At 39.9% G+C, this 109015-nt stretch overlaps 1 protein-coding gene and 1 non-coding gene across 5 annotated transcripts; both read left to right on the top strand.

Annotated features, from left to right (window-relative positions):
• Positions 1–10049: 10049 nt before the first annotated feature.
• ldlrad3 (low density lipoprotein receptor class A domain containing 3) lies at positions 10050–103153 on the top strand. Of its 4 annotated transcripts, none has more exons than XM_088298661.1 (7): positions 10050–10073; positions 23703–24133; positions 56816–56962; positions 67920–68045; positions 69834–69968; positions 97323–97716; positions 100548–103153. In XM_088298661.1, the coding sequence occupies exons 2-7, from the start codon at positions 24091–24093 to the stop codon at positions 100732–100734; spliced, it is 1032 nt and encodes a 343-aa protein (XP_088154787.1). In that variant the 5' UTR covers positions 10050–10073; positions 23703–24090; the 3' UTR covers positions 100735–103153. The 4 variants fall into 4 exon arrangements, with proteins under 4 accessions (XP_088154787.1, XP_088154788.1, XP_088154786.1 ...); XM_088298662.1 differs by lacking the exon at positions 10050–10073 and adding an exon at positions 20405–20505 and having other exon boundaries at positions 69837–69968; XM_088298660.1 differs by lacking the exon at positions 10050–10073 and adding an exon at positions 20408–20505.
• On the top strand, positions 44281–44362 carry trnal-aag (transfer RNA leucine (anticodon AAG)). The gene has a single exon. It is a non-coding gene; the product is annotated as a tRNA-Leu (tRNA).
• Positions 103154–109015: the final 5862 nt, after the last annotated feature.

Raw genomic sequence — 109015 nt, 5'->3', positions numbered from 1 at the left:
ACGCTAACTAACTGCACTACACGACTCCCACCCGGCATTGCACATTACAATTTCCGTTGCTTTTCCACTCCATCAGGTGCGCGGCTGAATGGGGGCGGGATCATCTGAACTATGCAAGCTTGCACTACACAATTCACACTCGCAGCAGCAAGTTCCGTCCACTGTTTTTGGGGAGAATCCAAATCTGAATTTCTGTTGCACAATATGGCGATGTTTCAAAATATAGCCCATTAAATGCACAAAAGCTTTCATACATTGTATAAAACTCATATTTTCTGTCTTACAACAATATTGATTTACAATTTCATATGTACAATGGATTAAATGGTGCAATAGGGATTTCCCAAGCGCCACACAAAGCTCGCGGCCAGCGCTCATTCATTTTGAATGAAGAGCTCACGCTCATTTATTTGGCTGCCTCTCTGAGTCAACGGCTCATCTTCTTCACTTTGCGGCATCTGAAGCCCTCCGGCAGCCATCCCAAGCCGGCATCCCCGAGGCGGGTCCACGATCAGTCGTGGCAAGCCTCTGCTCTGCTACTGAAGACCTCTTATTCAAGTGAATGGGACCCCGTGAGCAAGCGGTGCGTGCACTTGCTATATTTTTTTGTGGTTCGACAACCTTCTCTTCCCCCAGAATGGACATCAAATGGATCAATCACATCCATCAAACAGTTCATAGTTCAGGCCCGCCTGACTGAGGGTTTAGTGTTATTGATGTTCAATAATGTGTTAAAAAGTAAGAATGACGTCATAAGATGGCACTTCATTAATACCACCAAGGAAATAGTTTAACAAAAAGAAAAAAAATAAGGTGCTTAGAAACTGTGTGGGTGGAGTCAAATGTTTAGGGCCATCCTATGTTCAGCCACGCCTTGAACTGTGCTCCGCAGCCAGGGGCTACTTGGCCCCAGACGGCCGCCGCTTTTGAACTACGTCTGAGATGGTTCTGAAAACCGGTTCCATAGTAACCGCTCGGCCCTAAAAAAGTGTTACGAAAAAGCGAACATTCCGCCCAAGCAAGGCCGTCTCGGTGTGGAACTAATGTCTTTTCTCGACAGAAAAGAGAGATCTAGACGGATGTAAGAGATGTCCTGACAATACATTTCTTGAAACATTAAATTTTTTCAGTCACTAAGTTTCCATTAAAGTTTTTCCCAATATAAAAGCGATATTTTTACAATTATTTATTTATTTTTTATTTTTAATTATTAACGACTGGCTTATATAAAGCCATCTGACTATCTGTTATTTTGCAACCTTTATCTCTCTGACCTTGTTTCTAACGTAATAAAATGACAACATTCATCTCTGAAGCATTTTCAATATTGGAGGTGATGGAGCCATCTCACGCCACTCCATCAGCGTTCACAAGGTTCATGACTGGCTGCTTTCCATGCCTGTGTTGTGCAATCACATAATGAGATTTGATTCATAGTATGATATAAAAATGTCCATCATGCCTTATAACTCAACTTTAGTGTTAAATTGTTATTCTGACGTGCGTTGGGTATTGGGTTAGCACTGTTGCTAGCATCTGAGTGTCATCCCACCGGAACTCCCTTCACTGTCGATTACCTTCGGTAAAACGCTATAAATCCAGCTGGGTGAGAATATGATTGAGAATCATTTTCAACATAGCAATTTTAATTTCCTAGGCCAACGCAACCCTAAAAGAAGGTTCGACAGTGTTCTGTTCTTATGGAACCGTAACCCAAATTTGCACGTAATTCAAAACTTATACAGTTATCACTTAATTACGCTAATGAGGTCGTCAAGTCACAATTTAAGCAAATATTGGATGAAAAACTTTTAGGCCATAAAAAAAATAAAACAAAACAAATTTGAAATGAAGTTACTTCGGCAATGTACTGGGATGCGTTCTAGTGCTGCTGGGTGACATTCCTGCACCGTTACAAACCTTGAAATGTCTTTAACTGATTAAGTATGTTTTAATATTCTCCATAGTCTATGATTGTCAGCATGGCTGTGGCTGAAATGATTTGGTTTATGTGTGAGAGGGAGCCACATCGAGTGACTCATAGTTCATCCTTTTGCTTATGTCGCTGAGTCCACCGCCATCAGAGAAACAATGACAAACCTGCGGATGGGGGGGTGTTGGGGGGGAACTATCTGCCTGTTGTCTCTGAGGAAATGGAGAGGAGAAGATGTCTGATCTCGTTTAACCTGGGAGACCACGGGTTCCCTTTTTTTTCCCACACCCAATTACACCTGCTCTTCCAGCTTCAAATCACACAGGGACGAATACACGCTCACACAAATAAACACAATCCGAGGACTTCTGCTTCCTGCTGTTTTTTTTTTTTTTTTGTGTATTGACACAAATTAATTGGTTCATGGATTGTGGGGTTCAATTAGCTACGTGACAGGCTTACTTGAAATGGTGTCGCTTTGATTGTTCCTTTTAAAAATACATTTTAACGTTACAAGTTTGCATTGTTGGAACGCCAACCCCACCCTGCTACCCCCCACATCCCACCATGACATGCAGTAATGATGCTGTTCGTTACTTGCATGTAACAACTGGCAGAAATGGGAGATTTTTCACTCCTAACACATTGCCCCCTGATTCAAATGTGTGTGTGTGTGTGCTTAGGTATTTGTGTGAATGTACATTACACTGTGAAAAATGACACACATTTGCTGAGGCCCACACCTCCGCCCTGACTCAGATTGCATGTTCTTGTTTCATTCGAGAGATTGAATTGCTTGTCTCACAGTAAATGCACTTTCTTATTCACCAAAGACCTCCCCCACCACCCTCCCCCCATCACACACACATACAAACGTGGCCTCTACACATGCAAACATACACGAACAAGGCAAAGTAGCCATCACTCAAGGGAGAGTGCTATGGATTTTCACATTTCCCACAGTTACTTTCGATTTAACTACTGACTACAACCGAACACGGTACTTGCAGTACTTTTATACTCATAATGTCGAATGCTGAGCTGCCCTCAAATTAAATGTGACATATCCAATTTTCTAAACAGCATGAATCTTATTTTTTTTTTTTAATCAGATGCTGTCGGGCCAAAACGTCCTGTCACAAGTAAATTACAATTTTTCTCTCAAATTTTGTCTATTGGTCAGTTCACACGGCTGGGTTGTTATTATTATTATTACTATTTACATTATTTATATTGTTATTTATTTGTTCTATTATTATTATTTATATTATTTATATTATTTATATTATTTATATTATTATTATTATTATTATTATTGAACAATCTAAGCTAAGGGGTTGAAAATGGCTTGCAATGTTAATGGTTGAGCAACGATGCTGTTTTGGGATCTCCTGATATTTTGGATGCCCAAGCATTCTACCCAATGCCAGCGATATCAATTTTGTTGCAAACAGTCATGTGAAATTTGATGCAACTTCTACGCTACTAAGATACAGAATTTATCACAAATTCTGTATTTGGATGAGAATGAGACAAGAGAGACCTTCTCCAGCTCACTTTGCGATGTTGGTTGCGCGTCTTCCCATGAGAGTCTTAAGGAAAGGCAATGACAAATATAATCAAATGTATTCTTTGACATTCTGAAATTTCTATGAAATTTGTGACTGTGGAAGGAAAAAAACTTGTTTTATTCTCATTATTTTTTCCGGCTATTACTTGCTCATATATTGGCCAGTTTGTATTGATGGCTCCATTGGCCAGTTTGCGAGCCATATTTTGCCGTGCGCATTCGATGCACTCGCACTTGTGGGATTATTATGGGCTGATATTTGTGCCACTAGAAACTGAATATTTGAATTGAAGACTGGATATTTGAATTGAAGACTGAATATTTGAATTGAAGACTGAATATTTGAATTGAAGACTGGATATTTGAATTAAAAACGGAATTATTGAATTGAAAACTGAATTATTGAATTATTAATTATTCAAATATCCAGTCTTCAATTCAAATATCCAGTCTTCAATTCAAATATTCAGTCTTCAATTCAAATATCCAGTCTTCAATTCAAATATCCAGTCTTCAATTCAAATATTCAGTCTTCAATTCAAATATCCAGTCTTCAATTCAAGTATTCAGTCTTCAATTCAAATATCCAGTCTTCAATTCAAATATTCAGTCTTCAATTCAAATATCCAGTCTTCAATTCAAATATTCAGTCTTCAATTCAAATATCCAGTCTTCAATTCAAATATCCAGTCTTCAATTCAAATATTCAGTCTTCAATTCAAATATCCAGTCTTCAATTCAAATATTCAGTCTTCAATTCAAATATTCAGTTTCTAGTGGCACAAATATCAGCCCATAGATTATGCTTTTCCCCATATGCGTGAGCAAGATGAGCATTTTGACAGAAGCACGGGTGAGTGCAACTGATTTTGAAAATGAAACATTTTCAGACTTTGATCAGGTCTTCAACTCAACTCAACTTTAGTCATAAACCACTTTGAAAACAACAACACTGAACCAATGTTGTCCACAAATAAAATCGAACATAAGCGGCTTGAATAATGGATCAAACTTAAAGCAGTTAAACAGAAAGCCGAGGCAGCGTAATGAGCAGCCGTTGGTTCACTGTGCTGAGAAAACCAAGGAGGATAGACACAACTTTTAACTTAAAGTGAATGAACAATTGTTTTTTTGTTTTTAAATATAAGATCAACAGTTTTTATTTGTTAAATTCACAATGTGTATAACTGAACTCTTTCTTGTCTAGAAGCAAAATGATTTTAAAAGCCCTGCTGTATTGAAATTTCAGAAGAAAATCAAATTAATTAAATTGTCTTTGAAAAAAAATGTCATGTGCGTCTCTTTCAAGAGAGCATGAGACCAGCTCCCAGCACACAGCCCTACGTTTGACAGACAGTGTTTGAGTTTCAGTTTTGGTATTCGATATGTACAACCGAGGCTGAATATATGAATTTTGACATGGAAACATTGATGCGAAACCACTTATTTCGAGCTTTGGCATAGGATGATATAAGACGATGGGGCCGAACCATTTTTTAATTCATTTTTTACTCTGGAGCGATGGGACCCCAGACTGCTAACAACTGTTTCCTATATAAGTTATGGAGCTGTTCTGTGGTCCCCTCGTTGTCTATATTTTAGTGTGAAGAACGCTGTTGAAAAAGTGTCATTCATACATTGGCTGCTCATAGGCTTTCCTGTGATGGAGACTGTGGAGCATCCCTGAGTGACTGACTTGACAGCCAGAATCAGTCAGGGGCGGCAGGTACAGACAGCAGCCTGGCTTATGAACAATGACTGGGTGGGGCCCAGGCAGCCTCAGAAGCCATTTATCCTGACGACAGCCTCGATCTTACATCCTCAGGTCAGCAACGACTCTCCCGGGCCGCCCTCTCTAACCTCTGTGGAGTATTTTCTTGCCTGACCATCCGACTTGGACAAGTATGAATTACGGAGGGGAAACAAAGAGGGCTGAAGATGTGCGTGAGTGATGCATGATCACAGTCTATAATGGCTGGTGTAAACTGGTCCCATGCAAGGTATTAGAGATAGAGGATCACAATGGTGTGGCTGCTGAGGGATGGAACTGCAACGGTTTGTTTCCTCTAGCTGATAATGGAACGTGCCTCTGAATCCTAATGAACATGCCGTCTAGATAACACCTCACGCTGTTGCTTGTGGGAGCTAAAGCACATTACATTTTCACCGTCATATTTGTGATGAATTGCCTTCACAACAAAGAGAAATGGAGAGATGTGGGAGGAAAAGTAAAGTATTCTCAGGCTCCCTTTCCCAATATCTTTGCCTAAAGCAACTTGGAAGCAAACACAAGCTTGATATTAAAAAGAAATATTTCCTGGCACAAATGTGTCAACATGAGGACGACTCCTTAAAAAAGACTATTCAAAGTTCTTGTATCCCTTCAGGGAAATGAATGACAGATTTCACATTGTCAACCTTGTCTGATGCACTCAACGTTTCCCTCCTTGCACATGATGCAGCTTATCATTCACACGGTGTACACAGTTTGTCCCTTTCTGTCTTCTTCCGAGCTTGTTCGTTGCGTTTACGACACAGCTTTGTGTGTGAGGCAGCAGTCGCATTCCCTGACCTGGCCTGAGGAGAGGGAAAGGCGCATCTGTCTGGTCATGCCCCAAGCCGGGAGATTAAAAGCATGGATTCTTTATTTGATAAAAGAGCTGATACTCGCAATTTTATCAGGGACGGTGTCTTTTGTCGAGCTCGCGCCGCTGGCCTTGCTAGACCACACTGCATTAATATGATGAAAATGCTCTCTCTTGCATGCTCGGCGGAGTTGGCCTGTAGTGTCGCCATGACCTTTACATGACAGCAGGACGACTCACTTAATTGTTCCGTTTGCGCCTCTATCATCATAGACAAGGTGGTGAAACGCTTTCACTATGCATGATTGGCACATCAACGTGCATACGCCATTAAACGCTTACTGTGTCACAAATAAAGCTCGACCAACATGTAGCTCCCATTCATCATGTTCTTACAAAAGTCTAAAGACGCTGCTGAGGAAATGATCTTGAATAAATCAAAGAACGCTTTTGAAGGATAAACTGCTGAAATCAGTTGCTCATTTATTCCAACACACCATTGTACTATTAGTCGCAGAATTCTCTGTCACTATAAATCATACCGATTGAGCTGGAGTTGATCAAAGTAGAAATTTATCATATTGCATGCGGGCCTTGACACTTCCTGTTACTGTCAAGATGAATGGACAAAATAAGTGAGAATGTTACGAGGAATAGGTGTCATAACGCACATTAATTGCTCACAGCTGCAGCTGTCATGCAAATGTGCCCCCTAGGGACGGTGAGCGGCATAGGTCTGACTTCAAAGATTTGATGTTTGAGTTCTGTCTGTAACAGTAAGAATAGCAGTGGCACACCTGACTTTATTTTTTAATGAGCATCGTGACAGTACTACTGTGAATTACACGTTAACACGGGGGTTTCGTTGTAGGTAAAAGTCTGCAATGTAGAGAAACCGTTTCAGCATTTTACCCCTCCCACACACTTTAAATGACATGCTTAGAGTCATTAAAGCATGCTTTTAATAAAAAACAAATAAATGTGTGTCTTAGATGTTCCTTTAAGAGGCGGGTCCTGCCCTGGTGGGTTTGCGTGTGGACGAGATCTGGCCGACGGCATCTTCAGCTTGAGTGTGCTTCTTGTGTTTTATTATTCTGTCGTTGTTCAATAAATAGATGAGAAGTGGGCCTCTCCCATAGGACTACAGGAGATAAAAAAATAAATAAAATAAAACGATTACATAACAATTTGCGATAATTGTAGGGTTTCAATGAGGAATCAGGATATAGCTGAGAAACACCTGTCTCTGTTCTCGTCACCATCGTTTGCCGCCAGTGATGGCAAAAAGAGATGATGAACACATCATTAATAAAAAAGTGGAATATCCAGAGAGGGATTTGTTTTTTATCTGTGTTGAGTGTTGATGTGAATATACTTTGCATTTAATCACTTTCATTGACATAATGGCTTCATCGCATATCATGGTGAGAATGACACTACATGTTTTTGCAGAGATTAACTTCTTGTTAACTTTCGTGCCAGTTTGAAAAGAATTTTAAAAAGCGAGATGTAGATAGATTTGAAGCCTGTTGAAATATGCATTCCTTCGTTAGCTTTAGCATTGTTTTAGCATTAGCATTCCGAGTCCACTGAGTTTGCAAATGCCTTCTTTGTGGTTAGCTTTGAGTTTTCTGACAGGTGATTAAATTGTACAGTGTGGGTTGGGATTTAAAATGAAGACTTGTAAAGGCACACAGTGTATGCCCTATTTAAGGCAAGGAGAATGAATACATTCTTATTTCTCCAAGCTTAGCCCCACAGGAACTTCTAAATCCCCTTAATAGACATCAAATCCTAAATTCCTCCTAAGGCACCGACTTTATAAATGTCCTGGAAGACGGTGATCCAAAGACTAAAAACCTGGTGATTTTTAATGGTCCAACCCTGAGAGACTTCAATTTATGAGGCAAAACTAAAAGCAGACACTTACACAAACGTAAACTTGATTTTCAAATTTTGAGCTTAAACACTGTCGTAAAACAGGGCACCGCGGGGGTCCATTTTTGTACCCCAAAGTACAACTTTTTGTGATGTGCCATACAGGTTTCACAATTGAATCCTTGGGTACACATAATTACAGCTATACTAATAAAGTTGTATTGCATTGTATTGTATTTATGGTTAGAAACCGGACCAGGGCTGGGCACTTAACCCTTTTTTTGCCAGTCACTCCCCCGCCCTCCAGCCGCAATCTCGGTAGCCTTCCGGCCTAAACTTTCAGGCCTTATTGATAAAAATTGTCACCGTCCGATCCCATCGAGCGACCGAAGCAGGAACGGACAACAGGCGCTTTCGACACGATAGGAGGCAATTTTTTGTTGTTTGTCCATTTGTCCTTGACCACATCACACGCACAAGGGCCAGATGGTGGGCCGGACTGAAATCCACCTCCGATCTTGATTAATTGAGCCCTTTTTTAAAATTTTTCACCTCCCACCCCTCTCTCCAAAAATGGACATCCAGGCTGCCCAGCTCTGGAAAATACCATGTTTGTAATTGCTAGACTTACGTGAATACCTTTAAAAAAAAACATTGTAAGGAAACCAGTTTAAAGAAATGAATGATTGACAATAATTTGTAAAATACATGCTTAAAAATGCAAATCTGTGATAAATATCAAATGCAAAGTTTAAGCGTTTGAGATTTTGTTGTGTAGTTTGAAAAAAAAAATGCTGGCTGGTTTGGAAAATCTGACTGCGGCAACATTTTATTACAGCAGCAAAGCATTCACAGATGCGTCTGATTGACACTGTCTGCTGACAGCCAATTATAGCAGTGTTCTAGTCTATTTGCCCTCCCACTAACCTCAAGTCTCCGGCCACCACAACAAACCCCAATGGACATCCCGCCCTATCCTTTCTAGGCTGAACCAGTCAGTTGCACGTTCGTTCACGTCTGGGGGACCCTTGAAAATTCAGAGGCTGGATGCTCACGCCAACAAGCAGTCAGGTACACCGAGAAAGACAGTTGCCCTCTTTTTGTCCTGATTACAATTTGCCTTACTTTGTTTCCCTGACATTGTAGGGTAAATACAATTCTGAAATATGACTCCAAAGAAGAGATGGATCATGTACTCAATGTGTTGTGTTACTATTCAAAATCAATTACCAGTCTAGACAAGGTAATATTTGGACTTAAAGGAAAGATGAAAGGGAAATGCAGTTGTGGCTTCTAACAGTAAGAGCATGAATTTATTCCCCAACAAAAGGAAGCCCTTTATGTCCTTGCATCTCTGCAACCCCCTGCAGCTCTTGGGGGGGACTACTTCCCCATGATGCAATTCCTTCAGGGGAAAAAAATGAATTTATGTAGATGGGATGGGGTAGAGATTAGACACACGTTAAAAATGCACACATTCTAGAAAAAGGAAAAAAAAATACAGATCATCACATCTCACAATTTGAAATCTTCAGGAATTGAATGAATTACAGCTTTGAAGATGCTCGCCACACCTTTGCCATCGCTGCACCTCCCGCTTTCTACTTATATATTACTTGTCCCCTCCTTAGTGCTTTTTGGGAGGGAGATTTTTTTTTTTTTTTTTTACATCAAGAGGCAACAAGTGTACATCCTCTGGTAGCATTGAAACCCCCCAGTTGTTGTTGTTCTACATGACCAATATGGAGGTTACATTTTTTTAAAATATACTTTTCAAGAATTGCCAAATTAGACAAACTGGCACACTAATGGATTAAATGTCTTCATATGTGTAGCTCATGTAAACCTATGCCCTAAGATTGTGACATTTCTCGACTGTTACTGTCTTTCCCAACAAGGTAATGTCCAAACTAGTTGACAACAAGTGGATTGAGAAGACCAGAACTGGGCAGTCCATTCTAGGGGCGGAATGGTCCGGCCCTCCAGCCCAATACCACAATTATAACGCCAATTGTGCGTACTGAATTGCATTGGGCACGTTCGTGGAGAAGAAAGAAGAAGAATGACATGAACGAGACCAATAAGACCAATATAAGCCTATAACAAGGTAAGCGCATTCGAATAGTAAATTAGCCAGCTATGCATCCATCCATTATCTGTACCGCTTCTCCTCACAAGGGTCGCTGGAGTCTATTAGCCAGCTAATGATGTTTAAATAAACCTCTGCCGTTAGCATCTCTCCCGCGGCGGCGTTATGCCGACAATTTTTATGAATAAGGCCGGGGGTGTCGAGGCTGGAACGGTACAGAGATTGCGGCCCAAAGGCGGGGGACTAACCGGCAAAAAAGGGTCAATTGCCCAGCTCTGGAGATGACTATGTTTCAATTTTAGCTCGGCACGGTCTCACAGTGTACAGAAGGACAGTGAAGTGAGAGCTGTCCCAAGGTAGTTAGAAATGTTTCGGAGTGGCCTTGTGATGTTTACCTCTGGGCAGAATCTCAAACGCTCTGCAAACACGTGCATGTGCAATTTCTTTGAAACAGTTCTCACCGTCCTCTGTGATGCATATCTACAGCCACAAAGGGCGGGCTTTTAAAATCCGTGTAATCATCTCAAAGGTGGCTATTCTATCTCCATTACCATGGACGTGCATGGCAGATAAATTTGTGCGCGCGTGTGTGCATGTGTGTGTGGTTACATTCATAAGAAATGATGTGCTTCTTTCCGTAAGCGAGCATCTCGTTACTCAGATATTCTGCATCTCACGGCCGAGCTACAAAGAATATTTTCTTCATGAAAGCTTTTCTAGCAGTGAGAGGAATAATGAGCGGATACAAAACTTATAGTCATGGCTTTTCCAGTTTTGCTGACGATGAACCTAAATGAACCCAGTTAGGGTTAAAAAATTATGGAAAATTATCAAATTGCGATTTTCTTTCCCTAAGAATTAGATTGCGATTTGATTTGCGATTTTCTTCGTATTTTTCAACAATTAATGTTTGTTATAACAAACAATATCAGATCTATTATACATTATAGAAAACTAAGGTAACAGCAAATAAAGTATTTATTAATATGAAAGACAGGTTATCTGCAACAATTAGAGGTTTAAACTTACGAAATATTTGAACGTGCAGTTTGGCAAACGTTACCATGACAACAAAATTCTGCCACACAGGTGTGGTGTAACATGAACACAGGTCTGATTGGTTGTATTGGATCGGCAGATATTTTGTATTTCATTTCATCCGAAATTGGTGATTGGTTGTAATGTCGTAATTTGCTAATCGATCAATGATATCATTGATTGGATCTATGAAATAGGAAATTACAGCAAACACAATCTTGTTCACTCCAGCGACGTTCAATGTTGTTGTTGTTAATAATCTAAGGTTTCTCAACATATGCAGTTGGTTTTTCTTTTCAAATTTTTTTGCAAAAAAATTAATTATTTTACTTTTTTTGGGGGGTGGTGGCATGAGTTGATCAGATTTTTTTCCAACCAATTGGTCCCAATCCAATGCAAATAGCAGGTGTACACTGTACAGTAAACAAAAATGTTGGATAGATTGGTCCATTTTATGATCGGATTTGTGATCATCTTTTAAAACTGGGTGATGGGCTCCAAATTCCTGATTGTATTAAGCGTAGTGCTGTATATTAGTAGTGTACTTTATGTCATTGAAGGCAAGAATTCCTTCCATGCTACTTCAGGTTGAATGTCTTCTGTGTGTCCTTTTTAATGTTCTCAGTTAGCTGAATAGAATATAATTTAGTTTTTTAAATGGTGACAAATCCTGAGGGTTGGAAGTAAATATATTAGAGACTTTTTCATTTTATTTCAATCTGTGGCTGTGAAACACAAATTAACTAAAATCATTGTGTCTTTCTATTTTGGGCTTCCAAGTTTGTCTCTAGTTGTTTTTTTCCCTGCTAAACTAATTTCCTCGCATACTAAATGGCTCCAGCTCACCCATGATGCTGAATGGCATGTGCAGACAAGAAAATTAGTGAATGGTTCATTTTGATTTATTTATTTTTTTTGTGGAAAAAAAAAAACGACAGAACATATAATACAACGTAGGCCTGTTTAAATTATAATCTTGTAATTTTGTCAGTGATTTTTTTTGTGCAGGCATTTCAAAAGCAACCCATTTGTGTAAGAGGCTTAAGTTAGATCATCATTTTACACAGTTTAGAGACTGCAATTTCTATTCATAATGTTACCAATTACAATAATTTAAAATGCAATACGTACATATGTAACAGTATGCATTTACTGTACTATATTTTCTTGTATTTTCTATATGCTCATCTCTGCACCTCATGCTCGGGATTTATAGTATACACTAAACTTAGGGGAAATTGGATTTAACTATTAAAATAGTTGTTATTAAAGGTGCAGCCACGACCGTTGATTGTCCCTATAATGAAAGGTCATGCTCAGCATGTGCCCTGGCTCAGTTGCCTCAAGCCATGCTATTTAATGAGATTTTCTCAATTTCATTAGCCACAGGAAAGCAAGACGGGCCCCGTTCCTTTCACTCCCAGCTGACATTAAAGACACTGGCTGTGTTTCCTGAAGGCATCACCGTAATGAGATGCACTTGATCAAATGTCAACAACAGCCTGATTTCAGTCATTTTCAAAAACACTTCAAGTCCGTAAATTTGAACGTATCGGCACAAAGGAAGTCAATATGTTGCAATGCTCGTACATTTGCCAGAATGCTAGACCTGACCCTGGCAGTGTGTAGAGAACCACCTCCCCTCCTTTGAGGATTAGAAACCACAAAGCCATGCTCATTCCATGCTCACATTTCATCGCTCTCGACAGCAGGCTGGAAACCCCCATCGGCCCAGACACACCAGGGGGAGGATGGGAATACCCTGCCGAAACTTGTCATTTCATTCCCTTCTTTGTGGCCTGCATCCAAAGGGTTCATTTTCTGCATGCATATAAAACAGCCATACAACAGACAAAAACTGAGAGATATCTAAAAATAATGGGTTGATTGTTTTGTTGTTAATTTCTTTCAACATATCTGGGAATGGAGCAATCAAAAAGTAATGAAACGTATTCCGCTTGCATTACTTTAATATTACGGCACTTTGATTACATTACTAACTACATTTTTTAATCGGTTACTAGTAATTATAATCGGTTACTAGTAATTATATCTACGTACGTATCCATTTAACAGTCAGATTCACCGGACCACAAAAAATTGGTAGATCAGGTTGGGGTGGGTGGCACCATCTGACTTCTAAGATGAGGGCACCCAAGGCCCTGGGTGGCACCTAAAAAAATTTTTAAAAATAAATTAAATAAAATTTTTAAAAAATGCACTGGGTGTAGGGCTGCTCGATTATGAAAACATTAATCAAGATTATTTTGGTAATAATTGAAATCACGATTTTTCCAAATAATAATAATTTTTTCCATACAAATGAAGTACATGTTTAATCGTAAAAATAAATAAATAATAAAAAAAAATTCAAATATGTGATTTTAAAATTTAAAAAATGAGTACATATATGATCATGCCAATTTTTTTAATTATTGAGTGTAGTTATCATAATTGAATTCCGATTACTTGCACAGCGCTAACTGGGTGGAAGCACCTCATTTGACGACCCCAACGAGGATATGCTGCAAGTAGACTGCCATGCTCACAAATTTCCCATACAACAAAGCCCACTTGATGAAACGAAAACATGGTTGTTTCTGTTTTTTTCCACATGCTTTCGAAACCATTTTTCCTCATTAGGGTTGCGGGTCAGCTGGAGCCTATCTCAGTTGATGTTAGACAAATGGAGGGTTCCACTGGCCTGGGCTTGACTCAATCGATTACAGGGCTTGACTGACATAATTTTGTGCCTTTTTTTTCCCCAATCCTTTCTGCTGCTGTTTTAACAGATTTCATCCTAACTGATATACCCTGTTTTTTTTGCATCTTTCCAAGTTGTCTTGGTCCACTTGTTTGTGATGGAGTTGGGATGGCAGCGCTCAACAACTGTCAGAAAATTTACCCTTTGATTCTCTTTAACGGATCCCAAACTGACAACCGTTTTTATATAAGAAATCCAATATACAACGTTATCTGCTGGATAAATGACTCAAACATTGCAATCACTAGGTACTTGTCAGATTATTAAATTAAGTGCTACATGTGTTCTAGGTAAAAAAATGATTGAAAAGAGATTTTTAATCTCAAATATTTTTCAGCTGGTTAAATAAAGGAATAATACTAAAATGAGATTTAGATTCATTCGATTGACAGACATCATTGGGTGATGCTGTTCTGCTTAATATGTATTTTCTTGCGTTTCTTTATATTTGCACCACATTTTATATTTTGATGAGTCTGTAAATGAAGCTGAGTTGATTAAAAACAGAATAGCAAAGCATTTGCCTCTGGCAAATTGTGTTATTAAAAAAAGTGTTTAATATTTGAACATCAACCCACCTTGTGCCATTTTTCTGTCGTCTACCCCGGCAGCAGTGGCCACTGAGCTGGTTTGTCATGAGGATCAAAGGCTCTGCTCTCCTCTCTCATTCAGTTCGCTTTATTGGGCCAGCCCCCCTCGCCTCTACCCCCTTGTGTGGCTACTTTAGTTCGAGATCGGCGCAGCAGGGCGAGAGTTCTACCTACCATGTGGCGTTACTGCTTGTTATCCCGAAGCCTTGCGGATCCTTCCGGTTCCGACTGAGCTGTCTAACCCCTCACTGTGCTGACTCTTTAACTCTTCTGAGCACAACTTCCTCCTGCCAAAGTCACTCACCATCTCCAAGCAGTCTCTTTTCCAATGTTTCCGCTCATCCTATCCTCCCCTGTGCTTCCGTTTCTTCAACTCTTTCTCACCCCACCATAATCCAGTTTGCCGTGCCCTTGACGAAACTCTTGATTCCATAAAGTTTTTGCTCCTTGTTCTCCCTTCGCACACACAAACACATCAAAAGCACATTTTGATTTGAAGCTTTCTCTTGTTTCTAACGAGTCAATTTTCTCAAGTGTTGTCTCTTGCTTCTTTTATTCCAATTCACACTTTAATCAAAACTGTCAATCACTTGCTCAAGCTATGCACAACCCCATTGCCCCGTGCTACCATCTCAAATGACTGCTTTTGTACTTTCAAGGTTACTTTCAATGGCACTAACTTTGGTCTTTTTTTTAATTTATTTATCTCACAGCCTCGAGCGCTGAGCAGTTGAATGAAAAATCCAGAACTAGGCCAGGGCATGGCAAGCAGGCAGGCGGGCAGCGGAGGATTGGCCCATAAAATCACCTGCTTTACTCTCGATGCCGGTGTACTAAACAAGTCAGCCTGCAGGTGTTAGCGGTAAACCGAGCCACAATGGGCGCCAGAAAACGAATCAACCTGGATGTGAGCATCTCTTACTACATCCCCCATCCAATTCCAATGTGAATTGTTTTTTTTTTTTTTTTTTGCTCCTCGTCATTTTCAGAGCTGCATACTGCACTTGGTCACCAGTGCAGATGACAGTTTTGTTGGTTGCTAATGAGCTTGTTGAGAACTCTGTTTTCTTGTGTCATAACTTAATTTGAAGTGATTCAGTTCACTTGAGTCACTTGCGTTGTTGTCGAATCATCTTGAATAGCCTTTCTATTCTTCCCAAAAGCGGGCCACAGGATGATGCTCTTAGTACTGCAGTCTCACGATTCCTTTTCATTCTGTCGGAAGGTTTTGAATTGTTTGTCGTGGTGATTCAGGAACCAACTAGCGCGATATGCAAAGTACTTTCTCTGAGTGGGTTATAATGTAACTTTGACACTCATAAAATATGTATTTAATGAATTCTTCATTTTTTCATAGCATGCTTCTGTTTTACTCGTGCACGTCTACCTGTCTTTTTAAATTCCTCCCATCTACTGTCCCTTTTAATCTTCTTTTCTAAAGCGCTTTGTGACATAATTGAAAGAAGAGTTTATAATGTAACATCTTCCAATCTGTACATCATTTTGTCCGGATCCATTAAGATAGTAATTGTTGATGCTTTAAGCGTCTCTCACTCAAATTGTTTTTGGCCTGAGCCTTTGAAATCCCAAATCAATATCAGTTCGTGTGACACACAAGCACACGCAAACACACACACGCGCGCACGTTGTGGAGTGTTTCCATGCCCTTCTAATTCTATTGGCGATGTCTTTCTGGTTTCATCAGCTTTGACAGCGACTGCCAAAGGAAGTGGATGTTGATCGCTAATCTGAATAATTAAGTTTGTGTGTTTGCATTCTAAGTGGAAAACATTTCAGTGATTTCTGTCATATTTTTTGTGTGCTCAGCTCAGTATGTTTCTAACCAACGTTGACAGGGTGGGCAGAGATAAACTTGAAAACAAGTGCATTACGTCATATGCGCACTGCCACTTAGTCAAGTGTGGATGTTAGGTCACTGGTAGGATGCAAATTGTGCAGGTTCACCTCAACTATTGTAAGGTCGTTCTTGAACGATTCGTTCAAAAAGAAAGAATTTTTCGGTGAACGTGAGGGAATGGATCACTTCCTAAAGTGATTCGTTCTTTTCCAGGTCATTTGAGCTCAGGAACGGGCATTTTGTCAATCATCGCAAATGAACAAGCAACCAGCATCAGATGGATGAGGGATTTTACTGAAAATACTACTACGCTATTGATGTTCACGGAATCAGTGAGGTAATTTCCTGTTTACGAACGATTCGTCGAGTGAACGTGACGTCATTTCCCGTTCACGTAAGATTCTGTGAAAGAAAGTGATGCCATTTCCCAACCACGAACGATTCAGTAAGTGAATGTGATGTCATTTCCGGTTCACGAATGAATCGGTGAGAAAACGTGAGGTCATTTCCCGTGTACGAATGATTCAGTGGATGAACGTGATGTCATTTCCTGTTCATAAACAATTCAGTAACTGAACACTATGTCATTTCTTGTTCACGAATGATTCAGTGCGTGAATGTGATTTAATTTCCGGTTCACCAACTATTCAGTGAACGAATCCTTTGAACGATTCTTTGTGATGAACTGATTCTAAAGATTCAGTTCACATAAAAGAACTGTCATGCCCATCACTAACCTGAACAAGTATTCAACCAGTGTCTGTAGAAACTCACAGAATCTTTTCGGTTGTAGCCTTACATAAGGAACCTCTGCCCAAGTGCCACTATTTGATGGATTGGAAGTAAGCCTACGGAGTCTTCTTCCTGTTTTTCACTCTCTGTTGCTGCGTGGCTCCCACGCTCCCTGGAACCTGAACAAAGATGTCCTTTACATCAGAAGGTGGGCTATTAAATGTAAGATGAATGTAAGGAGTCTCGCTCGAGTGAGTGAAACTTCCATTTCCTGGCCTCTTGGGGCCTCGGCATTTCACAGTTCCCCCAGTGCAGTGTGACGTGACAAGGACATGACACCTTGAAGCGCTCATGACTTGCATTACTGCCATCTCCTGCCTCATTTCATCCTCTCATTAGATAAATTGATGGAGCCGCAGTGGCTACAGTTATTGCCAAGGTTATAGAATGGCTATTTGTAGCAATACGTACTATTATATGATATGGTAAAGGAATAACTTTTGTATTAATTGCAATTGGAAAAAAAAACACCCTCTGTCATTTTAACAATGCTACAATGAACACATAAAAAATGTTGTTGACAAAATAAAATCATGGACTACCATATTTTGTTTTTAAGAATGATGAACCAACAAGGGATCCTGAGGGTTGGAAAGTTCTATGTATGCCATAGCAACTCAAACCAAAAACCAATTTGCCTATCCATCGTTTTAAAATCACTTGAATGGGTCTTTCTTTTTTTTTTTTTGCAGTGCAACACTCCTCTAGTTTCATGCATGACAATTTTGCATTTATTTTACCATAATCTTCATCTTCTTTAACTACTGCTGGCCCAGGATTTCTACGCAGTACTCTACTTCGTATTCCTGCTTTTTTTTCTTATCTTGAAATTTTAATACTTCTTTCAACGTTATCTTCCTCCGCAGCCATTTGCTTGGCCTCTGGCTTTCTCACACATTCTCCTTCCTGGCTGCTTCGCGAGTGATGTTTTTGGCACAGCCACCCACACAGGTTGTCTTTGCAACTTCTGTTATGAGACAAACAGTATAGCCTTATACTTCTCACGGCATCTCAAGCACAATTTGTCTCCTTCTCAATACTCCTACTCAGCAACGGGCAATGTCATGCTAGGCTGTCGCGCTTCACCAGTATATTTTTAAACGTGGCCTCTAATTGGGGCTTTCGCATTAGAGTTTAATGTTCCTCTAATGAGTCAATTTGTTGGCAAGCATGTGATTAGGACTTTGCTGTTTATAGCAGCCCTAACTTAATGGATGGGCATCACTTAACAGTGTTCCGGTTCAAATGTAGCCTTGTCAATTTGTGCTTTTACTCCACAGTTTGGTTGTATGGGTTGTCCTTTTGACATCTTGTAGTGGAACTGTTTTTCCAAATGTTGTGTTCCATTCATCCATTTAATATTCCACTTAGCTGATGAAAGGCGGATTATAGCATGGACAGATCGCCAATTAGTTGTGCCCTGATTTTAAATAACACATGATCATCAGATATGTGAACACTTACGCAACCAATGGCTGGACCATAGGTAACCATTTGTGAGGAGATAAATTGACTGTGAAGATATTTGACCGCAGTCCCAGTGAGGATAAGCGATATGGACAATGGATGAATGGCATTGGTAAACATTATGGAGAAAGTTTTTATCTGACTGGGTCTCCCGAGTGAATCGGATCTGTCTTTCTTTGGACCCAATGTTCTGCACTTGTACACTGCTGTTTCATAACTGTGGGACAAATTTACATATGAACCACATCCACACACAGTTTCTCCACCATGACTCGATCAGCTAGGAACGGTGGTCCCAGCATCATGCGCATCGACAACGTATGGACACCCTGCGACTTGCACTGTTCGATCTTGCCAAAGGCTTCCCCACCAAAATGTGTTCTGCAAGTACGATCACTTAAAATGTAGCAGCGCGTTCCCTTCTAAGCTTGCAAGTTTGCTAATGAGCGATGCCTTCATCCAATCAGCAATGAGTCTCATCTCTCCACTAGTACCTCTTCCGGTAGGTTAATGTTGTTTGTAGGCATGTGACGATATCCAAATGTGATGATACAATATTATTACAATATGAAACTTGCGATATGATGATTATCACAATATTTTGGGGAGGTTACCGCTATTAAAAAAAATAAATAAATAAAATAAATGTAAAAAAGCTCACAATATTGAGGGAGAATGATATATAGTGCCCTGCAACTGGCTGGAGTTCGGTTCAGTTTGGAGGCGGTTTTGAGGGTGACATACGCAGACACACAAAAAGATGTAGGCTTCTCCAGTCATTTTCTTCTCATGTGTTGCTATTGGCTCAGCGGCGCAATGTATCATGGGCTATGTAGTTCACATTGCTGCGTTTGGCTGAAGTGGGTCAAAAGTAAGGCTTAATATTGTAACATTACAACGATGATATTGAAATATTACAGTTATTCCTACATTCCTCTATTGAGTTTTTTTTCGTTTTGTTTTTGTGCTTTTTCATTTGCATTTTTTTTTATTTTTGGTTATTTTGTTTAGTTATGCGTTAGTGTTTTTTAATTTGCCGGTGTTTTCTTTTTGTGTTTTCTCTTTCAATTTGGTCTTGTTTATGTTTTTGTTGATTAATTAGTTTTTAGAATTGTTGTTGTTCAAATTTGTTGTTGTGTTTATATGTTTTGAATTTTGTTTAGCTTCATGTTTTTGGTTTTTCCCATTTTCTGTTGCGTTTAGTCATTTGTTTTTGTGTTTTTTAATTTGCTGTGTTATTTGGTTTTGTTGCTTTTGTCTATTTACATTTGCTGTGGTGTTTAGTTATATTGTTGTTTTGTTTTGCACTTCCGAGCCACCATGAGTTTCCTGTCACAAGCTAACAACATGATGATGAATTGAAGGCAAAGTTTGGTCCTCCCCCCCTAAACATTTTAGTTGGGGATTTTGACTTTGGACGTTTCACCGTATTAAGTGACACCTCTGTTCTGCAAGAAGTTTCTTATTCCCTTTTATCGAAGAGCTTTCCTTTACTTTTACACTTGTCAGTTGATTTATTTATTTTTTGTGCTGAACAGACTTGCCTCCGCCATCATTACCTCTGGCAATCATTAAAATATTCAGATCTGCCAACCACAGTGTTTTTAAGAGTGGTTACAAAACACACGATCAGCATCCATCAAAATGAAATACACGAGACCCTCTGGACAATGTAGCCCTGCAGATAACCCTGCCCATCACATACACATTTTAAAAACCACACCTGCTGTATCCTCATGAGTCTGTCTGCCTTGTAGGAGAAATCAAGCATGTGTTCCTTTATTTATTTATTTATTTCGTGTGGCAGGCAGACGAAAAAGATCTTCATGGCATGACATGACCATCCCAGGGACTTTGGGACCGCATGAGTCTGGCTTGATAAAGCAGCATTAAAGGAAGAATGTGAGCTGGAGAAGTCTGATATTGGGCCTATGCCTCCAGGTGAGCACGATATCAAATGGAGCTGTTTGTTTGAAGCCAGGCTGCCTGCCTGCCTGCCTGCACACAGCTGTGGTTCAGTGATAAAAGGGGGAACTTTAATAGGTGAGGTCTCTTGGGTTTCCATCACGTGCTCTGTTTCACGATTGGTCATCACAGCTTTAGCTGGGGAAAGGGGCACGAAGCCGCCTCACTGTCAGGTACACCTCCACCATCCAATTAGATCCATCCATCCATTATCCAATCTGCTTTTCCTCACAAGGGTCGCAGGTGTGCAAGAGACCATCCCAGCCATCTGCGGGCATTTGGTCAATTGCAAAAGAAACAAAATTCTGCATTGATAAACAGTGTTGGGGAAGTTACTTCCATGATGTAATATATTACCTATTACGAGTTATTTGCATTTGAAAGTGTTTCTTTTCCATATTACTGTCTGTCTAGAGCAGAGGTGTCAAACTCATTTTTGTGGATGGGCCAGATCATACTTATGGTTGCCCTCAGAGGGCCGTTATGACGTTACCGCGTACCGAAACAAACTGATGGGTTAGCGAGTTTTGAAATCAGAAGCCAGGAAATAATTGTTTGTTCAACAATTTATTTTAAAGGGGGAGTATTGCTAACAAATGAACGACAATATCTCAGATCTCAATGTTGTTAAAAGTGAAATAAATGTGTTAGAAACAGGAAGTTGACACACATGATTTCCCCTTTGCGGGCCACATAAAATCAGGTCGCGCACCAGATCTGGCCCCCGGGCCTTGAGTTTGACACCTGTGGTCAAGAGAAATGCGGTCATCAAGTCACACAAAAGTTAGTTAGTTTTTTTTTTTTAAATCAAGTATTCATTCATTTATCATGATTTCGAGACTTTAAAAGGAAAGCGCAAAATTTGCAACCATACTAGTAACGTCAACTTGCATTGAGAATATTTAACTGCATACTGTGGGCTGCAATTTTAAATGTATGGACTCTATGGTGGGAGATTATTTTCTTTGATCAATCCGTCCCTCCATTATCCAAACCACATATCCTCACGAGGGTTGCGGGCTTTCTTTCAAGGACCCCAAGTTCTGCGAATGTGCATTGTGCAGTGGAAGATTACTACACAGTTCAGTTGATTATGCCCGAATCCTGACCTATTTGATGTCTGTTTGAAAGAGTTCCCAGGTGAAAACCAATGATGACCGACAAAGAACATGAAGGCTTTTCTTACTTTGCAAAACACATTTGAAACTGTGTTATAACTTGTGATGAACCAGAACAACAAACAAGTTATTGGAAGCAGACATATTTGTTGTTTACATTCACCTTGAACGCATTTAGGTTGAAACTGGGACAGTCCGAGTCCTACCTTCCTCGAATGCAGCATACCTGACTGAGAAGCAAAGGTTTGCGAATGTTTTCGAACAGTGAATGAATGTTGGCTTTTCATTCTGGTTTGTTCAAGGTCACAACCAGTCTCGCCAACAGTTTTAATGGTCACAAACAGTTTTTCTTGTCGCTATGGAATTTGGAACCTGTTCAAAATTTCTTCTGTGGAATTAAAAATTGTGGTTTGGAAAATTCCGAATATTTGTGCATTTCTGTTGATACACACAATGCAACACGGTTTAGTCGATAAGAACAATGCACCATACTCTATTGCTTCTGCCAATGATTTGTCACGGATTTGGTAACAGATCATGACATGATTAGAAAATAAAGCTTGCAGAAAATCATGACCCGAAGTTGTTGTGTGGGGTAATATTCCAACCACGACATGATGAAAACTAAATCAACTTTTCATGTTACTGTGTGGACTGTGAATGTCGAAGAGGTGGAGTGAAGAGAGTGGAACTGGCATGTTCGGAATGGAAGCTAACCAAGACCAAAGTTCTTTGTAGTAAGCAGATATGGGCATTTTTTTTTTTGCCGGTCAGTCCCTGCCCTCCTGCCTCGGTCTCAGTACCGTTTCAGCCGCGACCCTCGTGCCTTATTCTTAAAGATTGTGGGCCCCTGACTTTGATGTTTTGTTTTGTTTTCTACATATTTTTGGCTTTAATCAGCTTGCATCATTATCTATATAAACGCAGTAAAAAAAAAAAAAAAAAACAACTCCGCTCTCTTCGGAATAACCCCAAGTTCAATGCTTTTCAATGAGCGGAGAGTTTTTCACCGACTTGACCACCATTGAAGTTTGATTTTGTGAATTTTGTCTGAGCCTAAGCCCAGAATTCTCAATTACTAACCAGTTATCCACTTAAGTCAGGGAGAGGTTGTTTGGACAACTACTTTGAAAGCAAGAGGAATCCCTGCATGTTAATTTCATCATGTAAAATATTTGAGGCAAGGCAAGGCAGTTTTATTTATATAGCAAATTTCATATACAAGACTACTCAATATGCTTCACACTAGCAGGGGCACAACACCTACAATTACAAACAGAGCAGTTAAGAACATTCAAAAGCAAAGCAAAGAAAACAAAAGTAGCTTACAAAAATTACTATAAATGTACATGACAACATTAAACACATAAAAGAAAACTTGAAAAAACATTTCAAACAAACTAAAGAAACATAAGTGTTTTACTAAAATATTCTATAATATAGAAAGAAAAAAAATAATTGTTTGGAGGACCTTCATCAAAGGTTGGAGAAAAAAAGCAAAGTTTTTAATGTGGACTTAAAAGCATTTACACTCGGGGCTGACTTCACTTCTGTTGGCATCTTATTCCATTTGTGTGCAGCATAGCGGCATTCCAGCTTCAACAGTTTTACTTTGGACTCTGGGTTACACTAACTAACCTGAGATTGTAGAGAGAGCCCTACTAGGCTTGTATTCAATCAGGATTTCTTGAATGTATCCAGGGCCTAAACCATTCAGTGATTTGTGGACCAGTAGCAGAATTTTAAAATCTAAACTCAATTGGGAGCCAGTGTAAAGCATTTAATTTCTAACTGTAATCTATTTTTTCTACTCCTGTATCAGACTAGTTATATTTCTGTGTACGAAAATGTAATGCTGGTACATGTTACTCCCCAAGACGAGGGAATCTTATTGAGATTGTGCTTATTAATGTTTGAAAATCATGTTGTATCATGTTCAGGCGCACAAAATGTCTCCACTGTTGGTAAAGCATAAGCATTGGTGAAAATATTCGCGAAATGAAATTTGGGGGAAAAAAATCTATTTAATACGCTTTCATGTGTCCGTTTGCATAGCGACACAGAAGCACCTTCTCGGAAGGGTCGCTGGCGGTCCGGAGCCGAACCGCAGTTTGGCAACCGCCATCCCAGAAGGCCGACCCCTGCAGCCCGGCTTGCTGTCTCCGCCTCCGAACAACAACCAGGAGCGACCTCAGCTCGCCAGCGTCTACCCCGAAGACCCGTCCACGTTCAAGCCTGCCCCTTCTCCACAACCCGAGCGCCATTACTTCCACTCAACGCGAACTTCTCCACGAAATGCCAAAAATGTTGTCTTTAACTCGGACGGTGATAAAGTAGTTCCAGTTCTAAAGTCCAACAGGCGGTGGTAGAAAGCGTCGCCGAGGAAGTTTTTCACCCCCAGTTTTTGGCCAGAAAGCTCAAGTCTGGGGGGAAAGGAACGCGTATGATGTGGATCTGGTACATTCTACTCGGCTCGAGAACAGTTGGTAAGTTGTTTTTTTTAAAAACTTCAACGTAAATTAATGGCGTGTGTGATGCGCTGGGGGGTCTCAGGGAGCAAAGAGGAGGGGGCGATGTGGTGTATGTATCTCTCCGCCGACCAGCTAAAGCACTTTTTATGCCCCCCGAAAGAATGCATTCTGATTCGGATTCTGAATATGCGTCTTCGGCGTCAACACAACCAAGTGTGGAATATTGTGGAGAAGTTGTGGTGCCCTCGTTTATGAGCGACAAGCGTGTTGCTAAAACCAACCCTCCGCGCTTGCCCATTGCTCCATCCTGTGTGCAACGAGGGGAGCTCCTCGCTGAGCGGTGAGCTCACTGTCAAACTGTTCCCCGGGCGGGCCGTGGCAGCCGGGCCCCTGCAGAGCTCACGTTGGCGGCTTCACCGCGGCTCATAACGGAACACTTGCCACATGACTCCTCGACTGCTTTTGAGCTGTTTTTGCATTCAGTAGCGGTGGTAAAAGATGTACCAGCTGTGTATTACAATAGTAGAGGGGAAACAACGTAATCCATAGAGACGGATTTAACTACCAAGTGATGAAGTACAAACTCTGAAAAGTAATCCCGCGTTTAATGGCGACGGGAAACCAACGCGGAACGTGAAAAACCGCGAAGTAGAGGTTGACGTTATTATTATTATTATCATTATTATAAAATTTGATTTGGGGATTATTTATCCCTCCATTACACCACCGTGAACAGTTCTACCACGTCGTTGGAAGAGTGGCTGTTACAAATGAAAGCGGAGCAAGGATGAAGTCTCCATCATAGACGTCATGATCTCAGCGAGCATGACGTCACTCACAAACCACAAGGTATGTTTTAACGTAAACAAACAAACTAGGGGTGTCATGATCCAACTTTTTTCAATTACGATACCAATATTGCGGCCAAGAGTAATGTCCGATACTGATATCGTCCGGTATGATATGAGCACGAATTATATATGCTGTAATTAATTTCTTTGGTATGGATTATTAGAAGAGACTTGATCAATTTATACTATTAAAACTGAATAACAATAGTAAGCGACCAGTTTATTCCCAACATTTGGGTCACAAAAATTCAACCTCAAACATGAGAATGTTCTGCACTTGAATAAAATAAATGTAAAGTAAATATAAAATGTGTTTTTATTTATTTTCAAGAAGCACTGTCACTGGAAATATTCATGACATAAGTGTCCCTTTGCACAATAACATCAACATGGAACTTGGGATAAAATAGAACTTGGCATTCTAGTTAACGTAAGTCATTTTTAGGATCAAAATGAAAACTTTAACGTAGTTATTAGTGAAAGTTCCGTCATAATGATCCGCTTTCAGATTTGTAGATAATATTCCTCACAGAGCCTGCAGCTTGGTATTTATTCTTCATTTTATATTTATAAAGTTAAATTTGTAGTGTGTCAAGTATTTCGAAGGTTGGGACCCATGTGTTCTGCTGCTTTGCGTAGTGTCGCAGATGAGATCACGAGACAAAATTAATTGACTGACAAAATACCTGCTCTGTGGTTTCTTGATGTATTGTCTGAAAGATAAAAATTAGGGTGGCAGCACAAAAGAAATTTATTCTGTTCACTAACTGGGTGTTTCTTGTTTAATCAGTCAGTTTGTGATCCATTAGTGCTAACAGCACGCACGCACACGCACTCACACACAGACACGCACACACGGACACACATCCAAAGGATTAATTTGCAGCCAATTATGACTAGACCACGTATTTGGGTCATTTCTCCCATTGAAAAGAGAAACAGAAAGACTGTGTCATGGTTGGACTGTGTCCTTGCATGTCTTTGGAATTGGAATTGTGTTTGACTGGATGAAGAGCTTCCAGAGAATAACGGTTATTTGGCTGTGAAGCATGGCGTGGTCAGCTGGTTTGAGTGGGCAAGTCATCTTGTATGCCCTGATACCATTACATTACTCATGCTTTATGCTGTTGGCCATATATGCATGTTTTTTACCTTTTAGGATCTTACCAACTCTTACGGGCTATTCTGTTGGACTTGTTCCGTTAATCCATCATCTTGGGCTCATTCTGATGCAAATTCCATTATGTAAAAATGCAGTTGGTGGGGGTCCTGCGTTTTGTCTGATTCATTGATTCATTGACAAAATAACTGACAGATTAAAATGATTAATGCTACCTTTTCCTTTTTAACTGTACTTTTACCTTCATTGTTGGATACTAAAATCGTGTGCACTCAATCAATTTTGGATTACAGTACTAATTAACAAATTCTAGCGACTTTTCACCGCACTTCCAATACTTCTTGTTGGGTCTGGCAGGCGGGTGAAGCAACCTAAATATTCTCAGTGGGGCAGTTCCAAACAAACTTCAATTTAAACTGAAATTTAGCATGTCTTGTTTTAAAAACAAAAGACATAAAAGCTTCAACAGCTTTTGTGCATCTTCACTTGAGTAGCTGTGGCCTTATTCCGTTATGAACAAGGCTGGGGAGGACAGAAAAAACTGGATGTTGCTGTGAAAACCATCCTCCATCAAACACAAATTGTTACATATTCCAACAAACTTCCAATCCAAAACACCATTTTATAGGTAATGTGCAGAAGCGGCCCAATGTGCTGGATGAAGGCTGCAGTTTCTCAGGAGGCATGGATTTTAAATCCCACCACTCCATATGGTGTTGTCTTCTGTTGTTCAAAATGTGTCCAAAGTTAAGACAAGTTTCTTGAGTGTAATAACCGTATGTTTGTATTTTGTCCTGTCGCTGCCATAAGGTATGTGGACCCCTCAAAGTTGTTCCTAATATTTTTAACTTTCACGCTAATCTGTACTGTCAATTGAAGGGGTACCTGCAATGTGGATTCAGTACGAGACTGGTGAAACAAGGCACATTTGTCCAATGTGAAGTCAGTGATTTATGAAAGAATCATTTCTCATGTGCCACAGATTATGAGTAGCCAATTCTTAACAATTCTAAACTGCAATATTTTTTAAGAGTAAGACTTTCAGAGAGTTCAACAAAATGCAATCTAATGTTTACTCAGACAAGACTACGGGATAGCAGAGGATGGTTTCGATCCATCGACCTCTGGGTTATGGGCCCAGCACACTTCCGCTGCGCCACTCTGCTGCTGCTCAAGTTTGGCTTTAGTCCGTACTTTGTTGTAGCTTAAGAATCATTCGGTCCAGACCCTATCTCAACTGGATGGTTCTGGTTTTCTTTGAAGCCGTTTCACCTGTGATCTGAGCAGGAATTATTACGTCATGAACAAGCATAGGTAGGACAGCACAAACCTGCATGTTGCTGTGAAAACAAGTCCTCCAGTACAGGTGCAACCACACGAGTTGTTACATCTTCCAACATTCCAATCGCAAGTAACATGGCTGCCAGGATGGCTGAGTGGTCTAAGGCGCCGCGTTCAGGACCCAGTCTCCCCAGGAGGCCTGGGTTCGAATCTCGAATTTCCCCATTGTGGGACTTATAAAGGGAATATTATTATTATTATTATTATTATTATACATGAAGAGTGACTGAGCGGTCCAAGGGGTTGCATTTTGGCTCGAATCTCTCTGAATCATGGGTTCAAATCCCACCCCAACCTCAACTCGGGAGACAATGGTGCCGTCTGCAGTTGTCTAAGAATTGTCTCTAGTTTAGACCATGTTCTTGAGTGCAATTAAGGTCTGTTTCTATTTAGTCCTGTTGCATTCATAAGGTATGTGGACCCATCAAAGTTCTTCCTAAGCGATGAATTTCTTTAACTTTCACGTTAATCTGGACTGAATATTTAAGGAGAAACTACCATGCGGATTCAAACAAGACTAGTGAAACAAGGCACATGTCCATCTAATGTGAGGTTAGTGATTTAAGGAAGGATCCTTTTTCATGTGCCACAGATTATGAGTTGACAATTTTTAACTTCAAAATACAGTTCAACATAATGCTAAGTAAAATTTTATGCTAATTAAGACCAATCACCGAATAGCAGAGGATGGTTTCGATCCATCGGCCTCTGGGTTATGGGCCCAGCACGCTTCCACTGCGCCACTCTGCTGCTGTTTATGTCATGCTTTAGTCTGTACTCTGCAGTCACTCAAAAAGGATTTGGACGAATATCTAACTTTCACGCTATGGACTGTCAATTTAAGGAGAAACTACTGTGTGGATTTTGAACAAGACGAGAGAAACGATGTACATCTCTCCAATGTGAAGTCAGTGGTTTAAAGAAGGGTCATTTTTTTTAAGTGCAACACTTAAAATGAGTGCAACATAAAGTTAAATAAAACATCATGCACATTCAGATCAATCACTGGGTAGCAGAGGATGGTTTCGATCCATCGACTTCTGGGTTATGGGCCCAGCACGCTTCCGCTGGGCCACTCTGCTGCTGCTCAAGTTTGGCTTTAGTCCGTACTTTGTTGTAGTTTAAGAATCATTCGGTCCAGACCCTATCTCAACTGGATGGTTCTGGTTTTCTTTGAAGCCGTTTCACCTGTGATCTGAGCAGGAATTATTACGTCATGAACAAGCATAGGTAGGACAGCACAAACCTGCATGTTGCTGTGAAAACAAGTCCTCCAGTACAGGTGCAACCACACGAGTTGTTACATCTTCCAACATTCCAATCGCAAGTAACATTATACATGAAGAGTGACCGAGCGGTCCAAGGGGTTGCATTTTGGCTCGAATCTCTCTGAATCATGGGTTCAAATCCCACCCCAACCTCAACTCGGGAGACAATGGTGCCGTCTGCAGTTGTCTAAGAATTGTCTCTAGTTTAGACCATGTTCTTGAGTGCAATTAAGGTCTGTTTCTATTTAGTCCTGTTGCATTCATAAGGTATGTGGACCCATCAAAGTTCTTCCCAAGCGATGAATTTCTTTAACTTTCACGTTAATCTGGACTGAATATTTAAGGAGAAACTACCATGCGGATTCAAACAAGACTAGTGAAACGAGGCACATGTCCATCTAATGTGAGGTTAGTGATTTAAGGAAGGATCCTTTTTCATGTGCCACAGATTATGAGTTGACAATTTTTAACTTCAAAATATAGTTCAACATAATGCTAAGTAAAATTCTATGCTCATTAAGACCAATCACCGAATAGCAGAGGATGGTTTTGATCCATCGGCCTCTGGGTTATGGGCCCAGCACGCTTCCGCTGCGCCACTCTGCTGCTGTTCATGTCATGCTTTAGTCTGTACTCTGAAGTCACTCAAAAAGGATTTGGACGAATAACTTTCACGCTATGGACTGTCAATTTAAGGAGAAACTACTGTGTGGACTTTGAACGAGACGAGAGAAACGATGTACATATCTCCAATGTGAAGTCAGTGGTTTAAAGAAGGGTCATTTTTTTTAAGTGCAACACTTAAAATGAGTGCAACATAAAGTTAAATAAAATACCATGCACATTCAGATCAATCACTGGGTAGCAGAGGATGGTTTCGATCCATCGACTTCTGGGTTATGGGCCCAGCACACTTCCACTGCGCCACTCTGCTGCTGCTCATGTCCGGCTTTAGTCCGTACTTTGTTGTATCTTAAGAATAATTCGGTCCAGACCCTATCTCAACTGGCTGGACCTGGTTTCCTTTGAAGCCGTTTCACCTGCGATCTGAGCAGGAATTATTACGTCATGAACAAGCATAGGTAGGACAGCACAAACCTGCATGTTGCTGTGAAAACAAGTCCTCCAGTACAGGTGCAACCACACGAGTTGTTACATCTTCCAACATTCCAATCGCAAGTAACATTATACATGAAGAGTGACCAAGCGGTCAGAGGGGTTGCATTTTGGCTCGAATCTCTCTGAATCATGGGTTCAAATCCCACCCCGACCTCAACTCGGGAGACAATGGTGCCGTCTGCAGTTGTCTAAGAATTGTCTCTAGTTTAGACCATGTTCTTGAGTGCAATTAAGGTCTGTTTCTATTTAGTCCTGTTGCATTCATAAGGTATGTGGACCCATCAAAGTTCTTCCTAAGCGATGAATTTCTTTAACTTTCACGTTAATCTGGACTGAATATTTAAGGAGAAACTACCATGCGGATTCAAACAAGATAAGTGAAACGAGGCACATGTCCATCTAATGTGAGGCTAGTGATTTAAGGAAGGATCCTTTTCCATGTGCCACAGATTAGGAGTTGACAATTTTTAACTTCACAATATAGTTCAACATAATGCTAAGTCAATTTTTACGCTCATTAAGACCAAACACCGAATAGCAGAGGATGGTTTCGATCCATCGGCCTCTGGGTTATGGGCCCAGCACGCTTCCGCTGCGCCACTCTGCTGCTGTTTATGTCATGCTTTAGTCTGTACTCTGCAGTCACTCAAAAAGGATTTGGACGAATATCTAACTTTCACGCTATGGACTGTCAATTTAAGGAGAAACTACTGTGTGGATTTTGAACGAGACGAGAGAAACGATGTACATAGCTCCAATGTGAAGTCAGTGGTTTAAAGAAGGGTCATTTTTTTTAAGTGCAACACTTAAAATGAGTGCAACATGAAGTTAAATAAAACATCATGCACATTCAGATCAATCACTGGGTAGCAGAGGATGGTTTCGATCCATCGACTTCTGGGTTATGGGCCCAGCACGCTTCCGCTGCGCCACTCTGCTGCTAGTCAAGTCTTGCTTTAGTCCGTACTTTGTTGTAGCTTAAGAATCATTCGGTCCAGACCCTATCAACTGGCTGGATCTGGTTTTCTTTGAAGCCGTTTCACCTGCGATCTGAGCAGGAATTATTACGTCATGAACAAGCATAGGTAGGACAGCACAAACCTGCATGTTGCTGTGAAAACAAGTCCTCCAGTACAGGTGCAACCACACGAGTTGTTACATCTTCCAACATTCCAATCGCAAGTAACATTATACATGAAGAGTGACCAAGCGGTCAGACGGGTTGCATTTTGGCTCGAATCTCTCTGAATCATGGATTCAAATCCCACCCCGACCTCAACTCGGGAGACAATGGTGCCGTCTGCAGTTGTCTAAGAATTGTCTCTAGTTTAGACCATGTTCTTGAGTGCAATTAAGGTCTGTTTCTATTTAGTCCTGTTGCATTCATAAGGTATGTGGACCCATCAAAGTTCTTCCCAAGCGATGAATTTCTTTAAATTTCACGTTAATCTGAACTGAATATTTAAGGAGAAACTACCATGCGGATTCAAACAAGACTAGTGAAACGAGGCACATGTCCATCTAATGTGAGGTTAGTGATTTAAGGAAGGATCCTTTTCCATGTGCCACAGATTATGAGTTGACAATTTTTAACTTCAAAATATAGTTCAACATAATGCTAAGTAAAATTTTATGCTCATTAAGACCAATCATCGAATAGCAGAGGATGGTTTCGATCCATCGGCCTCTGGGTTATGGGCCCAGCACGCTTCCGCTGCGCCACTCTGCTGGTAGTCAAGTCTTGCTTTAGTCTGTACTTTGTTGTAGCTTAAGAATCATTCGGTCCAGACCCTATCAACTGGCTGGATCTGGTTTTCTTTGAAGCCGTTTCACCTGCGATCTGAGCAGGAATTATTACGTCATGAACAAGCATAGGTAGGACAGCACAAACCTGCATGTTGCTGTGAAAACAAGTCCTCCAGTACAGGTGCAACCACACGAGTTGTTACATTTTCCAACATTCCAATCGCAAGTAACATTATACATGAAGAGTGACCAAGCGGTCCAAGGGGTTGCATTTTGGCTCGAATCTCTCTGAATCATGGGTTCAAATCCCACCCCGATCTCAACTCGGGAGACAATGGTGCCGTCTGCAGTTGTCTAAGAATTGTCTCTAGTTTAGACCATGTTCTTGAGTGCAATTAAGGTCTGTTTCTATTTAGTCCTGTTGCATTCATAAGGTATGTGGACCCATCAAAGTTCTTCCTAAGCGATGAATTTCTTTAACTTTCACGTTAATCTGGACTGAATATTTAAGGAGAAACTACCATGCGGATTCAAATAAGACTAGTGAAATGAGGCACATGTCCATCTAATGTGAGGCTAGTGATTTAAGGAAGGATCCGTTTCCATGTGCCACAGATTATGAGTTGACAATTTTTAACTTCAAAATATAGTTCAACATAATGCTAAGTAAAATTCTATGCTCATTAAGACCAATCACCGAATAGCAGAGGATGGTTTTGATCCATCGGCCTCTGGGTTATGGGCCCAGCACGCTTCCGCTGCGCCACTCTGCTGCTGTTCATGTCATGCTTTAGTCTGTACTCTGAAGTCACTCAAAAAGGATTTGGACGAATAACTTTCACGCTATGGACTGTCAATTTAAGGAGAAACTACTGTGTGGACTTTGAACGAGACGAGAGAAACGATGTACATATCTCCAATGTGAAGTCAGTGGTTTAAAGAAGGGTCATTTTTTTTAAGTGCAACACTTAAAATGAGTGCAACATAAAGTTAAATAAAACATCATGCACATTCAGATCAATCACTGGGTAGCAGAGGATGGTTTCGATCCATCGACTTCTGGGTTATGGGCCCAGCACGCTTCCACTGCGCCACTCTGCTGCTGCTCAAGTTTGGCTTTAGTCCGTACTTTGTTGTATCTTAAGAATCATTCGGTCCAGACCCTATCTCAACTGGATGGTTCTGGTTTTCTTTGAAGCCGTTTCACCTGTGATCTGAGCAGGAATTATTCCGTCATGAACAAGCATAGGTAGGACAGCACAAACCTGCATGTTGCTGTGAAAACAAGTCCTCCAGTACAGGTGCAACCACACGAGTTGTTACATCTTCCAACATTCCAATCACAAGTAACATTTTACATGAAGTGTGACCAAGCGGTCCAAGGGGTTGCATTTTGGCTCGAATCTCTCTGAATCATGGGTTCAAATCCCACCCCCGACCTCAACTCGGGAGACAATGGTGCCGTCTGCAGTTGTCTAAGAATTGTCTCTAGTTTAGACCATGTTCTTGAGTGCAATTAAGGTCTGTTTCTATTTAGTCCTGTTGCATTCATAAGGTATGTGGACCCATCAAAGTTCTTCCCAAGCGATGAATTTCTTTAACTTTCACGTTAATCTGGACTGAATATTTAAGGAGAAACTACCATGCGGATTCAAATAAAACTAGTGAAACGAGGCACATGTCCATCTAATGTGAGGCTAGTGATTTAAGGAATGATCCTTTTCCCTGTGCCACAGATTATGAGTTGACAATTTTTAACTTCAAAATATAGTTCAACATAATGCTAAGTCAAATTTTATGCTCATTCATTCATAGCTTATCAGCCCATCTTTCCACCCAGCGAATGGCAGTATCGGTGGCATCTCGTAGGTCTTCTTCTGAGCACCTTGGGCCTGCTGGGCAGTGTCGAAGCAGATGGTCGAGGGTTTGGATGGCTTCGCCACACTCGCATCTTGCTGAGTCGGCGAATCCCCATCGCTGCAGGTTGTCTCCCGTCTTGGCAACCTGAGAGCGCGCTCGATTGAGCGCGACCCAATGTTTCCTTGGTAGGTCTGAACCACGGGGTAGGTGTTCAGAAGGGCTAGGTACACTGATGTTCTGGTACTCGTAGCTCTCCTGCCACCTGGTGTTACGGTAGTTCGTAGGTGTCCTTGCACCAAGTTCTCTAACGGTGTTGAAGCCACGTCGTGAAGGCAGTCTTGCTTCGATCTCCTGGTGACCGAACAGAGGGTGACGATGGTCGTCCAGCTGCTTCTGACGTTCGATTTTACTAATTGTCTCCCTGCGGATGACAGGAGGGTCTATTCCTGATAGAGAGTACAAAGCCGGGAGTGGTGTTGGCTTTAAAGTGCCTGTGATAACACGGCAGCACTTATTCAGTTCAGCATCGACCTTGGAAGCGTGACTTGAACGTGCCCAGACTGGTGCACAATATTCAGCGGTGGAAAAACACAGTGCTAAAGATGATATGCGCAAAGTGTCTGCATTTGCACCCCACTTAGTGTTGGCTAAGATGCTGACTAAGTTGTTGCGAGACGATAACTTTTTTCGCAGCTTGGACACATGTTCGCAAAATGTTAGCGATCTATCCAGAGTCACGCCAAGGTATACTGGGAATTTGGTTTTCTTCAGGGGGACCCCGTCCCATTTGATGTTAAGCTCTCGCTTAGCGAGATAGTTCTTTAAGTGGAATGCGCAAGATTGGGTTTTACCGGGGTTGGCGTTTAGAAAATTGTCCCTGTAATATTGTGAAAGTTGTGACAAAGCAGATGTCAGTCGCTCTTCAACAACTTCGAAGGTGTTCGCCTGTGTGGCAATGCAAAGGTCGTCGGCGTATATGAAACGTCTGATGTTCCGGAACTCTGGCTGGTCATTTGTGTACAAATTGAAGAGCGCAGGTGCAAGCACAGAACCCTGGGGCAAGCCATTTTTCTGATCACGCCATCTACTTTGTTTTCCACTCATCTCGACGAAGAAACGGCGGTGTTTCAGGAGAGACTCAATAATCTGAACGATGTTCTTGTTCTTCATGACTTTCGCCACTTTAATCATTAGTCTCCCGTGGTTGATTGTATCGTAAGCGGCGGAAAGATCGACAAAAACTGCCCCAGTGATCTTACCCTCCTGGAAGCCATCTTCAATTTACTGTACCAAGTTTAGTACTTGGCCACAGCAGGATCTTCCAGCTCTGAATCCGGCTTGGTCACGAGAGAGGTGTTCCTCAACCGTCGGAGTTATTCGTGAAAGTATCAGACGTTCATAAACCTTGAACAGGATGCATAGCAGACTAATAGGCCTGTAGCTCGATGGGAGAGATGGATCCTTCTCTGGTTTCAATAAGGCAGATACCTTTGCCTTACGCCAGATCTTCGGTATAGTCTTGGTGGCTGCGCAGTTGTTGTAGATGGTGCGTAACCACTCTTGCGTCTTGTCACCAAAGTGTAGGATCATATCAGGAGATAACCCATCAAGACCACACGCTTTGCCAAGCTTAACATGCTTAATTGCATTAATGAGTTCATCTGGGGTGAATGGGAAGAACTCCTCTGTGCAATTCTCCATCGTCAGACGCATATCAGTTTGCATAGCCTTTAGGTATGAGCGTTCACGGGTGCATGGTTTCCCATTCAATAGTAACTGTGTTGCTACCTGGTTTGGTGTTACTTGCGCACACCGCTGCTCAGGTTGCGAGTTACTATTAAGCTTGTTGATGGTCTTCCAAGCTTTTTTGCTATTATGCGTCATATTGATTGATGTCACAAGATTTTCCCATCGTTCTTTCCTTGCCTCCCCTAAGGAAGTTAGTAGGGATTCACCGAGGTTGATGGTCTCAGCGGCGAACGGGTCATTTTCGTATGCTCTAGTATATTGAGCATAGAGTTGTTTTGATGCATCATCAAGTCCAGGGACATACTGCTTAAAGTATCCTCTTGGGATCTGTTTCTTTGCTGTACTCCACACCAGAGAGGTGAAAGCATCGTAGTGTGAGGGTTCAGCTGGAATTACATCAATTTGGGAATCGAGATCTTGCGTGAGTCCCTGCCAGTTGGCTCTACCGTAGTTGAACCTCATCAGTGGTTTCGACTCGATAGGTTTAACCACTGGCGAGAGTTCAAGGACAAGCGGTCGATGTTGAGACCTGGGGACTGGCTTACCAGGGGATTTCTTAAATATGTTCTGGTATCTTGACGACACAAAGGCGAGGTCGGTGTTGTACCCTCTTTTCCACCTTGCGCTATGGAAGGATGGTTTATCCTTAGCTGAGTGGAGGAGAGAGAGATCGTTTGCCAGCGCCCACTCTTCAATTCTCTCACCGTCTGAGTTGTTAGAGGGGTAGCCCCAGGTGGTATTGTGACTGTTGAAGTCTCCTATAACAACACACACCTTGTCATCAAGGTTCGTATTGGGTCATCAAAAGGGTGTCGGTGGAGGCTTATACACAGAGAAAACTCTGATCGAGTCAGTCTCCAGCATCAAGACCTCAACTCCGTTGATTGAGAGGTTGTCACTTCTTTTTACAAGCGAACAGTCACGCACAAAAATTGCGCTACCGTGGGTCTGGCTTTCTTGAAAAATAACAAGGTGCATCCCATTTATCTTTGCTGGGGTTGCCGCCTTGTGCGTTTCTTGGATGCAGACAATGTCGGCATCCATCTGGGAAATCAGTTCAGCCTTTGCAAGGGACATGCCCTCCGCGTTGAAGCTGATAATTTTTAGCTTCGACATCTCAGCGGTCGAGGGTCGATCCTTTTACCACCGCTGGATTTTTGGATGGAATGAGATTGTAGCAATCGGTCTCCGGTTAAGGATTACGAGGGACACCACGGGAAGGTTTGCTACTTGTACTTGTACTTGTTGCTACTTATGCTCATTAAGACCAATCACCGAATAGCAGAGGATGGTTTCGATCCATCGGCCTCTGGGTTATGGGCCCAGCACGCTTCCGCTGCGCCACTCTGCTGCTGTTCATGTCATGCTTTAGTCTGTACTCTGCAGTCACTCAAAAAGGATTTGGACGAATATCTAACTTTCACGCTATGGACTGTCAATTTAAGGAGAAACTACTGTGTGGATTTTGATCGAGACGAGAGAAACGATGTACATATCTCCAATGTGAAGTCAGTGGTTTAAAGAAGGGTCATTTTTTTAAGTGCAACACTTAAAATGAGTGCAACATAAAGTTAAATAAAATATCATGCACATTCAGATCAATCACTGGGTAGCAGAGGATGGTTTCAATCCATCGACTTCTGGGTTATGGGCCCAGCACGCTTCCACTGCGCCACTCTGCTGCTGCTCAATTTTTGCTTACGTCCGTACTTTGTTGTATCTTAAGAATCATTCGGTCCAGACCCTATCTCAACTGGATGGTTCTGGTTTTCTTTGAAGCCGTTTCACCTGTGATCTGAGCAGGAATTATTACGTCATGAACAAGCATAGGTAGGACAGCACAAACATGCATGTTGCTGTGAAAACAAGTCCTCCAGTACAGGTGCAACCACACGAGTTGTTACATCTTCCAACATTCCAATCGCAAGTCACATTATAGATGAAGAGTGACCGAGCGGTCCAAGGGGTTGCGTTTTGGCTCGAATCTTTCTGAATCATGGGTTCAAATCCCACCCCGACCTCAACTCGGGAGACAATGGTGCCGTCTGCAGTTGTCTAAGAATTGTCTCTAGTTTAGACCATGTTCTTGAGTGCAATTAAGGTCTGTTTCTATTTAGTCCTGTTGCATTCATAAGGTATGTGGACCCATCAAAGTTTTTCCTAAGCGATGAATTTCTTTAACTTTCACGTTAATCTGGACTGAATATTTAAGGAGAAACTACCATGCGGATTCAAACAAGATAAGTGAAACGAGGCACATGTCCATCTAATGTGAGGCGAGTGATTTAAGGAAGGATCCTTTTCCATGTGCCACAGATTAGGAGTTGACAATTTTTAACTTCAAAATATAGTTCAAAATAATGCTAAGTCAATTTTTACGCTCATTAAGACCAATCACCGAATAGCAGAGGATGGTTTCGATCCATCGGCCTCTGGGTTATGGGCCCAGCACGCTTCCACTGCGCCACTCTGCTGCTGCTCAAGCTTGGCTTTAGTCCGTACTTTGTTGTATCTTAAGAATCATTCGGTCCAGACCCTATCTCAACTGGATGGTTCTGGTTTTCTTTGAAGCCGTTTCACCTGTGATCTGAGCAGGAATTATTACGTCATGAACAAGCATAGGTAGGACAGCACAAACCTGCATGTTGCTGAGAAAACAAGTCCTCCAGTACAGGTGCAACCACACGAGTTGTTACATCTTCCAACATTCCAATCACAAGTAACATTTTACATGAAGTGTGACCAAGCGGTCCAAGGGGTTGCATTTTGGCTCGAATCTCTCTGAATCATGGGTTCAAATCCCACCCCGACCTCAACTCGGGAGACAATGGTGCCGTCTGCAGTTGTCTAAGAATTGTCTCTAGTTTAGACCATGTTCTTGAGTGCAATTAAGGTCTGTTTCTATTTAGTCCTGTTGCATTCATAAGGTATGTGGACCCATCAAAGTTCTTCCCAAGCGATGAATTTCTTTAACTTTCACGTTAATCTGGACTGAATATTTAAGGAGAAACTACCATGCGGATTCAAACAAGACTAGTGAAACGAGGCACATGTACATCTAATGTGAGGTTAGTGATTTAAGGAAGGATCCTTTTCCATGTGCCACAGATTATGAGTTGACAATTTTTAACTTCAAAATATAGTTCAACATAATGCTAAGTAAAACTTTATGCTCATTAAGACCAATCACCGAATAGCAGAGGATGGTTTCGATCCATCGGCCTCTGGGTTATGGGCCCAGCACGCTTCCACTGCGCCACTCTGCTGCTGTTGACGTCATGCTTTAGTCTGTACTCTGCAGTCACTCAAAAAGGATTTGGACGAATAACTTTCACGCCATGGACTGTCAATTTAAGGAGAAACTACTGTGTGGATTTTGAACGAGACGAGAGAAACGATGTACATATCTCCAATGTGAAGTCAGTGGTTTAAAAAAGGGTCATTTTTTTTAAGTGCAACATAAAGTTAGATAAAATATCATGCACATTCAGATCAATCACTGGGTAGCAGAGGATGGTTTCGATCCATCGACTTCAGGGTTATGGGCCCAGCACGCTTCCACTGCGCCACTCTGCTGCTGCTCAAGTTTTGCTTTAGTCCGTACTTTGTTGTAGCTTAAGAATGATTCGGTCCAGACCCTATCAACTGGCTGGATCTGGTTTTCTTTGAAGCCGTTTCACCTGTGATCTGAGCAGGATTTTTTACGTTATGAACATGGCTGGGTAGGACATCACAAACCTGGATGTTTCTGTGAAAACAATTCTGCCATTCATTCGTACTCACGAGTTGTAACATTTTCCAACTACCTTCCATTCCACAGCAACACCATCCATAGTGTGGCCGAGCGGTCCAAGCTGTTGAATTTAGGCTTCAGTTTCTCTGCTGTTGAAGGTTCAAATACCACCACTGCTTCTTTCGGTGCTACTGTCCTTTGTTATTTCTGATTTCATCCTATATGCAGCAAGGTCAACAGAAGCTCAATAACTATCCTGGTCATTTGAATCAGGTGCACTGCAGCAGTGTGAGATGGAAAACAGGCACCCCATCCAGTAGTGATGTGCATGACTGTCCTCTATGTTAACTGAATCATTAGATATTAGATATTTGTGACCAATTTGTTTGTGGCTCTGCATTTTGCCATGCAAAAATCAGCCCATTAGTTGTTTTGTGTTTCAGTGGGTTCGTTTGAGGGCCAAGATACAAATTTTACGTAAGCAGAGTTGCACAACCACTTATTTTGAGCCTTGGATGCTCCAGTCTTGCTTAGGAATTGTGATTTTACTATAGATACATTCAATATACTAAACCTTTGTAGATGCAAATACCACAAAACCAAGGAACTCATGTTGATTTCCAGTACATTTGCACAAAAATGCCAAACCAAGACATTGTGTCTTTGTCTTTGGGAGGCCTAGTACAATCTAGAATCTAGATTGTAGATTCTATATTCTAGTTTTTCAATCCTGTTCCTCAAGGGCCGGTGTCCTGCGTGTTTTCCATTGCACTCTGCTACAACACACCCTATTTAAATGATCAGGATCGTTATCCAGCTTCTGCAGACCTTGCTGAATTTCTAATTATGAGGTGGAGCTTGTTTTATTCTTACTACACCACATTAGCTCCGGTTTGCTCTGCTTAAATGCTTTGGTTTCTGCACTTTATCTTCATTAAACTTGTACTTTATGTGAGAAGAAGGACACTGCATTTATCCCCTGTGTTGTTTTTGCTGCCCAGGCAGAGTGACAGCTGGTCAGCCTGCTGTCCCTATCATCAGCAGTCATTTTCTATTTTGTTGTTGTCTCATAGACACCATGGCAGGCACCTTAGCTGCTGACAGTCTATTTTAGACTGCTATTTGGGAAAAGCAGCCAGTGTCATTCCACTCAAACTGTACGTTTAATAAGATAAAATTTCATAAATATTTAACATAGGGGTGGGTGATTGTGTCTTAAAATATAATTTGTTGATGGAATAGATCAATTTGATAGCCAATGTTAAAAAAATATGACTTATTTTGTTTGGCTGCATAAATGGAGCCTGGAGTTAAAAAGTCTTAAGCATTTCCTGACAGAGTTTGAATCAGGGCGAGAAGACTGAACATTTGTCAAGGAAAAGGGGGAGACTAGATTACACACAGGTGGACTCTATTCATCATCAGTCATTTAGGTCACCATTGGATCATTCTGAACTTAGCGAACGAGTGAGTTGGCTGCACTGACGGGGCTGAATAATATCGCACATCCCACATTAAAATCAATTTAAAAATATATTAATTACATTACACTTCACAATTGTCGCACTTGGTATTGATTTATCACAAACAATTCCAACTTTTACGTTTTGGACATTCCTTTAATGTAAACAAAAAAAGACTGACAATAATATATCCATTCATCCATCCATCATCTTTACCGCTTGTCCTCAATAGGGTCGCGGGGGGTGCTGGAGCCTATCCCAGCTATCTTTGGGCAGTAGGCGGGGGACACCCTGAACTGGTTGCCAGCCAATTGCAGAATTATATATATATATAGGGCACCGTGCATCGAGCGGCTGTTTTGTTGGGACTCCAGAGGCACCAGCAGCTTCAAATACCTGCTTGCTACTCTTCAGTGGGTTTTGAACAGCTGCTCTCTAATACAATGTACAAAGTATTTGCCCCATTGAAGTTCCCCTTAATACGCTTTTATGCTCTTTGAGTCACACATATTATGAACAAATGATCTTGAAACACTCAATGTTTTCATTACTTTCACAAGACATTGGCCTGTTCTGTCCTTTTCATCAGCAAGATGCATAAAAACTGCAACTTGCTTAACAATGTGGAACAAACTGATTCAGTATTTTCTCTTAAATAAAAAAAACACATTGGAAACTGCACAAATTTGTCCATTTCATTTCTTTAAATAGACAGAAGAAACAAAATGTGCAATACTTTATTGTATTTAATTCTAATTCACAAGTTGTGTAAAAGTAGCTTGACATCCCAAAGACTGTAACCAGAACTTTGTTTGCAAACAAAAATACATCACACACTTTCCAACAGGTTGTCATAAACACATATTTCATTGTAATTCTAACTCTGCTTGATTGTAATGCACAATGATATTGTCTTGGTCATCATATAGAAGAAAACCTTGCGGTAAATATTGACACATTTGTAAATTCTTGACCAGCATGTTGTCTGTACAGCCTATGATGGGGTCAAAATCAGTCAAGCAGGTAAACATCACATTTCACCGTCATGGGGTTCTCATCCGTACCGCGTCCGCTTTGGGTGAGGAGCTCATCTGCCCTGAAGGAACAGCACAGCAACTGATTATGATCGATTATGATAGATTCCTCCTTGAATGACCTCTGCGGGCAGTAACATTTTCTTCACTGCGCCTGTACACACTCAAACATTTATTAAAATGGGCAGGTGTGGACATGAATAGATAGAACAGTTTTAATTAAAGGTTGAAGTAGAAATCAAAATTTACACAGGGTGAAATGCATGTGGTATTCTTACTGTTTGGCCTATGAAAATGAAAATACAGTGCCATTTTCATTCAAATTTGTTGTATTTCATAAAAGTATCCGCGCTCGAGAATGCAAACAAAATGGTCTTATACGCGTCAATTGTGGGCATTGGTAGCTGCACACGCGGTTTCAGGGTTCACATCATTACTCATTTCATGCATGCGCATTTGTCCACGCGATCCTGTCGGTTAACATGCTGCCATGAGCATTTATTATCTAACTGGTGACTCCATAAAACCCCCAAAATAAACAGATCTCTTTTGTTGTTTTTGTAATGCTGGATGGTAATATCGCTTCTCGAAGCAGACGTCCTTCCACCGGTATCTCCATCTTTCTAATTGAAATGTAAAGCAATATTAAGATAGCCAGATGGTCGAAAACTCTTGCCGTTAACAAACATTACAACAGACACAGGAGCTTTTTTTGTTCTCTTTCACAAGGCAGGCATTTGGATTATTCATGCGCATGCATGCATCGGGGATGCGTGGACAACTGCATATGCATGGAACACATTTTGACGCGAACCCTTACATATAGTATGAATGCAACTGCAGCACATCTACGGTCCACGTGCAGTCTTAAGCCGTCTGCGATTGCGCAGTGCGGAAGGAATGAATCAGCCTTTATGTGTTCTGTCCACTCAGACTGAAAACCGGTGATAAAATCACCTCTATGCCCTGTATATCATTGTTGGTATAAGGGGACACCAAAATCTCTACAAAAGACTGTGACATCATGGATGCCCAGACTATTGAGAATAGAAGACCATTGAAAGCTTGAGTGGCCACAATGAGGTCAAACATGCTCATGTATGTTTTTCTTTATTCATAATTATCAAAATACAAAAAGAAATTCACAATAGCATATAAATTATGTATGTGTATGAATGATTATTGATAAATTTAAGTGGATAAACTAAAAATTTTGAATATATTATTAAAAAAGTAAAAAAAAAAAAAAAAAAGAAGCAAGTACAGTGGACCCATGTTACTTCAGAGAAAATCTATAATTGATATCTATTAAAATGCATTGGCAGAATATAAAAATTATCAATGAATTCACAATTAAATCCAATAAATTATTCTAGAAGTTGTGGCAAACATTAACTATGTACTTTCCACAAAAAATGGGTGGGGGAAACAAAACCCTGAAAAAAAAATACATAAAGGGACACTCGCCTGATCTTAACATTGGCACTTATGTAATAGGTTTGCCTGTAAAATGACATCAGAAGTAAAATAGTAGCTTGAACTTTTACCCGAACTTGGACCGTCAATTTAAGGGGTACCTACAATGTGGATTTAGAACGAGACTGGTGAACCAAGGTACATTTCTCCAATGTGAAGTCAGTGACTTATGGAGGGGTGGAACTGTCCCACAGATAATGATTTGACAATTCTTTACTTCAACATATTTTTTTCAGAGCAAAACTTTAAATGAGTTCAACACAATGGTAAACGCAGGTTTATGCTCATGAAGACCGAACTCTGGATAGCAGAGGATGGTTTCGATCCATCGGCCTCTGGGTTATGGGCCCAGCACGCTTCCGCTGCGCCACTCTGCTGCCATGTGTGTTCATCTGTTTGCTGTACTCTGTTGTCGCTCAAGAAGGATTTGGTCCCGTCTATCTCAAATGGATGGTTCTGGTTGTCTTTGAAGCCACTTCATCTGTGATCTGAGCAGGTTTTATTGGGGTTTTGAACAAGGCTGAGTAGGACAGCACAAACCTGGATGTTGCTGTGAAAACAGTCCTCCAATTTAGGAAGAACCACACGGGTTGTTGCATTTTCCCAAAAACGTGCATTACAATGCGTCGGTAGTGCGGCGGAGCAGTCCATGCTGCTAGATTTAGGCTCCAGACTCTTTGGAGGTGTAGGATCAAATCCCTTCACTGCCACTTCAAACCACAGGCTGCTACCCACGAGTTGATATTTGTCTTTAGTTGAGACAATGTTCTTGAGTGAAATTAAGGTCTTTTTCTATTTTGTCCTGTTGCTGCCATACGGTATGTGAACCCATCACAGTTCTTCCTTAGAAATGAATATCTTTAAATTTCACGCTAATCTGCACTGTCAATTTAAGGGGTACCGACAATGCGAATTGAGAATAAGACAGTGAAACGAGGCACATATATTCAATGTTATGTCAGTGACTTGTCTGGTCATTTCCCATGTGCCACAGATTATGAGTAGACAATTCTTAACTGAAACATTTGTTTCAAGTGTAATACATTAAAATAGTTCAATACAATGCTTAAGAAAAGTTGATGATCATAATGAACAATCGCCAGATAGCAGAGGATGGTTTTGATCCATCGACCTCTGGGTTATGGGCCCAGCACGCTTCCGCTGCGCCACTCTGCTAGTACCTGTATGTTGCTTTCTTCTGTACTCAGTTGCCGCTCAAGAAGGATTCGGTCCCAACTCTATTTCAACTGGATAGCTCTGGTTGTCTGAAGCCGTCTCCCCTGTGATCTGAGCAGAATTTATGACGCTATGAACAAGTCTGGGTAGGACAGCACAAACCTGGATGTTGCGAGTTCTCCAGTTGTAACATTTTAAAACAAACTTACATTCAAATTGCTGTATAGGTAGTGTGGCCGAGTGGTCTAAAGTGCTGGATTAAGGCTCCAGTCTCTCCGGAGGCGTGGGTTCAAATCCCATCACTGCCACATCTGTGGTCCCAGGGTTCGCGGTTAACTTTAAAAACTGCTTACCCATCGGGCAAGTGCCACTAAAATTTGCCTTGCCCGACCGACTTGGCCAAGTGACAATTTTTGTTCTCTAAGAATAAAATGTTTATGGTTGTAAAATGTGCGGCACAAATGTAAATAAACATATAATCTGATAAGCATAAATTAATCTTGTTTTCATCATCAACCATGAAACCCTACTCACAACAGCATGTATCATCCTGTGCAGTTATTGAAAATGTTAATTGTAGTTTTAATAATTAACAAATCTGCATGTTAAATTGGGAAAATGATATTACGGCAATCCAGATTATCATTTTTATGTTCAGGAGAGCCTATTAATTGAGGAATCACATGAGTAAATTATGAGTGTGGGAAATTTGTGTATTCCTCTAAGACCAGTGCCTTTGGTGCTGCCTCCACAAGTTTCATAGCAAAAACAGAACACAGTCACTGACACTATGTCAAGGTCACATCATGGAGCTAATGAATTAACAGCCAATAATCAAATATTACTCCCTTCCTTACTCACAACTGAATTGTCTACTGAAAAATATTCGAGCTGTTTTAATCATGTCAGAGGAATCCGACATGAATCCGAAATGTTCGGATTTGAACGAACTCGTCGCCACTTGTAAACATGCGCAGAAGGTAAGAAAACATCCGGCTGTCAATTTTCGGCCGAAATATCGTAGGTTTTTGTTGTGTTTTTCAAACTTCAAATGAGGATGCGACTACAGCGAGTTCCAATACTGCGGGATTTATTGACGTTCACTTTAACTCGACATTCACTGAACTAACTGATCCCCGTAGCGCCCGCCCATTGCCCCCGATAAGGCCAATGGACCATACCACAACATAAGGGGTGTCTGGGTTAAACCATCACCATACAGTGCACACAAACAGATCACACCACAGTTTTTGTCGAAATTAAAGATATTTGGCTGCTTTAAAAAATGTTTGCCCGGTCGGGCAAGTTGCCCATAATTTTACCTTGCCCGTGGCCAAATTTCACTTGCCCCGGGCAATCGGGAAGCGGTTAACCGCGAACCCTGGGTCCTTTTCCCTGTTGTTCAACCTTTGTCTCAAGTTTACACACTGTTCTTGAGTGAAATTAAGGTGTGTTTCTATTTTGTCCTGTTGCTGTCATCACGTATGTGAACCCATCACAGTTCTTCCTTAGTAATGAATATCTTTAAATTTCACGCTAATCTGCACTGCCAATTTAAGGAGAAACTACCATGCGGATTCAAACAAGACTAGTGAAACGAGGCACTTGTCTATCTAATGTGAGGTTAGTGATTTAAGGAAGGATCCTTTTCAATGTTATGTCAGTGACTTGTAAGGTCATTTCCCATGTGCCACAGATGAGTAGACAATTCTAAAATGAAACATTTTTTTTGAGTGTAACACTTTAAAATAGTTCAAAACAATGTTAAAGGCAAGTTGATGATCATAATGAAGAATAGCCAGATAGCAGAGGATGGTTTCGATCCATCGACCTCTGGGTTATGGGCCCAGCACGCTTCCGCTGTGCCACTCTGCTAGTACCGGTATGCTGCTTTATTCTGTACTCAGTTGCCGCTCAAGAAGGATTCGGTCCCGACCCTATTTCAACTGGATAGCTCTGGTTGTCTGAAGCCGTCTCCCCTGTGATCTGAGCAGAATTTATGACGCTATGAACAAGTCTGGGTAGGACAGCACAAACCTGGGTGTTGCGAGCTCTCCAGTTGTAACATTTTAAAACAAACTTACATTCGAACTGCTGTATAGGTAGTGTGGCCGAGCGGTCTAAGGTGCTGGATTAAGGCTCCAGTCTCTCCGGAGGTGTGGGTTCAAATCCCATCACAGCCACATTTATGGCATCTGTGGTCCTTTTCCCTGTTGTTCAACCTTTGTCTCAAGTTTAGACAATGTTCTTGAGTGAAATTAAGGTCTGTTTGTATTTTGTTCTGTTGCTGTCATAACGTATGTGAACCCATCACAGTTCTTCCTTAGTAATGAATATCTTTAAATTTCACGCTAATCTGCACTGTCAATTTAAGGAGAAACTACCATGCGGATTCAAACAAGACTAGTGAAACGAGGCACTTGTCTATCTAATGTGAGGTTAGTGATTTAAGGAAGGATCCTTTTCAATTTTATGTCAGTGACTTGTCAGGTCATTTCCCATGTGCCACAGATGAGTAGACAATTCTAAACTGAAACATTTTTTTGAGTGTAACACTTTAAAATAGTTCAAAACAATGTTAAATGAAAGTTGATGATCAATGATTAATTGACAATCGACAGATAGCAGAGGATGGTTTCGATCCATCGACCTCTGGGTTATGGGCCCAGCACGCTTCCGCTGCGCCACTCTGCTAGTACCGGTATGTTGCTTTAGTCTGTACTCAGTTTCTGCTCAAGAAGAATTCGGTCCCGACCCTATTTCAACTGGATGGCTCTGGTTGTCTAAAGCCGTCTCACCTGTGATTTTAGCAGAATTTATTATGCTAGGAACAAGCCTGGGTAGGACTGTTTGTATTTTGTCCTGTTGCTGTCGTAAGGTATGTGGACACAGTTCCTCCTAAGCGATGAATATCTTTCACACTAATCTGGACTGTCAATTTAAGGAGAAGCTACCATGTGGATTCCGAACGAGACTAGTGAAATGAGGCACACATCTCCAAGGTGAGGTCAGTGATTTAAGGAAGGGTCATTTCCCATGTGCCACAGATTATGAGTCAACAATTCTTAACTTAAACATCTATGTTTTTTTTAAGACTAACACTTCAAAAGATCTCCAATTCAGGTGCCACCACAATTTTTTTTTTCCAACATTCTATTCCATCACTGAGCCACATCAGTTACATTTTACAAAAAACGTCCATTCCAAACACGTCCATAGCAACCCATGCTATGGTGCTGTGGATTTTCAGGAACAAAGCAAGCATTTTCTGCTCTTTCTGTCCTTCATTTTCAAACCCAAAAATTGAGTGATGACAAAAACGCTGTCAGCACAGTATTAATTTTGAGGAGACAAATTCACTTTAACCTCGCATCGTAGTCGGAGATGCTCAATGGATTCAGGTAGAAATATAATTTTCTGTGACCTCATAGCTCTGACTGTCATTACCAGAAGAACAAATTCACCACATATTACTCTCATGACATTTCTCAGCCTATTAGTCTTTGCTCATCACGTCACTTCTGTGTTTGAGTTGGCCTTTTCCAGAGAGCACATAGATGATAATCATAAGAGATTGACCTTTAGTTACAGCATCATCTGCCAGAGAACTCTGTTCAAACCCTGTCTAGAAGCATCTCCCTTTTTAATCCAAGACCTTCATTTGCTTGCATAAGTACTGACAAATGAAAGACTGACATAATTATTAAGAAAATACACATTATGCTCATAGTCTCTTTGTTGCACTTCCGTTTTTTATGGGTTTTGCTCTCTCTTGCTATTGATTCTTCTTTTCCCATTGCAGGCTTGCTTTGTATTTGGGTTTAGTAGATGTACAAAGTAGTTAATTTCTTGTGATTTCCAACCTCTGCTGTGACTCTGTGGGCTGGCTAGACAAATGGGAGTCAATTAATTTCCAGTTTGTAGCCTAGAAGACAGACAAAGGCGGGCTATTTTGTCTTATTTATTGCATCACTTTTTTGTGCCATTTTTTCTTCTCTCTCTCTTTCAACATACCAAGTATATTCCTATGATTATTCATCCTTCATTTAAGATGCTCAACAGAATTAAAGGGGAAGGCTTTTTTTGATCATGTAGCATAATTGGTCGTGAAAAATAATTTTATGAATAATGTAAAGAAGCATTTACCCATTGAGGAATGAATACATAATAAAAGTGCAATAATTAGATCACAGACCAATCTATCAATTTTCAATGCTGCTTATCCTGTTCAGAGTTGCGAGGTGCTTAAGTTTATCCCACCTGACTTAGGGCGAAAGGTGAACTACACTTTCAACTGGCAACTCTCCTTCACAGAGTCGAGACGAACAGACATTTACACTCACATACACACCGCCACTGAACCCAAGCTGCTTGCATACGTCAGGCAATCTTCAGTGATTAGGCTGATCTAATGTCATCTCTGAATATCTCCAAGACAACTCAGTGGTGTGTATGACCTCCATGTTCTTTTATGCACTCACTACATTGCTTTGGCATGTTCAGGATGGCAGATGGCCTCCCGGGGCAAGATCAAGGAATCAAGTCAGCTCTTGGACTGTCTGTGGTGCAACATGGCCGCAGTGAATACAATGATATAAGATGTCCCAGAGCTGATAGATTGGGCTGCAGTTTCATCAGAAGCCTTCATTATCCAGAAATGCTGACACACTCTTGTCTCACTCTTGACTCACTCTGGAGGCATTGTCTTGTACCAGAACCAACTCACTGCACCAGCAAATGTGTAGTTATTGATTTCTGATGAGTATCTGTTCCAAATTGTCCGTTTTTCCTCACTGGCTTGTTTAATTGGTAGCTTCGACTCCATTCTTCAGGCGTGCTAATATGGCTGGGTGGGTTTTCGAGCGATTCACCCAATAGGTCTGAGAATCGCATCTCTTTAGCTAATAGCAGTTAATGTACTTCAGGCCAGGACCTGGAAGTGTGGCCCTCCTAGGACACGCCTCATATAACCATCACCGACCCACTGCCAAATAGCTCATATTGTAGGATCTTGCAGGCAAAAGAACATTCTCCACAGCATCACTAGATTCTCTCATTTCCAATATGTTCATTTTGAAACTGCTCACACCTATGGAGAGAGACAAACCGTCATGGCCACAGAGCATATGGATGTTCCATTTATTAAGAGCTAAACTACCTGAGCAGAGCTGCAGGTATTTTTTCATGCTACCAGTAGTGCAATTCAAAGGAACCAGCCAGAAAGCACAAAGAGAGAGAAGATTTGTGTCACAACCAACTGCAAAACCATTTCTAAACCTTTATAGGGGATTGAATGTCTTTCAAATTGTCTTCCACAGTCCAAGTCATTTGCGCAACAGGAGAGAATGAGTCACAATCGTTATTGCTTCAAACTGGATAGGTGACCTGGAGTTACTTGTTTCTACAAAATGCCATAATGGTTACATGTTGGGGCCATTTGTTTTAAACTTGGAAAAGGAAGGAACTCTTTCCATATGAGTCCATTTTATAATGTATAATACTTTAGTCCATGTCGTCTTGTGTTATGTTGTTCTTACCCTATGTGCTGATTTGTAGAATTTATTTTAAACGCCACTCATATAATTTCCCAGGGCGATTACAGAAACTGTCATGTGGTTGGTCTCTGCAATGGTATCCAAGAAATACCTCTAAATGAGAAATTACTTTGGAGTTCATAATTATACACATTTCTGGAAACTGATATTATGCATTTTAAGTATTTATTACAACCTAAACTGATTATGCTTGCTGTGAAGTGCTCAGCGTACAATATTTAACTCCTTATTGTTCCTTTTTTCATCAGTTTTAAAAGTAACATATCAAAACTGAACCTTCATCATAATTAAAATTGATTGTCTTTATTACCCAAGCCCGAACATGGAATTTCAACAGAGATTTGGGTGGACAGCCATATTGCAGAAAATCCCGAATAGTAATTCCATACAACATCATGCCAATCTGTGTGAGAAAAAAAAATCAAGAAAAAGCTAATCGTGGCAATGGGAAACCCTGTGTCTGTTAGCGGCAGAAAATGGCTGGGAAAGGCCTTGTGCACACATTCGTCACTTTAGTGTCTCTTTGCATGCATGGCTTCCTCATTTTAAATTTGACCCTCATTAAGGCCAGACCCGATCTGTTGCTTTGTGAATCCTTTTGCCTGTGTGCCTCTGTTGGGTAGCTTTAATTGGTGAAGGCCAGCTTTACAATGGTGCTGCTTACTTTACTGCAGGCTTCAGTGAGTTTAAGGAACAGAATGGAGAATCTTTTGCATTTATGCGCACATGCACACACAGCCACACACACGCTCACTGAGACAGCAAAATCACCTCCTGCTGCTCCACAGAGCCTGATTATGTCTCCAGCCCATTGACAGTAGTGTATAATTTAAAAGTGTGCTCTTAATCTTAGAACTTGTGAACGCTTGGTATTGTTATTCAGAGATTGGTTATGAACATCCTCTCATTTGCCATTTCTCTCAAAACTTTACATTAACAATGGTAATGACATTTTTACTGACCCAATTCACCTTCCAAGTTTCTTTTTCGATGTAAATTGTCCATTAAACCTGGTTGGAAAATGGTATATTACATGTCCAACTCATTCAATTTCTGTTGAGATTCAGGTCGAGGAACAGACTGAGAAATTCATTTTCACTTTATGTTATTGAAATCAATTTTGTTAACATACCTTATTGCCAGAGACATGGCTGCAGTAGAATTGTATGTCTTCCATTTGCATCACGATTTTTGATGGATGTGTTGGATTTTTTGTGGACAACTGAGGTTCAAGTTCACAAAGAATGAACTGCAACCACTAATAGCACCATCATTTGCACCCGCTGTTTGCTCCGTCTTATCATCCTATTCAACAAAGGATATTGTGCTAATGATAAACCAACACAAACCCGCTCCATAGAGTTTGGCAGTGTCATGCCGTGGCAGAACAATGGCAATTGTGAAGAGAAAGATGATCATTTCAGAACATGAGTTTGTGGTCCTAAACAAGGAGTTGAGAAAACTGTTATCGATTCGTCACCAAAACACCTCCAGGGCTTGTTGAGGAAGGACGTCTTCATCCAAAATCGACGCCCACTCGCACTGCAACGTTGTAAGCGATGGCAGATGCGAATGTATTCGACTTATCGTAAGAATTCTAGACGCTGTTTGCCTGTTAATTTGTCAGCTAATTCCCGCCTTGGGCAGCTGTTACTTTTAACACCAGCGCAACGACTACTGTTAGCCGTGGTGGGAAGACATCCATGCCCGACTGCCGGTTTTATATTTTCACAGATGGGCAAGAATAGTGATGTGCATTTCAATTTTGGAGGTGATCGATCCTCATTTTAGACAATAGAACTGTCAAATCAAGCAATATTGCAATGCCTGCTGTGACGTAGACAGCTGAGACAGAAAAAATAAGAAGCCAAGCTACAAAAGGGGGGGCATGCCAATTCGTCGTACATCTAATCCCCAAAGAAATTCTTAAATAACAACAGAGTCTTTTGGGGGGGAGAATTTTTGTACTGATGTCATTTTTACCTGCATACCTATTCTGTATGTACCAATGTTCAGCCGGATCAAGTGTCACTTTCACCAAGTACAATGCAAACAATCTATTTTAAATTGCTCATTATTTTGACAGCATTTGTTTTCCATTGTTGAGCGAAACAGTCCATTTTACTTTAAGTTGACAGCTGACTGCACGCTCCATGTGCAATAAACTGATGATGGAACACACACAGTAAATTTTCTTATTTTTTCTTTTGTTCTTATTTTACTCTAAAAAGACTATATTAGATCCCCGTAAACAGAGTATTTGAGAGTAAAATATTCAGCGTAAAATTCTTCCAAAAAATTTCACGCAGGATTTTACTGAATATTTTACTTAGAAATTTTGCTCTGTCTACCAGGACCAAATAATTTTTTTAGAGTAAAATATACTCTCCAAAATTTACTGTGCAGGAGCAGACTTCATTTTAGGTTTGCTGCAGGTGGATAATTTAAGTTAGGCTTTGGGGTTGATTCTTCTTGGGATGCACAGGATGTGAATGCAGCACATGACCCAAAAAAAAATCACAGGCAGTTAACGAAGATTCGTAATAATTTGTAAAAGTTTAAAATCAACAAATCAAATAGAGTTCCAAAACACAGGTGCAGAATTCACCCCCCTCAAAGAAAAAATACATGCATATTGTCACAGTGCATGTAAAACCGCATGCAAAAATAGTCAGTGTAAGGATGAAAAAGGTCAAAGTAAGCCAAGCCCATTATTTTTAATAAACAAATTACAGAGAAAAACTTCCCTTTGAGGAGGTAACAATGTAATGAAAATCAAATTAACAGCTCCGATTGCCAGCTACTTGATAGGTGGAAGCATCAAAGAATGCCGTCTGTTTTTAAGGGTAGCTAATCGGTCTGTTGTGACTCAGTGCAATCGAGGCTAATGACATGACTTTGGCTCACAACACACGAACTGTATGCTCCAAAATACCTTTCAAGTCACAAAGATGGCATTTTGGTGCACGCTGTATCTGCCTGGATGGTTTAAGGAAAACATTAAATAATAGATAATGAATGTAATATTAAAGTTGATAAATTTAATATTAAAGTAGTAGCCTACAACATATCGGTGAAAGGCTAATTTGGCTTCTATTTATCTCTTGGCTCGCTCCACTCTCTAATAAATATGTTTCTAAATAAAATGTTACGTATTATAAGTCTTCTATGATGCACCTTGTTTCATATTTCATATCTGTATTGAGATTGATATGATTCCTGGACTTTTTGCATCACTAATGGGTTTATTCTGTGAACTTTCCAGAAGATGTTGCCTTCCTTGTTGCTCTCTCAACTCATGTCCGGATTTCGAGGATTAATATTGGTCCGTTATTGTTTTTTTATTGACAATATCTAGTGAATAAGCTGAGCTCCTTATTCATAGTGCAAATTTGTGTATTGAGTTCATTTTCTAAACCCGTTGATCCTCATACAAATTGCAAGGATGCATCAACTAATTTGTACTACTGGCAGTGATTACTTACTTTCTGGAGAAACCTTCTTTGGTCCATCCTTCATGTTCTATTTTTTTTCTCTTTCCTACTTTTAATTCTCTTGTGTGCTAAGGCAAGCCTTAAGGCCTCTTTATACTCTTTATATACTTTATATGTATTATATCATATGTATATGATGCCATCTCCAGCTTTTATAAACATGACCAAATGGAAGCCAACTCCTGGCATGACCTTTCCACAGCCGTAGGTTTGAAATCGTTGGCAAAGTGAAAGGTTTTGAGGGACAAATTCACCGCAGCGACACCCCCCAACTTGGCGTGAAACTGCACTTTTCAAAACAACGCGTGTGGGTGCACGAGAAGGCAATTGACGCATGACATTAACGCATGACATTGACGCGTGACATTGACGCAGTGACGTACGCACGGACTTTGGACGCGGAAGGATAAAGAAGCCTTTAGTGTTATGGACCAGTGCAAGCAAACTCGCAAGGAAATCATGGACTGGACTACAGTTAAATTAGGATGTTCTCTTTTGGATAATGACGCACAAGTGCTCTTTACCTCGTACTATAAATGAATGAGGCCCATAGATTTTTGATCATATTTAAGGAAAAAATTATAATCCATCCCCCAGATTCTTTAACCTACACTACTGCGATACTTTGTGTGATTCAGACGCTCATAGAGGCCTGTACCACTGCAAGCAAGGTAGCAAAGAAAACATGGGCTGGCGTTGTTGTAATTAAGAATGGTCTCAATATGATTAAGTGGAATGGATTATAAAGCGGCACACATCAAGGGTCGTCGTAAAGAAAAGGGGAAATGCTTCAGTGCAAGATGATGTGTCAATTTCTCGCCACTTTATACTTTTTGGTACTTTGTTGTTCCAAATGAATATTTAAAAAAAAATTGTGCAACCATATTTTTTAGTTTTGCATAATAACATTTTCGGGATGCTTCAGCCTGCTGCAATGGACCTGACAACGATATATAGATGACATGCTTTCCGTTATTTCCATTGAAATTATCCTTGTGAGCGTTTCATTGTTCTCATTCATGGAGTTGAGTGGTTAACTGTAGAGGGGGGCACGTTTATGAACCCCACTAGTAAAGCCCTTCAAGTAGTGCGGCTTGAAACCTGTTGATTTTCTTGACATTCAAGAATACGGTGGGTCAAGTGTGCAACGAGCCAGAAGATGGTTTTGCTGAGCTTAGTATTGACATTGTTCAAGAATCATGTGACACATAATCATTTTTGGCCCTCTCTCAAACACACTCGCACAACACACAAATATCCTTCTGTGCTTTCTCTCAGGCCTCCAACCAACTGTCCAATTATCTTGATGCCTCTCAAACAGCTGACCCTTTGTAGTCCTTTAACAGGGTTCCGTGTAAATGGCAAAGGTTGTTTCCGGCTGATGGAATTATAATTATACCTCTTATTAGGGTTTCCTTTCAATCAAGTGTGTTGTTTCCCTTGTGTGTGGATGATGAAAACTTTTTTTTTTTTGCTACGCTCTTACTGTCATGCATATGCCTACATCCTCAAGAGTCAGGTCTTGAAGCAATTGGGTCACAGGCAGCGGTCAGAGCACTCTCACAACATTTTGAAAGGGCAAATTGTTTTGCTCAGATAACAAAACTAAGATATGCTGTTCTATTCACGTAACTGAATTTTCCATGTTGCTAGTTTATGATTTAATGATTGAACAGATTGTTAAACTTTATTTTCAATCATATACTGTATGTTTTCTTTATTTGTTGGGCCGTATGATAAGTTGAGTGATTAAGAAGTACAGTCCACATTTATGTTTCTGTTTCATGAAAGTGATATGTCGTAAGTGGTAAGGCCAAGATTTGTTTGCATTATTGTTGTAATATGCACTTTTCATTTGTTACTGAATTACAGTATTGTATATGCTTAAACCACAATTGTATGGCAGAATTATGTTATGGTGCAGGAGTACAATATTGCATGTCAAATGATTTAACATGTTTCTACCTGCAATTACAGAAAATTGTCTTTCATATTGTTTTATTTGTCTTTAACATACTATCATATAATGCATAATAGATCTAATGTTGTTTGTTGTAATAAAGATAATTGCACGTTGAAAATACGTTAAAAGGGAACCTTGAAAAAAAATTGTAATAGAAATTCTGAGGGAAAAAATGTGCAGATTGTTTTTCTAAATCAGCCCTACTTTTGATTCATGGAGATCAGTAGCTGGGTTCGCATGGAGACTTTTTTTGTCATTCCAGTTGAAATTATTCCGACTGAAGATCTATGGTCAACTGTTTACATATGACTTGATCTATTCCGATCTGCCGTTTACATATACCACCATATGAATCAGAGCAGACACATGGAGATCGATGTAAACGTCACACGATTTGTCAAGATGACGTTAATTTGTCTGTTTAGCAGATGATTGTACAAAACAATATGAAACAAAATATCAAAAGAAACACCAGGAAAACAGGACATGACAAAAACTTGTCATGAGTTGATAAAACAAAAGCAACATGTGGCACAGACGGCATGACAGACACTTGACAGTAAACAATGAGCTTGACCAGGACTGAAAGGAAGAAACAAGGAGCCGGAGGGAGCTGATTGGCCAACACTAGGGAATGGGCCTACAAGCACAGGTAGAAACAATTAGCTTAATGAGTCATACAAAGAAACACAAGAAACTAAATGCTCAACCAAAAGCGACCAAAACAGATCATAACAATTTGTTTCTACAGTGTTTGTGACTGTCACTCCCTGAGACAATGCTAATTTGCCCTTAGCAGTTGAATGATATTGTACATTGACTTTAGCATGAGCGCCGACCATATTTTTAAAACTGGACATTATTTGTATTTAATTATACTAGTGTAACTCTTGTTGTCGTTTTTAGTTTTACATTTAACTCCAACTGGGATGTCATTGAACAGCTGAAAAGACACTTTGGGACAGCAGAATCTCACGCTGCAGGCTTGCCACCCAAGCAACGTGGTGCATTCAGGCGCATTTTAAATCAGAACTTGCACACACACCAAGCTGTTCTGCACATTAATCATATTTCTCCAATTGTAACTTTTTAAAGATTTAGAGAAGCTAAAATCGATATCCCGATTAAATGTTGATTAATCGTCCGGCCCTAGCTCCATGTAAGCCCGGCTATTATGACGTTTTGAGGTCAAGGCTTCCCCACTTGTTTTAGGGTTAATTTTGACGTACTCTTATGTAAGGAAAGGCTTACTCTTGCATATTTTTTTCAATTGGAGTTAGTTATGCCAATAGGTCACTAATAGCTTCAAGGCCAAAATCTCTTGGCAGCATTCACAGCTCCAGAGTCTTTTAAGTGCAATGAAGCTGGTGAGCCATGCACCCATTTTCAGCAGAGCAGCATAACACTATCCCCTGGTCAGTGCGACACTCATTATTGCTTGCTCCGTGGTGTCACATCTCAGCCAAAAGGCCATGTTTCACATTTATGACCATTAAGCACAGTAAAATGTCCCAGACAATGCTCCATCTTATTTAAAAACTAAAGTCAGCGCATAAATATGTGCCTTGTTCTGTATTGTGTCTAAGATTTTTAATATTATCACCACTTTTTACAGAATTAATATTAATAACAATATTCAATCTTGATTGTGGGATTGACTATCACATAAATGCAAATGAAATCCACTTAGCAGGTAAATTTATTTCTGGAATGGTCGTCAGTCTCTGTTTCTTGTGTCTGCTTTTTCAGAGAGCCAGCTGCTTCCAGGGAATAACTTCACTACAGAGTGCAACATCCCTGGAAATTTCATGTGTGGAGATGGCAAGTGTGTCCCGGGAGGTTGGCAATGTGATGGATTGCCCGATTGCTTTGACAAGAGTGACGAGAAAGGCTGCCGTAAGTCTTTCTTTGATTGAACATGGTTTTGGCAATTATGGCCCTCAAGCAAGGAATACTTGCTAGCATTTGTATTATACCAAATTTTGAACATGTAGTGGTTAATTGCCAACACAATTGTCAAAATAAGTACACAAATAACCAACCAACGTTTCATGTTTGTTGCTCAAGCAGCACAGTGAGTTGAGTTTTGAGCTCTGAGATATTCTGTTTCAAGTATGTTTTCTCCAGGTAGTCAAGCATCTTCCCCAAAAGTCCAAAACACGTATGCTAAATTTGTGGATGACTTGTCTGTGTCACTTTGTCAGCACTGCCGTTGATTTACAATCTGTTTAGGGTACACCCACTCTTTCTCCCTTTTGAAAATGGATGAGCTATTTTTTTTAATAACTATCATTTGACAGCCTGTGGAGTTTGTATCCACTTCCTGAATTTGCTTTGGATTTTCACAAAGGTTGTTCAGAATCCACCTACAGATCAAAAACCAATATGCATAATGATGACTGAACTAGCCCTCGGATGGGAATATGGCTGAATATGAGTGAGTCTCTCCTATGTGTCAGATCCAGGTATTCTGTCCAGGGTTTATATTATCTCTTGAATAGAATCTCCTGGGATAGGCTCCAGATCCTTCCAAACCTGCACGTGCCAGGCAGTATAGTGTATGGATCCCTCCACGTAGTACACAAGAGCCATATGACCCCCAAAACCAAAGCCCTCTGCACAGATCAGCTTATTCGTGAATAGTGACTTGTGATCAGGATGACTGGCCTCACAAAATGGAACCTTGAATGCTATATTGTTGTGCTTTACAAACTATCATTTTTTTCACCGCTCTTTACATGTTAATTGTATCTGAGCAACTAACGCCTGAGTCTTGCAGTATATTGTTCGAGGTTTAACAATTCACTAAGTCACCATTTTGGTACGGTTCTTGGTTTTGTGCTCATGGTGTTCGGTTTGGTTTGGTATACATTGACTCTTGGAAAAATTATTATAGTTTTACATGAAAGTGTATACTCACAGCATTATGCTTAATTATTATTCTCTAAGTTGTAAAACGACTACTCTACCACTGAAGCACGCCGCACCCGAATAAAAAATATAATAAAAGCTCAAATTATTAAATCAGTTTTAAATTATGCACAGAGTAGGATGTGTCATAATTCATAGATAAGATAGACTACAGTAATGATTGTTTATTATTACTCTCTACTCAATGATAATTCTGAGAAAAAACTCATGCATGAAGTAACGTTTGCAACTGTTCATTCACGGGACATGAATATACGCAATTGCCATCTTTTTTTTCTTTAAACACCACCACACTGGATTTCAAATGAAACAAACTGGATGCCTTAATTGCAGACTTTAATTTGAGCGGATTTACAGTACTACACCCAAATCATGCAATGGCTGGAGTAATTATAACTGTTAGTCTGTCAAATTGCCTCCCAGTTTTTTTCGACGGGGGCCTGTTAGCTGCATGCCGTAAAAATGGACGCCAACGTAACCATGCACACCGGCATCTTGGGGTTAGCCAGGGATAAAAAAAAAAAAATCAAAAGGACCTACGGTTTTGACGGTTTAAAAAAAATATCTATTTATACTCATACTTAAGAGGAGGAATTAACACTGTTGATAAAGGCTATTTATTTTATTTGTTTAAATAACAAAGAATGAAGCCTGATTCTCAAGCTTCGAAATGTTTTAATAACATTTATTTATAAAATAACATGTATTTATAGCACGTAGTTCAACAGTGTTCTGAGTGATTCATACAAGGTGATTAGGAATAAGTTCAAAATAAGTCTGTGACGGTCATGTCACAGAAAGTATATGAAGCCATTAATACTCTGCTGAATGACAAAGCAAGTCGATTAAATATTGCTACTAAACATCTTTCAGAACATCGGTTCGTATGATGTTCGCTCGTCCGTCACATTAATCACGGGAAATTGTTCCTTTTGCATTCAATAACATTTGAAATAAAAGAAATGTCAATTTCCTCTAATTTTCCGAATCCTTTAACAGAGGTCAAAAGGACCACATACTCACAGCGTACCAAATGACAGGGTGAGACAAAATAGATTCTGACAGAGGAGTGAAGAAGTAAAGCTGACTGAGCCTTCTGGGCCTCCGAGCCAGGATTAGCCTCTTTGTCCTTGTCTGTAGGGCGTAAGATGGCAAAAAGGGGAAAAATGAAAATTATAGGCAGCCAGGGTGAATGGGCCTGACTCGAAATGCAAAGAGAACAAATCAATAGGTGACACAAATGGTGTTAGTTGAGACTGACAAAACCAATTATTTAGGTTTCAAAGAAATTGCTGTTCTCAACTGGGACATTTTTTCATTGAAACTCACTCACAAATAACCCATAATTGTAGTGTATTTTCAGGATTTATTTTCCTTGTAAAACAAAAATGGTAACGTACTGTGACGATATAATTCACCATTATGCAGAATCAGTGTCTGACTTGCACAGCATTACTTTCAACAACATTTGTATTCTGTGACAAGAGACAAATGTTACGTCCATAGCCTGTCTTTACATGAATAAGCAATGACAATGAGGTGCAGAGAAGGCGCTCAACCGGGAGAAATACAAATGCAATAACCATTATAAAAAGTTTACCACTTTTCTCTGTGGCATAGGATCAATTGATCCAGAGCCTGACACAATGCTTGCGACACGTGATATAGAGCATATATATCGACACCTGAAGAAGGAGATATATACTGTCTGCAAAAGCTCGTGTCACATAAACCAGTTAGTCTCAAAGGTGCCACCGCTCTCTTATTTATCTACTTAACAGAATAACACGGCTCCCCCCATTACTCAGCACACTGATTGTAAAAGTCAATACGATTTTTAAGTCAAGTGCTATACTCCAGAGAGGACACAAGGACAGTGTATTGGAGGCTCTCGTACAGACTACTATTTAGTTAATTAATACTTTATAGCAAGGAACGGTAGCAGCTTTTCATCACAGTAATGAAGTGCAAGTCGAATCCCCTTTATTGGATTACAAAGAATTGTGTTATTGCTCTTTGCCGAAATAACATCTTCATAGTCATTTTATTTTGGTGAGAAAACAACTGTTAAATTGTTATCAACAGCAAACCAGTGTTCTATGGGACGTGTTGAAATAACTCAAATTTGAGAGATTGATTGTTTGTTGGTTGGACTTAATATTTTGTGTGTGTGTGTCATCTTCTGATAACAGTAACCACAATCAAAACAACAAAGACACATTGAGCTTATTATTTGTGGCATGGATGAAAATGGGTCTGCTTGGTCACATAGTCCTTTGAATTATTACTGATATTCAGTATAGCTAGTGCACCTTGTTTGGTAATCAGCAATGCACTGTGCATTACGGCTGGGCGATTAATCAAAATTTAAATTGCGGAAACATTATAATCGAAGAAAAATATTCACGTGCAGAATGCCACAGTGCATTTGCAAGTTCCCGACGTTGTGAAATATTCTGAGTGCTATGCCATGTTGTTAGCTTGTAGCAAGCTTGTAGCAAACGTGATTATGCCGTCCTGAGCGTGCTTTAAAGGGAAAGTCAACCCAAAAAAATGATTTGCCAGAATATGGTCTATGCAGTCCCACTATACAAAACATGGCATTCTGGTTAATATTGCGTTTGTGGAATATGTGCTCTTTCTCAGTAAATGATGTCTGTTTGTATTATTTGTGTGTAAAGACTAAATAAATGCTATAAATGCAATAAAAACATGCCTAAAGAGTGATTCACAAAAATATTGCTATTTCACAAATTTCAGTTTTGCCGGGGATGGTCCGGAATCTGAACTTCTGCGATGAAGGAGGAATAACTGTCCACATTTTTCATTTAACATTATTAGTCTATTCTACTGTGCACCCAAATTAGTAAAGTATGATTTTATACCTTAAGTGGTACAACAAATACATAATAATTATTCCTGAATTTTTAAGTGGAAATAAAAGGTTTACAATGAATGGCACATGGGCATAATATTTCATATACGTTTGTATTCTTTTAAAATTTCAGTGTGAAAAAACTCCTGACCTTCTTGCTAACATCCCGAGTCAGATACTTTGAATGATTTTCCACCAAAGTTAGAGATGTTGAAATCCTGTTTTACTCAACCTCTGTGCACTTTTCTTTTGTGCTCGTCTCTTCAGTTCCTCCACAGCATGCCTCAACCCCCCACCCCACCTTCCCACTGTCAATAATGCATGCCCACCACGACCAAGCCTACCTGTACCAAACAAGTTATTCTTCTCTCTGGGGAGATGAGGAAAGAAAGAGAAGAAGGGCATGAAGGTGCATATTGGGAAAGGGCAAAACACAAAGTACGCAAGTACGCTAGCAGATTCCACCTGACATGAATTCTGAAGTATGTGCATGTATAGCAGAGTAAACTAAAAATGTGTTCTAGTTTATGTCAGCGCGTGTTGCTGCTCTACCTGGCAGGGATTTTAAAAATTCATTGGCAACTGTGAAAAGGCACACTAATTAAAAGATCTCAAAATTATATTAACTGCATGCGCTTTTGATTTTCTTAACACAGTATAGTGTATTTAATTGGATATAGTTCCCATGTTGCTAATTATATTGCCTTGTGGAAGAGTCTGTCTGCCATTCATATACTGTGTGTATTCGATATAAAGTCGTGCCCAGTGGCATCGAGATTCAATTCTCTCCTTGGTCCGTTCCGGGTTGATATGGCGTGTTTACGCTTGAGTGGTTAATTTCTGGATCTTTCGCAATCCCAAAACATTTACGATGAGTCTATTGAAGACAGTCTGTATAAATTGATGCAGATTCAGGGTGAAACAAAAAATGATTTGAATCGGAAAATTGTTTGTGATTTAAAAGATGCATCTTTGCCACTTGAAGTTATTCAAAGATACGTATAGAAAAAAAAATTTTCTTTGTTTGTTTTTTTTCTTGGAGATGTCACATATACAGTACTGACGCTAAATTCATTCATGTCTGTTAAATGTCAAGCTTTTTGCATCCTACTCTCCTGCACTGAGCTGTACCATATTGAATCGAATCATAATCCCACTGAATCAAATTGAATCGTTCCACTTGAAAATGTAACTGTCCTTGAATCATATTGCACCCCAAGTATTGAGATACATATCGAATATGTTATTGGAGAGATGCGCACCCAGATGCTGTTCTGTCTCAGTGTGTCGACTCAGTAATTGACTGGTGATCTGCACAGGGTGTACGCTCTTTAAATCTCTAAAAGTGAGTTTACTATGATGGACGCCATAGAAAATGGTAACATGATAAATGTGTGTGTGCAAGCGCAAGCTCCACTATGAAACTGTCTCCTCCAGCTGAGCGTTCCACTGTAATCCTGTCTCATACCGTGCTTGTGATAGTTTCACCTCAGGAATCTGCTTGACTGCGGCTTCTTTCGTATTCATTTGAGCTGTACCCATCAACATTCAAACCAAGTTTGGAACTTGCCCAACACCCTGCTCTCTCATCGTAAACAACTTCTGTAGAAGGAGGAAAAAGAACATTTGGCACAGAGCTTTAAAAGTTCAAATGATGAAAGATGGTAATGCGAGAAGACGATAGGCTGTCATACTCTGTGAGCATTTTGCAGATTGCCAAAAGTGAAATAGGCCATCTTCTTGATTAGAACTACTGTTTTTCCACGTTTTCTGCTGAAACTGCTTAGTGCTTGCTGTAATAATATTGGTTCTGTTGTTCTAAATCCCACTCAGCTCATAGCCTTGCATCCTCAAATGCATTTAAGCGCTTAAGCCCCATCCTCTTGCTGTCTCTCCCACCCACAAATTTCTCTTGGTGAGCTTGCCCTTCATGCGACTTTTGAGTTAATTGGGAACACAAACACTAGGTCAGATAAATCTAGTCAGCAGCAGAAGTGCGAATGAGGATGTAGATGAGACGGGAAGTGAATGAGGGAACTTGCAGCAATCACCGAGCAGTCTCTCCTAAGAACATTATTGCCGTGCATTCTCCTGAACGCAACAATGTCTTTTGAGGGAAAGACAGAAGGAAAATAGAAAATTACAATCAGAAAGTCGGGTGAACCTTAGTATACAAGTAAATGTTGTGTCTTTTCCAATTATTTTTCCATATAGCTGAGAACCATGTCTCTTTCCTCCTTGGACTCCAATGGGCATGATATACCATTCCTAATGAGCTTTGGGTGGTTATGAGTGTGCTGTCCAGGTAAACAAAGGCTTCACAGAGTACATAAAGAGAGATTGGACTCATGCCCGGAGCCCTCCCTTGTTCTACGGATTACTTTTCATCTTGGAGACGGGCGCTCCCCATGCTGTTGCGCTGCCTAGCCCCTTCTGCTTTGCCAAATATATTTGTGCTGCTTGAAAGAGCCTACAACTCTGCCCACAACATTGTTGTTTACTGAAAATATTACGCCCCTGGCATTTCAGCTGTGACTATTTCGATATTCAAAGACTTTTATTGTCTAAATTTCTTTATATCCAGGACGTAAAGAGAATCACAGTACAATTTCCGTCGCTCACTAGTAAGAAGTAACTGTATACAAAATTAAAAGTAATTGTTTATTTCTGATCAATTATTGTTGAAGTGCGCTTTCAGAATCTTGTCTTTTTCAGTCTGCAATAAACTACTACAAATAGCTGCCAGTAAATTATATTTCTAATATTGATATTATAAATTGTTTGTTTCCTGGCGGCATGGTCGCCCGACTGGTTAGCACGATGGCCTCACAGTGAGAGACAGAAGCGGTCGTGGGTTTGATCCCGGCTCCGGCCTTCCTGTGTGTAGTTTGCATGTGCTCCCCGTGCCTGCTATGGTTTCCTCCCACATTCCGAAAACATGCATGGCAGGTCGATTGGACACTCTAAATTGCCCCTAGGTATGAGTGTGAGTGCAGATGGTTGTTCATCTATGTGTGCTATGCAATTGGGTGGCAAACAGTTCAGGGTGTCCCCCGCCTACTACCCAAAGATAGCTGGGATAGGCTCCAGCACCCCCCGCGACCCTAGTGAGGAGAAGCGGTGCAGATAATGGATGGATGGATAGTATCTTTCCTATTAACCACTGCCCATTAAGTGATGTACAGTTGCGTAACACAGTTCATATTATTAAAAGTAATAATCGCTACTTATTTTATTATCTACACATCACATAATACAGTGAACCCCCACGGAACTTCCGCCTACACACACTCAGACAGTTGCACCTACACCCTTACAACAACCTTCTGCCGCAGAGTTTGTAGTTGCAATTGACAGTAATCAATAAAAAGAAACACTTTATTACAATAAATATTATACATACTGTACACAGTATTTTGCCAAGGAAAATAAGGAAAGAAATCTCAAGACTTGGAGGATATAGGTGAATTAGGGAAAGGCAGCTATTTATAATGAATAAAAAATAAAATGCCACGTTATTTCATTGGAGTAGCGGCGTCTGTATGCCACACAGCTAGGTGGCAGTGCTGCTCCTTTTATTCATCGGGGGAGGCTCTGAGTTGTGTGGCGTTCCGTTGTTGGAGTGTACACCAACAGCAGCAGTTGACCAAATATTATGACGTCTGAAGTTGGACTAAAAGTGGAGGTAATATTCACGCTATCATCACTTGGGCTGTCAGGATAACACATTTTTCAAGATTAATTAGTTCCGAGACTCGATCTTGATAAATGGCAGTATTGTATTTTTTAATGGCACTGATATAGTGATGATTTGAGAGTATAAAAAATTTAAGTACATTCTTTTTATTTGCAATTGTCTTTCTGTTCTCAAGAATATTGAATGTTTGGATTAAAATGTATAGAACAATGAGTTAGCTAAAAATAACTCAGGCTCTGTTAACGCAAACACACATACTATCTTTATTGGTTCAGACTATCCTCTTTTCCTCTTTCACCTTGTTGAACAAGTCTGGAATGGCTGTTTTAGGAAATCCACAAAATGCCACTGGTGCAGCAAGCTATGAGAGAGAATGCAATTGGCATGCTGGCTGCAGGAATATCCAACAAAGGCATTGCTTGTGAATTCAATGTTTATTTCTGTAGCATAAGGCGTTGCCAAAATCTTTTCAGGAAACTTGGCAGCCCATCCTCAATACCGCAGACCACATTTAACCACACCATCCAGGAGTTGCATGTCTCGTATCTTCACTTCAAAGATAGTTTGAGACCAGCCACCCGGACAGCTGCTGCAACATGCATAAGCACTGAATTCCTGTACAAACTGTCAGATGCCATCTCAGGGAAGCTCATCTGCATGCTCGTCGTCCTCGTCAGGGTCTCAACCTGACAGCAGTTTAGCTTCGTAACTGATGTCAGTGGGCAAATTCTCACATTCAATGGTGTCTGACACTTTGGATAGCGGTTCTCTTCACGCATAAATCCCGGTTTTCACAGTACAGACTGATTGCAGACAAGTGTGTATCGTGTGATGTGGGTCAGTGGTTTGCTCATGTCAATATCGTGGCTTGAGTGGCTGCGGAGTTATGATATTGGGAGGCGTGTGTCATTGGCAAAAGACTCAGGAGTGTTTTACTCGCGGCATTTTGAATGTACAGAAACACCATGACAAGATCCTTTCCTCCACAACATCAATCCCCTCATGTTGCAACATGATAATGCACAGCCACTTGTTGAAAGGATCTGTACACAATTGGTGTCAAGTATGGCAACTTTTTAAGCATCAACTGGGTCTCTATCTGACTGAAAATAGCTTGTCATTAAATGTGTTCACAGTTGTTCTGTCCTACTATTTTAAGTTAAATCATGTCATCTTTACAAGGTGATAGCTCCTCCAGTCAAAACTGCGTTGTGCAGCAAAGTGCATAAACTGGCTTTTGAATTTGAATCTGCTCCCCCATGTTCTCGCAATACATTGATGTTAATATGCCGTCGATGTTAATGGAGCCCATACCTGGAAGCTCAGAACATCCCAGTTCTTGAATGGCCAGCATATTGAGCACGTTTAAGATGCTCTGGTTTGGTGTATACGGCTATATGTTTCAATTCCAGTGATGAGAGAGGTTTTGCTCTGTGTGAGGCAAATGGCAATAACTTCAGACACATTCGTCCCCCCTGATTTACCCAATACAGTAAAACTGCACATTTTATAAATATCTTTTATTGTGTGCAGCCTACCAGCACGCCTGTGCAATAATCACTGTGCAATAATATTTTCTCATCAGCATCCTGATATGCCACACCTGCGAGGTAGCTTGATTATCTCAACAAAGGAGAAGTCCTCGCTAACACAGATTTTAACGAGATTAGATTGAATGAGTGTTACCACTAGATTAGTTGACATTCTTTTAGAGAAATAGGTGTTTTGCGAATTCACATCTTTTCTTTCAGTTCATGAAAAATGGGAGGGAGAATAAAAGTGGTTCATTTATATTTTTGATAAAGATAAAAGTAGAATACATATCTTAAATTCATGAAAACAAGTTTGTTTTTCTGTTGTTTTTTTTTTTAATCAATCACCTTCTTACTGTCATATATGATCTGTTTGTTTAGGTTTGGTTCGGATGACATCTGGAATTGATCCAGCCTGTTCTTGGAGACAAGACCTGTTCTCTTTGTCTTAGCCCTGTATTTTTTTTTCCACTCCCATCGTTGGTGTATTGTGCTCAGATTTGCTGCTTCCCTCATCATACTTTAAAGAGGGCGTAGGTTTTGTATTCTTTGCACTTATGAACGATTCTTGTACGGATGATGTTTTTTGATCCAAACAGAATGCTTAAGGAACCTGTTTTTACACATCTTCGGCCATTCCACTTTCATTTGCATCATCTGCTTTTCTTGCTGGTCTTGTCAGTGTTTTTTTTTTTTTTTGTTACTTTGCATATTTTTGTGTTGAGGATTTGATTAATGGGATGAATATGTCTCTGTTGACATCAATAAATCTGAATTTCACAGTAGAAGCTCAATATCTTTGAGTGGCACAACAACAGCCCTTTGTTCCGCAGTTCATGAATGAATGTGATGAATTTGCACACGCTCGTCCTCCAGATTAGAAACATTGCAGTTTATATTTAGATGGAAACAATTAAGTCACCATTTGAAAAGATTGATAACCCTTTTTACAAACCACGTGGCGTGCAAACCAGTGGGCATCTGTTTACTTAAAAAACAAAAGACTGGTGTGTAAAATATTCAATGAATAACTCCCACGTGATCATGAACATTTGAGAATGTCTTTGATCTTATGTTTGAAACAAAGCACTCACTACAAGGTCACATTTGGAGTTGCCCTATATACTATGTTCTCATGAAATAATAAATAATGACGTTGTCTTGGGTTCCTTCGTGATCCCTTGAATGAGCTCTTAGGGTCATTTTTCCCGGCTTGGCACCAGTGGGAACGTTCACCACTGCTCCATCTTGTCTCCATTTGAGGATAATCGTTGCAGTCCTCAAGCTTTAGGAATGGCTTTGTAACACTTACCAAATTGATAGATGTCAATGACTTCATTCCTCACTGTTCTTGAAATTCTTTGGCACATGACATTTTGTTGCAGCTTTTTGCGATTTCTTTGTCACATAGGTTCTGTTTAAGTGATTACTTGATTGAGCATGTCTGGAGTAATCAAGCTTGGGTAATCAGCCATGATTTAACAAAAGTGGCTAGTACTTTTTCACACTTTTAGCTTTGAATACCCCCTCGTCCTCTAATAAATAAAATCATACAATTTTATTTCTACTTGGATCATCTTTTCTGACAGTTTATTTGTTTGATGGTGTTAATCAAAGTTAAATTAAAGTGAGGAAGCCATGCAAAAAGAATTTGAGTCCATAAGAGTGTAAATTCATATGCGTTCTAGCGATGTGTTGTGGTTAGTTGCCTTATTGATGCCTTCTAATTGTGATAAATTAATGGATTTTCTTTTTCTTTCTCTGCCCAAAGACTAATGTGTGATTTTACTTTGTTTCCTCCCACCTATCACTCCTCAGCTAAAGTCAAGTCCAAATGTGCACCTACGTTCTTTGCCTGTGCCAATGGGGTCCACTGCATCATTGGACGTTTCCAGTGTAATGGCTTCAGTGACTGCCCTGACGGGAGTGACGAGGAAAACTGCAGTAAGTCTCCCACAACAAACAATAAATGAGTGGCACGTGTCTGCGGCTATGGCATAGAATCCATGACAACATGGAAATGTTCCCATCATAACATTTTGTTCCACAAATATATTGTTCGCTAATAGTTGACATACATGACAAGATCCTTGAAGTAGAAATGCAACCCTTGATTTCTTTTAATTAGCAGGTTGGCATCTTGTAGTGTAGGCACCACCAACTGTGTGTGAAGGTGAGGGTGAAAGGCAGAACTACTGCAGAGTGCTTCAGATCAAGGAATTCTCAGGCATTTACTGTATGTGATAATGATAAAATTTTAGCTTTCTTAAATGCAGAGGACTTAAATCTGGAAAATATGAGCTCAGTTCTTTTATACAAAATGTATCTGGATAAGAGACAAAAGACCAACAAATGCAAACTGGAAATGTGTTTATTTAAGATATTGAGATTTTTTATGTTTAAAAGTAATTTGGGCTTCTGCGTGTGAGGGATGCAACCATGTACTTGTTGGTGAGTTTAACTTAATAGCATGAGGAATTTCCCAAACTGACATGGAATTGGCACTGTTCCACAGCCTCCTAGTAGAAAAAAAACAACTGGGGAAAAAAAAACAACGCATGTCTTTAACGTCAGCACCAACACAAAAAATATGTGCAATAATAACATGGAACAGAATACAACAGAAAATAATATTAAGGTGTTGGGGTTTTCTTCAGGAGCAACCAGGGTGGATTGGATTAGAAATGAACCCATCAGAGGGACAGCCAAGGTTAGATGTTTTGGGGAAATAAAGTTAGAGCCAGGTTCAGACATTTCCAGAGGAGAAATAGCGAGTATATTGGTTGAAGGGTGATGAGTTTGGAGCTGCCCGTAAAGAGAGTGGGAGGAATACAACCTAAGAGAAGGTCGATGGTTGTAGTGAGGGGAGACATGAGGACTTTGATGGAAAAGAATAACAGGCTGTGACGAGACAAGCCCAAAAGAAAAGAAATAGAACAGAAATGCTGTGTTGTTATTCTATGTTGTGCAGAACGACAGATACAACAAAATTAGGGAAAACAGATTTTTTTTTTCTTCGCTAATGGGCCCGACTTAATTATGTTTTCTATTTTTCCTTGAGCCGCCTTTAATGGAATTCCCCAGATCTACTTCCACGCACTGTAATTAATTTGATTAACACATAATGTCTTCTGTGAAGGTTTTCTTTTAAAATTCCATTCTGCTGATTCAATTAAGTTTATATACACCCCGTTCACACCATAAGTTATTTCAAGGTACTTTTAGAGCAGTTCCTCCATAACAAATCCAACTAAATTAGTAAAAGAGATGCGGTGAACCATAGACTAATTGTCCTTGAATTGCAGCGCCGTTTTAATTTTGCTCTTCTAACACTATACACAGACATGTTTGCCCTCAGAACCTGCACTGAAAGGTTTGGAGAGACCTGAAGGCATTGCTTCCCATTATGCGAGCTCAGCATATGTAAATCATTGACTTTAATGTTTTAAAGACTACATGAGCTATATTTAATTAAAATACAACAGAAAATGATTTTTGAGCCTGTATATAAAGTAAAGTGAGCCAAAGCCATATTAATATGTTCAGTAATCCTTCGTTCTCCTCTGCACTCGAACCTCTGGACTGTTTGAGTATGATTGCCTCGGGATGACAACAAAGTTAAAATAATGCAACCTGGCAGTCGCTAAAATATGAAGTGTTTTTTTTGCGCAATGGTATTCTTTTTTATCATGAGCATACAATGACTGATTGTGTTCCTTCTTTTATTTACAGCAGGTAACCCCTTGGTGTGCTCTGAGGCCCGCTTCAAGTGTCGAAACGGCCGCTGTGTGGACCGCAGCTTTTTGTGTAACGGCCAGGACAACTGTCAGGATAACAGTGACGAGGAGCTCTGCCTGAGTACAGCAGGTAAGACAAGCCCAAATAACAGCTTGCCTCATATTTTAGGGCTCAGCAACACACATACGCCGCTGTGTTTCTGTCCATTCAACGGTTCCCAACATTTCCACATAAAACTCAGGCTTTGTTTTCCGTGTGTAGTGTTTGAAAAGCATCTTGTTGCACCGAAAGCAACAACGATCTTGATCTGTAACACCGCCAATACATGTGTGACTAGCATCAGTCCAAAAGCTGCCACACGTTAAAGCAAATCCTGATTTCTTTACTTTAACAATGGCTGTTTGAATGCTCGGAAATAAGTATTACTTGGGCCTTGTTACGCCAATCATGTGAATAACTTTACTGCACAATGAGAAAAAATAAAAAAAAATAACAGTATGCAGACCTAATACAAATTTCATATTTATCCTGGTTGAATATGATGATTGCAAACTTGAGTGTCATCTATTATGAAAACATCACAATTGTTAACAAAAACATTATATTTTGGGGAAGGGCATTTTCTTGCTTCTTTGTTTAAGTATTGAATGATTAGTGCACATTGCAAAAGATTTAGGAGGCAGTGATGGCTTGCAGATATAATATTTAAATATTCTATTTATTATTCACATTTAACAAGACAGATGGTGTGGCTCAAAATGTCAATCTTGTGTTGTTTGAGGCATGATTTGGGTGATACATTTTTCAGTCTGCTTCTTTAAAATGTGGGCCTTACTTGATAGTGCACTCAATGCAAGCGGCTAAGATTTCATTCTTCTATTGAGGAGGATTCTCTTTTTGACACCATTCATCCACAATATTATGACCACTTGCACAATAGAATACAAGGGCTGAATCAAATATTCCCCCTTTTCAGATGACAATAATGTTCAATTTTGATTGATGTCGGCAGATCGAAGTTTATTGCCTACTAAAGGCAGAATATTTGTATTGGAGTGCAAATGTTGTAGCTGGTCGCTTTACGGTATATTCGTATCACAAATATCACTGAGTGAGCCCTCTTGTATACAAAGTTTTATTCTCTGTCAGCCTCCCATCTGGCCTGGCCAGCTGCTGTCTACGGCTTCCGTCAATACTTGAGGCACGCTTTCAAGGCTGTCAATGCCTGACCATCCTCATGTTGGTGTTTTGGTCTCACTGAGATTTTTCCATTGGGAGTGAAGTTATTAACTCATTTAATCCCAGAAATTTTCACAAGAGGAAACCCCTCAATTCCAGCTAAGGCTAAGACGTATACATACGTCTTTGGGAGGCAGGGATTATGTTTTTCAAAATTTTTTATGGATTGAATGAGCTAAAAAGGAACAAAAAGGAATAACATGGATTGATGGCCTTAAGTAATAATGTTCAAGCATCTATAGCTCACAATTTATGCTGAGATGGGCAGAATGAGTATTTATTTGACCAAGAGGGGCTGTAATCCTGTTGCTGCCTGCCGAACGCCCTGAGATGTCTTTAATGTTCTGTATTCAGGAGACGTTCATTCCCACGTCGAGAGCGTTCTTTCTCTTGACTTTGCTGTCATGCTTTTTCATTCTTTTTTTTCCACCTCATGAAATGAGTGCAACTGTCAAGCTAGATAACTTACGGCTTCATTTAAAGCATTTACATGTATATTTTAATGTTTCAGAATGGTGGTTTAAAGCTTCTCACTTCTTCTGGTTGAGTTGTCACAGACACATTTCTTGCTGCTCTTTTCACCTCTCGGTTAAAAAAACAACAATGGAAGGTAAATTATGTGATAATAACGCTGCAATACAATACAACTTTATTTATATAAGCAAATGTGGCTTTCATAGGTTTCAGGTATTGTCTGACAAAATATACAAAACTGTCAATTATCTCACACTCACTTTTCTCGCTCTTATCTGCGTGCTCTAAAATGTAGACTATGTACTTGGAATGGCCATACATATACTGTATGTTGTAGTCAATTGTCCTTCGGTGTGCTCACGAGATAAAGGCAAAGAGACAAAGGATGTTCAGTTCTGAAGTAATATAAACACATACAATATTGATTTTAAAAAAATCTATAATTTATCCGCTTTGCAAAAGTAGGGGATTTGAGAGCTGCGACTGACAGATTTGGTTGGATTGTTGTGTTTCCGCAATGCTGCTCTGTCTGTTGCTCCATCGCATAATTGGATGCTTGAAAAGGTGTGTAGTCCGCTTCTCCGATTAGAATATGCTCGAAGTGGTGTTGACCTTTAAAACTTTTCTTTACGTTATCATTCATTTAGTTTTACTTTAAGACCTGTGACTTACTGCGTCACTGCAATTTGGTTCCATGTATGTCTACACACACACACACACACACCCCCGCACACCCACGCACTCCCATACACACTTTATAATGAGTACAGAGCTGCAGGTGACAGATAAGGCATACAATATCCGCCATAAGCCACCTGCGTTTCCTTCCACACTTCTCTTCCCCTACCTTTACTTGGGTCCATGTCCCTCCCCACCCTACTAATGACTACTTGCTGCCTTGTGTCCTCACTGGGTCTGGGTCTATTCATGGAAATTACAGCCAGAGATCAGCCCTATGCCCCTCATAGGAGACTTTCCAATACTGTACCCAGCAGCATGTTACAATTAGTTATACTGCAGCATTCGTTTATGCCTTTGGTGTTTTAATTTTCTATTAGAGTGCCCTTTTAAACTTGTTGGTACATGCACAACAGCCTGACACTCACACATTCTCACTTTATTCATTGTGTAATGTGTAATTGAATTTTTGCAGCGGCAGAGAGATACAAGTGCAGCGCTGTGTCCAATCTTCCAAAAATGCGATATTGCAATCCCAGAACAGGGAGAGAGTGAGATCAAGTGCCTTTAACAGAAATGAGGAATGGAAAACGCCCCGCAGGAAAATGCTCATCATGAGCATAACAGAACATCGTCACATGTAGTGATGAATAACAATGCAGGAAGATAGAGGTAAGTAAATACACAAGCAGGCAGAAAAAGATGTGGATTTTGCGATAAACTTGAGAGGATGAAAACAACCTCCATCTCAAATCAAACCCCGATGGTGAGCCATGGAAATATGGGAACAGAAATGGTGTGAAAAGTAGTTTTGCAATATTCTCTTTGCTTTTGCCATCTGCTCACAGGCTTCGTCTTCAAGGCTGAAGGGATTGTTGTTTAAACAGAGCTGCTCAGCACATGGGGGGCCTCTACTGTGACGAGCGAAACACTGGCACATTAAACTTACAGCGTATATTTAATTTAGGTTGCCCTAAAATCACATGAGAGTCTCAATTTACACAAACTGTAAGTACAACAAGCATGTCAGATTATGTGATGACTTGTGCGGACATTGCAATAGTGATGAAATGTCACACAAAGTCACTTCAAGGAGGCTTCGTCTTGGCTGTCTTTTTAAGGGACGTTGATTTGAGAGAGATGCCGCAGAAAAACTGGCTCGCGTGAGTGTGAACAAAGATGAGAGGACACAAGCTTTAACATTTGACAAACTCACAAAGCTCATGTTTTCAATCGGAAATATAATTTACATGGGCATAAGAATCACACACTTTGTATGCAACATTCGTCGCAAAGTCATTTCTTCCCCCGATTACTATCTGGTATTGTTTAGTGTTTAAGACAACAACAACTAAACAACAATTAAGCAATATCACATAAGCGGGATTGATGTTGTCCTCAACAAACCTTTTTAAACTGATTCAGTTTCTAGTGTGCTCATTGTTTTTGAAAGTAAAAACAGATGTTCGCATGTGTTTTATTTGGATTAAACAAAAGATAATCTGTCTGCTTTCATGAAGGACTACAGAAATCAGAGAATAATTACTGTTGAGAAGCTGAAATCAGACAATTTGGACAATTTCAAGCTAAACAATGGCTATAAACAATTATTCAAATGATGTTGATTCCTTTGAAAATTGATTTAGATTCATCCATTTTGCTACCTCTACTTCTTGTGTTTGTTCGTCATTGCATGGAGCTAATGCTGGTGTGTGTGTGTTTTTTTAATGTGCTATTTGCAGTGTGCACGTAAAGTGCATGTTGGATGGGCTTCACTTTAAATGTACACGTAATTTAGTTTGGCAATCGGGCTTGCGTTGTATATCCAGTTGAAGGGTACACAATAGATGTTAATGGTAATTGCATAAATACAAACAAATAAATAATAATAATGATAATAAAAAAAGAGCTGCAGAACACGTCTGTTGCACTAAAGTAAATCTGTTCCTCTCACGCTTTTAAAGTGGTTGTGATACTGTGTCATTGCATTTGTTTTTTTTTCTTGGAAAACAGTTTTCATCTGATTTCAATAACCCACTGAACACTGAATTAGGGCATCATGTGTTTCCTACTTAGTGAGATTTAAGGGAAGCCTTTGTTTACATAATACCCAGTAAATTATGCAGTGTGTAAATTCTGTAATACTTAGTTGTTTGTGAATTTTTAAGACCAATAGCCTTGTGTAAAATACATGGTTTATACATTTACTATACTGCTTATCCTCTTCACCGTCGTAGCTGAGCAAAAGCCCATTCCAGATAACTTTTTTTTTTTAACTCCCTTTTTTTAAACTATATTTCAGGAGCATCAGTAAGTAATTGCAGTGTTAGTGTTAGGCTGTGGAGAAGGTGTCACAGGGTTAGGTTTAACCAAAAAAGGACGCTTTTGTATTTTCACGACCATAAGGCGCACCTAAAAGTACCAAATTTTCTCCAAAATGTATGGGGCGCCTTATAATGGGGAGCCCCTTATGTGTGAACCAAGTTCCAAAAATCTGGACATGTCGTGTAACTTTCATGAGCGCTTTGCTGGACTGACTGGGGCTATGAATGGTATGAGAGATACATGTTTTGTGTTAATTTTATTTCTTTGTTCCTTGTTTTGGTTGTTTCATTGTTATTGCTAGTATGTTGTTCAGTTGATGTTGGGTGATAGCTTTGGGTTTGGTGTAAAACCATGACCGTAAATAGTGTGGTACCAGCACCGTGAAGTGACTGCTTGCACTGCTGTTTGAGTTTTCACAAAAGTTGACATCATATCTGAGCGGCCGCATAGCAGGAGACTGACTGACTGACAATGCCAACCGACAATGAACAGAGCGAACCTGCAATGTTGTGTTCGATGGCGAACTTGCCGTGCTGTTTGTTTTCGGGACTTTGATGGATTTGTGGATGAGGACTGACAGATAAATAACGTGAATGCATCGTTAAATACTTCAATAAAGTACAACCAAATTCAGTTTTACTCCCGCTGCCTTTTTAAAAAACTCTAAAAATGTTTAAGTGTGCATGCATGCTAAGTTAATACTTTGTGCCCTATGTATGTTAAATACAGAAATAGCACCCTATAGTTGTTAAAATTATGGTACATGGCAGACAGTCTGACGTGAAGATTCATTCACCATTAATGTCAAAATATTGGCAAATGGCATTACCCTTGACATGGATTGCTTTGCTAAAAAATAGGCAATGAGACAAATATGCAAAGGAAGTGTCAGGAAGTGAGCATTTTTGTTTCTATACATTTTAATGTTAGTGTTTGTTTTCTCATATTATTGTGAGTAACAAACTTGCCCAAAAGCTCTTATCACATCTTCCATTACCGCAACACTATTATCAGTCATAACCTTCCGATCCAACTGAGAGGTCAAATCCCTCATTTTACACTCGGAGGAATGCTTGTCTCTTGTGAAGAGTAATCTGCAGCCTTCAGAGAGTCATCCTCGGGAAGTCTAACGCTACGTTCAGACTGAACGTGAAATATCACTTCCCCCCGCTTGGCTTGCGCCCCTTTGTTCGTGGGGGAACGACAGCGGAAGTTGTTTCATGCAGAAGAGGGGCTTTTCCTTCACCTCCGACAGAAAAAAATAAATCAATTGAACATTCCTGTGGTTGTTGTGCCAAAACTTGGTTGACAGTTCAACAGCTGCACATAAGTCACTATTTCTCACCAGCTACACCAACTCCCTTGCTCACCACACGGTTAGAGACAATTGGATTGAAGGATGAAAATCCATTTCCAGCAGTGCTCAGTCTGTCATTTTTTTAAAAAAAGTGTCTCATCATTCCTCAATCGGCAGCAAATTCTGTCTGACAGAATGCAGACCTCTTTAATATATCAAATATTATATAGAGTATTAAAGTACAATAGAAATACACCAAATAAATAATGTACAATGTGGCGCAGTATATATAATATATTAAATGAAAAAAAAGTTAGCATTTTTTTTTCTTGGTCCCCACCCCACCAAGTCCCAATTACCCAATATTTGAACGACATGCACGTGACATGTCGTTCAAATGTATGTCAGCACCCTCGCACGTCAACAACAATTTTCCGGTCATAACACCACGGGACTATTCATCTTAAGGCACCCAAGGGAGTAACAGCGACACATTGTTGGCTTCACCGCACTGTTTGTGTGTGTGTGTTTGGTCATGTGTGTTCAATGTGCTGCTGTGTACACGTTGTAGTAACATTATCCACAACAACAAGATGCCACTGCAATTTCACATTTTCAAATGCCAGCTAATGAGCCAATAAGCAAATTTGGGGTTGCTTGTTAAACGCGTCACTCGCGCCGTCCAGTACACATTTTGTTGATGCGCACATTGACTATATGTGCACCGTTAGAAATACTCAACTCATATTCCGTCTGACCGTACCTTAAGACTTATACACTACATCTGCTGTTTTGCATAAGCACAGTGGTTTCAACAATCCATCCATACATTTTACTCAGCAAATAATTAACATGGGGCTGTATATACACTTCAGCTAACAACATGCAGTATTTCAGATTTCAAATTACCATTGCCCGTAAATTAGACATTGATACGTTGCCAGTCTGATGTATGGAAAGAATGTCAGCGTAATTTACTGGCCCCCAGCCTTGATTCACTCATGGTATCCCTTAGCTTGCTAATAACATCTCATACTGCCATTCCCCACGCACTGATTGCTGCCAGAGTACAGCTCCAAATAATATAGGCGCACTAGATTAAGATGTTAATGTGCAGTTTTTTGTAGCGTAAAACTGTATGTCACTGAAACGGTCGAATAATGCCCTTCATCTGCGGCACTCTTGAGAGCTGGCAGAGTGAAAAGATGTGGGAGGGAGTGTGAAATGCTGTAAGAGAATGTAATGGCTGGAGACTGAAGTGTGGGAGTCCGATGTTTAGTGTGAGCCAATTCCTACAGGAGGTCACAAATGTCACCACTACCAATGGATTCAAACTCGTGAAATGATTCTGAAAGCGTGTTTACAAACTTGTGTAGATACAATTCAGTTTATCTGCAAAACAGAGAAGATGACCTTATTAGATGCTGCTGATATGGTACAGCTCGAATAGCATTTTAAATTTTAAACATATAGCATCCATAATGTCACTATCCATCAGCTCATGTGGAGTCCACATTACTACTATATGGATTTGAGTGCAAAATGTGTTGCCAGCTGTTATTGTCAAGACAAAGGTGCACTTTTCTTCCTTTTAAACTTTCTCATCTCTCACTTTCCAAGAATTTTAGTGTCCGTCTTTTAAGAGCGCGTGTTCTTGAAGTCATTGTTGAAACAGGTTGTGGCCACACCAACGTGTAATGGGTCCACATGGATCACTCCATATCTTTATCTTTCTAGTCAACTGTCAGTTGTCAAGTCTGTCTAAATCAACATCCTTTCCTTCCTCAACGTATGCTGTCGTCATGGTGATGGTTGGTCAAGTGAGGAATTTCACTGTGAACAAAAGCTTCCCTGTTGCTTTTGCTTAGTGCCGCACGAAGAGAGATTGTGGGCTTTTACCTGCATGTGTGTTTGCGGACTGAACCTGTCGAGAAAAAAACGGGGCCTCTGAGAGTCGCATACACGATCGACGGCCATGATTCGCAAGGGATCGGTACCAGGCTGGTTCGCGAATAGCGAAAACCTGCGTATGGTTGACAGCCAACATAAATGCATTTAATTCAATAATTCGTGAGTAAGTCGGGATAAAACACCAATAAGCCTTTTCCGCAAATAAATAAATAAATGAAAATAAAAAATGGGGTTGGCACCCACCACTCCCTCTCCTCAAAATTAAAAATGTTTAGAAATACTAAAATAGAGGACAAAAAAAACCAGGCACTACAAGAAATGCAATATTGTCTTTCCATTTATCCTTGCATTTTGTGTTCAGATACATTTACCTTTCACGTTATGTTATGCTACAACGCCTACTCAGAAACCAATATCCACGAAAGCAAATCAAATTGGCAAATGTCCTGAAGTATGTGTAATCAACACTGGGATCAATTTTCCTAATATAGCACTCACAAATTCTGTGTCTACCATGTGCGTAATTATTCAACATTTTGATGACTTAATAGGTAATTAAGCACTTTGCAATCAAGGTTTCTACACAATAAGTATTTATTTGTCGGGTTCTTAATCCAGAATGAGACCCCACATAATCCGCACATGAATTTTAAGGGGCAGTGGCCCTTAATAATGGGCAACATTTAGGAATAAACTCCAGTCTACCTAAGTGATGCATTAGGTGTCACTCATCTCTCGCTGTAATGGGCCAGGTTATTTTCTGCTCCATGACAATTCCGTAAGTGTGCATTCACCCGCAAAACCATTTAGCTGAAGTTGTTGCCGACAGACCGTAGCAATTGTAAATCTGAGCTATAATTCAGACCACACCATGTCCTGTTTGTGTATTAATCTGGGAAATGCTAAAAGAATCGGGACAACTGTGCCCAGGATGGAAAAGGAGGCACGTCGGAGACTATAAGAGACACAAATGTGAATGGATGAAGGGTTTGCAAACCAGAAAATGTAAGAGAAAAAGAAAAAAACGAGTCTGAGAAAAATTCAGAGCAAGATAAAAGTTGATGGAGATGAGGGATTAAGGAAAGAGACAAAGCTATTGGAGGAAAACGTATAACCCTATGGATTCAGTGTATGGAACGACAGAATCACAGGGGTGGATAAAGAACAGGATGATAGAGGTGGTAGATTAGGAGAAGGGTCATGGCAGCATGCAGAGAAAAATAGCTGAAGAAGAAAATAGTGAAAGTAGGCAGAGTATTGTGATTATTTGCTAAAATGGGAATGTATAAATGCAGGAGAGTGACAAGCATGGCTGGATTTAAGTTGAGCCTCTGTAGTGAGGTGGAACTGAAACACAGCAAAGCAGAAAAAAAGTATAAAATAAAGAAAAAATAAAGAGAAGAAAGCGAAAGAAAAAAGGGTTTTAGCTGGTTCCTTTTGAACCTTCGAGTGATTTAATTCATTGTAATTACGAGCGGTGCTTGAGTCGTTTCCTCGCCTTCTTCTTTTCCTGGAGTGAAATCTCTGTTTCTGTGACTCATCCCTCATATGGAACTTGAACCTTGCAAATTCTGCCAGGGTTGGCTTTTAATTTGCATACTCCCGATTTCTGCCATGATGTCTCTTTGCAACCACACTAAACCACGACACTGTGTGAGTGAGTCAGTCATCGACTCTTCTGTACTGTAGTCAGTTTGATCTGGAGTTTTCATGCACAGTTTTCCTACTTTCATGTCCAACGTATGTGCAGATTCTTTCTTTGACAACTACTGTTTATAACACAGTATTGTTTAGAATAATTATTTTGGGCATTGTCCTTTGTTATTGGAGGGGCTGAACGGCAATAATATACTTCAGAAATAGATTGTGATGTGAAATAAATACAAATGTGTGTGTCAGACCTCAACAGCCATTTATTATTCAATAACCTCCTGTTTAGTGGCATCAGATGAATATCGCTCGCATCTTGTGAAAGCCTTGTACCTCCCAATTCAGTCACTTTTCCGGAGGCCTCAAAAACAACAAACATGTTCAATCATTAAAATAACATCGTCTAGTAGAGTAGGCCGTTTTCTACACTTTGGATTAGTCAATAATTGGAAAATAAATAAAAATGACAAATAGTATAGTCTTGTGGACTAACCAATATGTCATGTCATTATCCACACCGCTTATCCTTTATAGGGTCGCGGGAGGGTGCTGGAGCCTATTCCAGCTGACTATGGGCGAAAGGCGCATTACACCCTGAACTGGTCGCCAGCCAGTCACAGAGCAGAGACTAACCAATAGTATAGTATAAATATGAAATTGACCAAATACTGACCTTGGTTACACACAAAGCCAAAAGGTGATTTCGATAATGGCATACTAAGCTGTGTTTTCATTATTTGTATTCATTCATTTTTAATTCATCATTTTTAAATACACGTGGAGTAATTTTTGACTTCCAAATGTATACTGGCACCAGTATTAACAGTGTTGTGCTGTTCATGTGGTAATTTGACCGAGATTCCCACGTTTCCGTCGTGTGTAGGCTTGAGCGGCTCCCTGGAGTGCAGCCAGCACTCTGGGGGCCTGACTTAGAGGAATCTCACCCTGGTGGTCGAACCAAGCGTTAAAAAACTTGCTCTCGACTACACACCTCAAAAAATTGGAAATGGAATAGGAGAAAAAAAGACAGGAGGTGTGAAAAACCACACGAAACTACTACTATGTGGTAATTTCAAATGGCACGATTGAGCCAGTGTAGACTTCTGCTTTCAAAATAAACTGTTCTGTGTCCTTGCTTTGCGTTGCTTTTACCAACTGAGCTACAAGACAATTTCTGTTGCGACCACTCACGCTGACTGAATGACGAGACCAAGTGGGTTCATTCCTGAGGGATGGGTTTTGAGTGATGCTTTATAGCTACTGGTGTCACAAAGACACAGTATCCCCTGGCAGTTTACTGGGAAGCTTTTGCATTAAAATTCATAGAAGTAGGATCAAAATGTGGAGCTGTGCTTTCCTTCACATGCACTATTTTCTCGGTGGGTGAAAGTAGTACAGTGATTTACGAATTTACGAGAGCTTTATGCAACAAAGATAAGAAAATTTTTGAATTTTACAAAGTATGTTTCACACCGTGATTTTAATAACTGTTTTTAACACAGAATTTATTTAAGTGCAACAAGTTCTGTCAATCGCCAAACAGCTGCACATTTACCTGAAAAATAGATGTTTCTTTTGTTAGTGCATGTGGTTTATTGTGTACGTTATTTGCTAATATATACTGTAATCTGGTTAAATGGACAAAATATAAGGGGCAGTTGTAGAAAGAAGCACTTCTCCAAAGCTTGGCGTTAGAATGCTGTATTGTATCTGACTCAAACTGGAGCAGAATGAAAAGTCGCAACAAAGACCTGGAAGACTCCTGGAAAATAATGTCTAGAAATTTGGGAAAGCTGAACCTAACTTTGCTTGAGCTTCGAAACACAAATTTATGGCTGAACATTAGTCCCCAGGATTTTTCATATAACTGGCCAGGTTCCAAAGGAGCAACAGAGCCTCAGATCATCACTTTGCCCCGAGCATGTTTAATCGTTTGTATGATGTTGTTTTTCCTAAATGCTGTCTCACATTTATGTCAGACTTATGCTCATCTTCAGAAAACAGGTGAACCCTGATTGACCGTTAGGTGAGCCCAGAGCAACTGTTATGTCATTTTAAGTCGATAAAACTGACGGAATGGCCACCCCCTGAGATAACTAAAATCGTATTTGTTTTGCTGCTTAATTCATATTCCACCAACGCACTATTAATCAGAATGCCATGTTTAGACTAGTGAAGGCACGTAGAAAAAATATTAGTAAAAATGATTTTTGGTTTGGCTTCACCTTTAAGTGTTTTTTTTGATTGAACAGGTCTGGGGGTAATTTCGCTTGAGTGTGGTCAGCCAAAATGAACATGGGTTTCCAGAAATGTGTTTACCACGAGCTAGTTAATGAATTAACGAGAGTGTCGCTTACCGTATTTTCACGAGAAAATGGACAGGACGCCTTAAGAGGCGGAGCGCCCTTTGTGTGGACTGGGTTACAAAATCTGTTGATGTTCTGTGACTTTCATGAGCACATTTCCTGCCAATACGCTGCTTATATAGAGGAAAGGCGAATACGACTGACGACAGCATGCGCTCATTAAAGGGTGACGCGAAAGAAGACGCAAAAGGCATGCCCTCAGTAGGTGCCGATATGTAGAGCTGGTACGAGCATTGTGCAAAACATTGCTTTGGCTGAGGAACTCTAAGAATGGCACGCCCGAAGAGACATCCCTATGAAGCACAGTTTAAACTATCAGTTATGCGGACGGACATGGGAATCGAGCAGTCATGAGAGAATTCAATATCAACGAATCCATGGTTCACAAGTGGAGAAAGCAGGAAGACAAGCTTCGCCAAGTCAAGAACACGAAACTTGACTTTCTGTGGAAATAAGGCGAGGTGGCCCGAGTTGGAAGACCAACTCGAGTAATGGGAGAAGCGTCTCTACAGGCACCTTTCGACAGAGGGCAATAACGCTTGCAAAAGAAATGAAAATCGAACATTTTCAAAGAGGTCCGTTTTGGTACGTTCGTTTCGTCTATTTATCCGGGCAAAGACAACTGCTCTCTTTTGATCTGTGACTCCATGCCGGCCCATCTCAAAGCCGCTGTTAAAAAACAAATGAAGCGAACGAACTCAGAGTTTGCCATCATACCGGGAGCCCTGACAAAGGAACTCCAATCGCTGGACATCAGTGTAAACAGGGCGGTCAAAGTTAAGTTGCCTGCTGCGTGGGAGTGATGGATGACAGATGACAAACACAGCTTTACTAAGAATGGGAGGCAGCTCAAGGTGAGCAATGCTCACATTTTGTGAGTGGATTGTGGAGGTATTGACCAGCCTGTCTGCTTGCACCTTTGTTCGAGCTTTCGCAAAAGCTGGCATCATATCTGACAATGATGAGAAGAAACCTGGCGTGTTTGATGGAGAACTTGCCCAGCTGTTCGATTCGGATGCAGATGAGAACTTTGATGGATTTGTCGATAAGCACTGATCAAAAAATATTATATAAAAAAAATTATGCTACTCGAAGTGTCAGCACACTTTTCTTAAGAAAAAGTATAACTTCTTAAAGCTAAAATCGAAAAATAAAATACAGTATATGCAAAAACACAAGTCCTCTGGGCAATTGCTTTTTAAAGGCTGTATTCTATACAAACTTAGGTTAGTTATTATCCTGATACCGTGCACGTAATTGCATCACCGTCCTTTGCCAAGATTCCGCTGTGTGACTTGATCAGCCTACCCGCATTTTATCACTGCAACTCCCTGAAGCCACAGATGCTGCATTGTCGGAAGCCGCATCATTAATCCAACTGGCCCAAAGTGGAATCACTTGCACAGTGTGCCACACTTTCATGTTTGAATGCTAGATCATCTAGGATTTCCCTGGGAAGACATTGTAATGCAAGGGCTCTCCGAGTCAGCATCCAGCCAGTTTTATAGGTTTCCCTGCTCCAACACACCTGATTGAAATCATCAGATCATCAGCATCCCGTTAGCAATCCCTCATTCGAATTAGGTGCATTTGGAGAGAGGGAAACGTCTGCAAAGTAAAACAGGCTGGGTAGGAGCTCCTGAGGATCGGATTTGCAGACCCCTGCTGTAACGTTACATGGATGTTGCTGAATTTTGCACTCCTGGATATCCGGATAAGCTCCTGAATATATGTACGTCATTTTAAATTCTCAGAGACCAAACGGATGTGTTTTTATATGTGGGACCGTGAGATGAAACTCTGAAAATTGAAATAGCTGTCAATGTTAACATCAACCTTTGCTGCCTACAACTGACCAAATCCAACATTTGCTGTCTGATCCATGAACAGAGGCCCCTGCTCAGACAAAAGGACACAAAAACATTGTGGATGCATAATCAGGCTTGCAGTGATGAAACAAAATAAAATGATGGGCAATAAACTCAAGGCTGTGGGTGAACGGCTCATGACTCCCACAATAGAGGAATGGACCGCATTATTGTGACTGATGGGAGAGACAAATTTTATTAAAACAAACAAAATGATGAAAACTTTGTTAAAAGCATGTTTTTGTGCAAATTATGCAACAAGAAGTTTGCATCCCACAAAAGCACTACAGCCATCCGAATCTATAGATATGAAAAATAAGCAAGGTAGCAGCACATTTCATGTAGCTTATGCGGATGTCACATAAAACAAAACAAGGATGTCTGCACATTGTGCTCAAACTCTTGCTACGTTTTCACCCATTTTTTTCAATTGATGTGATTCAAAATATGAAAACATTTATGGATTAAATTGATTAATCATCATCAACTCACTCAGTTCAACATGAATCCATGCCAGATCAACAACTGACCAACCTACTCAGCTACTACAGCTCTACTTCTTATCACTCGACAGACACATCCCTATCCTGTGTCGCTGAGGGAAGATGTGAGTAGCATAAAGCAACTTGGTGGGTGTTGTTGTGTTGTTTAACTTTGATAAAAGACTCAGGGGCTTCATTCTCTTCCCCCAGCATGACCGGGCCTATTGTTAAAAGAGAGCAATTACATGGTGGAATGGACACTGGGGTCTTGCTCTACTTTGTTACTAGGATGGAGAATAAAGCAGAACAGAAGGCTGGGATTGGATGCTGGAAATGATATTTGAAATATATGCACTTAGTAGTGTTGGGAATCACATGTTAAAACATTTGATGACAGAAGACTTGCTTCTGAACTTTCTTTTTTCAGAGTCCAGATATTCTGGCAGAACCTGCATAGACCTGTTTCTATCATATGTGTTTAGGAAGTTGCTGCGTCGCAGATAAACCTTGATCAGGAACTCATTTTGGCCTGTGGACTTGGATCTTCTGCCTTTACTAGATTTTAATGCTTAAATAAACCTATGCGGTGGTTAGGACACAAGGCAATGTGTGTTGTATTTCAAGTGAGCTCCAAAATTATCATCACAATTATATGTTCTATATAGCCCCACTAGTCTAAACCAGTTATCAACAACTGCCAGGCCGCGGGCCGCGCTGATGAAAGAAAAAAAACCTGGAGTTGACGCATGTCAAGATGCTAATTGCCTCGGTCGCGTTACGCTAATATGAAACCTACAAGCGTAAAAACCACACCACGTATGAAGCCCGCACTGCAAAAGTCTTCTTGACATGGATGTGCAGTATCCTTTATGATAAAGCTCAGTGGACCTTTAAAACTCAACACAGTCTGTTCCAGGAGGCTGTTAAACCTTTGATTTGGTCAAATGAATTTTTCTCACTCCCCTGTTGCAACAATAAAATGTGTAGCGTACCTTTGGTGGATACGGCTTTCCGTGATAAGTTCTCATAACCATTTAATCATCGCCATCTTCCTCTTTGGCTTATCACCACTGATACCCTTGTGAGAGGGCATGCACACTTAAAAAGTCCTAGGAAACATTTTGAAATATACATATTTGGAGGCAATGGAGCATTTGAGGTCAGATGATGCTGATCCGCTTTGTCTCCTCTATCTCACCATTTTTTGGGGAGTGTTTTTGGTTTTTCTTTGACTTTTAAATAATACTCCCTTTGAAATGTTATCTTAAATTCTATGTTGTTCGTCCACTGTGCAGTTCAAGTTTCAAAATGAGCCACCATATATCCTAACAAAAACCTTGAATGTAACACTTATTTTTGCTCCCATTTTTCAAAAATTGAACTCAAAGGTCTAAGACTTTTTCGCTGTATAATAAACTCGCATTTCTTTCAAATGTTATTTCACAAATCTGTCAAATCTGTGGTCATGAGCACCTTTACCAAGATCCATACAACCTCACAGATTAGACAGCAGGATTATTGCACAGGTGTGCCTTGGGCTGCCCACAATAAAAGCATGGTGAATGTCCACTTGAGCTGTTACCCGTGACGTGAATATGAATTGCTCAACCACATCCTATTTAATAGTGTTGTTGTTCATTTCTGACCATGCAGTTTGTGTAATCTTTGCAGTTGATACACACTTCTGAAAATACAGAATTTCCTCAAATTACCTTTAATTGCATGTTATTATTACCGTCATTTCTTGAGTATAACACACCCTCGTGTATTATAGGCAACTTGAAAATCCTGCAACCAATATTAGGTGTTTCCGCACGGATGTTTGTAGCACTGTTCAGGCAACCAAAATATTAATTATGCCCATTCTTTTGCCCAAACCTTTTTTTAATTATTATTTTGAGATAAAATAAATTTTATTTGTTTGAATATTGTTTCCATTTATATCTTTTTTTTTTTCGTTCCCACCCTAAAATAATAATCGTGATTTGAATTATTTTTAAAAATAATTGTGATTAATTTTTTTTTCCAGATTTGAGCAGCCCTAGGCATGCCAGCTACACATGTGGGTCTTGTGGGCTACCTGGCGTCCTTGGGCACCATTTTAGGGGTTTCGTGTCTATTTCTATCCACAAAACCAAAAAGTCGGAATTCTGATTATCTGGTGCCATTGCGAAATGCCAAATTCAGGTTCCAATATTTCCACATGTAGTTAGTGTTACCTTTTCCGTTTTCCTTTAGTTGTCTGTCCCACCATATCTACCTCTTTGCTACTCAGGTTTCCAGATGTGTCTGTGACTCCTGCTTGTCATCTTGCCTGCCGCTTACTTAGTGTGTGTTGCTACCGGCAGCAATTCAATCCCATTGCTGCACATGTGCTAAGACCCGAAATAGATCCGATATCTTATCTAGTGGCCATCTCAGTCACATCTAAGCGTTTTACTCTGTTGGCATCTGGATCAGGCACATCTGAGCTTGATATGCACTGTCAGGCTATCTTCCAGTAACCTTTGAGTCCAAAAGAAAGTTGCCATGGTGACTGTACCCATTAGACATGATAGGACGAGCCAGTTGTCAAAGCCTAAATGATCCTTTGCAACATTTTCTCCTTCATCCATTCCAACCCCGCTCTTCAAATGAAAGTTGTTTTGGGGCATGGGGTGTCCTTAAAAAAAATGAAACCCCCACTCCTCGGATTTGGAACATTTCAACCCCCAACACACATTCCGGTTGCCAACTGCCTTGCTCAAAATTCTGACTGGCCAAACCAGACCTAAACTCTATTGAGCATTTGTGGGGTATCCTCAAACGGAAGGTGGATGACAACTACGTCAAACATCCACCAGCTCCATAGCATTGGAGGAGTAGAAGAATGGTATTTGTTGATTTTGCTTCTACTGGCTTTTTAGGCATATAAGACAGTAGTGATCAAAGCATGTTCAGAATGCATCGTGTGTGTTGTCAAACCTCCAATTGTTGTTAAACCTCTGTGGTTAGGCAACAATTCTATTTAACAATGCATGTGTGGTTCGGCTTCAGATATATGAAAGCCATGTTTTTATTTTCCGAGCAGCTATGCTGCATTTATTGCACATACTGTATAAATGGTCACAATTCTACTAGTAAAATATATGTTGTTTATGCTTTGTATGCTTCAACTTCTCACACACAACAACACCTCCTAAATGCATGTGAGCATGTTCTTTAACATCTTTTGTGGCTCTCCACCCGATGCCAAATTCATCTATTAATCCATTCTATACTCCCCCCACCTTCTATCCTCCGGTCGACCACAATAAGCTTTGACTAAGTGTTATGGTGCTTCCGATTGGAGCAAGCAATGAAGCGAACAAGTTATTACAGGACAGGCAAAATAGAGGTCCCATGAAGCATGACAACCCCCTTTTGCACACATTAAAGTATAAACCAGCAGTCACGATATACTGCATACTCAAGGCATTATCCTACACGAACACACTCTATGAGAAGTAAATCATTATTTCTCTTTCTATAATAATGAAAACAGGCATTTAGTACGTAGCAGGCCACAGCAGCAGAGAGATGAATATTAACTCAGTACTAGAGTAGCGCTGTCACTGAATGATTAACATAAGCAAGGCATTTGTGTGTCCTATGACAGCAATTTTCAGTTAGTCATAGTTAATTTTTCATGAACCTTTTGGTTGATAGTTCATATGACAATTACAACTCATATCAGAGGACATCATGGGTGGTCACATTTAATCCATCCACCAAGTCATTTTTTTAAACCACTTAGGTGATTCAGGAGTCTCGTAGTGGCAGTGGCAGTGTGAATCAAAACGGAGCATTGTTGTTTTTGTAAACGCTTAATTGTTCATACATATATATATATATATATATATTAGACGTAAATGTCAATTCTATTTGCCGGTTAAAATATACCTGTACAATGTTTGTTTCACAAGCCATTCATTTAAGTTGTCACACATGTTTGTTCTGTAAAATATAGCAGATAAACTAAGCACATTTCAAGTGTAATATTGATTTTAGGTGAGCTGAGAGGAGGATGATCCTCAATTGCTGCTATTCTACAAATCATATTGTAATGATATTTTGGAAATGTTATCCACAGTACATTGTGGACATACATTATGAAAGCAATGCACTGATGCACATACGGGATGCAATCATTGGATTGCATAGGAACCATCTGTGTTCTTTTCAATCTTTTTTTTTTTTTTAGTAAATATTACAGTAGGGATTGAGAAAGCTTGGCAAACCATTCATAAACATCGTTCTCGTCCAAATCTCAAAATGGAAATCCAGCAGGTGTTCATTTTCTTGCATCTAAGATTTTAAAATGTTCACTGTTGTTGGAGTTCGAAAAATGTATCTCATTTTAGTTGTGTGCATAAAGCGGACTTAATAGCAATTGTTGATTTCAAGGCTGGGGACTCAAACAGCAACAACAAATGTCACATATTCGTGGGCGAATGTTTTTGTGTATGGAATTAGTTTTTTAGTTAGCAGGATGCAAATTAATAAGGACTCAATGGCCAAAAGGTGAAATCATATTTGCCACCTTCACCCAGAATCTATCCAAATATTCTGTACGATATACTGCATACTCAAGGCATTATCCTACACGAACACACTCTATGAGAAGTAAATCATTATTTCTCTTTCTATAATAATGAAAACAGGCATTTAGTACGTAGCAGGTCACAGCAGCAGAGAGATGAATATTAACTCAGTACTAGAGTAGCGCTGTCACTGAATGATTAACATAAGCAAGGCATTTGTGTGTCCTATGACAGCAATTTTCAGTTAGTCATAGTTAATTTTTCATGAACCTTTTGGTTGATAGTTCATATGACAATTACAACTCATATCAGAGGACATCATGGGTGGTCACATTTAATCCATCCACCAAGTCATTTTTTTAAACCACTTAGGTGATTCAGGAGTCTCGTAGTGGCAGTGGCAGTGTGAATCAAAACGGAGCATTGTTGTTTTTGTAAACGCTTAATTGTTCATACATATATATATATATATATATATTAGACGTAAATGTCAATTCTATTTGCCGGTTAAAATATACCTGTACAATGTTTGTTTCACAAGCCATTCATTTAAGTTGTCACACATGTTTGTTCTGTAAAATATAGCAGATAAACTAAGCACATTTCAAGTGTAATATTGATTTTAGGTGAGCTGAGAGGAGGATGATCCTCAATTGCTGCTATTCTACAAATCATATTGTAATGATATTTTGGAAATGTTATCCACAGTACATTGTGGACATACATTATGAAAGCAATGCACTGATGCACATACGGGATGCAATCATTGGATTGCATAGGAACCATCTGTGTTCTTTTCAATCTTTTTTTTTTTTTTAGTAAATATTACAGTAGGGATTGAGAAAGCTTGGCAAACCATTCATAAACATCGTTCTCGTCCAAATCTCAAAATGGAAATCCAGCAGGTGTTCATTTTCTTGCATCTAAGATTTTAAAATGTTCACTGTTGTTGGAGTTCGAAAAATGTATCTCATTTTAGTTGTGTGCATAAAGCGGACTTAATAGCAATTGTTGATTTCAAGGCTGGGGACTCAAACAGCAACAACAAATGTCACATATTCGTGGGCGAATGTTTTTGTGTATGGAATTAGTTTTTTAGTTAGCAGGATGCAAATTAATAAGGACTCAATGGCCAAAAGGTGAAATCATATTTGCCACCTTCACCCAGAATCTATCCAAATATTCTGTACGATATACTGCATACTCAAGGCATTATCCTACACGAACACACTCTATGAGAAGTAAATCATTATTTCTCTTTCTATAATAATGAAAACAGGCATTTAGTACGTAGCAGGTCACAGCAGCAGAGAGATGAATATTAACTCAGTACTAGAGTAGCGCTGTCACTGAATGATTAACATAAGCAAGGCATTTGTGTGTCCTATGACAGCAATTTTCAGTTAGTCATAGTTAATTTTTCATGAACCTTTTGGTTGATAGTTCATATGACAATTACAACTCATATCAGAGGACATCATGGGTGGTCACATTTAATCCATCCACCAAGTCATTTTTTTAAACCACTTAGGTGATTCAGGAGTCTCGTAGTGGCAGTGGCAGTGTGAATCAAAACGGAGCATTGTTGTTTTTGTAAACGCTTAATTGTTCATACATATATATATATATATATATATTAGACGTAAATGTCAATTCTATTTGCCGGTTAAAATATACCTGTACAATGTTTGTTTCACAAGCCATTCATTTAAGTTGTCACACATGTTTGTTCTGTAAAATATAGCAGATAAACTAAGCACATTTCAAGTGTAATATTGATTTTAGGTGAGCTGAGAGGAGGATGATCCTCAATTGCTGCTATTCTACAAATCATATTGTAATGATATTTTGGAAATGTTATCCACAGTACATTGTGGACATACATTATGAAAGCAATGCACTGATGCACATACGGGATGCAATCATTGGATTGCATAGGAACCATCTGTGTTCTTTTCAATCTTTTTTTTTTTTTTAGTAAATATTACAGTAGGGATTGAGAAAGCTTGGCAAACCATTCATAAACATCGTTCTCGTCCAAATCTCAAAATGGAAATCCAGCAGGTGTTCATTTTCTTGCATCTAAGATTTTAAAATGTTCACTGTTGTTGGAGTTCGAAAAATGTATCTCATTTTAGTTGTGTGCATAAAGCGGACTTAATAGCAATTGTTGATTTCAAGGCTGGGGACTCAAACAGCAACAACAAATGTCACATATTCGTGGGCGAATGTTTTTGTGTATGGAATTAGTTTTTTAGTTAGCAGGATGCAAATTAATAAGGACTCAATGGCCAAAAGGTGAAATCATATTTGCCACCTTCACCCAGAATCTATCCAAATATTCTGTACGTGTTTGTCCTTGGCACGTCCACACGAATTAGCTCTCTACAACTATTAGAAAAAAAAAGAATCATTAACCGTGACCAATGAACAGCTCAAATGCTCAGACTGACGTTACCCAACATCTTGTGTCTTTTGTTGTTTTTAGCCGATTATAGAATACTCCAGATAGTGTGTGTAGCTGCATGATATGGGATATAACTGTTAGTCTAGTATATGGGATGGACTGCAAGCTAATTGCACAATTGAACTATTAGAGCTGTGTGCTTCCAGATGGCGTGGGCTACCCCCCAACTCTTTTTAAAATTGCAGTTTGTACGTGTATAGAAATGTGTGATATGTCTGCCCCCTAGTGGTTCTCTTCTCTTCTCGTCTCTTCTCTTCTTTTTTTCTCCTCTCGTCTCATCTCATACAGGATGTAATATTCTTAGCCTGCCAAGTCGGTCTCTGCTCCTACATCTTATTATATCACACAGAAGCGAACATAACTGCGGCAGCCGAACTGCCAAATGAGCCAGCGGCCCTCCACCTGTAATTAGCATCACACAAAGTGACTGTGCAATGAGGGGACGTGTAGTTGTGACATACTTCTATCAGCCGTTGACAGACTCGGATTAGCAAAGCCTGGAAAACTGGAGCCGAGGGATGAAAACTAATTTCGCCCTTCACATTGGAGTCCTTTTAAAGGAAGGGTTTCATTAAAGTGAAATCGGTCTTCAGCGTGCTGGAGGAATATGCTAAAAGTAGTGGATATTTCCATATGCACTTTTTCTGAGGTGGTTTGAGTGTGGCAATTAAAAGTATGTATATGAAGTTTATTATTATCCCAAATTTATTTAATTAAATTTTGCTCTCTCGTTCATTTTAATTGCGTGCAACCTGGCAATTGTTGGCTTGCATGCGTGGATACGTACTTTAGCAAATGTGGATAAAAGAACACACCTCAAATTTAACTTCAGCAGCTTGGTAACTGTTTGTTGTAATCTTTACATTTTAGCGGAAACATGTTTGTCCTTCACTGACATCTGCCTCCACAAGTTTTTAATGTTTTTACATAAAAGTCAGCGTTGACTTTGCCAGCAAGGAAATTCACAAGCCAGGGACATACAAGTGGGGAAATGTTGACTTGAAATCTTTAAAAGGCATTTTCTAAGTTAATTTAACAATATTGATTATCCAAAATATTTTTGGAACAATTATTAGTAATTTGGGATTATTGCTATTTTTTTTTAAGACCAGTTTCTGTCTATAAAACAGTAAGTATACTGTCTGGGGACTGGAGTCAATAGAATAAATGCTGCTGATTTGACTTCACTTGTCATTTGAACATACAACTGGTTTAATTTTTCACATATTACAGAATGAATGGATGAGGAAAACATGCAGGATAGGAGCCAGGATTTGGACACCCCTGAATTAGATGTTGAAGCCAAACCTGAGACTGCAGTAGGGGGGGGATCAAATGTGTGGACATGTTACTGAAAAAGGTTATTTTTCACCTGTTAGACATCTGGTCCACATCTGTTTCTCCTTCTATACGATATATCCCCAGGATACCTACAGGCAAGGAAGTTGCAATAGCGGTCGGCGAAATGCCAGGATTGTGGTGGGATATGAGGACAGGACCAGCAGCGGAAAGGAGGAAAGTAAATTGATACATTCGGTGATTTTACAGTCTATACACAATTTAGCCGCAGCATCATCTAGCCTGAGGATGGGCAAAGCAATCTGCATCTCATCTCAATTACTATACAGTAAATTGCCAACAGGAGGGAAATAAAGTGGAAAAAGAAGGTGAGGCTGGGAGAGAGAGAGAGAGAGAGACAGGCAATACATGAAGCGACAACACGGCAAACAAAAAGAACCGGGATTGGTGGACAGGAGGCGACCAGGACAGTGAAGTCTTAAGAGATTTGGAAAATATCTCACTGGGGTAATTCAAGTGGCTGCACCTCCCACCCCCCAGCCACGCTCCACTTATGAAAACTTAATGTATAGACAGTATCCACTGAGAAAGAGTATGAGAGCTGCCATGGTAGATGTTTTGAAACATTTATAGAAGTGGAAAAAAAAATGCATAATACTCCCATTGATCCCATCAACTTCATCAGATGCACAATCATTTTTGATTCCATAATTACTCCTAAAGGTCTGCAATATGTGTTCATCTGAGTAAATGTACATATTTTGCAGATGTAGAGTAGAATCATTTCAATTTTACAACTTGCATAATGTGTTGGCATCGTGCCGTAAGCACTTTTGGGGCCTGGTTCATCGTCACCTCACACTATTGTCATCATTGTGTCTATGCCCGCTTTTGGTGGGAATACTGCTGCCGTATCTGTGGACAACAGCCTGAAGCTTTTCATGTCCATTTGTGAGGATTTGAAAGGCTCTGCAGAACCGCACGGTCCAACTTTGATCATGACAGCTTTGCATTTAATGCATTTGGTCCAAAATAAGCACGGTGAGACTCGCTGGTAGGGAATGTTGCATTTCATGTTACCATGTGCTCACCTCTCACAAAGGTTTATGTGATGAAAGCCAGTCTGCACGGCACGCTTTGTGCGCTACAATGTATGTTTTGTTTTATGATCACTGACTTCTTTGTGAAAAACGCCAAGGCGCACAAATATCAACCGATCCTCCAAAATTAAAATAAGAGCAAGTTACGATTTTCTCTTTGACATATATTAAACAGTATCTGCTTGCGCGCCATGTGAACGACTTATATATGTGTCACAAATATTGTATTTTAGATGGTTTAGATTTAAAGCAACACGGACAACAGTAGGGTTTTTTGTATGCTTTTATGCCTGGTCTACCCTGATTTAATTTTTGGCATGAGAAATTGAGTTGGGCCCCGACAGTGTAGTTCATAGTCCATTCACCACATAAAAAATTATGTTTGCAACTGCAATCTAGGTACCAGATTAGCTATTCGATTTTTTCCTCTTCCTTTTTTAAATAATTTATGACATTCTGGATTCCCTTTGGCACGTGGAGCCGCTTACAGGTCAGTCTTGTCAGTTCTGTAAAGAGTTTGAGGGAGAAGAGAAATACAGTAGTGCCTGAGGTTATGAGTTGAATTTATTCCTTCATCACACTCATAACTCAACATACTTTTACCTCAAATAATCTTTCCCCATTGAAATTGATGGCAAAGTCATTAGGCCTCCCAATATAACTCACAATTTGTAATGCGTTTTCAATTAGAAAATTGCATTCTATACTATATATACTTTATTATATTAAACTTTATAGAAGTAATTAATTCTAATTAAAATATCTCTTCAATGCACAATGTGCTCTACACAGACATAGATCTCGCCACCTTGGGGGCCACCATGTGACCACTAAAAACACCAAAGAGCATCATTCAATCCAGAAATCTTTTATTTTAAAGAACAGAAGTGCACAGTCATGTAAGTGCAATAAACGTAACAAACGCAGTTAAAATATGCAACATTTTCTGAATGGCAACACACAAGCAAAAAATAAAAAACAAAATCAATAAAAATGGTTTGTGGTCCTCTGTTCCTGTTCACCGGAGGCTGATTTTTATTATTTTTTTAAATACTTACTTACTATGATCAGATTTATGTTGCAAAAACACAAGCGGCAAGCTATATTATATTATATTATATTATATTATATTATATTATATTATATTATATTATATTATATTATATTATATTATATTATATTATATTATATTGTATTATATTATATTATATTATATTATATATGTTATTTTTTTAAAATGTTTAATTACTGTTGTAAACTTTAAGGAGATATTTATTTGTGAATGTTTAAATTGTTAAAACTGCTGAGCCCGGGAACGCCGTGCACATTTTGTCAGAGTTTCAAATCAAAGTTGTCCATTTTCTAAGATCAAATAAAAAAATTGTGCTTGAAGTGAAGGCTGCCTTAGTTTCATTTTTTGTTTTTTTTATCTTTTCCTTTTTCCTCATCACCTGTGTGATTTGCACCCGCCTTTCAAGTCTGCAGTTAGTACGCTGATTAAGCCCACATATTGTTAAGGGTGCAGCATTATGAGTTCCCTTTGAGTGTGTTTGTCTGCACTCCCAGAGGACTGCAGTGACATGTGATAGACAGACTGGGTAATGGTGGTGGGGTGTCTCTGCATTTCTGCTTTTTTAAACCAGGTAATTATGGAAATTGGTCTCCACTAAAAGTCCAATCCGCAATTAATTGGTAGCATGAAGTACTGGCCCATTTTAAATCACAAGGGAGGGTGAGAGGGGTCTTATTTTATTGTCTGCTGCCTAGTTCAGGAAGCGGGCGTGTGGAGCATCTGAATTGGATTAGATTTAATTAAGGCAGGCTCCTTCTAACTACACACTGGTACATGAATAGGTGGCATGCCTCGCTGCTCGTTGTTGGGAATTCAACAGTATGTGTGCAGTGTGCACACACATAAATGCACATACATTTCAAACGCCTTCCGGGCCTTCAAGGGAGACGGAGAAAACATGCAACAAAGAACCTGAAAGAATCAAAAACAAGATGAAAAAGCCTTTCTATGACGGATGCATAATAACTGTTTTCACTTCTTTCTTCTCCAAACCGATATTGAGAACGACTAACTTTGTTTTTATTTCCTACAAATACATATGTTGTTGCCATCTTAAAAGAAAAACAAATCAGTCCTGCTTTCTACTATTGTAGCAGGCTCAGAAGATGACAAAAAAATGGTCGGTTACAATGTTAGTGTATTTGAGGTGACCTTCAATATTGGTCTAATTTTGCTGATATAAGTGACGTTATTTTTTTCCCCAATATCAGTCCGATAATTAGCGGTCTGATAGTCATCCTGCATTCCTACTTTCTATGAATAGCTTCTTCTAACCCTTTTGTAAAAGATTTCTCGAAAGGTAAAACAAGGGGAACAGGCTGCCTGTAGCTTTATCCACTCTTCTAACTTGTGCAAAAGAACTACTATGTATTAATATTAAATATCTAGTCTGTCACACATTGTAACTCAAATATAATGCATACAAGCAAACATCTTGCATGGATGTTTTAGTTGCTTTTCAGACCTTGAAATCACAAGAAGTAGTACCAACTCCGCTAAAATTCTCAGAGGCCCTGTAAGTTTATGAGAGGTGCCAAACATGATACCCCTCAAGTGCTAGTATTCGCCGAATGCTTCAAAACACTCCAAAGGGTTTCCTTTTTCCCAGCTTTAAGCCTCCCGGATGAAAGCATTGACTCGCTATAGCAACGGAAAGGTATCTTGTACTGGTCATTTCCTGTCAAGCTCTTTTGGCAACATCCACAAACTGTTTCCCTGGTTGCTAGGCAACACAGACCACACAAAGTCACACTATTCAGGCAGCGAAGCATTACTTTCCAACATAGACCTGAAAAAGTATTTCATTGTGTCTTTTCAACTTTTTATGAGGGACCCAAAGGTTTGCTGTTTATAACCTGAGCCTGAGGCACTTGTGTAATTTGAAATAAAATAGCAACCGGTAATATAAAATACTCCCTCCTCATTAGCACTTGTAGCCTGCAGTGCCTTCATAAATTGGACCTAGTCCCTCACTCCCTTGCTTTTACAATTGCATTGTACGATCTGCCATTACCAAGCTGAAATTTGATTTACGCACGCTTTGCCCTGATACAAGTGGTCACACTGTCTTTCGTACTGCGTTTGTAGAATAATAAGATGCCATGCTTCCTGGCCTTCTAGCAGCCATTCCTTTTGTTTCTTTCAGCAGCACAGTCTTTTATTTCGATGTGAGGTTTCCTGAACTTCAGTAGTTTATGGAAACCCTGTTCGGGCAATTAAACTGTAACCTCGTTACTTGATCCACTGTTACCCTTTCTTATCTGCAACGGCAAAAACATGGATCATGTTTCATTCGAGGTTGCTCACATCACTTAGCCTTCTGCCCTTTTTCGCTCTCTATGATAATGAATGGGGGTTTAAAAATATAACCTGGGTCACCCGGGAGTGCAGCCTTGGGTTTCTTGGACTGATTTTACACTTGTGATAAAATGCTGGCGTCTGACTCCTTCGGATTACCTTTAGTCCATTTTCAAATGAAGACTGTTCAGAGCTTTGGGTCTACTGCTCCCAAGTGCCTCTTGCGTCCAGTCGACATCACTTTCCCTTATCACACCATACGTAGGTCTCCTCATTCTTACACCATTCTCCTTCGCGGTAAGGGACTCCTTACCACGTCATGATTTCCGACCACCTTCATCCATATTTCTTCCTCATATCCACCTTCACTTGACGCTTTGCCTTTTCCCTTGCAGAAGCTCCCGGGCAGGACTTTGTGACGTTGGACTACCATCTACGTTACTACCCCAGCATCACCTACGCCGTCATCGGGAGTGCCATCATCTTCGTGTTGGTTGTCGCATTGCTGGCCTTGGTGCTTCATCACCAGAGGAAGAGGAGTGTTCTGCTTCCCACTGGCGTAAGAGGAGCCTCTCACCACCACCAACCGTTGCTGCTGTCCCGCTTGGTCATCTTGGATCACGGCCACCTACATCCTGGCGATCCGGGGCTCTCTCCTGGCTCGCCCTCTGCAGTTGACCAGTATAGCTCATCTCCTCAGATGCTCCAAATCCTGTCTGATACTCTGTGTCCGACTTCCCAACCAGTGGAGACGCCGCCATCATATTCTCAGGCCGTCATGGATGTCAGGTAAAAAAAAAAAAATCCTAGGTAACATTTAATTATTTGATTACCCTTTAATATGAGATCAATCAAATGAACTAGTCAATATAAAGATTAAATAAAGCCCTTTTTGAATATGATTTGCTAAGTAGGGTTGGGCGATATGGCTGAAAAAGGTATCACATAAGTATTCATGTTAGTCACTATTACATCACCATCGACCAACCGTCGTAGGACTGCTTTATCTTTTTGAAGGCATCATTATTGACATATTCCATTCATGTTTTGCTTGCCTGATTGAGACTCGGCTGCAATGCTGAGTGTCGGACATGGCTAAACATTGGCGCTATAACGCGTCCAAGACACTCCTTACTCCTTTACTGCTAGACTATGTATCCAATCCGAGAAGTTTAATTGGGTTTGTAAGCACAATATAATATTGCAAGAGTTGTACTGAGTCTATTTGAACAAAGGTACGACATACCCTTGTTCCACGTGCTACATTCCTATTTTTGTTTTTGGAGTTGGTTGTGTTATAGGTCCGTACCTGCCACTTGCTCAATGCCGGGGACGGCTTTTGCTTCCTGATTTTAAGCATTTTATCCTCGGCATTAGCATTTTCTATTGAGATCAATCATGTGTCTTGTACAGCACTAGTATACTGTTTTGTTTTGGGTTTTTCTTTTGTTTTTCAAACTGCAATGCAGACTCAAGCACCTTAAATGTACTTGTTATTGACAGTTTACATTTCCAATAACGAATACCACACGCAACTGTTTCTAATAACTGGTCAGCTGAGTTTCAAGCATGCCCACTTCCACTTCTTCGTATAATTTAAAAAGAGACAAGACATGACAAAAATCAACATGCCCTGTTTACGTCTTGCAAAAAAATATATATATATCTATATATGGTTTTCTGCAATGTTGCAAAAATAATAAGTCCATATGTGCTTTTCTTGGTTGACAGGTAATTGACATTCTGTTTGAGTGTTTCACTGTGTGCAGTGCAGTCTCGCTGCATATTTTTTGTGCTCTTTCTTTAATGCCTGAATATGCCGCCCATACGCCATGGTAATTCAAAGGCTTCTGACGAACAGCCGAAACGTTTAAAGAAGGTTATGAGGCCCCAGGAGAACCTCCTGGATTTGGATAAGGAAAATGTTGCACTTCACTATCCCGCCAATATGACATGAATGAGAGTACTGTATGGATGTCTATACCATTCTGCAGAGACATCAACATTACCATGGAGACGTATAAATCATTCTTTGTCTTCATGAAAAAAGCAGCTACTTTTTTTTTTTAAGCCCGTTAGGAAAGTCACGTCCAATTACGCAGTTCCTCCCGAAGGCCCTAACAGAGAAGTGGAGGAGATTTAATTCCGCTGTTTTGCTGTGCAGATAGCTTCATCGCCATTCATCAGATAGTACAGTGCTGCTAATTCATCATCATCATCGTCATCGTGATCATCATGTTATGTCAAACGTCTCCTCATTACAGTACTGCAATAAAGTTGAAAGCTTTTTTGCCATGCACTTACTAAATTGTATGGGAAGGGTGAGTTGCAAGCCATTCATTTTTAAGGGTTAAGCAAGGTTGTAAGATGTTTGACTTTAAAATGACAAAGTGTTTGAGGAGTCATAATTTATATATCTATGGTTTGAACTATTACAGTTTTTCTCAGTCACTTTGGTACAGTTCTCAGATCAGAATTTAAATTTATTTCTCAAAACAATTGCTACAAATAACAGAATGCTCTCATATGTAATTATCCGTCATTGAACATGTCATTGTCATCAGAAGAAGTCTTTGTCATTATGTATGGATACGTCAGTCAGATTGCCTCGTCATGTTGTCAATATAACAGGTGTACTCTGGAGGGATGTTGTGGTGTAAACATACACTTTGAATTTTTATGACGTGACAATTGACGACTACTAAGTGAAAGTTATACCTTTGTGTATGTGAATGATTGATTACAAGAAAGTGGACACTATTCACTTTTCGCTTTTCCTGTTTGCACCGTGATTTGTTGAAAAGAAAATAATTGTGATGCAGAAAGAATAGACAGAACTGCATAGCACAATCAAAGTGGAAAATCTCCTAAGGGAAAATTGTACATGCTGCATTATAAGAATTATAGTCGTCTTCCTACTTCCTTTGAGCCACAAATTCTCATCCGCATCGCAACAATTATCTTCACTTTCCATGAGCTGTTTGAGAAAATTGTTTGATCTAATGCTTCGCACATTTTCCTTTGTTGGAAAAAGTCAACTTGAGCCTGGGTAAAAAGTCTAAAGGCAATATATAGAAATATGCTTGACATATTATGATAACTTGTTCAAGCATTTTGCATGTAAATACACAAACTAGTGCCAAAATGTGGCGTGTGACAATTCCAAAAACTCATTATACAGCAATGCATTTTAATCAACATGACTTGGTAATGTCAGAAACAGCAGAAAATTGGATATAATCGTTTGCATGAGCATGCAAAAGCATTTGCAACTTGTTTCTAAGAAATAAGAAGCTGCTTTTTTGATGCGCACAAGTGACACGATTGAACAGTAATGTAATGTAGGCAATTATAAAGATTTGGGGGGGGGTCAGAAATTGCTCTGAGTTTTTCGCTATTCAAGTTAGGGTTCACTCAATATTACTGCACTTCAGTCTCTCTCCGTCCGTAATACTGTAGTAGATATTGTCAAACTATATATATTTTCATTTCTCATATTTCTCCAAAATACAAATGCATTTCCACTGAAGACATAATTTGGGCATTTCATCTTGTCACATAGCAATTGTTCCTCTTTATGACTTGTCCTTACGCTCGCCATGTTATTTGTTTTCCTCCAGTCGGCCTCCCTGGTTCGATCTACCACCTCCTCCTTACCTCCCAGATGGGGAAGAAGCTTCTGACGGTGACTTGCCCAATTACGAGAGCCCTTCTCCATCACCCAACCTCAGAACTATGACCTCAAACAGTCAGTCCAGGTCAAATTCTAGACAGATGGCGGATCAGCTCGAGCGCCTCTCTCACTGACTCACAGTTAGCTTCTGCCGGACTGCACAAAGCGACACATTCCACAACGCAGACCTGCTGAGAACACACCTTCAATACACTGAACAACTCCATGAGAAGTCAACATTCAACTTAGTTTGGTGTCTTGGCGCCCCCTAGTGGACGTTTCTTTTTTTGCAGAGCTACATGTAGTATGCTTCATTTCAGAATGAGTCCCGAGTTCATTTCATGTGAATTGATTCCAAATTATAAGGTACTAGCTATGTTCTTAACCAATTTCCACTGCCTTAGAGACTTATCTCAAGTGAGTGTGTTAAAAGTGTCAATAAGATTTTTTTCACTGTGTAACTGTAAATAATGCAGTCCAACGAGGCAACTCTTTTTGAGGTTCTACATCCGAAAGCCGCTTGCAACCCTTTTGAATCTAATCTATTGCCTTCAAGGTATTTCCTCCTTCTGTGACATCACAATGAGAGGTGTATGTAAAGGAGTTTGAGGAAATATTCCAGATCCTTGCTATCAAGCATCAGGTCCATGTACTGGTATGCTCCTTGTTGTCACTAGTCAGATGATTCGGCACAATCAAAAGGCTTTATGGAAAGCTGTTAAAGCATTTAATCAGCATTCGTGATATCCAGTTTAAGGTCAATCAATTAGTAAACTCTTTGTCATCTGTAGTACTGTACAAGTGAGACAAAACTGTGCACTAGTTGACAACTGCTTGCTACTAATATGAGACATATTGTATGATTCTACTTCACATCAGCACTTCATTAAATTCATTCATTTTAATATGTAGTTGTCCTGCAAGTAAGCCAGTTGTCCCACTAGCGAGGAAAAATGGCAATTTGATGTCCTACTACGAGCTGAATAGTCTTACTAGTGATCACAGCGGATGTACTAGTACATATCCCTACAGCTGGATGTCAAGTAAATCGAATAAATGCTCAAAGCGGCTTTCCGTTGACGATGGGCCCTTCCAAGCGCAGTATCTTTCCCTAGGAACTAGGGACATTTTCAGGACGATTTTGTTTTGAGAACCTCACTCAAATAAGCTCTTTCCTCCTTCTTTGTGACAGCATATTGGAATGTTTTTTTTTTCCAAGACTGAGGAACGGGACACAAAGAGTCTTGGGATATATTGGTAGCTGTGAAGGATGGGCGTCAAGTGTCCTCCAACAAATGGAAAAAGACAGTCAGCCATCAAATGCCGCTCCGAATCGGTACATAGTGTCAGCAAGACGTGGAAGTGTTGTTATTTTCCTCGGGGGAAACACACTTTTGTGGCACCGCCGTCAAAGTCGCCTTTGTATTATTGTACCTGTAAGCGAGTTTTGTGTGTCTGGGGTGTGTGTGTGTGTGTGTGATTTAAACATTAAGTGTGTCCAATGGAAGCGTAAAAACCTCTGATATATTTAACACCTACTATTCAATAGTGAATTTTTAGATATCTGTATTGTTGCCTTATTTGGATGAGTTAATACAATAAGCAATATTTCAACTTGACTTTACGCGTTGGAAAAGTGCTTGTATAAAATGTGCTTGTAATATACAAAAGCAGCTAACTCATAGTTTCTCATAGTTGTGGTTATAATGTTGTACAAAAGAATGCGTTTCATGCCAACTGATTTTATATTTCAACTGCATTGTTTGGAGCAACTATTTGCAGGAGGTTTGTTTAAAAGCAGTACTTAGTTTTTTTCATATTTGTGAATAGCTTGTTTTATTGCTAATGTACAGTACATGAAGCGGACCAATTACATTTAATGAAATATTAAAAATACACTCAAACTACTCTACATCTACCTTTAAGCATTCCTCCGCTAAAATAAAACAACAGTAAAAACACTTGTATGTTTAAGTTGTATTTTACAACTACATGTAGTAATTTTACCACAGCTAAATAATTTTGATGGCACTCTGGCTTGGAAAAGGGAGAATGGTGGCTGTGTACCCGATCATATGGTTCCGTGTTCTATATTGGCTATATTATATAACATCTCATATATATATATATATATATATATATATATATATATATATATATATATATATATACAACTGTTTTTTGTAAGTATTTTGTCACATGAACTTTTTGCTTTGACCCTATGCATAATCATAAGAAAAACTGCAATATTTTCTTTGTAATACAATGCATATTGATATAATAAGTAAAGAAAAATGAACCAAGGTACAAGTTATGAATTAGAAGATGTTTCCACACCAAACGAACAAGCGTGTCACTATGCTGTATGTGCACTTTTTTATGGAATAAATTGAAAGATGGCACTCTGCAACTGGAAGCATTCCTCAGGACACGATTATGTTATATTGCAGTCCCCTAAATTGTGTCATAAAGTGTTATTCTTTTTGCATCCTGTAGATTCAAATAATGTACAATTGTAATCTTTGGAATATAAATACATTTTTCCAAAATAAAGGTTTCAGTTGTTTTTTTGTTTGTTTGTTTGTTTTTAATGGAAGCAATTTATTTGACGTTTGTTAGTTGTATGCTCATCCACAAGATGTCGCTCTTGTTCGTGAATTAAAAGCTTTGAAGTCTCAGTTCTTTTTCTCAAATGGGGAACCTGTATCATTCATCTGAACTCGCTTGTCTTACTTTTTTGTTTTGTTTTTAGGGAAAACACTGTTGTAACCCATATGCAATTGATTCATGATCCGTATGTGCCCCCTCATGACCAACTATCTACACCTTAAAACCCCCAACTTCACGGGAACATGAATTACTTATCAATTCCTTCCCCCTTAATGATTCAAATGTCCACCCCGCAATTCTTTTGTGTTTGACTCAGATCACTTGAGATATCATCAGCATGCCAGCACAAATCGTCTCGTCATTCTGCCAGTATTGCACCTTATCATTTCTTATCAAGCCACCCTCATTCATGCAGCTCGCAATTACTTTTCCACCACCACACCTCCCTCAATTCTTTTTAGATGGTCTTCAACTCTGCTGCAAGAGGCCCATATTTGCTCAGCTCCAGCCCTTAACTACACAGACTTTAATTAAAAGCCCGCGGGCCACTTGGCCATGTCTCTCTCTCTTGTGCTCTCTCTGTCACTGAGCCTGGCAGCTGTTGGGTTTTGAGAATGCTTGAAAACTGCAGCAACTAACCAGGATACGTCCAATTATGTCTCTGCAGTATTAGTTTGGCTTTGATGGAATAGTTGCTATATTGTATTGAGACTCCAAGGCAAAATGATGATATTCCAACAGATTTCGCTCCCTTTGGTGTTCCTGCATGCATGTCACAGGCAGTGTGGAAGAAAACCAACTCCTGCATGGTTGATAGTCAAATTTTCTCCTGCAGGGCACCTGTTCGGATAGACCTAATCCAATACTTTTATTATTGACACTTTCTTATTAACAAAACCATGTACAGTACTACATGGTTACTATTTCCAGTATTTGGATATCGAAGTGTGTTTTGGTGATGCTATATGGGTAACATCCATCGATCAAGCAGATTTGCTGTGACGTAACATTGAAGGATACGCACATAGAATTGACAAAAGTTAAAGTTCATGTGTTTAGCAGTACATATCGTACCAGGCCTTGCAGTGGAGACTTATCGATTTAATCCACCATTATCTTCAGTATCACATTCCAAACATTCATCGGAGCGTTTCAGAGTTAACATTTTTCTAATAACATAATGAAAAAAACAAGTGCACACTGAATTGCACAATCACCAGATATGCTGATTACTGAATATGATGAATGCAGATTGCTGCAGATATGTTACATACACAGGCTGCAATCTGAATAGCCCAAAAATGTCTAACGTCCACCTACACTACTAGAAGCAGAGCAACCAAAAGAAACGGTCCAAAATATAGACTGTTGGGGATAAATGAAAACAATTGTATGCAACAAATATTTTTAAAAAATTGGTTGTAACTATTGTTCTGTGCAACTTATTTTGTTTAGGCCAGCAGAGAATGCCATAGTGGCCTTGACCGCCAACCGCAGACGCTAATAATAGCTTACTCTTGTTTTGTTCTATTGCTGGACGCTGCAGTCATATACTTCACAGTCTCGACTGCCTAATTTCAATTCCAGTTGAACAAGACTTAGAGGGTGAAGCAGGAGGGGGTAATGCTTTTACTTACATATTGAAATTCTTATAAGTTATCCCATTTCGAGACTAAAAACGTGTCCCTAATTAAATGCATGTGATTGCATTGTATAGCACGATAGAATTGCCAGATATGTAGCGCACACAACTCAACTGCATTCAACAAATTACCTTGCTGGATTGAAACGGGGGAAAAGGGTGCTTTTTGGGAGTGATTTACAATAATGAAGAAAACAATGCAGCGCTTGTATCACACATCGGATTGTGCAGGTGTACCTAATGATTTGTCCCCGTGAGTATAGACACAAGTGCTTCTTTTCAGTATTCACTTTCAGTTACGCAGTTATCGCAAGGCCACCTTCCCTCACAAATGGCGTGCACACGTACACTCACTTTGGCTGTTGAGCCATAGCTGCGGTGCACTGGAGATAAGACCGTGTGTTTTCACATGTAAATAGTGTGAGTGTGGAGGGGAAGGCGGGAGCATTGTTTGTAGGCAGAAGCTTTGAGAGGCCACGAGGAGCTCTGCCGAGGGTTTGGCCGGTGTGGCCCTTATCAGATGAAGAGCAGGCCTCTGAGGGAAGGAGGGGTCGGCGAGGGGCGAGCCCTGGGTAGGGTTGAGAGGGCCAAACAAGAGAATAGAACAGCTGGCGAAGTCACGCGTGCAGCCCCAAAAACATACAGAGCGCAGACACGTTGAGCACGGTGGGAATCTCCTCTGCTAAGAGATCCACAAACACACAGCTTCTTGTGTTATAATCGGCCGCCAACCAGCAGGTCTGAGCACATAATCACACACAGACGCACAAAATAAAGAGACGCATTGGACGGAATCACAAAACACAATCAGTTCAAACCATCACAAAGATTCAGACGTATGCATTTCCATAAAGTCTTCACGAAAATGGAGGAGGGGAGGTCACTTAAATGTTGATTTATTTAAAGTGCTTGTGAATTTGTGATTGTATTTAAAATGACCTGAAAAAAGTAAAAAAAAAAATACTCCTGAAATATCGAATATCAATTATCTCAGATGTTTATCAGCTTGTTCTGTGATTATGCTACCAGGCACTCATAACATGGCATTGCTGTTCAACCGTCAGTCTGTTGACATGCTTATTCATATAGACCCTTACCGTTCCACGTCACATTTGTACGCCATGTGCAGCCTGAAGGTAGGCGACCGAATACGATCGAGAGCCAAAGCAGTCGCCAACTCCGTTCTGTGTTCAGAACAATGGTGAATAATTGTGTTGTTGATATTGCTCTAATCGGTCATACTCCAGATAATTAAGATATTGTTTTGTTGTTTTTTTTATACCGGTAGTGATTGGAACAAAGAAGTTGGCTATCTAATCTTCGTTGTGACCATTTTACACCATCGTAACATACAATGTATACAAGGATCACATTATATCACGTACTGTTTTCTTTTTCAATTCAATGGGTCATAAAATGAAGGCAGAACTGATGTTTATATGTTTGCATACCCACACAAGTTTTTGTTTGCATTGCCATTCAACATGAATCTGTTAATAATGTAGGAAAACAAATTTTATACGTTGATGGAATACCATTTTTCATCAGTCTTGCACACACTCACTTAAATAGTCATAACACATTAAACCCAGAGTTTATAACTACCGAGCGATTGTCGCAAACTTCTTCTGTAGCAAACCCGTAGGCCTCAAACAATTTAATGAACATCTTCCCTCCGACCAAACAATCCCTCCCTGATTTTCTACATATCAACTTCGAACAACTGCCACCAATGTGTTGATATCATGGACAGGCGTCCTAATAGGAACCTTTTTTTCACCAAACTGACCGATGACCAATAACGCTAACAATTGAGAAGGCTTATCTTCGTGTCTTCATTTTCTGTGTGTGCCCTTGAATATGGTGTAACTAAGCATTGTGGGTAAAATGATATAAGGGTCTAATCTCACTCATTCAGGTCAATTCATTGATTCATGGGCAGTGACTTGATCGCAACTCGACTGCTCTGTTTTTCGTAAAAGATGATTGCCTCTCATCAGAGTCGGCTTGATCAAGTTCACTGCACCAGCCTGTTTACATCCAAACAATAATACCACTTAGTTGTTTGGAGAAAGTGGGTAAAATGTTTGTAGGTAAAATATAGAGGGGCTTAACACAAGTTAAATGCCATAGCCAGTCTAAATTAACCGCATTGTTAATTACCAAAATCATTTTGTTTTTGGTTAATGAAACAATACTGAATGTTGAAACTTTTGGACCAAATATGATCAACTATGAAAATATAATTACTGTCGTGCATAGTCAAAATGTTTTTTTAAATTACTCATCCAAAGATTATATATGTGGCTGTGATAAAATGCCTCGATAATGGAGGATCCTAGTCAGTTCCTTCAGAAGTGGCTATTATGGCACCAACCAGTCAAGTATTACTTCTGTAAAATATATGCAACATCCAAACATATCCTGGATCCATCCAGAAGTGTCTTGGCAAATATTCTTTACTGACATTATTACAATGGTCAATTATTTCTTGATTAAACTGAGGAATGATGGAATTTATGGAAATGGTAAAGTTCATAAAGCACACTAAAAATGCATTAAAGCACTTGTTGATGCTTTCTTGACTTTAGGGCGATGATAACCATTAATTAATTATTATTATTATTATTATTATTATTATTATTATTATAGTAGTAGTAGTTGTAATTGTATTATAATTAAAATAGAAACATTTGCATTTCCATCCATCTTGTCATGAGAATCCATGCATTATTCACAGAGAAATTTAGGGAATTGTTTTTAGTGACATTGTGATCAAACGTGAAAGCGCAATTATTGGTCCATGCCCTTTTTAGTCGTTAGTGTTGTGGAAAAGTTTTTGCATCTCTAACCGTAACCCAAATAAACAGTGGTGAAAACATAGCCAGTCTTGCAAAAGGTAAGCATTCATTGTGTAATAACATTTCTGATTATTCCTTCCTCAACTGTTGATAAAACCTCCAGCATAGCGATAGATACTTGATATATACACCGTCTATGCATGAATGTGTATGTGCATAAGTCAGTCTGGAATTAGCAGCTGAAACAGTAACACTTCCCTTCTTAAGAATAGGCTGGGGGTGCTGGCGCTTGTCCCTTGCATTCAGACCAGTGTTAAACACACAAACTAGCATGCTAATGGGTAATCCCTGAGGAGCAGCCACCTTTGTCACAGCCCTAAGAGGATGTCTCTCTCTGAGTATGAAGTGACAGCCACCAGGCTGCCTGCTCCTGGACAGCCAGCATGTTGCCAGATAGTCATCTCGCTCCAGAGGGATGCCAGCAGGTTGCCAGGCTCTGATTCAGATCTGATGGGCAGAAGATTGACGTTTGTCCTGATTTTCTTTTGTTTTTTTGTCTGTGCAACACCGGGAGGTTTGATATCTTTCTTGGTGAGAGAAAAGGGAAAGTGTGGCGTATGTGGCGCTTTGTTATGCAGCAGGTGGTCTCCGTGTGTGCACAAAGGCCGCCAGTTTATCTGGCAGAATACAGTAGTGTAGAGAAGTATGATGCTAATTACTTTGTTGCTTTACCTGACCGCCAAAACAATGTCCAAAGAGTTCTGTACACAAATACTCTAATAGTAACAGAAGCCCAACTGGTTGCCCTAAATCAGATTCGTCTGTAGTCATTTTTGTATTTGGATGTCTGAACACAAAACAAACCTGAATTGAAGGGATGTCAGGAGGCCGAAAGGGGTTGAGAGGTGTTCCTGCCGGGACGACCACTTGTTCATGTGTTTCTATGGATTAAGAACATTCCAGGTCGCAAGGTGGACTCCAAGAGAGGGAAGCAAGTTGATTAGTCGGCTGTCACTGAGTAGCAGGGAGAAAATTCCACAGTGCAAGGTGCAATCAGAGAAGGAGGTTAATCTCATGGGAGTTCTTTAATCCTAAACAGAGATAGTCAATAAGAGCAGCTTCATAAATGACGGTAACACGACGCATCCTGTGTGGGGTTTTGTGTGGTATCAGCTGAAGGATGAAGATTTTAATGCAGCCAGCCCTGGTTTTATACTGTCTGGGATGAAATATAGTGGCCTCATCCCCGTGGTGTACACTCATCTGTCTTTTCACCCCCAGAGAACTGAGCTCCACATTCAGGAGCACACATTTTATTTCCGCAAAGCACACGGATCTGCTTATGGGTGACTTTTTTGCAGA

Source organism: Idiotropiscis lumnitzeri, chromosome 6, assembly GCF_059441095.1.
Source record: "Idiotropiscis lumnitzeri isolate Australia: NSW breed Sydney's pygmy pipehorse chromosome 6, RoL_Ilum_1.0, whole genome shotgun sequence".
Taxonomy (NCBI): domain Eukaryota; kingdom Metazoa; phylum Chordata; class Actinopteri; order Syngnathiformes; family Syngnathidae; genus Idiotropiscis; species Idiotropiscis lumnitzeri.
This window is presented reverse-complemented; position numbering and strand designations above follow the sequence as displayed.

Bases quoted from the DNA above. Each gene is read 5' to 3' on its own strand.
- ldlrad3 (XM_088298661.1), top strand. From the start codon at position 24,091: ATGATGTGGATCTGGTACATTCTACTCGGCTCGAGAACAGTTG. The intron at 56,963-67,919 runs GTAAGTCTTTCT...ATCACTCCTCAG, and splicing joins GAGTGACGAGAAAGGCTGCC to CTAAAGTCAAGTCCAAATGT. The intron at 97,717-100,547 runs GTAAAAAAAAAA...GTTTTCCTCCAG, and splicing joins CAGGCCGTCATGGATGTCAG to TCGGCCTCCCTGGTTCGATC.